General features: G+C 41.9%; 2 protein-coding genes across 4 annotated transcripts in view; both read left to right on the forward strand.

Moving 5' to 3' along the window:
* The first annotated feature begins 31,720 nt into the window (after window positions 1–31,720).
* On the forward strand, window positions 31,721–83,337 carry LOC147619418 (uncharacterized). The gene is made up of 12 exons (XM_086773063.1): window positions 31,721–32,436; window positions 33,126–33,284; window positions 34,674–34,832; window positions 78,314–78,397; window positions 78,486–78,565; window positions 79,762–79,812; window positions 79,948–80,050; window positions 80,128–80,210; window positions 80,371–80,416; window positions 80,642–80,729; window positions 80,882–81,750; window positions 81,918–83,337. The coding sequence occupies exons 1-12, from the start codon at window positions 31,792–31,794 to the stop codon at window positions 82,782–82,784; spliced, it is 3,234 nt and encodes a 1,077-aa protein (XP_086629189.1). The 5' UTR covers window positions 31,721–31,791; the 3' UTR covers window positions 82,785–83,337.
* A 49,079-nt stretch (window positions 83,338–132,416) lies between these two features.
* LOC147619419 (protein STRUBBELIG-RECEPTOR FAMILY 8-like) overlaps window positions 132,417–144,179 on the forward strand; it is a 12,553-nt gene continuing 790 nt past the window's right edge. The window contains exons 1-15 of one of the 3 annotated variants that reach the window (XM_086773065.1): window positions 132,417–133,439; window positions 134,261–134,393; window positions 134,479–134,550; window positions 134,700–134,765; window positions 134,886–134,966; window positions 135,055–135,126; window positions 139,486–139,557; window positions 139,675–139,740; window positions 139,891–139,956; window positions 140,053–140,399; window positions 142,081–142,337; window positions 143,059–143,330; window positions 143,411–143,546; window positions 143,630–143,769; window positions 144,097–144,179. The exon at window positions 144,097–144,179 is cut by the window's right edge and continues 74 nt beyond it. In XM_086773065.1, coding sequence (XP_086629191.1) covers window positions 133,340–133,439; window positions 134,261–134,393; window positions 134,479–134,550; window positions 134,700–134,765; window positions 134,886–134,966; window positions 135,055–135,126; window positions 139,486–139,557; window positions 139,675–139,740; window positions 139,891–139,956; window positions 140,053–140,399; window positions 142,081–142,337; window positions 143,059–143,330; window positions 143,411–143,546; window positions 143,630–143,769; window positions 144,097–144,179 — 1,963 coding nt within the window. In that variant the 5' untranslated portion in view covers window positions 132,417–133,339. Of the gene's footprint in view, window positions 133,440–134,242; window positions 134,394–134,478; window positions 134,551–134,699; window positions 134,766–134,885; window positions 134,967–135,054; window positions 135,127–139,485; window positions 139,558–139,674; window positions 139,741–139,890; window positions 139,957–140,052; window positions 140,400–142,080; window positions 142,338–143,058; window positions 143,331–143,410; window positions 143,547–143,629; window positions 143,770–144,096 lie in introns of all 3 variants that reach the window. The other 2 variants (XM_086773064.1, XM_086773066.1) reach the window with 2 other exon arrangements.

Consider the following 144,179-nt stretch of genomic DNA (forward strand, 5'->3'; position numbering starts at 1 on the left):
CACAATCTTAAGGAGCAGATTGGGAAGCTCACCAAGACAAACACAAAGATAAAAATCGGGCCGTACCTCGATGCGCTTTTCAAAGGAAAGATTCAACTTGGAGCAGAGAAGGAAAAGGAGGAGGGCTCTAAAGAAAATGCCCCATGAAAATCTGAAAGCTCAAAGCCCTACGGAAGAACTCAGGAACATACCACCTCGGGACGACAGGGCAAGAAGAGGTTGCTTGAATTTAGGGAGAAGAAAGTCAACATCAAGAAGGGAAAAATCTCCAAGGAGGGTTCTAGTAGAGGAGCAAAGGTGCCAAGCGGGCAGCAAATCAAGGAAGATCTGAAGGTCATGATGCCAAAGGTGTAGATGGTGAGTAGGTGTAGACAAGCTGGTCATCTCCCAATGTAAGACCTCAAATGGGTCTCTCCAATGAGTAAGAAGTCACATCCTCCATGTGGTCTAGATCTGAGTAAGGAGAATCAATAGAGGCTGGTCCTTCGGAATCACGGCAGGTAGACAATCCATGTTGTGTGCTCTCAAGGTCTTTGTTCCCTTTGCTCACAATAGCTCTGATACAATGTGAGGGTAAAAGGACAAAAGGACGAGATGTGCGAGAGATCAGAGTAATTTAACATAGCATGAAATGGATGAATGAGTGTATGCATAATGGCAAATGTAATCCAGTACAAGAGGGCCTTTGATGTGAGGTGACCTTGAGGAAGTAGACCAGTGAAGAAGGAAAGATGAAGTTGAAGCAAGAGGCTTGATTGATGTGACGAAGGCTCGCATTGAAGATAGCGATGACACTCCGTGTGTGATGTAGAGAGCTATATGCTGCAAACACAAGAGTGAGAAAATGCAGATGTGCTACATAATACTGTGGGAGCACGCCGGTTTGAAATGTGGTATGGAGCACTGATGCTCGATGATGAAGCAGGGGCAGGAACGCTATATATAGTGCTGCTCCCCAACCGACCACGTTAGTGTGGCCAACTAGATAAAGAGTGTTTTTATGCCTTTATAAGGCCATTAATTAGGGGCTTTTGGGCCATTTTGGGTTGGTTGTCACACAGATATGGGCCTAGGACTATACACAGACATGAAGGGTATTGATCCAAGCTTCTATTAGCACAATATCAACCTCAAGAAAGATGTAGTTCCTAATCAAACAAAATAGGTATAGAATGAACCCAAACTATTTTAGACAAGTAAAGGAAGAAATGGACAAGTTGCTCAAGGTAGGGTTCATTTATCACACATGGACAAGTTGCTTAAGATAGGGTTCATTTATCACATTGATAAAGTAGAATGATTGTCACCCATTGTGATAGTATCAAAGAAGAATGGGAAGCTCTGAGAGTTTTTGTTGATTACAAAAAATTAAATATAACCACCATAAATGCAGATTCCTTTCCGCTACCATCATTTACTAACTCACTTCTGGATGTAATAGCAAGACATAAAATGTACTCCTTCCTGGATGTATTTAGTGGTTACAACCCGAGTAGGATAGCCTTGGAAGATCAAGAAAAGATTGCATTCATCACAGGATGGGAGGCATTCACATCAAATGTAATTAATTTTGGCATCAAGAATGCACCACAATGGATGTTACAAGAAATATTTGATGAATATCTCACCACATTCATCATTAGGGTGTTTGTTGATGACTTCAGTATGTTTAAGCATCTGCATCACCTAATGCTATGTCTAGAAAAGTGTAAAAAAGTAAGGCTACATCTGAATCCAACAAAGTGTGCATTTGCACAATGACCAATGAATCCCTATTAGGCCATGTGGTGGTGTCGATTAGCTTGCCAGTGGATCCAACCAAGGTGAAGGTGAATATGAAGCTATAATCACCGAGGAACGTCAAGAATTTGGGAAAATTTCTTGTTCAAATCAAGTGATATAGCAGGTTCATGAAATTTTTAGCAAATGCAACACGATTGTGTGCTGCTTAACCGTCAAGAACACTGAGTATACCTGGTATGGAGGATGTTAAGAGGAATTCTGTGAGGAAGATGTTGGCATCTGCACTCATCCTGCATAGCAACCCAACTTTGGCTAACCTTTCCTGTATTTGTGGATGCATCAGATGTGGCCATTGGGAGTGCATTGATGTAAGAAGCACAAAAAGGTTAGTTCTAACTAGTATATTTTACAAGAAAAGGTAGAGAGAAACTACTCCACCATGGAGAAGAAAGCATTGGGGATGTTCTACTCCATCAAGAAGTTTAGACATTATCTATTGGAAAATCCATTTGAATTTTATATGGATCACAAAGGCACTATTATACCTAGTGAACAATCCAGATTTAGTAGGTAAATTGGCAATATAAATGCTGTTGTGCAAGAATTCACCTTCATCATAAAGCACATGCCATGTAATGAACATGTGATGGTAGACTTTCTATCTAGATTGGAGTCTAGTGAAGCATCATATGATTTTCCAAATGCACGTCTATTCTTGGTAGATCGAGACAAAAACAACCGGTATGATGAAATGCTAGAATTCCTGATAAAACTTAAAATATAGATAGAGATAGATCACATGAAAAAGCTGGTCTTGAGGAGTAAGTTATTCATTAGGATAACATGGAAGCTATACAAAATGGGCATATACCAAATATTAAGAAGATTCCCAGATCATAAACACGTCTTGGCTGAAGCACATCAAGGTGACCAAAGATCACTTCTCTGGAGACATAACAAGAAAGAAGGTATTTCAAGCCAAACTATGTTCAGCCCATCATGCCTAAGGATACTCACAAATATGCAAAGAAATGTGGCATGCGCCAGAGAGCGAGGTAGCCCAATACAATAGACAAGATGCCTCACCAACCCATATTACCTCTAAAACCATTCTAGAAGTGGGGATTAGACTTTGTGGGATCATTCAAACCTATAAACCAAAAAATAGAAAACAAATACATCTTGGTGGCAATAGATTATTACATTAAGTGGGTGGAGGCAAAGGCAATGAGGCATTGCAAGATAGACTCGGTCACCAATTTCCTATATGAGGTTATCATGGACAAGGTTTGGGTGAAAGTACTACCCACTTCCTAAATGATATGATCGAGAAGAAGCTAATGAAACAACACATCATCATGCATAAAAAGTCCACAGTAATCCACGGGCAAATGGCCAAGCCAAGTCAACCAACAAGATTCTGAAAGGAATTATGATCAAGATAATGAATGAGAACATGACTGACTAGGACAGAAAAGTGCATTCTACATTATGGGCTTTTGGATAGCCTACATTTACACAACTAGCCTCACACCTTTCAACATGGTGTATGTAGTGATACCCATGGAATTATTAGTTCCTAGTCTCAAGACAAGTGTCACAAAAAGGTTGAGTCCAGAAGACTCGGAGAACTATAGAATTCAGTAGTTGCTAGAACTGGATGAAGAAAGGCTGCTTAGCACCTCAACCCCACTGAGATAGTGTAAATGAGAAGGAAGCTACAAGTGGATAGGAATAGCAGGTTCAGAATCTTTGAAGAAGGAGATGCAGTCCTATTATTCAATTCAAGAATGGGGCCACATCTTGGTGGCAAACTAAAAATGACGTGGATTGGACCATACAAATGTAGAGGAAGTTAGAGACTGGAACCTTTGAGCTATAAACATTGGATGGCATAGCCCTATACAAACCAATTAATGGATACAAGATCAAGCCATATCATCGCCTTATACCAAATAGAAGCACCGGAAACCCCAATCCAAATGTTACCAAAATCGGTACTTTTTTTAAGAAGAAATAGCCCAAAATGAGACGGGTGTGTTGATGATTGAGGTATGCTAGGAAAAAGTAGAGCCAAATATCGGACTCATAACACCTATAATAGGGGAAGAAAGGGCCACATATAAAATTTCTCAAATATGGCAAGAAAGGAAATAATGGTATTAAATGCCCATCCTTATCCACTCATTATTTTCATAACTTTTTGTGCTATTTATGTAACCATCATAAGGAAAGCAAAGATCGTGGGCTATCATAAAAATCCTAATGTTGAGTTCCAGTGCATGGTCCAAGGACCAATGGTTATTAGGAGCATCGAGGAACCTCCCTTTGTTTGGGTAAACAACCCCATCCCCCTTATTGTCACTTTGTGCTTGCTAACTGCCTCTACTCTTAGCAACCTCGCCTACTACACACCTTGCTCATTTTTTTCATTGAGTGCCCCACACATGCAATAAGAATGTTGGAAATTAAGCACCTCTGCTCAACCCTACCATAGGCAACAAAAAGGCATGAGTAGTGGCTAGAAAAGGTTAGCCTAAAGGAGTTTATAAACTGCCATGGGGAGCATCGTAAATCAATCTCCATGCGAATGAATAGCTAGAGAGGTTACATAAGAGGAAAAGCATCAAGCTGCCATCTTGCAGCTTTACAACTAGTTATGTGGAAAAAGAATTCAAGCTACCTGTAGAGGGCATGGAAAACATACCTTCAGTAGAGGAAAGGGAGTTTGGGCTCTAAAAATCCAAAAAACAACAAAGGAATACAAGATCATAGGAAATCTAGATGAAGACAGATAGAAGCACATGTGCTTCATAGTAGTGGAGAATATCAACCTAGTGCACAAGTTTTATTGTGCATCCCGGAGGAATTATGGGATCATCTAGGTAATAGACTCTGGGAACAAGGTGGCATGGGTAGAGGTTCTCTACAACAACCTTAGCCAATATAAGGAAGAGCAACAGCAAGACAAAGATAGGGGCACACCTAAAAGTACTCTTCCAAGGAATGGTTGGAGCTAGCGATGAGGATAGTAGAACAAACAAAATACTCCAGTTCCAAACCAAGAATGTTAAGAAAACATTGGAGAAGGAAGCCAAATCCAAGGGGAGGAGGAGCAAAATAGCTTGAAGAGAAGACCAAACCAAAACCCACATTGGTAATAGCTTTGGTCACCACCACTATGGTGGTGGAAATTCCCTCCTTGAATACCCCCAAGGACAATTCTAGAAAAGATGGGCTCCACTGAATTTTGAACCTCAGAAAAAAGTAAGTTTAACTTTGGAGATAAAAACACTAGGTTACCTAGCAAGAGGCAACAGCTACCAGCAGGAGGAGAAGGAAAGGCACTCGCGGCATCAAAAACTATACAAGATATCCTTGCCCTCAATAGGATGATGCAGGAAGTCAAGATAATTGGGGAAACCCCTCGTTTGGAAGCCCAATTCAAGGTACCCATCTCTCTCCCCCGGTATATAAAACTTCCAAGGTAGTGGTAACACCCACCAGAACTTTATTATTTCCAAACACACTCAAGGGCTAGACGAGCACAAGAAGTGCTAGGTTATCTATAAAAGTACATTGCAAAGGGCCCAAGCAAGTTCTAGAACCTCAAGATGATCCTACAATAGAGGAATAGGGAGCTCTAGGAGAGTAAACAAGAATTATAGTTGGTAAAGGATGAACTACAGTAAGGGAAAAAAATCAAAGAATAAGTGGCAAGACTATAGGAAACAAATAAGAACATTATCAAGAAGTTAGCCAGCATCAAGGCAACTATAGCCAAGCAGGAGTAGAAACCCAAATCATCAAAAAGTGATGCCACCATCAAAGTATAAGAGGTCAAGCAAAGGGCAAATAATATAATGAAAGAACATCTAGAGGTGGTTTGAAGAATACAGGAAAAAACCAACAAATATCAAAAAAAGCTAGCCCGAGTATGGAAGCCAAATTGGTGGTGTATGATACAGAGACCACCCCAGTTATGTATGAGATTGACACCACCAATATAAAATAATGGGAGGAATATGTGACATATGTACTCAGAGCAATGTGGGAGGAATACTTTGACAAGCTAAAAGCCATGCTAGAAGCATCCACACCCACCTACAGAGAGAGCTTGTAATTCTCAAGGAAGATGACAAGAATCCAAACAAGGGGAGCCAAGAAAAGTAGGATAGACCATAGCCCATGAATCAAAGGTAGGAGAATGATCAAGAGAAAATCGGGCTTCTAATTTCCAAGGAGGGTCTAACATGAGAAATCCAGATGGTCTCAAGGAGTAGAAGAGATAGCTGCAAAAAGAAGTGCAAGAATGGAAAGAAAAATTCTAGAACTTGAAAGCAGAAGGCAAGAAGATAGTTATGCAATAGGAAAAGACATCCAGAAGGGAGTTGGTGCTCAAGATAGACATACCAATGAATAATTTAGCAAGAACAAGTTACGAGAGCATGTGATGGCCACCACGACTTGAGGAGAAATCAAACAATGAATAAGCACTTCGAGAACATATAGAGAGGAATTGGATGGATTGACTAAAGAGTTCAAGGAGAAGCAACATGAAAAGGACAAAGATGCCATCAAAGAGCTAAGGAAAGAAGGTGAAGGACAATTCACCAAGGCCGTCTCACAAACAAATGCCAAGGAAAAAGAAGCCACCAAGGAGCGGAATGCTAAACTCATGCATGTCCAAGCTGAGCTAACCAGAAGAGAACCATAGATCCATTAGTTCAAGGATAAACACAAGGCTAAGTTAGAGCTAAAAGACAAGCTGAAGAACAAATTTCAAGAATTGTACACCAAAGAGCAAGAAATGCAAAAGGGGCTTAGAGAGGACAAAAATAGATTACTAGTAGATTTGATCAAAATAAAAGATAAAGTAGAAGAAACAATCTGGATGATGTGCAAGCATGCCAGGAATCTATCCAAACACGTAATGAGAGCTAGAATAGAGGCCTTGGACGATTGGTAAGAGATCAGAGGATTCTTGGAGGAAAATGAAAAGGCTCAAACTATAGACACAGGGACTATGATGGGGCCATCCAAAGGATCCACCGGAAGGGATTAGGTTATGAGATATTACAATCTTACATTGTATTAAGTAGATAGGCTCAGTTGGTTTTGACACAAATGAAGTTTAAAAATTCCTGGTCTTTTCTGATATACCTGTGATCTGAGAGTGAGCAGTTTGATGTGTTGTTTCTTATACTAAGCCTCTTGGGCATTCTCTATGATATTCATCTCATGGACTTTCTCTCTCTCTATTCCCAAGAGACGTGGTATGTTAATGTAGGTTTTGTGCTTCTATCTCTCATCTTAATTAGTAGTCCAAATACTATCTGGACACTAGTCTAGACATCGAGAGGCGAAGTGAGATAACTCCTACAGACTGGGCGGTGACAACCACACACACACCACCTTATTACATTGGGTACAGCTCGATTGGTCAAAACCACTGAAGTGTGTCAGGTTTAACCAAATGGTTGCATTCTTTAGTAGAGTTTGGGATATTGTCTAGGCTAGGATAACCCCTATTTCTATTAGTTTAAGAGATTATTCTATCCACAATGGTTTACTCTTTAGAAAGGGTGTACCTAATGTTGATGATGCAAGAAGTCGTCATATTATTTTAGTATTATGACATGCCTTTTGATGCTAGGTATCTAGGCCTATCCAAGTGTACTTTAGGATTGAGAATTTGGTAAGAAGGGATTAGTTCTAACCAAAACTAAAAGATAATGTTAAAAAATATACTCAAAATTGTCAGCAATGCAAAGTCAACTAAGACAAGGGGGATTGGTGTATCCATTAGAAATACTTGAAAAGAAATGGGAGAGTATTTCTATGCAATTTGTGGTTGGACTTTGAGGGGTAATAATGCCAAATGGGTGATGATGTGACGGACTCACTAAGATTGCAAGGTTTATTCATACAAAAAGAGAAAACCTCTCCTATACAACTTTCTCATTTGTTTATTGAGGGGATGGCAAAAAAGCAAGCATAATTGAGCGAGCAAATTTTCTTTTTTTTAATGGTTTGGGTCTATGAGCATGATTGAGCATTTTGTGATTGATTACTCTTTCATGAAGTTCCTAGAAGAGATAATGCCAATAGAAGTACTAAGCAACATTTCAGAGTTAATAGTGAATTCAACAAATTAATTCACAAACCATGTTCCACTTTTTGCTCATCAATGTGAAAAATGTATGCCATAACATAAAATTAAATGAAGTTATAAAATGTAATAATATTGACAATACCTTCACAAATAAGCAATGTTTAAGATCGTAAATCTACTTAAATCATAGCAAATGTCCACAATAGCAAAACTAAGATAATGTCCATAATGTTTGAAGCTATAATAGTAAAAGGAGATTCTTAGTCATAATAAACAAAGTCAAGAAACCTAGATTGATCATAACAAATGTCTACAATAGTGAAACTGAGATAATGTCCATAATGTTTGAAGCTCTAAGTGTAAGAGGAGGAGCTTTTGAATCTAAATAAACAAACATAAGAATCAAAACATGGAATGATTTTCCAAATAAGAAGGCATCAATTGTATTCTAGGTTATTTGGCTTTGTTCTAAATCTACAAAAGAAATATGTATGTTACAAGAAATTATATTTCAATGCACATTAGTGGGAATAACTTTACTTAAGCTTGGAAATACTTAGAGCTTAGAAGAGTAGGGTTCTAGTAGACGCTTGTAAATAAGCTCATCCTTCTCTAACAATATCACATTGCGATTCATATATGCTATTGCAAGACCAAGTGTCCCAGTTCCAGAGAACAAATCCATAACATTATCCCCAGGCTTGCTGAACAATGAAACGATATACTTGCAGAACCTCTAGCCTCTCTTGCAACCACCTTTCCAAGAAGAGCCCTTTCTTTTGAGACTAAATCTTCAGGAGGAACTCTGGTGATTCAATAAATTATCATTCAAAATCAAACTACATGACGAACATAAAATAATGATAACTAAGTTCATACATGTTGAAACGAATTCAAAATTAAACAAATTCTTGATAGAAACAAAGATAATTAAAACTAAATACATACATATCATGAATGAGTTCATGCTCCACATCAAGTTCCTCTCCAATGTTCAAGTCTTTAACTTGATCACTATGAATTGAGAATACATTTTTTGGTGAAGAAGAGCGTACAAATGTAGATAAGATAAGGCATGTCACCTGTGTTACACATTTATTAAGTTAATGAAAATAAAGGATTATATGAAATTAGCTTCTATGTAGACTTCTATGTAGAAAGGTTACCTTTGTTGTTGCCATTATTCCCTTTTTTCTTCCCATCGGTGGTGTACACTTCACAACCTGGCAATGCACCACTACAAAACCTTGAATTGAGGGCACAATGCTCCACCTTTGTAACCTCCTCCATTGTGTATAGGCATGCAAAGAAGCAGCATCAGAGAGACAAAAGTTAGAAAATTTAAAGGACGAGGTATAAAGATTATCATAAACCCTATTCCAAGATGAAATCTTATTTATCTACAACAATGTCAGATGGGAAGTCCCCAAATATTAGCTCAACACAATGATCCACCATCTTCCCTTTCACCTTACCTTTAGTACAAAGTATATTCAACGCTTCCATAATTCCACTCATGATGTTGGAGGGTTTCTTCCAATTCTAAACATCCAAAGCAAGATCTACAATGCTTACATTAAAGGCAAATATAATTCATGTCACAATTTTAAATGTTAGAATGGCTAGGTCAAGTAGGGATATTCATTGTGATATGTATAGAGAGTCAGCTCACCTTTTGGTTCCAAAATGTCTATTGGTGGATCTCCAACATTCTCAATTTCCTCTCCACACCAATGCTACTACTCCACACCAATGCTACTACTCCCTGCTTGTGTTACTTGCCTCTTACTTGCCTGCAAGGCTTGTTCTACAAGTTGTCTTCCTAAGTTCACAGGTGGCGTGAGTAATGTGGTGACAATGCAGTAGAGTGGGCATGGGATATAATGGAAGTATTGTAAATATATGACACACATGCAAAACACATGTTACATGATGTAATTATAACACATGTTACATGATGTAATTATATTATAACACATGAAAGACAAACGATTCTCACTTACCTCATCGATAATCTCAGGCTGTGCTCATAGAAGTAATATAGACTTATGTTATTGATATAGATCCATCTCTTCATCTAGTGCTATATTGTTTTCCATGTCCAACCACCACCATGGACAATGATCTCTCTCAAAAAAAGAAATAGCCTATGTATAAGTGTAACAAGAATAAGAAAAAGTTATAGTTGACTATGGTATTACAAGAACTCAAAGGATACTCAACATAAAACCAAAAAAACATCCAATGGTTTATGACAATAGTCTAAAGAACCATACATTATAAACTAGCCGAGCTAGGTATCTCCTTGTCAAGGAGGGAAACCAAGGCTCGGCACCCTTGGTATTCTTTCTCCTAATTCTCATGATCAAATCAACATCTTCGAGAGACAACTCCTTAAGTTAATCCTTCGGATTATCAATGCATATATTAAATGTATTCACCAACTCATCTCGAAGAGATGTAGCAACCAAAGCATGTGTGTTAAGACTACATGCAAAATCTCAAGTTAGTCCAAATTGTAAAAATCAACATAATTTTCAATAATCAACAAGCAAGCTTTGAGTAATCAGACACTTACAAATTCATCCGTTGGAAGCAAAAAAGGAGAGAAATCCCGCTCACTTTCCTTGCATCAATGATCATAGAAAGCACACGCACATGCTTCTCACGAGACGATGAAGGAACCTCTCGGCAACGGCCCCCATCCAAGCCACAGTTTGACCCTCCCAGACATAAAACATATGATTGGAGAAATGTTTTAAGCAAGGATGCAAGCTCAACTCATCTTCAAACTCCTTGTTCACATCTAGCCAAATGGGATCCCAAGTAGTCATAAAATCTCGGCAGCCCCAAACTAACCTCACCCTGATAGTGCAAATGGAAACTATGAAAACCCCCTTCTCAGGCACATATCCCTCCTTACCAAATGCAACCTTTAGCCCAGATAGATCATCCCTAAGTCCTCTCACCTTTGCATAAGGAAGCATGCAACACAGTGGAATGGGTGGACACTCAAAGCAATTGAGCACCCTAGTTTTTTTAAGCATATCCTCCCCCTCAACCATGCACATACCACTCTCATCATTCACAACACTATCACTCAAAGCTTCAACTTTAACAGGATGCAGACAACAAAGCAAAGTGAGGAGATATTGAGAGTGCTATGAGGGAACTGATGGAAGGACCCAACGCCAAAGAGATGAGAGGACGAGCAATCAAGCTCAGAGACTCAGCCAGAAATACTATGGTCAAGAGTGCCAGGTGGAACTCATGCTTGAAAGCATTTGCGCTGGGATGCCCATTTTGGGGTGGCCATGGGTGATGGACCAAGTCACCAACTACGAGCTAGTGTGTAACGAATGGAAGGTGGGGCTTCAACTTCAACGGGATTGCAAACATCCATCAATGCCATGAGGGAATTGATGGAAGGACCCAATGCCAAAGAGATGAGGGGATGGGCAATCAAGCTCAAAGACTCAACCAAAAATGTTGTGGTCAAGAGTGCCACAGTTAGAACCTCTCTCTCTCTCTCTCTCCATGTCTCTTAATCTCTCTCTCTACCTCTCTCTCTCTCTCTCTCTCTCTCTCTCTCTCTCTCTCTCTCTCTCTCTCTCTCTCTCTCTCTCTCTCTCTCTCTCTCTCTCTCTCTCTCTCTCTCTCTCTCTCTCTCTCTCTGCTAGCTCGAAAGAGCCCACACGAAACGGGCTATTTTGAGCAGGCAGAGAGAGAGAGAGAGAGAGAGAGAGAGAGAGAGAGGGATGGAACTCCACGCTTGAAAGCGCTGGGGTGCCCATTTTGGGATGGCCATGGGTGACGGACAAAGTCACCAACTGCTAGCTGGTGTGTAACGAATGGAAGGTGGGGCTTCAACTTCAACAAGATGCAGACAACAAAGCAAAACGAGGAGATATTGAGAGTTTCATGAGGGAACTGATGGAAGGACCCAGTGCCAAAGAGATGAAAGGACGGGAAATCAAGCTCAGAGACTCAGCCAAAAATGCTATGGTCAAGAGTGCCAGTTGGAACCTCTCTCTCTCTCTCTCTCTCTCTCTCTCTCTCTCTCTCTCTCTCTCTCTCTCTCTCTCTCTCTCTCTCTCTCTCTCTCTCTCTCTCTCTCTCTCTCTCTCTCTCTCTCTCTCTCTCTCTCTCTCTCTGCCAGCTCAAAAGAGCCCGCACACCGGCGCGCAGGCTATTTCAAGTAGGCAGAGAGAGAGAGGGAGAGAACACAACAGCACTTCAAAAACAAAGAGAGAGAACACTTACCCGAGACCGGCGGAGCGGAAGGGCAAAGGCGGATACCGATGGATGCAGAGGCGGACCGGCGGAGGAAGCAAGGCAGAGGATGAGTAGAGATAGACAAGCTGACGCTCTAAAGAGAGTTCTTGATTGAAATAGAGGCTCCCTACTGATAGTGCTAGGGTTAAAGTGATAGTGCTAGGGTTTGACGGCATCCAAGTGTGACATGGCATCAAAAATTCAAGTGGCTTTCACCCCAAGCGGCACCTACTACTGGTTGAGCTCATCCAACTTCACCTAAACTTGAGTGATCGTCATTGTCGTTCACGTGGTCAGAGATTCTAGGCAAGTGTGCATGATATATTGAGATGGTATGCTGACTATTATTCTTCAAGCACGCATTAAATGTTGGTGTTGATTGAATGATAGGCATACTCATCAAAAAATTATTACAAAAAATATTAAAAGCTTTCAAAAATACAACCATTATACAAGAAAGTTTTATAAGGTTTGCAAACAATAAATCCCAAGATAAACCATCATTAGCTCATTGTGTGCTTCATAGTCCTCAAGCTAAAGTTGTTGTTATTGCATTCTCATCTATTGGCAAATATGTCACAATCTATTATTATATTCGGACTTGTTGTTGGTTCAAAACTTATCATTCGTTCATCCGTAAGACTCAATGAGATTGAAAGTTCTGAGAGATTCAAGAACACTTTGATATTAGAGGCATGGCTTTTGCCCTATATCCTACATCATTGGGTGGTGAGGGGGTGAAAATTGAGCCGCAGAGGTGCTTTCACAAATGGTGATGAAGGGTTTGTTCTAGATGCAAAGAGTACACCCTTCTATAAAGCGAAGCTTCAACAAGTTGTAGAGCCTGGCAAAGTTGTGGTTATTGATGCAGATGAGCCTCTCAATGACAAGGTTCTGGAGGGTGGACCTTCTTTATCTACACAGAGTGTATTTGATCTTCTTTGAATTCAACCAAAAGGCAGCAGCCTTCATGTTGCATACCAAAGTGCAACAAAATTAGTTGTTGTTGATGAGTTGTCAGTTACATATGATGGATACATCGCATTTGAGCTACCTCCTGCCAAAATGTCTTCTCCCCAATGGCTGGAATGGAGCACAGGTATGATGATCATGTTTTGGCAGAGTATGTTACATACAGATGTGATTGTTTTCCAAGCACTGTGCGACTGAGCCATTGTTTGGTCATTTGTGATGCTACAATGTGGATTGCCCTTATATACTATCTTATTCCACTATAAACTAAACACACATTGGGTTGGTAAATTGAGGAAGGCTCCTCCTATAAACTATATACTATCTTATTCCACTATAAACTAAACACACATTGGGTTGGTAAATTGAGGAAGGCTCCTCCTACTTATGAAGTTACTATTGGTAATGGATCTCTTCTCTGCAATCATTGTAAGTTCCCTCCAACATGTGTGCAACAATGTCCAATTGTGATATATTATTGTATGCCTAGAGATCAAGAAATATATACCAGGTGTGCAATTCATATAGGATTTCACAACCATCCTTGTGTAGAAGGAGTGAGTCGTGTGAAGCAAAAGATTGCAGAGGAAGAGGTGCGCCTGAAGACTGTGGCCTCTCCTCTATCAACTCCGAAGCAGATTGAGGTAGTGGTTGCCCAAGACATGGTATTAGAGCTTTTGATGGAGAGAGGTCAGTCACACAAAGATGGTTTTGGGGATAAAGAGCTGAATGAATTGCTTAGCGTGGTTACTCCATTATCAAATAAGAAGCGAATTGAGAGTTGTGTTCAGGGAGCTAAAGGAGGTTCAATGCTTGGCTATAAGGGTCTCGAAGAAATTGTGGAGTTGAAACAAAAAATTAAGTATAAGAAGTCAGTCTGATAGATTGGGATCAACTAGTGGTCTAGGTGTTAGCTGAGGACTGTATTGGGTCAAAATGGAGTCAGCTAGGATTAGCTAAGTACCAGAAGGAATCTATAGAGGATATTCAAGGGTAGATCTAGTTTTCTTAGGTTGGAGAGAAGAGATTTTGAGTCAGGTATAACAGTCAGCTGCTGCTACTAGCAGAGTCAGGTAAAATTGAAGGGAAAGGTTTTCCAAAGTCAAAAGATTATCAGCTACTATTAGTGGTAGGGAGTTGAGTCTTGGTAGGGTTTGAAGTTTTTTGAGGAATTGTGTAACATGCCCATCTTCATTAATTAAAAAAATGTCCCTGAATAGATGAATTTATGAGGTTTTTATGATGTTAAACTTAGTGATTTTATTAAACGAGCCAATTTCACTTAGAATCTTCAAATTTCGAGTCCAAATTTAGAATCTACGCGCGATTTTACCCTAATGTAGGAGGTGGGCTTATTCATCGCACTAGCTTGGGCCCTTAGAACTAGGGAGCAGCATCACAATTACTCGCCTCAACCGGTGAACCTCATTCTCCCAATGGTATGAGGGATACCATGGGCCGAGTCCGAGCTTTGCTAACGACACCGCCCGGCCACACAAGCACAGAAACAGAGTTAGCCTCAAAGCAAGGAGAAAATACATGTACTCTTTTTCTTAAAAATAACAATTTCAATACTAACTATTGATTACAAAATACAACATCATTTCAAATAATAGCTTCATAGAATTTCTAACATTTTTCAATGGAAAAATTCACATCTTCTTTCTTGATTTATTGATATTAATATTAAAGAATAATTTAAAACTCATTTTAAATGATGACCAAGCTAACCTGGCCACCGTTCCCTTGTGGAGCTTGTAAAATGGGAGGGTTGGAGCCGCATTAGGAGCATTTTCTCTAGTCTCATCGTTGCGTGGGTCTCCCGAGGTGACATTTTGGTGTTTTTGGGATGGGGCCATCTTGATCGCCTCCTTGTAGTGCTTGACACTGTGATTACAATGCTTCAGTCGGATCTTGATTCCGAGATTGTTTGCCCACTCTATGGGTAAAAAATCGCAGTAAAAATAACTAAAATTCGTGTATAAGCTTGATCCGGTGTCCATTTTCGATGCTATAAAAACATCCCTCTAAGGGGCGGGAGGATCGAGCGACTAAGCCGGAGGGGGCAATAGGCTAGCTTGAGTCCTCGCAACGACGAGGTGTATGGTCCCGTAGGGTTTGCCCAGTCTGTAGAGGCTAGAAGGCCAAATTCTAGATCATCGGCAGTATAAAGGAACAGAATAAGAGAGAGCTTGTATGGAATTGATTCTTGTATAAAATTTATATATATATATATATATATATATATATATATATATATATATATATATATATATATATATCTTGTCTTTAGCATTATTATACTCATATGAAGGAAACCTCTACTTCAATCACAGGCTATATATCCCTAAGGATCCTGCTTTAAAGAAACTAATCCTCCATAAAGCTCATGATAGTCCCGTGGTAGGGCACCCATGCTATGCAAAAACATTAAATGCCATAAGGAGGAGCTTTCATTGGGCAAGCCTGAAAAATGATGTCCTTCGATACTTGAAGCAATGTCTCTCATGCCAAAGGATTAAAGCTAAAAAGGTCAAGATGCCTGGGAAACTTCAACCCTTGGATATTCCCCAAATGAAGTGGGAATGCATTAGTATAGATTTTGTCACAAGTCTCCCCACTATACAAGGAGGATATGACTCCATTATGGTAGTAATGGACTTGCTTACCAAAGTAGCTCATCTTATGCCCAGCAAAGAAGACCTTCAAAGCTTCTAATGTTGCTCGATTCTTCATCAAGGAAGTCTTCAAACTTCATGGTCTCCCAAAGAGGATAGTAAGTGACCAAGATTCTGACTTCACTTCAAAGTTCTGGCAGTCCTTATTTCAAGCCTTGGGCACTCAACTTTGCTTTAGCACAACTTATCATCTAGAGACTGATGGCCCAGACTGAGAGAGTCAATCAAGTAATTGAAGACATTCTCATAGCATATTGTGGATGGGAACCAAGAAGATGGATTCAATACCTTCCAAAAAACACACAAACATGGAGGATTATGCATCCAATAAAAGTATTGAATACTTCAACACACTATATTTCATTGTTGTGAGATGACCACATATTCCACTATGGTCTTGAACAAGATACTCATGTTAGGGAGGGACCACATTTCCCTAGTTTTATCCACAATCCGCGCTTGATTAAGATCGAGTCAGTGAGCTCCTGAATTCCCAAAGGAGCTAGCTTGGATGAGTTCCACAAGTCTCCCCATTTCCTGAAACCTTTAGCAGTCAGGCGGCTTACTCACATTATTTTCTCCCTGGGTCCCTCCACCTTGATAGATTGTACTCGGCTATGCCTTAGAGGTTCATCAAGCGAGGTGTCCCCCCATGATCCGATTAGTCTGAGCTTCCACTCTCCAGCTAGTCAATCCCTTCATGTCATCTTCTAATGTATGTTGCCATGAGCACCAATTTGTGTAATTCAAACTTCAAAATCAAAAACCATTTGTGCACAATGTTGAAAAAAATAAATGCTAATGAATATATATGTAAGCTTATATAAGAGTACAAAAATAAAAGTGATCATGAGTATAAATGGTACAATGTAACTAGGGCTATACAAAAAGTTGTGGGTAATATAAACATATACAAAGCCCACATAAACATATACAAAATGAGACTAAACCAAAATGGCAAGAAGAATGAGGCTCTAGAGAGCAAGGAAGAGGAGGATCTAGTCGTGATCATCCTCATTGTTCCCTATTACGGTCTTACTCCTGATCAATGCACTCTGATCCCCCTCCATTCTCCCTAGCCCGACTAGCAATCTACCTAGCTTCTTTCTCGCCTTGAAATTCCTATGTCTTACACAAATTAGTCAATGTTTGAGTAATGTAATTAGAACTAAAATGCTACTTAATCAAAACTACTTACAAAAGGAGCCGGTGGAGGTAGCTCGGTCTTCAGATGCCTATAGCCTTGGTACATGGCCATCTCTATCTCCTATGTGCTAGTCTCCCAACTGTAGTCCTTCACTTGTTATTAAAAATAATAATTGTAGATTGATAAGAACATTCACCGATGCACACTTAAATGCACACAGAGGACCAAATGTAAACATTTTATTAACTTACAAATAAATAATTATAGATTGATAAGAACATCTACCGATGCACACTTAAATGCACATAGAGGACCAAATCTAAACATTTTATTAACTTTAAAAAGTGGTAATAAAGCCTCTCTTGCCCATCCTACTGAGGTGTGACATATGCCCAACCTACAACCTAGCTCGTGCTGCCTCCTACAATTGAGAATGCAAATGCCCAAAATAAAAAACATGTATATATAAATTTAGGATTTAAGACAATGTTTAAGTAGATAGAGAGTGATTATTACATACCTTCTGCTACTGCTCTGATCCCATTTTAACTTGCATCACATCTCCTCTCAAAAGGCCCTCCACGATTCATGCATAGAAGTAGGGCAGTGATTTTTCGGCACATAAGAATAATGCCTGCACATTTTTTAGTCACATACATATAAGAAGTAAAAGCAAAGATGTTATCTAATTTTCTTGCTTTACCTATGGCAAATAGGTTCTAACTCATCCTTTGGTACACCGCCTCCTCCGGCAGGTCTATGAGCTCCTATGGGGTAGGGTGAGGAGGTGTGTCTTCTTCTTTCGACACCTTCTATGACATCCTTTAGATCCATGCACTATGCAAATAATGAGACACATGCATATTATGAGGAAAGAGTTCCATGTTAGTGTGTAAATTGTCGAGACACTCATCGATGGGCAAACACGGTAGCAAAAGCAATGCCATACACACAAGCTCAATTTTAGAAGATGTCATGATGCATCAGCACTAGATCGATAGCATCAGCCTATGTTAAGTGATGTTTCTTTTTTCTAAGCATTGCACATTGACACATTCAAATTTTATATGATGTTGATAGGCAAGTGATATATAACATGCATCTAGGTGCAATTGTCATGGGGCCACCACCACTGCCAGTTGTACATCTACCTCATGTGACGATAATGGCTTTCATGGGCTTGATCCATATATGCTTCCTCGCATGTGACATGGTCAAGCTATTTTTATGTTAACAAATGGAGGTATGTGCGCATTAGTTGCCTCCTAGTCCTTAGTCCGAGACGTTTGATGATCATCCCTTGCCTAGTCACCTACTGCCTCTTACATAGATGTATGATCACAGACATTACAAAGGCTATTTGGGAGCACTATTGGAGAGGTTTTTACCTTATGGGGTGCTCCTTATGTGATCGCACCATGTATGATTGCCGGTGGGGGGGATGAGGTCTATTCATTGCATGAGATTTTACTATGAGGTCACTCTTATGACATTTTGTGGACCTATCTATTCATGAGGTCCATGGCATCAACTTGCTTGCTACATCAGGAGTATGACCACATATACTAATGTTTCCTTTCTCACTAAAAGAGGCATTACATAATGAGGGAGAGCGAATATACTAATGTTTCCTTTCTCAATCATTATGTCTTGTGGCACTCGTGCCCTATTAATAAAATTATATTTGAAATAACATGCCCAACGATGTTAAAATTTGATGAGACTTACAAATGTATTGTAGAATTAAAATTTTGAAACCATTTATGCGTTTTCACGAATGTGCTTTACATAAGGCTATGTCATGCTTTATTGTCACTTGCCTTATTACTTTGTTGACACTTGTCTTATCGTGAATTATTTTATATTTATGATTGCATGATTCATATTGGATCACACGTTCCAAATTATGATATTGTGGAGGACGTGCCCTTATATCGTCAGGGTCACTCTCGATTATCAGTAGAGTGTATGAAGGTTCTTTGAGCATAGGATCCTACTACTTTTCAAAGGTTGAGAGAGCGATACGCCTGTTAGACATACCAACCTGATGATGCAAAACATGACGCTGATGGCATGATTGAATTTCTTTACAAGTGGTTTCAAAGTAATACACATAATAGTGATCCTCGTGAGCTATATCTTTAGAAGAAGCACTCACATCCATTTATGAGGGTTCTTCTCTAAGTTCTTCTCTGACAAGATTTTCTATGACCCTACTTATCTTGAACCTCCAAGCTCGTTACTCATGGAGCAATTAGGTTCAACATTACTAACATAAGTGTGCCATATATATGGATGCTAAGTGATAGTGTATGTTTATTTGCCTAAGCAATTGTTCTGAATGCCAGGTTGCTTTCTAGCAACATCTACCACCTAATAACACCATTCTAAAAATGAGGGATGAGGCAAGAAATATGATAAACAACCTTGGACTTGATTACAAAACAATCCATAAATGTATCAATGATTTCATTTTATATCGAGGAGAGCATGAAAACACCGTTGTTTGTCCCAAATGTGGTGCGTTGCGATTCAGTAACACTTGTTCCTCGTAAGATTGTAAGATATTTTCCATTACAAACATGAATAGAGAACCTATTTTAGAGCCCAGAGTTAGGAAAGCTTACGGATTGGGTTGCAAAGAATGCAAGCATAGATGGGATCCTACGGATTCCATTTGACTGTGAAGCCTTCAATCACATTGATAGAACATGGTCAGAGTTTAGTCAAGAGCCCCATTATTTAAGAATTGGTGTTGGTCTCAATGGGATCAACCTCTTTTCACATCAATCAAGCAAATGGTAGTAGTGCTCATCATCAATTACAACCTACCACCATTCATGTCCATAAGAAGGAGCATTTAATATTAAGTTTACTAATTCCAGGTATATGCACAAGTAATATAGTCTAAAATGGCATCCATTCAATATGTTTCTACTTCTTGAAAACTTTAATTGATCCATCACATGAATAAAGGAAAATGACAAGTGAAAGACATCAATGTGTACTTGGCACCACCGCTCTTCAAAGATCTACAAAAACTATGGAAAGGGATAAAGGTGCTTGACATGTCCAAGCCTATAGGTGAATGAAGCTCTGAGCTTCATGGCATTCTAACATGGACTATCCTACCTACGATTATCCTTCAAGTACGTGGCACTGCTCACATCAAAGATCTACAACAACTATGGAAAGGGATAAAGGTGCTTGACATGTCCAAGCCTATAGGTGAACAAAGTTTTAAGGTTCACGACATTCTAACATGAATTATGGCAAACAAAAGAAGAAGCAAGACATTTCAATTGAAGGATTAAAAGTGGAGTATGCCCTGTATATATATGACTCCCATGGATTGGTATAGAAAATGGACAATTGGGACTTTATAGATCCAAAATTAGAGCTCACAAAGCGATGAGAAATGTCGCAGAAGATGTGGAGAAAAAAATTTGATAGCATCGCCCAAGATTTCAATATGGTATAGTTTAGAATATTGGAAAGATTTAAAAATCACACATCCTCTTGACCCCATGCACATTTTCAAAGATATTGGACACTCGCTTTGGAAACGTCTTGTTGTTGGTATTAAAGATACAGAGGCTATAAGAGAAGATTTAAAGGAACAAAACGATAAACTATCTTTATGGCCTATTGTGAACCCTCAAACTTGAAAGATGACTTATCGTCCAGCACCATGGGTGCTTACAAAAGACGAGATAAACACAATTAATGATTGGATGAGATCGATACATACACCTACAAGCTATGGTGCATCACGACAGTGAAACATGTTTTAGTATGGATGATAAGTCCCTTTCTAGATTAAAGATACATGATGGGATGCATGACTGGCATAACTTCCTAAAGGTAGGTCGTGTCTATAAATCTCGTTCTTGACAATTGATAATTTATGTGGTTACTAAGGTCGAAGGTGGACTATTTGCAGCACATCTTACCACTTGTCATTAATGGATGTTTAAATGAGGGCAATTGAGATGTCATATATTGTTTGGGATCACTTGTGGCTACTAAGGTCGAAGGTGGACTATTTGCAGCACATCTTACCACTTGTCATTAATGGATGTTTAAATGAGGGCATTTGAGATATATATTGTTTGGGATCACTTGTGTAAGGTACTATTCCTTCAAAAAAGGGTCAAGAGTTCTTGTTTACAATTGAATTAAGTTACTAATCGATGCTTTGTCATTGGTCAGGTTTATCACGTCAAAAGAGATAGACACTTTGGAGATACCACAAAGAAGGTTGGACTGCATAAAGCTCCTGTGCTTGATGGAAAAAGAATTACCTACATCATTTTTTGACATCCAAGTCCATGTGCTTTGTTGGCAATCACACGAGGATCAACCATGGAGCTCTGGAGGATGAAATCTCTCCATGGTTGTGGAGTGAGAAGAAGAGAGAGAAGAAGAAGCTTGAGCACACAAGAGAGAGCAAGTTAGGTACAACACAAGGTGAATATATTATGATAGAGATGATTGAACCTGTTGGATGGGGGAGTAGATGCTCTCTACAGACACACACATTCATATCAAGTATAAAGTGCAAGAAAGATACCATAAGCGATAGCTAGAAGTACTCAATGATAATGATGAATGTGTGGACTACAAAGTACTAGTAGGGCTAACATGGCTAACAATGTTCACACGTGGAAAAAACCCTTGCGAGCATAGGGTAAAAAGTGCTCCTGTGTAGGGCTGTTTTGCACCAGGACTTCTAAGGCTAACAAACCCCCCTGAAGTGAATGGTGTGAATGTGTAGGGTGTAGCAAACTACCTTGGCAGAGGTAATAAGTTCAAAGCCTTGTGGAAAGCCTTAAACTTTTCCTTAGAGAGGGACTTGGTAAACCCATCGGCCCGTGAAAGCACATAGGTCAAGGCAATCTCTCCTTCATAGAGCCTTTCCTTAACATAACAATAATGCACCTCAATGTGCTTTGTTTCCGCATGAAATACCGGATTCCATGTGACTCCTAATGCTCTAACTGTTAGTGAAAATAATGGTAAATATGGCTGTCTAACACCAAGATCTACCAATAGATGGCAGAGCCATACACACTCCGCAGTAGTTGTGAATGTTGTCTTGTACTTAGCTTCACAACTTGAAGTGTCTATGAGATAACATGATGCCCCCCTCAGCTCAGCTAGTATAAACTGGATACCCAAATAGTAATGCAATAGCCCCCCTCAGCTGGTATAAACTGGATACCCAAACAGTAATGCAATAGCCCCATGTCGGAAACATCAAATGCATGCTGTAATATGATGCCCCCCTCAACTGGTATAAATTGGATATCCAAATAGTAATGCAATAGCCCCATGTTGGAAACATCAAATGCATGTTGCAAGTCAACTATGAAAGCCAGTCGTGCATTTGATGAGGGGCCTTGATGCCCCTCATCAAGGCCCGTCACACGAGCAGATCATCCACATAAAGGTTCAAGATTATGCGATTATCCCGCAAACATAGAGGGTACTCTCAATCGGACTACTCTGAAACAGACAAGAGAGCAAGTATGCATGAATCTTTTGATACCAAGCACATGGAGCCTGTTTCAAGCCATAGAGTGATTTACGCAATGTGCATACCTTATGCTCTGCATGTTTCTGAACAATGCCATGAGACTGAGATACATAAACCTCTTCTTGCAAATCACCATTCAAAAAAACAATTTTAACATCCAGTACACCTTTATTATGTGTAGCCAATGCAACAAGAGTGCGGATGGTCATCATACATGAAGTAAGCGCAAAAGTCTCATCATAGTCAATGCCTTCTCTCTAGGCATACACTTTGGCAACTAAACGAGCCTTATAAACGATCAATGGAGCCATCACGCTTCTACTTCAATTTATGTACGTACCCACTTTGTGTCGATAGCATGCTTGCTAGCAAGTCGAATAACTCCCATGTAGCATTTTTTTCAATGGAGCCCAACTCTGAATGCATGGCTAAAACCCAGTTGTCATCCTCCAATGGATCAAAATGAGAAAGTGGTTCCTCATTACATGCGGTGGCAACAAGGGCTATGTCAAGAAAATGGAATGTATGTTAAGAGGCAGCTCGTGTGTCTAACCTAGCATAAGTGGAGTCAGCTTGTTGTCATGCAAGGTGGCATGGAGCCAAGAGGAAACTCTTTGTAAGTCATGGTTAGTTGCATCCTCTTCAACTAATGCATTACCCAAGGCATCCAGATTAAAGTGTGGCTAATCTCGAGCAATATGGGAAATATCAGACTACTAAATTTGTTGATTGTTAGCAGCCAGCATAAGGCTGATTATGAGCCAAAGATGGCTTAGTTGATTTAGCACCTATACCAAATAATGGCCGCGATGTATTAAAAACGTATGGGGCATCAATTGATGGTTGTAGCTGACATAAAGCATAGGTTGAGATGCATATTCATCAAAGATGACATCTTTGGATACAATAAGCTTCTAAGTGGACGGAACATATAGCCTGTATACCTACTTTCACTGCTATTCCCCACAAAAATATGCCTTTGCTTCAACTTTATGTCTGTGTTGTACTAGTACATGCATGTAAGCCAGACATCCAAAAACACGCATATGAGTGATTATAGGGATTCTACCATTCCAAGCCTCATAAGCTATCATAGATTTCAAAGCTTTAATCGGACATCGGTTCACCATATAGTTGGCGCATATGACCACTTCAAGCCAAAATCTAGAAGGTAAATCCTTACTTTTAAGCATGCATCTGGCCATTTCCATAAGTGTCTAATTCCAATGTTCAGCCACACCATTCTGCTATGGTGTATAAGGAGGAGTAAACTTATGGAGAAATGCCACGGGACTGCATGTCATGTGACAAGTATCCCCCCCCCCCCTTTGATCAGTCCACAATGCCAAAAGCTTATGGCTATAAAGTATTTTCAGCCAAAGGGACAAAGTGACGGAAAGTGAAAAATGCATCCGACTTAGCTTTCTAACCATACACCTAGTAGAAATGAGTGTAATTGTCAATCAAAGTCATGAAGTACAGCTGTTTGCCAAAAGATGGTGCCCTCATAGGGCCACAGAGATCACTATGTATAAGCTACAATGGCTGAGTATAGCTCGCACAATGCCATATTTCAAAAAGGACTAATGTCGCATCTTTCCTAGTACTACATGCTTGTGCAGAATCTGCATAGATGGCAGCTCATGAACCAAAGCCTGAGATTGTAACTGCATAAGAGAAGGAAAATTTAGGTAACCAAACCAAGCATGCCATAGCTTAGCATCACACATAACAGCCGATGTGGAAGCAACCAAAGAATCAGTATGAGGATCACTACTCTTGTCATACATGTCAAGCCTGTATAGGCCATTGCGCAATGTACAAGATAGTAGAAGGGCATCTAAATTAGTTATGTCATAAACGGAGTAGCAGATCAAAAAATTGGATTTTGAGGCTAGTTTTTTGCAAGTGCTGAGACAGAAATTAGATTCTTGCAGATGCCAAGTACATACAAAGTGTCAGCAAGAGTATATGTGTCCCCACTACATGATGTTAGTTCCACATTGCCAATGCCTTTAATGGCATAGGATGCATTTTTAGAACATAAAATTGTACCACTTTACGGCGCATCTCTCAAGGTGGCAAATAGCTTCTTGCAGGAAGTAATGTGCTTTGTAGCACCTGAATCAAAGTATGAATCAACATCCAACAATGACAAACAAGAAGCATATAAATTACTACATATGACTATTAAGGCATAGCCATCATGTGTGACCCTTCTTGCCACACTAGTGACACTCTATGTCCTTGTTTTTAGAAGATTTGTCTTTGTCGTTGTTCTTGGAGTTCGTCAGAACCCCCTTTCCCTTTCTTCTCTTTATTCCGACTCTTACCTTTATCTCAAGCAACCAAAGCTCCATCAAAACCACCAAAGGTGTCGATCCGCTCCTCAAAATAATACTCAATCTACATAATGGAGGGATGCACTTCCACCCAAGTAACTGGAATAGCCCAAGGAGAGAAAACAAGAGACTGAAAATAAATATTTGTATCGGCTCTAATAGTGCTTGGGGTTTTTTCTCATTTTGCACTATCTTTCTTTTCACTATCATGAAACATTCCATGGACTTTATGATGGAACACTTTTCTTTGTCTCATTAGCGATTTTGGCCTTTTTTGGCCTTTAGTAGACGTTAATATAGATTTCAGATCAAGATTAACACTTTAGCTTTCGCTTCTACTATTACTTTCTTTTATTTTTCAATACCTTATGATGATATATCCCATGAACATAATATAACCTTTTTGTCTCATAGGTCTTTTTAGCCTTTTTACAGACGTTAATTCAACTTCTATCACAGGAGTGAGATTTTCTGATATTTTATTACCCAATTTTTGTAAAAGAAAGCTTGGATTATAGAGCATGCAAGGGCAAAAACAGTCTTGTAATTTATTTTTGAAAATAATAAATACTAGAAATACTCAAGCGGGGATGCAAGGGCAAAAACAGTCTTGTAATTTATTTTTGAAAATAATAAATACTAGAAATACTCAAGCGGGGATGCTTTTGGCACACACTTGGGGGGGGGACAATTTGTATACTTTCTATTCTACATGCTTCTCGAGGTCTGTAGTTTTTCATCACAGTGGTACGCTATGTCAATCAAAAAGGTGTGTGTTTGGGGCAGTCAGACGGCCCAGCATGGAACCAACGGCCCTATGTGTGAAGGTGATAGAGCGGCGGCACGAAGGCTAAGAGCCCAGCATAGACAAGCAACGCTAAAGTACACCACGCATCAAAGCATCGACAACAAGGGCAGCCTGAAATAGTGAACACCGGCAGGGGCCATGCATACACCACAGGGGCATCATAGCGGCCGAATATACATAGCGACGGGCTGATGAAGCCAAGGAGTAGCAATTACCCTTATACCCTCTTTGCCAGGCCATTGAAATGGAATATGGGATAAAACAAAATTGCGTGGCAACATATGGTGAACCATGGGAGAAGAAGAAGAAGAAGGAGAAGAAGAAGAGGAGGAGGATGAGAGAGAAGGAGGAGGAGAAGAAGGAGGAGGAGGAGAAGGAGAAGAAGAGGAGGATGAGAGAGAAGGAGGAGGAGGAGAAGGAGGAGGAGGAGGAGGAGGAGGAGGAGGAGGAGGAGAGAGAGAAGGAGGAGAGAGAGAGAGAGAGAAGGAGAAGGAGGAGGAGGAGACCAAGGAAAAGAAGAAGAAGAATAAGAAGAGGAAAAGAAGGAGAAGAAGAAAGCATTGGATATACTCCATCACATGCACACATGAACATCCTCTTGGTCGAGTTCAATCTAAAAGATTATTGTGAGCGTAAATGTAAGGAGGAGTAAAAGGATGAATGCCAAAGTCAAAGGGTAGATTCCCAGCTTGATGTAAGTGATGATGTAGGCAAGATAAGCCACATGGGATAATTGAGAGAATCAAGGGATGTGGAGATATTCATGGAAAAGGTGGAGATAATCAAGGACTTAATGTAGGAGGGGATTATGGAGAAGATTAGTATCTAATCATCAGCTAATCTCATGTACCTTCAGCCTATTTAAGAGGCTCTCTTATGAATGGAAAGTAAACTCATTATCTTGAATCTTTGGCTATTGTACTCTCGCCACCACAAGCGCACGTATCTTTGACTCACTCACTCAACCTCACCATGGCAATGATCTTTGAGCCTCCCTAAGCTCTTTCATTCACGAGCAAAAGCCATGGCTAGGGTTTTCCCACATGGTATCAGAGCAGAACCAGTCTTGTGCATGTGCTCATCATCATCGTGCTTGGCAAACACAACAAGGCTCCTCTCGGCTTACGCCTGTAGTTCTTCACGCAGCCATAGCAGTGATGGGGCTTTGGAGGGATGCACTATGATTAGGACTCATGCATTTTTATTTCATGTAGAGCTATGCTATTGCATTATGTTTTCATGTTCCATGTATGGATCAAGGAGGGTGTTGGATATGCTCCATCACATGCACACATGAACATCCTCTTGGTTGAGTTCAATCTGAAAGGTTATTGTGAGTGTAAATGTAAGGAGGAGTAAAAGGATGAATACCAAAGTCAAAGGGTAGATTCCCAGTTTGATGTAAGTGATGATGTAGGCAAGATAAGCCACATGGGATAATTGAGAGAATCAAGGGATGTGGAGATATTCATGGAAAAGGTGGAGATAATCAAGGAGTTAATGTAGGAGGGGGTTATGGCGAAGATTAGTACCTAATCATCAACTAATCTCATGTACCTTCAGCCTATTTAAGAGGCACTCTTATGAATGGAAAGTAATCTCATTATCTTTTTATTTAACTTTATTTTTTTAGCAACTTTAAAAAAGTTTGCTAGGGTTATGTTGGTCTCTAACTCGAGTTTGGCTTGCCAATTATGTGGTTTGAACCCTATGGTTAGGTGGCACAAACCCTATGGTTTGGACCCTATGGTTAGGTGGCACAAACCCTTTTATGTTCCCTTGTTCATGTGTTCACGTGTGGATCGAATATATGTGATTGTTGTGGCTTGGACATGCTCCTCGAGCATATGATGAGGGCCTATAGAAAACTTCATGGAAGGGGATTCCTCATACATTTATGTTGAAATATGCACCAAAAACATCCCTAGAAGGATGGGGCCAAATGGACCATGTAAATGTGAAAGGGACCAAATCTCTTAGCTTGTGGGTGAAGCTTCTCTAGCATATAGTTTTGTGCTAAACCACTTGCTTTGGTGAAACCACTAGGTTGTATTGAGTTGCATGGGATATAAGAAAGGGCACTTGCCTATGAAGTAATTAATCAACTATTTTGCGCAATATTGTTGTCTCTCCTGTGTGCACAACCCTTTCTACTATCTTTTACTCATCATGTGTTTGAACCTTGAATTAGTCTTTGAGCCACCATAGCCAACTTGCACATGCTATTCAATATTTCAACATGGTATCAAGAGCCTTGTCATCATACTTGGACTTTTTTTGTGTGGCTATCCCATCTTCAACTATTTTTAGTTGTTTTCACTATCTTCCAAAAGTTGCTAGCCTGCCTTGGTGGAGGATTCGATGCTCCCAAACAAGTGGCTCAGCCATTGCCCCACCAAACTTTGTGAGGATCTTCCCTAGCTTTGGGCACCTCAGCATGGCACATCAATTAGGCGGGTTAGGTTGTATGCACCGTACCATTATTGCTTCCCCCAAAATCGCATGTTTTCTGGTCGTACAACGAATGTTGTGTCTATAGGCTGCCATCGCCTAATTTCCCTTAGCCATGGGTGTGCCTATATGTGACCTTTCTTGCCCTAAGAGGGCTTGGCGAATAGTCATCTCAGCTAAGAGAACCAAGCTCTTTATCAGAGCTGTGTTTTTTCACAGCCATAGCCATAAGCTCTTCTTAATCAGTGGTTAATTATCACTAATTTTACCTTGTTTTGGTTAATCAAGCTTTCTTTCCGAGCTTTAGCACTCGATTCTACCTCAATGTTGGTCTTGGCCTCTCTTACAAGGCCTAACAAGTTTCTTGAAAACAAATCCAAGCCTCTTCTAAGCCTTTCACAAGCTTCTAGTTCAAATCTCTCATTCACCAAGAGCTTCAATCTTCAAGGTGACTTAAGGTTGAGTCAAAACCTCTTCAATACTTGCTCTCAAGTGTGTTTCTCAACACTCTCAACCTTAATGGCCTCACATGATACTACCTTCCGCTTCAAGGGGCAAAACTTCCACACTTGGCAAATCTGCATCAAGCTCATCCTCATGAAGAAAGGCCCATGAAGCATCACAAATGGATAGGAGAAGAAGCCAAGGGAGCAAGCTACTATTCCAGAATGGGAGACCAGAGATGACAAAGCAAGGTAAAAAATAAGGAGCATATCCTATGGTTAAAGTAGAGATTGGTTGGTGAATCTTCTTTGATAGAAGGTGGAGTCTGTAGGAAACTTTGGCGAATGTTTGAAATTTTTAAAGATATATGCTCACATTTAGTGTAAATTTGGCGATTTTTCCTCTAAAATTTGCCTTGAAAATTCTACCTTTGACTAATATATTAAAAATATCACCATTTTTTGGGTCTAAAATAGCCCAAGACTTTTGGAAGACCCTTGAAAATTAGCCTTTGGGCTGAATTTTGCCCGCAATTTTTCTTTGTGACAAAGCAAGAGTCATCTTGGCATTGGATTAGAGCTATTGTTGTCAATAGCATTTGGGAAGTTGCAAGAGTTTAATTTTTGCAAAATTACTTCGAATCCAAAGCGAGAAGACCAAGAAGACTTTTGATAACAATATGATAGCAAGGATAACTAGAGATAAAACCAGAGATATGCTAATAAGAGTTCCAAGCAAAAGCCCACGGGCGCGTAGTCTAGTGGTAGAAAGGTTGGGTCCCATCATGGGGCCCTAGGTTTGATGCTAGTGAGCTACGCGACAAGGGTTGGTTTGTGAGTCGATGGAGTAATCCAAGAGTTCCAAGCAAAAAGTGATGATACACAAGCTGATAGCCTAATGCCTACCCTTATCCTCTTGATTGCTTGCACCTGTCCATTGTCAACGTACTTTGTGTGTCCTTCTATTCATGTATAAACATCTTGAAGCGCTTGAATGAAGATGGACACTATAACCATACCGTTTTTGCAGCATGTCTTCTTCGTATGCGTGCCTTTCTCAAGTTTATATGAACAGCTTATAAAGCTCGAATGAGCATGAACATCAAGCCTATGATTATATTCGACATGAGGAATCGATGGACATCAACAAAGAGCTTAGAGTACATCACAAGGTAGATAATTCCGAATTCATTACCATATTTGAATCTGAGTTACACGTCATTCATCAAGTCATAGGATTTTCGTGCTCGTTTGTGTGAGCGAAGTTTAAAAAAAACATACATAAAGTATGGCGGGGAGTTGGCACAATCCTCCCCAAAATTAAATAAACATAGGAGAACGTGCCCTTCTCCCATTTCCCAAATAGCACTTTCGATATCGAAAGTGGACTAAAACACCTTTCGTGTTGAAGGCGGCCATTAGTCCTACGTATTAATTCATGATACAAAACTCATTTTCAAATGTGGTAATGAATTTGTAATTTTCTAATTTGCGAGGTACTTTTGAATCCCCATCGAACATAAGAACAGGCTTCAAGCTCATCGATTGTGGATGTCAGCCTAGCATTGCTTCCAAGTATGCTTTCAAATTCATGTTCATTTGAGCATTTTAAATATGCTCTACACTACACGAAGTATGCTACCCAAGCACTCACACAAAACACCGTAAAAGAAGATTTAAACACAAACACGGTAAAAGAAGGTTTAAAAAACTATCTTGTTTTGCAAGCTTCAGAGCATGGAGTGGACTTGGTTTTGATGATGTGTGTGTGTGTGTGTGTGAGAGAGAGAGAGAGAGAGAGAGAGAGAGAGAGAGAGAGAGAGAGAGAGAGAGTACCTGCCTACGTTTATGCACCAAGACATCTTGTGCATGAGGTAGTTGCATTTATTAGAGATGCTAAGATAATCAATCATCAAGGATGCTACGAGTGTATACTAAGTAGCTAACGCATGGCCAATACGTTTGGTGTATGCTGTATGCTGGCCATGCGTTAGTTGCTTAGTATACACTCGGACTGTTCCTCATCATTATGCTTTGATGTGACCACAACCTTCTCGGCAATAAGATAAGCAGAGTAAAAGCTTACACCGAATTGCCCTATCATGCTCACATCGGCCTTGGTAGCTAGGGCTTCCATGAACTTCTTCGTCCTCGAGTGTGCAATCGTTCTGAGGTTGTTAACCAGATCTAAAGAAGAGATCATATTACACCTTGCCACTAACACAAAGCCAAGAGAGGGGGGGAAACATCATGCAACTGGAAAAAAAATCATCAAGAACCGTACCCAGCCTTGGACATGCCAATGCCGTTGTCGATGATGGTCAGATTGTTGGATGCCTTATCCGGCACAATGTGGATGAAGTGCTCTTGTTGAGAATCCAACTTGGTTTGGAACTCCTCATCCTTCCCTCCTTCCTTTGGAACACGTTATGCGGTTTTACGTCCTTGTGGTGGACGAGGCCTAGTTGGTGGCATGAGGTGAGGGCAAGTGTGATTCTAGGGAACAGATTGACGGCCTTGCACTCACAAGGTTGCATTCAGTGGGAGTGAAAGCAGGAAGTTGCCTCCCTCGCAATATGTCATAAGTAGGTGGATGCAACCGTCCTCCCTCGTAATATGTCATAAGTAGGTGGATGCAACCGTCCTCCCTCCAATGTCGTCTCCAGTGGAATGATACCCAACTAGCCTCTTAACTTGCCCAGCACCTCTGCCTCCCATGTGATCTAGGCATCATGCTCAATGAATGCCCTCTTCTTCTTCCCATCCAATTTCCTCTTCTTGTCTTTCTTGTGAACCAACACAGTTTTACAGGTGACCAGCCTCCTACTAGCCCGCTCCTGACACATAGCATCACAATGCCTTGCCCTCACCACTAAGGAAAAAATTGAATTCTCCTATGCAGAATAAGGTCAGCTGTCAAGCGCACCATGGTCGTACGCACTAAGCTCCCCCAGTACTTCAACGTTGTGCAGGAGAGAGAAATCAACCTTTGAGGTAAGCTTCTGCTTCAGAAATTAGCATTAGGGTTTCAAAAACTAGTGGTGTTTTCCTCTCTCACCTTTCAAAAAAAAGCGTCCAATTTTTTTAGCGTCCACATGGCTGTCCATCCAGTTTTTTTAGAGTCCACGTGGCCTAACACGCTTGCTTGCTTTCGTGCAAGGGTGTTAGGCTACCCAAGGTAAAAATATACCCAAAAAAATCTCAATAATATTTTCCCACATGATTTATCAAAATCCTCTCTCTAAATACTTGGACGTCTTCAGCAGTAAGCTTCAGCGATGGCGGAAGACGATGTCGCACAGGCAGAACACAGGGCGAACGCGCGCCTTCTGGCGGAGACAGCTGCGCAGCTGCCCGACACTCTCTCGAGGCTGGAAAGAGCAGCGAAATCTATCCCGACTGACGAGGATTTCCACTTCTACTACAACTTTAGGGAGTTTAGGGAGCCTGTGCAGCGCCTGCAGGCTCGCGCGGAAACCCTTCTCTCGCAGATCTCCTCTCTCAGCGTGCTACCGCGTGCCCCCGCCTGGCCTTCTGACCCAGACGATCTCAACGATTGGCTAGTCGGCGTGCAGGACGAGCTTCTTGAACAAGTGGACTCTGCATTCGATCTCTTCAAGAAAGAGAGGGCGAAGCAAGGGTTTTCTGCAGAAGATGATGGCTTCATGTCACAAAACCCTAGAAAGAAGAGGCGGCAGCTGCCCCCCAGAGATGATGGCAAAGCCAGTGCAGAGAAAGACGAGAAGAAGGCCGAGCGATGCCCTATCCCTTTCCATGTATGGTCCATTCCCCGGCCGCAAGAGAGGTTCAATGTTGCTGTAGACAACTCCAATACACCATTCAAGCATCCAAAGACACTCTCAGGCCCAGTTCCATGCTCAATTGAGGCTACTGAAGCATACGAGCCTGCTCATCCTCTGCAGGTACTCTTACTTCTAGTCGCTGTTCATCCTTTGCAGCTGCTCTACTAACCTAGGGTTTGGTCCACCTTTATCCTTAGCTATTCTATTAGGGTTTTCTTTTTTACCTTCGAAGCACATAACATAGTAGCTAACATCCCCTAGTCTAAGTTTTTACTTTTTCATCTTTGAAGGAGCTAACATATCCTAACCTAGGGTTTTCTGTATTATCTTAAAGTACTTGACATTGTGGCTAATACTAAACTAGGGTATGCTGTTTTGCTTTTAGAAGCACATTACTGATAGATAGAATGTTATTTGTCTTCACAAGAGGCCAAAATATGACCCATTGAACCAATACAAATTTAGACTGTAAAGGAGAAAAGAAAACATAATAAAACCATGGATTGTCATAGTTGCCGTAGAGTTTTTTGCCTTTGAAACTCCCTAATACGAGCCTTTCTTGCCTGCCTTTTGACTTGCGTGTCCTCTCTTCTATCATGGCCCACTCACCTGCCTTTTGAGCTTCTTTAACCTTTTCTACCTCTGCCTGATCTGTATGGGTGTGAAGCATCCACTAACCTAGGGTGTGCTGTTTTATCCTAGATGCACATCACATTGTGGCTAAAATCTGCTAACCTAGAGGTTGCTGTTCTATCACGGAAGCACATCACTTTTTGGCTTGGGAGGTTTTGACAAAGTTGGTTTCACAGGAAGAGCTTCAGAATATGCGTTTTGAGGATCTCATTGGAGTTGGTGCACCTGATCCCAAGCAGCCTGCACCTCTGTCAGGAACGTCATTTGCCTTTGTCAATACCCCTTTGGCTTTAAAGGAAGTTGCTGCTAAGTTGTCCTTGGAGCAGGAAATAGCTGTAAGCTCTCAAACCTGAACAGCATTTATCCTTTCTGAAAGATAGTTTGATACCAGAATTGTATCAATTTTCCTTGATCCATGTTATGGTTTGAGAAACATTTGTTTTTTTGTATGTTTATTTGTGTGTACTGAAAAGAAGTTCTAAAGTAAGATTTTAGTTGGAAAAAACTAAAATGATGCTTTTTCACTGACTTGTTTTTCCTTCTTGACTGATTCGTGTAGTCAAGTTTTCTCTGCACCATATCTGTGTGCTTGAAAATTAAGAAGTGTCTCATCAGCACAAGAGAAGAGAAACTGTTTCAGTGTACTCTAATTTTGATCTTACATGGCTTTGGTATCAGCAATGTTAAACTTCAGAGCAAACATCTATAAAAGCTACATGGACAATCAAAAGTTACTGGCTCGGTAGCAATGGAGAATTGCTTAAAAGAGCATGCTAACTCATCTCACATGCCCATGAACCCAGGACAATGAACTATGCTTCATTATATATACTGCAGGATAGCCTAGCTTGGAGTAAAGCAAGGAATGAAACTCTGTTATGATTGGACATGTTATAGAAACATCATCTGACTTAGAGTCTTTGAAAGCTTTGAGGATTTCAACTTCTCATTGCCTGGACATGTGATTGTTCTCACTAGACGTTCTTATTACAGAACCAAAAGCAAACAATAGTCATTGTACTTACGCTCTCTTGTAGTCAAATAATTGTGCTTATGCTTTGATATTACAAGAGAGGACTCTCTCTCTCCCTCTCAAAACATTCCATAGCATCGTGGAATTGCCATGGCACACTTGGTAACTTCATCGACACTTTTTATGGTTGTGACATTGCTCTTTTCTCAAAGACCTGTGAGAGTCCAGAATGAGGATATAGTTTAACGGGAGAAGAAACCTGTGTGTTCGGAGGTGTACGAGGATTAGGTGGTGTGATATTACTTCACAGATTGCACGTGGGGATTCATATGTACTAGGAAGGCCCAATATTCTGGGCCTTAATAGTTGAGTGTACGTCACACTTCAGCTAGGAAAGCATAATCCCCTACCCTATCCTATCTTTGGGGGGGGGGAGGGGGGGGGTGTTCTAGCAGAGGGTATTTTCCGCACTCTACATATAAGCATAGTTCGTTAGCCTATCCTTCATGATGCTCTTGATAACATAGGTACATTTGCATTTGTTACCAACGGCATTCTGCAGCTCAAACCGTTTTCAAAGTATTGTTCCTCTTTTTTCTTAAATTTATCATTTGAAACTGTTATGGATTGCGAAATTGTGAGATCAAGCTATATTATATTTTTCATGTGCTGAATGACTGTTTATATAGTACATTAGCCTACACCAGTGGGTTAAAGCTTTCTAATTGTGTTGCTTATGCCGTGTGAACAGGTTGATCTCGAACATCACCAGTTCAGATCTTTTCAGGGGCTCACATGCTTGATGCAAATCTCCACACGATCTGAAGACTTTATCATTGACACCTTGGAGTTGCGAAGCCTCATTGGTCCTCAACTACGTGATGTTTTTGCAAATCCTGCCATACAAAAGGTACATGCAAATTCTCAACTGTGTCAGTATTTTCTAAGTGAGCAGAGGGTTTAATATGTCTAGGCTAGAGAAAGCACAATGCTGCTTTGCTCTCTCTCTCTCTCTCTCTCTCTCTCTCTCTCTCTCTCGTGGAAGTGGTTTACTCTTCAACATTTTTGAGGAAGTTGGTCTCCCATCTTTAGCGAGGTTGCATCCATACGTACGTACCTTATGATAAGGTACGTTTTAGTGTACGGTACGGATCCTTATGTGTCAGTTCTCTCTCTCTCTCTCTCTCTCTCTCTCCAATTGGCCTTTGGCCTAAGATCCTCCCATAGTTACCAATTTTTCACAACCTGCAAGCGATCGCCCATAGGCGCTTATTTATCCACCTGGAGGATGCCGCCGAGGAAGCACCAAGGGGGGTTCTGAACCCAAGACCTCTTGGTCCTAGGCAAACACCTTCACCACTTGAGCTATCACCTCATTGGTCGTACGTGGTAGTTTTTAAAAACATTTTGGGCCAAAAAAACCCTAGGACGGCCGCTGTCGCTGATTTTAGCCGTCTCCACGTTGGGGATAAGATACATGCACTTTCTTATTTAACTTATGTGTGTGTTTTATCGCACGATACACACATACTTTTGGTATTAACAACTTGGTAGCGAGAGATGGTGATGATGCGGTGCCAGCCTGCTGTCACCGCTATTGCAAAGCCAGAGTACGATAGCGAAGGAAACATGTTGACAAAGACCTTGAATCTTCATCTTCTTCATCATCTGATGGTGATGAAGTGGATTGATCATTGAGCACTCTGCATGTGCAGTGATAGTGACACTAGTGACTAGAACTATTATTTTTTGGCTTCTCTAGATAGTAAACTGTCTTTTAACTTTTAAATTTTGATTGATTGCTTATAGTATGTAAAGCCATGAGTACTGAACGTTTGAGTGATTCCATTTCGTGAAACCTATTTATGCTTTTGTTTACTGATAGCTCTCATTTTGGTAATTGTGTTGTTGTTCAGAAATGAATTGTTTTTCAAATTTAAAGTTTCCAGTTTTTCATTTATTTTTCTGTATACATATACACTATATAGTATATTTTTTAATGTTTTTACATACCTTACGTATCCGATTCGTACCGCACCTTACGTACGTTTCCACCTTGATCTTTAGAGTTAAGCCAGGTGGAGAGACTCCAAATTATGATGCTGTCATGTATGATCCGTAGCAAGCCGTCCATTTATTCATGGCTGGGATAAACATACGAGCAACTGATATTGATTTTGGCTCGTCTCGGTCTTCTCATGCTGTCCATTCCTAAGACACCACTATGCGTAGTGCTGCGCCCTCACTAGCCTCCCCACAACAATGAACATGTATGCAAACCTTTTGGAGGGCTTTAAGAGCCCAATACATGCTTAACACTTTAGGCCTTCCGGTGACAAAGTTCACTATGCTAGATGTTATGGAGAAAATGTGGCCAACCCACTCAAGCTTTCCCACATCCTCAATCAACAAATCCAAGATATGTACTGATATCTATTAACAAATCCAAGATATGTACTGATATGATTTCAGTGATTAAAAATTGATTACAATCTCACTTTGCCCATGTGGCTAAGGATGTTATGTCTAAATTCTCAATTATTGCTCTCCAAAAGTGACTTGTAGTGTGTGGATCTATATCACTCACAATGGTTGTGTGGAGCAAATGAGTCATGAAAGAAGCTTTAGCAGTCTTCTTAGAAGGGATGTAGTGTGCTTGCTTATTCAATTGGGCATTCAAATTTCATTTCCCTAATTCCATGATAAATTTTGTGGCTATACTCTGCTACGGTTTGAAGGGGATGAAGCAGATTTTGTTTTCGATCAAAGCTGACCCTCTGACAAGACAAGAATGCTTGAAAATTTAGCACTTACACCCTTCTCTCCATGGCTTTAGTTGTCTCTTGCATATTAGGGTGTATTAAAGGGTGCACATGCGGAAGTGATCACAATAGACAGAGAAGAGAGAGTCAGAGAGAGAGGAAGTAGGCAATAATCAAGTTCTATTATCATAGCAAAGAGGTTACAAGGGTAGTACAACAAGCAAATGGGTGATAGACAATATGCGCTAGGCCTAGGAATGAATGATTACAACAGTGGGAGAGAGGCCTTTATATGGGCAATAGTGGGAGTTGGCCAGCTGGCTCCATGAACCTTGTGGGCAAGCGTAAATCAGCCTACCATAGAGAGAAAAATACCCATGCCTCAATACAAGCACGTGTTCCCACTCAGAGATGCAGGTATTTTAACACCCCCTTTGCCACTCATAGTGGGCAAATGTCGGAAGAAGAAAATTGATGAAGACGATGCGACCATGGAAACCGTAGTACCGGCGGCCGGATATTGAATACATTGTGGAAGATGACCTACCAACCTCTCTCTTCAAAACACAATGCCACCCTGAACAACAAAGAAATCTTCTTGGCTCCGAATTTCCACACCAGTGTGCAACGAACTCCATTCACCCCAACAGTGGACTGTGAACACATCGCGTCTCAAAAAATGAACTTGGAACACATTTAGTCCATAGCTTCTGTTACACGAAACAATGAATCTGGAACACAACCGATCCATAGCTATCAAAATTGACCTTTACCGGCGAGATTATTATGCTTGGAACTCCAACACGTGTCGCATTCACTAGAAATGAGGAGTTGTTGACAGCCCCCTCTTCCGCCCACAAGCCTCCTCTGGTTGGAAGCACATGGGGGGGAATTATTTCTATAATTAGAGAAGAACACCATCTTGGTCCTCCCGAGAAAAAGGGACAGGATGGAATAGATGCATAGATCTTCATCAGAGTTAAGAGTGGATTTGGAGATCGGCAGGGTTTTCAGTGAAAAAGGTTGCCAAGAAGGGAAGGATGATAGGTTGGGATGCCGTGAATAGACAATGGGATGATGACAGTGTCACGTGCACACCCTATTGGTGTACAAGTGACATGGCATTCTTAGCATCCATAAGCATTAAGCAGTGCATTGATGAGCATTAACCATGGCATTCAAGCATTTATCACAGCATGTACAATAGTGTGTGGGGCTTCTACAGCACCTACAACAGTACGTAAAGTATTAAAGGCATTTAGTGCATTCATGTGAACTAGCCGACATCATTCAAAGGGGCTTTTTCTAGCATTTATGAGTCGTGGAGACATTTCAGTAGGCTGACTGCAGTACACTGGCCGACCAGTAGCATAACTCAATATATATAGAAGCTCATCATTCCTTTAGTCATATCTTGCATCTTCTTAGTGTTTCCTTCCTAGGGAGCAAGGGGAGTCAGCCATAGTCACAAGGGAACGTCGTTCCAAGCTCTTGGAACGGGGGAACGCGTTCCATAGAGATAGCCGTTCCCGTTCCCGTTCCAAAATGGCACCGCAGACCATGTAAGAAATATAAGTGAACTATGTATCATGTAGAACACATCTATGCATTATCATGGCCACTACTGAGATGGTTTGAGGTTCTTTCTTTACTATGCCTCTTTCCAAAGCATTTACAGATATATAAAGTAAATTTATACACACATTTATGCAATGATGTGGTGTTCCCGATTCCGTTCCCTTTTATTCAAGCTTTTCGTTCCCGTTCCAAACAGTCATCCGTTCCCCAAAACGTTCCCGTTCCCTTGTGACTATGGAGTCAGCAGTTCATCATCATCATCATTCAGTAGATCATCAACATATTCAGCATTCAGTTAGAAGACAACATATAGTTCATCTCCTGCCTCCTACATAGAGGAAAGCCAGCATCTCAAGGGTGGACCTTAGCACTGGAGAAAGTCATCTTAGCAGTCAGTTTAGCATTTTGCATATGCAAGGCATACAGGTTCTACCCATGAGTTTTCTGGGGAAGAATGACATCCATCATCAAAGGAGTAAATGGAGTTTTTGGGCTTCAACTGGCAATAGGGGGTTCTCTTCCACATAAGAAGACAGAAGTTTGGTCCAACATCGCCTCAGGAGGTTCAGAGTTCCATGAACGACGGAGATGGTGTGAAAGGATTTCACAGACAGGTCAGTGATGAGTCACGTTTTTCCAAGCAGATTTAGCAGCATTTGCCATTTAGTGTCACATGCACTCTGCACTTCAGTGCATGGTGACAATATGGCTCATCATCATCAATGCAACATTGTACATTATTAGTACCCTTTAGGATTATAATTGTTGTAAGTCATGACCCCATTGTAATCCTTAGTCCAGGATAAGTCAGGCACGATCTACGTAGGTCATTCCTCAGGCATAGCAATGTTAGACATCATCCCCTACTTGCTGGCTTCCTATTTGGTGTCCTATTTTAGCCTCTAGGGCTGACCATGTTAGTCAGAGGGACTGGTCACCCCTCACTCATATTTTACCCATATTTCACTCTTAGTTAGTTCCAAAAATTATTCTTACTGTATTTGGTTGGAAAAAAAATATTATTTTTTAGCATTGCAAATTTCCAATACGTGTGTTTACTTAACCTAATACCAACGGCAATACACCATATTTAACTATGAAGCCTCTCTCACTCCCAAATATTATTGAAATTATTGTAATAACATTTCAAATTCCCAATACATGTTATTCCCCATTTTATGGTCTTGGGATTTTCCCCAGTCGTGGAGGTATTTATCCCTAGTCGGTTGCCTTCATGTAGAGGTATATATAGCCGGCATGCCTCCCTCATATTCTACTGCTTGCATTGCTTGCCTAGCTTGTCTAGCTGCAGTCCCTCACTTACGAGGTTCTCCCCTCTTGCTCGGGACATGTATTCCTTTTGATGATGATATTGAGAGCAGGTTCTCACCTGTGTTTCCTCTCCATCTTTCTCTCTCTCTCCCCCTCCTGTGTTTCCACTTTCCCTTCTTCCGCTGCACATTCTATCATGGTATCAGAGCGCCGGTGATTTTCAGCGTTGGATGCTCCCTCCTATACCTCTTCATATCTGCGTTTTTTCTGCCCCTGGACAGACCTGCGTTTTTGTGTTTTCAGCAAGGACAACAGCACATAGGTTGCTGCGTTTTTTCTTCAGGTGGCTGTCTACAGTAGTTTTCAGCAGTTCTCAACATTCATACCCCCCCTTAGTGCTGGTTGCCTGTTTTGTACAGGCCAACAGCAGCATATTTGCTGCGTTTTTTTTCTTCTACAGGTTTCTGATGCTGATTTGCTGATTTGAGGCTTGGGTGTACCTATTTCTCCAGAGTGTTTCCATATTCAGCCCCTTATACCTCTGCGTTTTCAGATTTGCAGCCATGGTTGCTGCGTTTTTTCTGAACCGATCTTGCTGGTAGCTCTACCTTCAACTGGGCTTCATCTGTTGGACCCGAAGGTACCTTCTCTTCAGCGTTTTTCCTCATAGGAGGTGTGGACACTGGTTGGCCTGAATTTTCAGGTCTGTAGCCCTTGTTTGGCTGCGTTTTCTTCTCTAGTGGACACAGATCACTTGCAGAGGGGGTTTCTTGATTGGATTGTGGCTTTGGAGGCAGTTTGGTACTTGAGGAGGATTCTGAATTTCTGATTTCAGTCAGTGTTTTGCTGATTTTGGAGCATCTATACCTGTGTTTTGTTCCTGGCCTACACGGTTTCCCGGTTTCTACATGTTCCTTGCCTTCTGTTGGCGGTGGAGTGCAATTTTTGCTGGATAGCAGTGTTTTGGCTGCGTTTTGCTTCCCAAGGGAGTTTTCTACACTCAGCGGGGGCCTTTCTCCAGCTACTTCACTTGAGGATCAGCTTCGGGAGCTGTGTTGTATCTGTGGAGACATTCTTCTTTGACAGGAGTTTACAGTTATTTGGAGGAGAGCAGTGATCTTTTCAGAGATCCTGAGCAGAGTTTATTTTGTCCGAGCTTGTGTTCTTTGCAGTATTTGGAGAACAAGGAGGGTGTTTTTTTTCCTTTTGCGGTGTGATCCTTTCACATGGATCTTTTATCTGTTGCTGATTCTTGGGATCTGGTTCTACTTCTGGAACAGTCTTCTGCTATCTGTGATGCTTTTGAGGACTTTGTTGCCACTGCAGTTTATATTCTTGCTTCCCTTCCTCATTGTGAGGAGTCTACCTCTGCCTCTCTTTGTGATGCTTCTGAGGATGCCCCTCCCCCTGCCAGTTCTGATGGCTTGTTGTTTTGGAGGATGGTTTTTTGGACCCAGCGGGATGCTTTGGATCTGTGGTTGCTAACCGTGCCTGGGGCACAGTGGTACTTCCAGAGTTTTTTGGATTTGGATCAAAATCAGGTTGGGCTTGTACCAGTCCAACGATATCATTTTTCAGAGGGGGATGTGGAGTCCTTTCATCTTGCGATGCCCACCTCAGTGGCGTGTACTTATGTACCGCATTGGGCAACTCATGTTATGGAGTTTGAGCAGATGGACCCCATATTTTCTACAGAGTCTTTACATCTTGCGATGTCGACCTTTTCAGAGGGTGCTTTTATACAGCATTTGGCTACTCTTTGTACAGAGTTGGAGCAGATTGACTCTATTTCTTTTGAGGGTTCCAGTGAGGAGCAATTTGCTTCTCCCAAGATTGATTATATACAGGATCTGATCTTGGTTGGTTATGAGGTTTTTCATACTTTCTCCAGGCTGGATACACGACATTCGACTTCGGGGAGTGTTCTTACACTTGGGTTTGGAACCATTATTTGGAGCAGCACGTCGCAGCCTATATGGTTGTTTTCTTCCAGAGGAACGGTGTACCTGTCAGCTTGTTCTGTTCCTTTTGTAGCTGAGTTGCTGAGGAGATTGCTTGTGGAGCTTTCTTGGTAGCTGATTCTGCAGTCTTTCATCTTTGATCGAGGACGGCTTCTCTGGCTTCTTGGAGTTTGCTCAGCATCCGGTGCTGAGAGGGGGTGTTAGACATCATCCCCTACTTGCTGGCTTCCTATTTGGTGTCCTATTTTAGCCTCTAGGGCTGACCATGTTAGTCAGAGGGGCTGGTCACCCCTCACTCATATTTTACCCATATTTATTCCCCATTTTATGGTCTTGGGATTTTCCCCAGTCGTGGAGGTATTTATCCCTAGTCGGCTGCCTTCATGTAGAGGTATATATAGCCGGCATGCCTCCCTCATATTCTACTGCTTGCATTGCTTGCCTAGCTTGTCTAGCTGCAGTCCCTCACTTACGAGGTTCTCCCCTCTTGCTCGGGACATGTATTCCTTTTGATGATGATATTGAGCGCAGGTTCTCACTTGTGTTTCCTCTCCATCTTTCTCTCTCTCTCCCCCTCCTGTGTTTCCACTTTCCCTTCTTCCGCTGCACATTCTATCAAGCAAGTCGGTCAGTCAGTCAAGTCGCTTAACCCACTTGAAGAGATGCATTCATGCATGTAGAGTCAGTAGAAACCTTAGGGTTTGCATTAGAAAGCACTCTGCATATTGCATATCATTCATCCATTGCATATAAACCGTTGCAGAATCCTTCAAATAACATCTAGTATTTATCAGTATTTATCAGGCATTTTTTCCATATTTTCTAGCATTATTATAGAAGCGTGGATTGTAAGAGGGAAACACAAGGCTGGACAGCAGGTTCTCTCACAGGTTTTCTCTCTCCCGGCTGCAAGACAAGAGGCCAGGACTGAACGGGGCTTTTCCTCGCGTCTTTTCTCTCTTGTGAAAAGCGACACAAGGACTGTAAGTTTCTCTCTCTCTTTGTGGGTAGGTGGGACTGCAGGAGGTGTCATATTGAGTCTCTCTTTTCACTGGCTCGTGACTGTTCTGGAGTCGTTTCTCTGGCCCTTTGTGAGATGAAGGGTTTGACAGTTCAGGGGCAAGATTGTGAACTGATTTGGAAGAGTTTGTGGACTGTTTTCATGGCTGAGTTTGTGGCTATGTGCATGGTTCAGTCAGATGCATATTCAAGGCCTCATGGATGCACTGGCTTAGCAGATTAGAGGAGATAACAGTGTGGTGTTCATGGGACACAAAGCTATGTGTAACCTCTATGCTAAGAGGTCTAGAGGATTGGCAGATCGGACTTGCAGACACACGAGCCATGAATGGCCATGTTGTAATCATTTAAACTTTTCCATTGAAATTGAATAAAGAAATATTGAAAGGGGCGCCAAGCTTTGGGGCCAACAGGTGTTGTTCTCTTTCTTGTGTTGGAGCGCTCTAGCTCATAGTTGCGTTCCGTATACCCGTACTCATCTGATCAAGGTGGTTCCAAACGTAGTAAACGATATGTTTAGTACGTTTGGAAAACGTGCTGAAAAGATTCGAAACGTAGTGAACGTTGCCCCCCGATATATATACTTATAAACTTCTGAAATATAAAGTTTGAAGATTTATCAATGAACATTAAAGCACTTACTAATACAATACAACATTTAATTTCAATTTTGCACAACTTACAACTTAGTAACTTACAAGTCACAAGTGACAATGGCAAATGCAAATATCAATAATCAAATAAAATAATTAAACAATGAACATAAATGAAAGTGAGATGGATCATGGATAAATGATAAATCTGAAATCATAAGATTGTAGATATATATCATACAATGATACATGAATGATGATTCCTAGAGGCTAGTCACCAAAAAAAAAAAACTAGTAACTATAAACTATAGTAGCATCTAGCTACTCATCTAAACCAGATGAGGACTCTGAAGAAACATCTCCATCCGTCAACATGTTGTCATCTGAGTCATAGTCAGGCTCTCTGACCACCGGCACTGTAGGAATGGTGTCACTCGTATCTATCTACCCCTCATCTATGGGATCATCATCATCATCATCATGTGCAAGAGACTCGTGCTGCTGAGCTATCTGAGCACGGCCTCGTCCTCGACCTCGCCCACCACGATGGCACCGACCACCTGGACTGTTAGTAGAAGCTCCATGAGCATCAGTATCTAGAATACTCATAGCTCGTGATCGAGCACGTCTAACTCTCTGATCTATGCTCTCAAGCTCTCTGTGGAGCTCTCGATATATCTCCTCCTACTTGTCTCGCAATCGGTCCTCCCGAAGGTGAGCCTCCGCATTAGTAGTATGAGCGAGGAGCCTATCGAAGATAAAGGGATCCACCTGCCACATGTGACATGGCACATAACACGTATCAAGAGTCAATACTCATGAGTCATGACTCATGAGGTTACACATGAAGTTTATTATTTAATAATATACATTTCGAGTTGGCGAGTAATTTATCTCCTTCACACTAGTGGCTGTCTTGAGTGTGCACAAAAGAGGGAGGTTGGATCGACAAAACACCAACCTCTTTAACTGCTGAGTACTCAAGCGATTACGGATCTTGGTGTGCACAAGAGAGTATGCACTCCAATTCCGTTCCCATGCACCAGCAGAGCAACTCTGCACATGCCACATAGCACTGGCAAATGTCAAAAGACAAGATTTGTCAAAATCCCATAGGATCTCCTCGTAGAACGCTCCTGGTACAAGACTCGAAACCTGCAAACAAATGAAACAAACATGACGGGGGTGCAGGCTTGACTCACCTCCCAACCTTGACAGCTGTGTGCAAGCCCACAAGTCTTGGCTGTCCTCACCGAGCCACGAGCTAGCTAACTAGATGGACGTACCGACCAATTTCTACCTCGTGACGTCCCATACCGCCACGAAGCTACCCTTGCGGCCTCGAGACTGCTGTCGGTCTCGGTTGCATAAAGCAGGTGCACGTTTGCACTAGATCCAGGCTCCTGACCATAGAGCTCTCACAAAGACACGTGAGACTCTATATGACTAATTACTAACCTTGGTCACCCTTTTATAAGCTCTTGGCCAGTCATCGGGCGTCCACGCTTGGGCGCCGGCCTGTCCATACTTGGGTGCCTGCCCATTAGTCTATCCCTAACTCAGCTCGCCAATTAGCCTGCCTAGCTCCAAGCTTCATGACATAATCCCCTTTCTCTAAGAGCTCACTAAAAAGCCAGGGTAATCTCTCTGAAGAGTAGTCAATGTCTCCCATGTAGCGTCCTCCTTAACATGATCCTTCCACTTGATCTTGTATTCCGTGTGATAAGCGTATTACGCAATCTTCTTTCACGAAATCCAAGAATTTTTTCAGGTTCGTGTGGAACAAATGTCATGTCCTCGACATCTATGATTTCTTGAGGAGTAACTAATTGGTATGTTCCACCCAGTACTTCCTTAAGTCTATTGATATGAAATACAGGATGAACTTTCACATGAGAAGGCTAATCCAATTCATATGCAACTGAACCAATCCGTCGTGTTCGTGTGGAACAAATGTCATGTCCTCGACATCTATGATTTCTTGAGGAGTAACTAATTGGTCTGTTCCACCCAGTACTTCCTTAAGTCTATTGATATGAAATACAGGATGAACTTTCACATGAGAAGGCTAATCCAATTCATATGCAATTGAACCAATCCGTCGTGTAATACGAAATGGTCCATAGTATTTAGGAGATAATTTCAGAGATCGACCTGTTCGTAAAGTCTCGGAATCTTTCAGAACTCGCAAATACAACTCTATGGGTGAACGATGTCTATTAGAATAAAATCTGTCTTGGTCTTGAGCACTTCTAATAGATTCCTTCGCAACTTGTAACATTTCTTGCATATCTTGCATATCTTGCAAAAAATTACGCGTTGCATCATGCTGAAGTCATGAGAATCCCACTGTAACAGGTGATCTAGGTTGAAAACCATATATAAGCATGAAAGGACTAAAACCTGTACTCGTATGCTTAGTATTGTTATATGCAAATTCTAACATAAGAAGATAATTCTCTCATGAACTCTGCCTTTTGGATACATATGCTTGAAGCATATTCTCCAAAATTTGATTCACTCTTTCAGTCTCGCCATTAGATTGAGGATGATATGAGGAACTCAAATTCAAAGTTGTTTCCAACTTCTCAAAAACAAGTTTCCAAAAATCACTTGTAAACTTAGAGTCCCTATCACTGACTATGTCCTGCGATAACCCGTACAGTCTAAACAATCACTTGATAAATTGCCTTGCTAATTGCGTAGCTGTAATGGTCTTAAGAGTTGGTAAAAATCTAGCCATTTTTGTCAAGCGATCTACCACAACCCAAATAGAATCGTGGCCTTGATGTGTTCTTGGTAATTCGGTAATAAAATCCATGGAAATACTTTCTCATTTATTTTTGGGATTTGCAAAGGATGCAACAATCCAGCCTGTTTAAAGCGTTTAGCTTTATTTGCTTGACAAACTTGACACTTGAGAACATAATCTTCTACATACCATTTGATCTTTGGCCAACAAAAAGTGTGTTTCACTAACGATAATGTCCTGTAGACCCCAAGGTGTTCAGCAGAAGGGGCATCGTGACACTCCTTAAGAATCTTGGACCTAATGTCCGGGATATGTGGTACACAAATTTTGTCATTACGGAATAGTAAACCATTCTGAATCATCCACTGGCCTCCTGAAGCCTGAATGTTAGGCAGATACGCTTAGTCGAATTAGAGAGGTGAATACTTTGTCGTTCACTGAGATTTCTACTGACTTATTTCAGTCATTGAGAGAGCTTTACAAGACTGATAGTTATTTTGGTCCATTTTGGCAGAAGATCCAGAACGGGAGCTCATTGATTGACCAAGACTCAATGACTGAGCAGCAACACTATTCATGGATCCTTTTCTATAACGAATCTCAAAATCAAAATCTTGTATTAATTCAGCTCATCGAGCTTTCCTTCCTCTCAAATCATCCGCATCACACACATACTTGATTGATTGATGATCAGTCAATACTACAAACTTGGAGCCATATAAATAATGTCTCCAAACCTTGAGAGCGTGAATCACAGCATAAAGCTCCTTCTCAAGGGTTGGCCAACGAGATTGAGTGTCGTCTATAGCTTTTTACTTTCAAAAGCAACAGGTCTACCATCTTGAAATAGAGCAACCTCGATGGCATAGTCACTGGCATCAGTTTCAAGAACATAAGGCCGACTAGGATCGGGTAATGCTAAGATAGGTGCTTTCTTGACTTTATTTTTCAAAGTCTGAAGGCCATATCCAGATCGTTATTTCAAGTGATAGGCTGATTTGACTTACGTCCACGACCTTTCAACAAGTCGGTCATCGATAGTGTGAGTTGAGAGTACTCCCGCAGAGATTTCTGAAGAAAAACAACAAAACCGAGAAAAGAACGAATTTTTTTCACTGTTCGCGGTATAGGCCAATCCAGAACCTTTTGAACTTGGTCATAGTTAATGCTCAATCGTACAAGTCGACTGTACCTGCAAAGTACAGACAACCGTACTTGCTCTTTTGGTGGACTGTACGTGCATAAGTACCACAATCTGCTCAGTCAATCTGTGGTAAGCATTAAAAATTCTGTTTTTGGGCAATACTATTTTCTCTGTGAAAATCTACAGGCACAACAGGCAGACTTTCTAGCAAAGAACTCTACAGGTTTTTGCAGAGTTTTGGGTGCAGTAAATTTGGGTATTTTTGGGGCATTTTGGCATTGTGTACGCCATTTGCTGCTCTACTCAGTCATTGGTGCATTGAGCTGCACATTCAGAAGATTGAGAGTGCAGGCATACTTGGGTGAACTGTATTCAGTGGAGTACAGTTGTTTTCAGGGTTCTTGCTATTGGGTTTTTTGATACACAGGTACAACATTGTGCGTAGGCATAATGGCAAATCAACAGCAGAGTGATGTATTCACGTATTTGTCTAAGGAAGACAAATTGGACGGCACAAACTACTTCTTGTGGAGTTTTATGCTGAAAAATGTGCTTGTGGCAAAAGGTCTTTGGGATTTTGTTAGTGGTGATGAACCACGTCCAGGTCCATTGGCTCCAGAGACTCCTCCCCAAGGGGGTGCTCGTGGACGAGGACAACAGGTACAGGCTCCAGGGCAGCCATTGCCTGTTCAAAGAACAAATGCTCAAAAGACATGGGATGCCAGGGATGCACAAGCTTTGTCACTCATTGCATTGTCAGTGCAGAGGTCTATTATACCTCATATTCGTTCAGCTGGCTCTTCACAGAATGCATGGGTGACTTTGGAGCAGATGTATGCTGCTCGTAATGAGGCTAGGATCTCATTTTTGAAAAGAGAGCTGGAAAATCAAAAAATGAATGAAGGAGATGATATGTCTAGCCACTTAAACAAGCTGCAGGATTTGAGAGAGCAACTCATCAATGTGGATAAGATTATTCCTGAGACACAGCTTGTGTCCACCATCTTGCACTCTTTGCCAAGATCTTACTTGGCTTTTCATACCTCTTTGAATCTGAGCATGAGGAATGCTGTTGAACCCCTCAAGTATCAGGAACTTGTTGCTCTCTTGCTACAAGAAGAGCAAATGAGGAAGAATATGAATATACACACAAATGCTGAACAAGCATTTACTATAGGTCAAAAGGGGAAAGGAAAAACTCAGCCAAAGAGTTCAAATCAGAATTCAGGTGATGGTGGTTCTTCACAGGATACCAAGAAAGGTGATGGACAGCCCAAGAAGAAGGGCAAATGTCATTACTGTAAGAAGCCAGGTCACTACATCACTGAATGTAGGAAGAGGATTGCCAAAGAGAAGGCAAAGGAAGCTGGGATGTCTGTTAATGATGCTTCTAAAGCTCCTCCAGAGACTGCTTCTTTTGTTGAGGACAGGGATTACTGTTTTTATACATGCAGCTATGATGCCTCTTGGTCTTCACAGGCACTCAGTATGACAGAGCATGCATGTACTTGGTATTTTGATAGTGGTGCCTCAAAGCATATCACATCTCGCAGGGATTTGTTTAGTCATGTTGGCTCTGCCCCTGTTGGCAAAACTGTTCAGTGTGCCAACAATGCTTCATATCCAGTTCGTGGCATTGGGGAGATTCAGCTCACAGCCATTGATGGCTCCATTCTCCGCCTTACAGATGCCTTATATGTACCAAGGATAAAGAAGAATTTGTTGTCCATTTCTTCTTTAGCACATTGTGGTATGCAAGTCCACTTTGATGATGATAAATGCATGGTCAGAGACAAATCTAATGCCTTGACCTTGATGCTTACTGGTACATTATGTCATGGACTTTATCAGTTGGATGCATTTCAGCCAGTGGATCAGTCTGCTTATAATGCATTCACTCTTACTCCAGCTATGGTTGATGCGGAGTTATGGCATGCTCGCATGGGGCATGTAAATTTTGGTAGTCTTATGCTTATGTAGCGACATAACATGTTTACAGATCTACCTCTCATGGAGAAGCCTCCAGATCACATTTGTGAAGGATGTATTTTGGGAAAAATGCATAGGTTTTCCTTCCCACGTGATCAAGCTCTAAGAGCAACTGCAAAGTTGCAGCTTATACACAGTGATCTTTGTGGTCCCATGCAGACGAAGTCATTAGGTGGTTGCTTCTATTTTGCAACATTTATTGATGACTTCTCTCGTATATGCTGGGTCTATCCTTTGACACAGAAATCATAGGTATATGATGCATTTTTGGCCTTTGTAGCACTTGCTGAGATAGAGTCAAGATGCAAGGTCAAAACTCTCCGTTCTGACCGAGGGGGGGAATATATGTCACATATGTTGAATTCCTTTCTTGGGAGTAGAGGTATAAAACATCAGTATACTACTCCTTACACTCCACAGCAGAATGGGGTTGCAGAAAGGAAGAATCGGTCACTCATGGAGATGGCCAGATGTATGCTAAAGGCAAAAAGGCTACCACATATCTTTTGGGTGGAAGCTGTCATGTGTGCTTGTCATATTTTAAATCGATGTCCCACTAAGGCATTGGTTTCCATTACTCCTTTTGAGGCTTGGCATGGCCGCAAGCCTTCGGTATCGCATTTTCGTATCTTTGGGTGTCTTGCATATGCACACATACCCAAAGCGTTGAGGAGGAAGCTGGATGATAAAGCCACAAAATGCATTTTTGTTGGGTATAGCCGTGAGAGCAAGGGCTACCGGTTATATGACCCACTATCCAGGAAGATATTCACTAGTCGGGATGTGATTTTTGATGAAAAATCAGAAATATCCATGGCTGGTTATGAGGCAAATCAGGCTGAAAATGATGTGTTTGAAGGTCTACTACCTATGGAGTTTCATTCCACAGTTGGTGATCCAACTCATGAGGGTACAGGACAGCCAGCAAATGATGAAGGTGGTGCAGAAATTCAGCAGCACATCGAGCCAGAAGCTGAACCAAATATGGGGCAGCAGGCACCACAGGTCAGACACATACCTAGATGGTATTTGAGGACATTACAGGACAGCCATTTAGAGGGTCCTCTTGCTGGTCGTACTCGTAGGGAGACACGGAGCAATGAGCATGCACACATCATGGATTTGAATCTGGTTATGGCAGCTAGTTTACAGGATGATGATGAGCCTGATTCATTTGTGGATGCACGAGATAATGTGCATTGGAACAAAGCCATGCAGGATGAGCTTGATTCTATTAAAAGGAATCAAACATGGGATTTGGTTGATCTGCCTAAAGGCAAGAAAGCAATTGGTACTAAATGGGTCTATAAGTTGAAAAGACATGCAGATGGATCCATTGACAGGTACAAAGCCCGTCTAGTTGCAAAGGGCTATGCACAGAAGAAGGGCATTGATTATGAGGAGACATTTGCTCCTACATCCCGTATGTCGACACTTAGGTGTGTCATTGCATTGGCTGCACATCGTGGTTGGGTTGTTCACCAGCTGGACATAAAGACTGCATTCCTACATGGGGACCTCGAGGAGGAAGTTTATGTATTTCAACCCATGGGTTTTGCAGAACATGGTCATGAGGGGAAAGTATGCAGGCTGAAAAAGGCCTTGTATGGTTTGAAACAAGCTCCACGAGCTTGGTATGCAAAAATAGATGCTTTCCTACTCACTCAGGGATTTGTGAACAGTCCATCAGAAGCCACTCTGTATGTAAAGAAAGAAGAGACAGATCTGCTGGTCATCAGTCTTTATGTGGATGATCTCTTGCTCATGGGATCAAATGATGACAAAATTGCAGCTTTTAAAGAGATACTGCAACAGACATTTGACATGTCTGACTTGGGGCTTGTACATTACTATTTGGGCATACAGTTTGTGCAGGATAACAGAGGCATTGGGTTGTTGTAATCACGATATGTTGTTAAACTTCTGGAGAAGTTTAAATTTCAGGATTGCAAGCCTATTAGTACTCCTATGGAGCCTGGGATGAAACTGTCACTACAAGATGACAGTATTTCCTTTGATGCCACTACATATGCTCAGGCTGTTGGGTGCCTTATTTACTTGTGTAATACAAGGCCAGATATTCAGTATGCAGTCTCTCAATTAGCAGATACATGCACAGCCCGCGGTTGTCACATTGGCAAGTTGTGAAGCGTGTATTCCGTTATTTGCAGGGTACCTTGTTTCTTGGATTGCTTTATCCTGAGGGGGGTGACATGCAGTTATACGCTTACAGTGATTCAGATTGGGCTGGTGACTTTGATACTAGACATTCCACTAGTGTAAATTGTTTCTTTCTTGGCTCTTCATGCATTTCTTGGCTAAGCAAGAAACAGACCACAGTGGCCACTTCGTCTTGTGAGGCAGAGTACAGAGCAGCCTACACTACTACTGTTGAGTGTGTTTGGCTGCGTCGTCTCATGACTGATATGGAGATTTCAGTGGAGGAGCCTACACCTATCTATACTGATAGTCAGAGTGCCATTGCTGTGGCCAGGAATCTTGTGTTTCATGCTCGCACGAAACACATTGAAATTCACTATCATTTTGTTCGGGAGAGACTCCAGGCAGGAGATATCAGTCTGATCTACTGTCCTACAGATCAGAATGTGGCAGACATCTTCACCAAGGCATTACCACGTCCGAAATTTGAAGCATTCCGCAGTGCTTTGAATTTGTTTCCTTTTGGTGGATGATGTACAGTGATCACATATCACTCCAGGGGGGTTTGTTGGGTTTTATGCTGTGTATGCACCCAGAGGAGTGCTAGTGATCATTAGTAGATTACTGGGGTACTTTTTACTTCAGTTAGTGGAGGTTTTTTTCCCAGTTTAGCTTAGTTTCACTTATATTCAGTTTATAGGTGTTTTGGTCCACTCGGCACATTTTATGGCCGGACATGTGAACACATCTCTTTAGGTCACTATTATGTGGCTATTGTACTTCACTTTTCAGCTAGTTGATACACTAAAGTCGTGTTCTCTCTCTGTTGCTCTCCACGTTTGTTTGCAGCATCTCCAAACCCTAACCCTAACACCCCTTGTGCCTTCAAAATCAACTGTATTTACAAGAGGTCTCTGAGAGGGATGTATACAATCACCTAAGATACTATACTGGGTGTTCCTATGTTCAAAAGAAGAAATATGACTAGACCAATCTATCTTGACTTGAAGAGTTCTAAACCACTCAATCCCTAATAACAAGTCTACATGTTCTAGGTGCGTAATATAGCATTCCAGAGTATCTTTGTAGTCCTAAATCCGGATCGGTAGTGTCTCCACCTTTCGATCCCATACTTGCCGACCCACAGGTAGGCATACCTCATAGGTATGATCGCCGGGCGTTGTATCAAGACCCAATTTCTGCACAAGTTTGTAATTAACAAAGTTGTGTGAGCTACCAGGGTCTAGAAGAATGTGGATTCTATGGCCATTCACTTCTCCATAAACTCGGAGAAGATCATGCGAGCCAAAAACTTTAGAGTTGAATAGACAATCAGAACATGTACTTGGGCGAGAAAGTAGAGTAACTGACATACCTATCAAAGACAACTGGTTAGTTGCCTTTGGCTTGGGTCCTGCGTTGGTCTTTGCACCCTTTTGCTTCGGGCACTCGTTACGCATATGTCCTTTTTCTTCGCAAATGAAGCAACGTCCCTCCTTCTTGAGCTTCAAAGCCTTAAGGAGATGTTTCTTCTTCGCTGGTGTCGAAGTTGAATTCTTCGAAGGCTGGTCCGAAGACTTTCCTTCAGTCGTGCTAGCCATTGGTGCGGAGAACTTCCTTTTGTGCTTGTTTCCCTGCTCGGTAACGGGTTTAGACTTGGAAGAGACCATTGTATTATCATAGATACGAGCGGAATGAATGGCCTCGTCCAAAGTTTTGCATTTGTTGTTTTTAACCCGTAAACGGTATGAGTCAGGTAAACCGGCTACGAAGAAACCCAAAAGAGTTGTGGAATCCATCTTCGTAGCTTTCATCTGCAAGTCCCTAAATTTTTGGAGATAAGACCTCAAAAGTGAGGTTATGGGAGGTCATGGTCAAAGTTGTAAACCGGGCAACAACATCATAGTTATCCTCCTCCTTGAGGAATTCTTTCTTGAAGACGTCTTCGAACTGTGCCCAAGTCGTTGGTTTAGGGTTGAGTTCCTTCCACCAAAGCAAAGCTTTGCCTGAGAAGAAACCTGTTGCTAATTGGATCTTTTTTCCATCGTCATATGGATGAAACTGAAAATGGACTTGCCACTTATGTAGCCAAGTGTCCACTATCTCCTTGGTACGTTGCTTTTGCTCGTCCCCAAACTGTTCCGGAGTAATATTGGGGCCTAAGGCAGATGCCAAGGTATCCATACCCGAAAGAGTAGATAGGGTAGTGGTCAACAAAGAGATGGAGTTCTGTAAAGCCTGCATCTGCGCGGCGATTTGTGCTTGACGTTCTGAGGAAGAAGCTTCAAGAGCAACTTTAAACTCTTGGAAATCTGATTTTGAAACATAATCGTCGAAAAGATTGGCATCGGTGGCTTCCGTAGCCGGCGGGTCTTCACGTTCGAGAATGGGCTCCAACTCGGATTCTTGGGTCGACATCTTGAAGAGGGCAAGGTGAGAGAAAAAATTGATCTTGCAAAACACTTATAAAGCAATACTTGGGTTTTTAAACCCTTTTACTAAGGTTTAGCAAAAAAAAACGAAAGCAAGGACAAACAAGGCGTGGATTTTTTAAAAAAAAAACGAAAGCTAAAAAAACTCCACGTGTTTGCTTTTCGCTAAATTTTGCAAGAACCTCAGCGCCGCCTTCTGCCACCCGACGGCTGCGTGTTCGCGCGTGTGTACCCCCGCCTGTGTGAATAGCGACTGCCTAAGATGATGGACAAGATTTTCTGGCCTCAGAGAGCGTTTGTGGGCACATTCTTTGATGACATGATTGTGCTTTCACGCTTAGAGGAGGAGCATAGGAAGCATTTGGCGATTGTGTTTGAAGAACTTCGGAGGCATAGGTTGGTCATAAATGGCAAGAAGAGTGAGTTCTTCTTGGAAGAAATACACTTCTTGGGGCATATCGTGTCTAAAGATGGAGTCCGTATGGATCCTTCGAAAGTGGAAGCAATTCTCAATTGGCCAGATTTGAGGACCGTGCATGATGTACGCAGCTTTTTGGGATTGTATTCCTTCGTGCTTTAACAAAGAAGGGAACTCCGTTTTGATGGGCTGATCTAGAAATTGCAGCCTTTAAAAAGCTTACTTTGGATCTCGTATTGGTACTACTGGATCTCCGAAGAGGTTTTGTTGTCAGTGTGATGCATGTGGGAACAACATTAGGGCAGTTCTCATGTAGGAAGGACATGTGATAGCCTATGAGAGTCGTATATTATAGAATGCCGAGAAGCATTTATAGGTTTATGAGAAAGAGATGTTGGCTGTAATTCATGCTCTTTCTACATGAAAACACTATTTGCTTGGGGCTGATTTCACTGTGCAGACAGATCATCAGACCTTGCGTTATTTCCTCACGCAAACTAAACTTTCTGAGAAGCATATGAGATGGGTCAACTTTTTGTCTATGTTCCACTTTCAGATTGTACATGTGGAAGGCAAAAAGAATGTTGTGGGAGATGCTTTGTCACGCAAGCCACAGGTCTCAACAGTTTCACTTGCTTATCATCATGAGCTTGATGAGATGAAAGCTTAGGGATGGCTTTTTGTTGATGCATGGTAGACTGTGTTACCTGGCAGTTGCGACTCAAGGTTATGATTGAAAGTCATGCTACACCATATGCAGGTCATAGAGGTATTGACGCCATGGTAAAGGTAGTTAAGGCTTTCTTTTATTGGCCGACCTTGAGAAGAGATGTTGATGCTTTTGTTAGGCAATGCATCGTATGTCAGAAGGTGAAGTATGACCGTCAGAAGACACCAGGGTTACTTCAGCCTTTACCTATTCCAGATAGACCATGGGAGAGCATTGCCATGGATTTTATATTTGATCTTCCGAGGACACAAACGGGGAATGATGGCATTTGGAGTATCACATGCAGGTTCAGTAAGCAGGCTCATTTCATTCCCGTGCGTAAGAAGATCAAAGTTGATCACATGGTGTTGTTCATGGTGAACATCTTCAAGTATCATGGCATGCCTTCGTCTATCATTAGTGATCGTGATCCATGGATGACGAGTTTATTTTGGAGAGGGTTGTTTGACAACATGGGTACAATTCTCAAGTTTTCATCATCGTTTCATCCACATACAGATGGGTAGTCGGAAGAGGCTAATTCCACAGTGTTAGATCTTCTCAAGTGTTATGTGTCAGAGCACAAGCAACAATGGGAAAAGTATCTTCCTTTGGTGGAGTTCGCTTATAACAACACCATCCATACCTCGACGGGCAAGGCGCCTTTTGAGATTGTGGAAGGAGGGAAGAAGGTACCACCCATTTTGCACACAAAGGATAAGATCTTTGAGGCCGACCGGTATGTGTGGAGAACATGGATGAAGCTTATAGGAGAGTTAAGTTGGCACTCCAAAAAACTTAGCAAAAGCAAAAGAAGGCAGCGGACTGTCACAGGCGTGCATTAGAGTTTGCATTGGGTAATTGGGTTCTTTTGCGATTTGAGAAAGCTAGGCTCAAAACGATGAAGGGTAAAGAGCACTTATTCCCAAAGTTGAGCATGCGCTATTATGGACCTTTTCAGGTATTGGAAAAGATTGGTGAGGTGGCCTATCATTTGAAGCTACCAGATCACTGGAGGATTCACAATGCATTTCATGTGAGTCTATTAAGACCTTTCCATGGGTATGTGCCTAAGGATGTATCAGATGAGGCTCAACCGGAAGTGGAGGAACTTGATGAGGCTCTTATTCCCGAGCAGATACTCCCACACACGGAAAGAAAAGGCACGAGGTAAAGTTTCCCGTCGCTATCTTGTGAAGTTCAAGAACTATTCACCGATGGATGCGAAGTGGATGGATGAGGGTGACTTAGCAGATTCACCTCAGGTATTGCAGCTTTATCTCGATGCCTTTGAGTTGGAGCCGACTCTTGCTACGGCTCATTCAGGTTCAGCAGAGCATAGGTCTGGAGCATTGCCAGATGCTCAAGAGGGGGGTAGCACCTCCGTTCCTTTGATACAGACAGGCTCAGATGTCATCTAGAGGTCGCTTGGTGCAGTTTTTGTCTCACCCGAAGGTACTGACACTGACAGTACATCTGCTTATGGGACTTCCATGATATATGTGTACTAGTCACATTGGATGTTGTGGTTGTGTATGATTCACAATGCTATACAACTTGGACTATTACTACACCATTGGTTTGCAGTGAATGCTATTACATATGCATGGCTTAGAGAGATTGGGACGTTGATCTTGCCATATTGTACTTTTCACTTTTAGTTAGATCACATGGCTGATATCTTACTGTATTGGGCATCCTTTGTTATTAGTGTGGTTCCGCTTTGGATGTCTTGCTATATCACCAGAATGCAATCGAGGACGCTTGCCATTTTTCAAGAGGGGGGTATGTCATGACCTTGTGAAATTGGTGCAGCATAAGTGTGAGCATGGTGGTCAGTGAGCAAGTTATATATTTAAATGTTCATACTTGGGTGGCCGGACAAAAAAGGAAACATGTGTGGACAACCCCAAGTGTGAAGGGGACAAAGGAATTAAAATTTAAAAGGTTTTATAACCTTTGGTGAGGTTTTATAACCTTTGGTGGCCCCTAAGCTATTTATGGAGGCTACACTACTTTTGGGGGACACGCCACTTTTTCTCTCTCATGCTTTTTGGGAAAGGGGTGCTGGCGGGCAGCGCTAGATTCTGGCTTTTGGAAAACAGCTACAGAAGGGGGTCTGTGTTGCTGGTCATAAGTTGCTTTAAGGAAGGGGATACAGGCGGGCTGTGTTGCAGAGTGCAGAGGCGCAGCCTAATACTTCTTTACGCATGTTTCTTGGGATATAAAAGTTGGTTGCTGTGCAGCGCTACAGGGCAGAGACACATGCCTTCTTTTCTCTCTCTCTCTCTCTCTCTCTCTCTTTGGTTCTTGGAGGACTGGTTGGCTGCTGTGTGGCTGAATATTCAGGCGCCTATAGGATCTTCTTCTTCTCTCTCCTTTGCTTTTGGCAAGAAGCTGACTGTCAGCTGAGAAGCGTGGATTGTAAAAGGGGAACACAAGGCTGGACAGCAGGTTCTCTCACAGGTTTTCTCTCTCCTGGCTGCAAGACAAGAGGCCAGGACTGAACGAGGCCTTTCCTCGCGTCTTTTCTCTCTTGTGAAAAGCGACACAAGGACTGTAAGTTTCTCTCTCTCTTTGTGAGCGGGTGGGACTGCAGGAGGTGTCATATTGAGTCTCTCTTTTCACTGGCTCGTGACTGTTCCCGGAGTCGTTTCTCTGGTCCTTTGTGAGAGGAAGGGTTTGACAGTTCAGAGGGTGAAACAGGGCAAGATTGTGGACTGATTTGGAAGAGTTTGTGGACTGTTTTCATGGCTGAGTTTGTGGCTATGTGCATGGTTTAGTCAGATGCATATTCAAGGCCTCATGGATGCATTGACTTAGCAGATTAGAGGAGATAACAGTGTGGTGTTCTTGGGACACAAAGCTGTGTGTAACCTCTATGCTAAGAGGTCCAGATCGGACTTGCAGACATACGAGCCATGAATGGCCATGTTGTAATCATTTAAACTTTTCCATTGAAATTGAATAAAGAAATACCGAAAGGGGTGCCAAGCTTTGGGGCCAACAGGTGTTGTTCTCTTTCTTGTGTCGGAGCACTCTAGCTCCCATATAAGTGTTTTATTGGCTGGACTACAATTGGATTGGGTGACTGCTAGTCTACCGCACTTTGGTTTCTACCAGAGGCTAGTTTCAATCGATATCATTTATTGGCCATAAGATCCAGTCGTGTAGCTCTAGGGAGCCAACCGACCAGCCCATGAGCATATAAATAACCTTGCTATTGCATTACTCCATTCATCTATCTTCAAGCGTGTGAGCCTTCAGCACAAGGAGCATCTTCAGCCATAGATATCATAATTCAGCCATCAAAGCTCAAGCGTTGCAGACCTCAACCTTGGAGCATTATTGCTTGACAGTTTCAGCCTTCATTCAGCAAAACGTAGCATCTCTTGCAGCCGGCCAGCCCCAGAGCTCCATCAGCCTTACATTTTCAGCATACACAGCAGCCCGCCAGCATCTGGGCATCATCTTCATTGCGTTTTCTGCATCTAACAGCATTCAGCCCGCTTACAACTCATTGTTTTGCTTCAGCCACTTTGGTAAAGGTAAAACTTAGCATTCATAGTCATTTTCAGCATTCATACATAGCCTAGAACAGTCCCAAACAGTCCCTACCTTAGCCTCAAATTTGCAGCCTTCCCTCATTCCATTGGGAAGAGTGCATAGGCTCAAGATTGGTCATCATTTGTGCTTTTACAGCCGTGTACAGTTCAATCTGACTCTTGGTCCTTAGAGATCTTGCGTTTGTCTTATCGTCAATCCACAGTCATTCTCTTCAAAGTAATAAAGCAAATACTATTCCGGTAACGGGATAGGGGACCCTTCAATGGGTAATTCGGAACCCAATACGGTGTACAGTCTCTCTCTCTCAAATCTCTTAAAGTTTGAAGTCATAAAAGTGGATTGCTAAACTCGCGAAACTCAGGATACAGAAGGTGGTGTGAGAATTTGTGTGAGAGGATCCTTAATTACGAATACTTCCACTGCATGTTACATTGGTATAAGATTCGGCTTGTCCACACACACCGCATCCTAGCGTGAGGGTATCCTTGGATGGTCAGATTGCATTCCAGCACGACCACCGACTTCGGCATTATGTCTACAGAGGAGAGTACCCATCAGCCGGAAGAAGTCTCCCCCGAAGGAGACCTTGCTCTTCCGACTACCACAGACACCATAGCTCTACTCAGAGCTCAAAACTAGCTTCTCATGGAGCGTCTCCAACTCTTGGAGGCAATAGCAGCACGTCCTCCTCCACCTCCAACAACCCCCGACTACATCTCCCTCTTCTTTCAGATGGAACAACAAAGAAGAGAAGACGAGGTTCGACGGAGAGAAGAAAAAGTAGAAGCTGAAGCAAGAAAGCAACAAGACAAAGCAGATCGACGGGACTATGAGGAAGCCCAACGCAGGATCGAACAAGACCGGCATCAGGTTGAACTCGCCGCTCGGGAGCACCAACGAGAGCTCGATCGAGAACGTATGTTACTCGAGTACCAAAAGAAAAAGGAGGCCATGCATCTTAGATATCAGCACCTCTCTTCAGTTTCCCCAGCCTTAGGTGCCTGCAGCCCGCGACATTGACTACCGTCATTCGAACTCAAGCAAATTTCAATAAGTGTCAAATCCACACGGATCTTCCCTCGTGATCGATCTTGGTTCGAAACTCGAATCCTGCAAACAAACGAACAACAAACAAGCAAGGGGGTGCAGGCCTGACTCACCTCCCAACCATGACAGCCGTGGGCAAGCCCACAGTCTTGGCTGTCCCCACCGAGCCACGAGCTGAGCTAACTAGGTTGACGTACCGACCAATCTCCTCCTCGCGACGTCCCATACCGCCACGAAGCTGCCCTCGCGGGCCTCGAGACTGCTGCCGGCCTTGGCTGCATAAAGCAGGTGCACGTCTGCACTAGATCCAGGCTCCAAGACCATAGAGCTCTCACAAACTCGCGAGACTCTCTATATTGCAATAACTAACCTTGGCCACCCTTTTATAGGCTCTTGGCCGGTCATCGGGCGTCCACACTTGGCCGCCCGCCCGTCCATACTTGGGTGCCCGCCCGTTAGTATATCCCTAACTCAGCTCGTCAATCAGCCTGCCTAGTTCCAAGCTTCCCCAAGCCTCGAAACTAGTCTTGCATGCGTATAGCACACGGTAGATACCCACTGTGCACATGACATACTCCCCTTCCTCTAAGAGCTCACTCCTGAGCTCACTAAAAAGCTAGGGTAATCTCTCTGAAGAGAAGTCAATGTCTCCCATGTAGCGTCCTCCTCAACACGATCCTTCCACTTGATCTTGTATTCCGTGATAAGCGTATGACGCAATCTTCGTTCACGAAATCCAAGAATCTTTTCAGGTTCGTGCGGAACAAATGTCATGTCCTGGACATCTATAATTTCTTGAGGAGTAACTAACTGATCTGCTCCACCCAGTACTTCCTTAAGTCTACTGACATGAAATACAGGATGAACTTTCACATGAGAAGGCAAATCCAATTCATATGCAACTGAACCAATCCGTCGTGTAACACGAAATGGTCCACAGTATCTAGGGGAAAATTTCGGAGATCTACCTGTCCGTAAAGTCTCGGAATCTTTCGGAACTCGCAAATACACCATCGTTCCTTCAGAGAACTCTCTAGGTGAACGATGTCTATTAGAATAAAACCTGTCTCGGTCTTGAGCACTTCTAATAGATTCCTTTGCAACTTGTAACATTTCCTGCATATCTTGCAAAAAATTACGTGCTGCATCATGCTGAAGTCCTGAGAATCCTACTGTAACAGGTGATCTTGGTTGAAAACCGTACATAAGCATGAAAGGACTAAACCCTGTACTCGTATGCTTAGTACTGTTATAAGCAAATTCTAACATAGGAAGATAATCCTCCCATGAACTTTGTCTTTTGGATACATATGCTCGAAGCATATCCTCCAAAATCTGATTCACTCTTTCAGTCTGGCCATCAGATTGAGGATGATCAGAGGAACTCAAATTCAAAGTTGTTTCCAACTTCTCGAAAACAAGTTTCCAAAAGTCACTCGTAAACTTAGAGTCCCTATCACTGACTATGTCCTGCGGTAACCCGTACAGTCTAAACAATTGCTCGATAAACTGCCGAGCTAATTGCGTAGCTGTAATAGTCTTCCGGGTCGGTAAAAATCTAGCCATCTTTGTCAAGCGATCTACCACAACCCAAATAGAATCGTGGCCTTGATGTGTTCTTGGCAATCCGGTAATAAAATCCATGGAAATACTTTCCCACTTATTACCTGGGATTTGCAAAGGATGCAACAACCCAGCCTGTCTAAAGCGTTCAGCTTTATTTGCCTGACAAATCTGACACTTGAGAACATAATCTTCTACATACCCTTTCATCTTCGGCCAATAAAAAGTGTGTTTCACTAATGATAGTGTCCTGTGTACCCCAGGGTGTCCAGCAGAAGGGGCGTCGTGACACTCCCTCAGAATCTTGGACCTAATGTCCGGGATTTGTGGTACACAAATTTTGTCATTACGGAATAGTAAACCATTCCGAATCATCCACTGACCTCCTGCAGCCTGAATGGTAGACTGCTCAGTCACCGAGTCTTGGTCAATCAATGAGCTCCCGTCCTGGATCTTCTGCCAAAATGGACCAAAATAACTATCAGTCCTGCAAAGCCCTCTCAATGACTGAAATAAGTCAGTAGAAATCTCGGTGAACGACAAAGTATTCACCTCTCTAATCCGACTAAGCGCATCTGCAATATTATTCATGGACCCTTTCCGATAACGGATCTCAAAATCAAAATCTTGCATTAACTCTGCCCAACGAGCTTTCCTGCCTCTCAAATCATCCGCATCACACACATACTTGATTGACTGATGATCAGTCAATACCACAAACTTGGAGCCATATAAATAATGTCTCCAAACCTTGAGAGCATGAATCACAGCATAAAGCTCCTTCTCAAGGGTTGGCCAACGAGATTGAGTGTCGTCTAGCTTTTTACTTTCAAAAGCAACCGGTCTACCATCTTGAAATAAAGCAGCCCCGATAGCATAGTCACTGGCATCAGTTTCAAGAACATAAGGCCGACTAGGATCAGGTAGTGCTAAGATAGGTGCTTCCTTGACTTTATCTTTCAAAAGTCTGAAGGCCATATCCAAATCGTTATTCCAAGTGATAGGCTGATTGGACTTACGTCCACGACCTTTCAATAAGTCGGTCATCGGTAGTGTGAGCTGAGAGTACTCCCGTACAGATTTCCTAAGAAAAACAACAAAACCGAGAAAAGAACGAAGTTGTTTCACTGTTCGTGGTATGGGCCAGTCCAAAACCTTCTGAACTCGGTCATAGTCAATGCTCAATCCATCTCTAGTGATCTTGTGTCCCAAGTAAATGATGTCGGTCATAAAGAACTCACATTTACTGAATTTAGCATATAGTCGATTCTGTCTTAAAATAGATAAGACAATCGTGAGGTGTCTGACATGATCCTCAAGAGTACGACTATAAATCAAAATATCATCCAGGAACACCACCACAAATTTTCCCAAATGTTCACGAAAAAGATCGTTCATCATTTGCTGGAAAGTGGCTGGAGCATTGGTTAACCCAAAAGGTAATACGAGAAACTCGTAATGGCCATACCTAGTCCGAAAGGCGGTTCTTTCGACATGCCTTTCATGAATACGTATCTGGTGGTAGCCAGTACGCAAATCTATCTTCGTGAAATATTTCGCTCCTGCTAACCGGTCAATTAGGTCATCTGATCTAGGGAGAGGATAACGGTTCTTAATAGTCAACTTGTTCAATCTTTTGTAATCTATACACATTCTCCAAGTATTGTCCTTCTTTCTCCTAAGCAACACAGGTGCACCCCAAGGTGATTTACTTGGACGGATCTGGCCCATCCTCAAGTAATCTTTGAGTTGTTTAGCCAACTCATCTTCCTCAGCTTGGCTCATCCTATAAGGTGGAATACTCACAGGATGAGCACCAGGGATCAAGTCAATACGATGATCTACTGCCCGTTCAGGTGGTAAACCCGATGGCAATTCCTTAGGAAATACATCTTGAAATGAATCAAGTATCTTCTGTAATTCTTTGCTTTCAAACACACTTAATTCATTCACATCCATGGAAGGGATGAGAAAAGAAGAAAGTGGAATCAATACACAATGGAAAGCGGTGTACAAAGAAGAATTCATTATATTTCCAAAATCAATTGTATTTACAAGAGGTCCCTGAGAGGGATGGATACAATCACCTAAAATACTATACTTGGTGTCCCTATGCTGAAAAGAAAAAATATGACTAGACCAATCTATCTGGACATCAAGAGTCTTAAACCACTCAATCCCTAATAACAAGTCTACATTTTCCAGATGCATGACATAGCATTCCAGAGTATCTTTGTAGTCCTGAATCTGGATTGGAAGCATCTCGACCTTGCGATCCCAAACTTGTCTGCCCGCAGGTAGACGTACCTCATAGGTATGGTCGCTGAGTGTCGTGTCAAGACTCAATTTCTGCACAAGTTTGTAGTTAACAAAATTATGCGAACTGCCAGGGTCTAAAAGAATGTGAATTTTATGGCCATTCACTTCTCCATAAACTCGGAGAAGATCATGCATGCCAAATACCTTAGAATTAAACAGACAATCAGAACAAGTACTAGGGCGAGAAAGTACAGTAATTGACGTACCTGTCAAAGACAACTGGTTAGCTGCCTTTGACTTGGGTCCTGCGTTTGACTTGGTACCCTTTTGCTTTGGGCACTCATTACGCATGTGTCCTTTTTCTTCGCAGATAAAACAACGTCCTTCCTTCTTGAGCTTCAAAGCCCGAAGTAGTCGTTTCTTCTTCGCTGGTGTCGAACTTGTATTCTTCGAAGGTTGGTCCGAAGACTTGCCTTCAGTCGTGTTAGCCATAGGTGCGGAGAACTTTCTTTTATGCTTGTTCCCCTGCTCGGTAACGGGTTTTGACTTGGAAGAGACCATCGTATCATCATAGATACGAGCTGAATGAATGGCCTCGTCCAATGTTTTACATTTGTTATTTTTAACCTGTAATCGGTACGAGTCTGGTAAACCAGCTACGAAAAACCCCAACAGAGTAGTGGGATCCATCTTTGTAGCTTTCATCTGCAAGTCACGAAACTTCTGGAGGTAGACCTCATAAGTGAGGTGCTGCGAGGTCATGGTCAAAGCTGAAAACCGGGCAACAACATCATAATCATCCTCTTTCTTGAGGAATTCTTTCTTGAAAATGTCTTCGAATTGTGCCCAAGTCGTTGGCTTTGGATTTAGTTCCTTCCACCAAAGCAAAGCTTTGCCGGACAGGAAACCTGCTGCTAACTGTATCTTCTTTCCATCATCATATGGATGAAACTGAAAGTGAACTTGCCACTTGTGTAGCCAAGTGTCCACGATCTCCTTGGTTCGCTGCTTTTGCTCGCCCCCGAACGGTTCCGGAGTAATATTGGGGCCTAAAGCAGAAGCCAAGGTATCCATTCCCGAGAAAGTAGAGAGGGTAGTGGTTAATAGAGCGATGGAGTTCTGCAAAGCCTGCATCTGGGCTGCGATTTGTGCCTGACGTTCCGCTGAAGAAGCTTCGAGAGCTACTTTGAACTCTTGGAAATCTGATTTTGACACAAACTCGTCAAAAAGATCGGCGTCAGTGCCTTCCGTAGCCGGCAAGCCTTCGCGTTCCACGAGGGGCTCCAACTCTGATTCTTGGGTCGACATCGTGAAGAGGGTACGTGGAGAGAAAATTTGATCTTTGCACAATGAAAGTGCGAGCGAACTCGAGAGCTTGAGAGCTTGAAAACTTGAGAACTCGAGAACTTGAGAACTCGAGAAGTCGAGAGATGTGTGGCAAGAAGCCCACGTGAGGGGGATTATAAAGGTTTCCCAAAAGCCAAAAAAACTCGAAAAGCTAGGCTTAGCTTTTGCTTTAGCTTTTGTGTGTTTTTTTTTCTTTTCTTTTTTCTTGAATAAATATATATATATATATATATTTATTAATATATATATATATGGATATATATATTCGGTTTTCTTAAAAAAAATAGACACCTTTGGAAACCTTAGAGAGGGGGGGTTCTTTTAAAATTTAAAATTTTAACCTCCCCTTAAAAAAAAAAACAAAAACGAAAGCATAAAAAAAACTTTGCTTTCTTACGTGTGTTTTGTGTTTTTTTTTTTTTTTCTTCGCATCCCTCCTGGCGCCTGGATTAGCCGGCGCTTGCTGCTGACGTGGGGAGCTGGCCGATGCTGCTGACGTGGGGAGCTGCCGGCGCCAGAACTATCGCACCAGCCTGCACGCGCCTGCGCCAGCCGGATGTGGTATCTGCGCTGGCCGCCCTACAAGGCGTGGCTGGCGTGGCGCTGGCCTGGGCCGCCTGCCTTAGGCTACGTAGGCCTGGGCGCTGCCCACTTGGCCTAAGCGCCGCCTAGGCTGGCTGCCTTAGCCTGGCCACAAGGCCACGTGGCCTGGCCTAGCCGCCGGCCTGGCCTGGTTGCTTGGCCGCCTAGCCTGAGGCGCCTCCAGCCCGCTGCCTGCAAACATGCCAACGATCCACCTGCCCGCGTAGCCACCTTCTCACACGTGCTCACTCGTTCAAGCGTTCAACGAAAGCAACATTCTTGCGCTCTCTCTCACGTTCGAAAACATGCTTTTTCTCTTCTTTTTCCTGTTTTCTCTCATGCGACTGCACAACACGACAGGCTCTTCTTTGCAAAAGCAATCAACCCTATTCAACCTACCATCTCCCATCAACATGGGATTCTTTGATGAAGGAAAAACACATACAAAACTGAAAACTGCAGTATGCACAGAAAAAACAGCAAGCTTTTTTAACACATACCATACTTCGACCTCTTCTTCTCTACCTACCGACTTGCTCGTTCACGAGGTATGCTCTGATACCACTGTCAAATCCACACGGATCTTCCCTCGTGATCGATCTTGGTTCGAAACTCGAATCCTGCAAACAAACGAACAACAAACAAGCAAGGGGGTGCAGGCCTGACTCACCTCCCAACCATGACAGCCGTGGGCAAGCCCACAGTCTTGGCTGTCCCCACCGAGCCACGAGCTGAGCTAACTAGGTTGACGTACCGACCAATCTCCTCCTCGCGACGTCCCATACCGCCACGAAGCTGCCCTCGCGGGCCTCGAGACTGCTGCCGGCCTTGGCTGCATAAAGCAGGTGCACGTCTGCACTAGATCCAGGCTCCAAGACCATAGAGCTCTCACAAACTCGCGAGACTCTCTATATTGCAATAACTAACCTTGGCCACCCTTTTATAGGCTCTTGGCCGGTCATTGGGCGTCCACACTTGGGTGCCCGCCCGTCCATACTTGGGTGCCCGCCCGTTAGTATATCCCTAACTCAGCTCGTCAATCAGCCTGCCTAGTTCCAAGCTTCCCCAAGCCTCGAAACTAGTCTTGCATGCGTATAGCACACGGTAGATACCCACTGTGCACATGACAATAAGTATGATGGTAAGTGTTATCATTTAGCAGTTAATCAGTTCATTCATCAATTTACTGCTCATTTTCCTTTAGCTAGGATTACAGATCCTCAGAATAGTGTCCACGTAGCGGCTCCCCACCTTACAGGTGAGGCAGTCACTTGGTGGCAGCATTGGTCTAGTCTTCGTATAGTCCAGACCACATGTGTCACAACTTTTAGCTGGGATACATTTGTTCATGACCTAAAGATCAGATTTCTCCCTCCCCAGTATATGACCAGCCTAGTAGATGAGTTCTATGGACTCAGACAGAACGTGTCACCTGTGCTTTAGTTTTCAGGAAAGGTTATAACTTTAGCACAATAGTTAGGGTTATCTGAGCAGGCCAAGATGGATCAATTTATTCGTGGATTAGATCCTAATATCCGGTTCACAGTTTGTAACTTTGAACCCAACACATATGATCGGGCGTTGACTCTCGCTCAAAATGAAGAAATGAGAATGAACAGAGGCAAGTCTAAACAACTGCAGTCTTGTACCAAATCCCAACCGGGGAAGGGTAATTCGTCTTGTAAAGACACTAAGACAGACAACAGTCCTAGCTCTAGTTCAGGGGGTAAGGAACCCAAGCCTAAGAAAACCCTCGAGGAAAAGGCTAAAGCAGGCATCACTGGAGGCTATCTTTCTCCAGAGGAGCAAAGGCAGTATCAGTCAGAAAACCGATATTTTTTCTATCATACCATTGGACATGGTAGGAAGAATTGTCAAAAATGGCGAATAGCAAGCCTCCAAAGAGCCTTCTTCCATAGTTGCCGCAATATTCCTTGCTCCTCGAGACCCGCCTGCTACCACCGATGCAATGTTGTATAGAAACGTGTTTTGTACATGTTTGAAACATACGAAACGTTTCGTCTTGTACGAAACACGTTTTTTATTCATCTTGAATATTTTAATACCCTATAGCCCGTCACATCACATCGTTTCGTACCTTTTTCGTACATGTTTCCCAATGGCGGTTGCCTGTACTCACAAAGCAGCACGTTTTGTTCTCCTAAAGAGGCATTTGAGGACTTGGCTACCGGCAGTGACCTTGAGAGTGAGGCTGCAGAGGCAGAAGATGTAGATGAGCTTAAGCATGAGAATGCAGATGAAGATGAAGATGAAGATGAGGATGAGGATGTAGCTAGCAGCTAGCATCATTTTATTTGGACATGTCATTGAGTTTGAACTTTGGACATGTTATTTATTTTGATCTTGGATTTTGAGTCATGACTACGTGGTGATCCTTTTGATTTTTGTTTAGTGATTTTTGTTTAATCATCACCCACGTGATTTGTAATATCATCAGATCTTATATGTATTTTGTTTTTATTGAAATGAATTCAATGTAGTCTCTTATAAGTTATGTCAACAGTTTTTTCTTTTGTATATTTCAAGTTAAAAATATATGTGCTTTTTCTATTTTGTATGAAATCTTTTTGTGCCCGTTTCTTACCTTTTATGAAACGTTTCAAAACGTATGAAACCCGTTTCATACTTGCCGTTTCAGAAACGCCTGGCAACAATGTAGTTTTGATCTTGCCTTCTATGCATCCCATGCCATCCGTGGTGCTTGATGCTAAGCAAGAGGGTGAGGCTACAACCGCACACAGAAAAGCCTGATCCGAGCTTATGGCTCTGCCAAGGGCCGCCAGTTCATAATCCTTTTTGACATGGGCAGTTCTAAGTACGCAATCACTCCCCAGTTGGCTACCAACGTGAGCTGTACCTTAGTGCCCTATCATTTGGAGGTAGACGGGTTTACGCTTGGTCTCCGCATCCATATATCTCAACGGGCACAACAATTTTCTTTTCAGGTTCAAAAAGTCTCATTCTAGCGAGATTTCATTCTCTCTCCTTTTTTGGGGTGTGACATGATCTTAGGAATCCACGGGTTTCGTCAATATGAGCCTATTCCCGATTGGGGATAGGACACCTTTATTATCTCTGAAGGTTTTCCTGAGCCTGTCATGATTCGTGGGGATAGGAGCATTCTTGGCATTCCTACGATTTCTCATCTCCAGGCTTGACGAGCTATCCACAAGGAAGCGGAAGGAGCATTGGTTTATGCTCAGACAGCTTCTATCTCATCGATAACCGCTGTCTCATCTTCTTCTTTAGTCCCTCAGTTGGCAGATCTCCTTTCTCATTCAGACATTTTTTTTAAGGATGATCTCCCAACCAGTATCCCATCCTCTTGTCCTGTAGATCATCATATCGATTTAGTCCCTAGGGTAGAACCTCCTAGCAAGTTTCCCTCTTGTCTTTCCAAGACTTTCAAGGGCAAGCTAGAACAGCAGTCAATACTCAAACATTTGAAATTGGTTCCTTATGGACGCATTTTCATAGTCACCACAGACCACCAAGCACTTAAGTGGCTCTCTGTGTGAAAATATATCCAAAAGGGTATTTTACCTAGTCCAAAAAGGGCTATTTAGTCTTCTAACTTCACTTTTATCTGCTGGCCGACTAGTATCCTCCCTTTCCATATAAATATGAGGCGCATCCTTATTCAACGGAATCCATCACGAGTACCTTCTCTGCTGGTTGCCTACTTCAGGGCTGAACCTCAGCATTTTTCCTCCTCCGGCTGCTGCTGTTGGTATAGGCCGCCTACGACAGGTGGAACCTACTCCCTGCTGCTGTTGGATTGGCCGCCTACATCAGGGCAGATCATTTGCGTTTTTCTTCTCCAGTTGCTATTGTTGGTACAGGCCACCTACGAAAGGTGGAACATACTCTGCTGCTGCTGAACTGGTCACCTACATCAGGGCTGATCATCAGTGTTTTTCCTCTCCGGTTGCTACTGCTGGTACAGGCTGCATACATCTGCGTTTCACCTCAGCATACTTCTGCGTTTAACTTCAGCAGTCATAAGGACATCAACGCTTACATCAGCGCTTACATCTCAGCTCACATCAGCCTTACATTAGGCATATATCGGCGCTTACATCAGGCTTACTTTGAGATTGTTATCAGTGTTTTTGGGACAACACATAGAGCTCTTGTACTTGACTTTATCATTTATCACCATTGCATGCTGTGTGATTTGCTCTGATCTCTCATATATTTGGTCCTTTGGTTCCTTTTGCCCTCACATGGTATGAGAGCTATCGTGAATAAAAGGATTGAAGTGTCATGTGCAAGAACTTGCCATGGACATTCTTTGGAGCTAGTCTAGAAGGGGCAGCCAAGAAAAAGATGACTAGAACCAGGATTTTGAGCACAAAGTACAGATGTGGCAGAATGGGACTTGGAGAAGGACATGAAGAGGATGCTGTCGGCTGCATGAAGGGGTTTGTCGGCTGAACCAGAGGAGAGTCGGCTGTACCAAAGGAAGGAGTCCTTTTGTCCAAGGCCTATTGTCACGACCCTGTGTTTTTCTCTGGACAATATGCAGGTGTGCACGGGGACATGGTGGACTGTGAATGGCATCAGGTTGGAGTCAAAAAGTAAGCCCATTTGTGGACAACCCCATGTGTGAAAGGGGGCAAAGAGACATTAAATAAAAAGGTTTTATAACCTTTGGTGGCCAAAAATTAATGTTATAAAGGTTTTTAAACCTTTGGAGGCCCCTAGGTAATATTTAGAGGCTATTCTACTTTTGGGGAAAAGTGCGCCTCTTTCTCTCTCTGGCTTTTGGGGAGAGGTCGTAGAAGTTGGCTGCGTGGAGGAGAAGAGAAAACAGGCTGGTTGGCTGCGTGGAGGATAGCGGTACCGTACAGTAGCTGTGAAAAGGCTTGTACAGATTGGTACGGGTGCTGCAGGTTCAGGCGCGTACTGTGCAGATGCAGATCTGTACGAACAGGTACATGCAGGCGGATAGGGACAGTTCTGTCCAGCAGGTACAGGCGGGTCTGAGCAGCTGAATCGCTTTGGCTTGTTGGAAAGGGCAGCAGGCAGGCTGTGCTTCAGAAGTTGTAGGCGCAGCTGAATATCTCCACCGGCATGCTTTTGGGAGAGTAACGGGTTGGCTGCTGTGCTGTGCTACAGAACAGAGACACAAGCCTTCCTTCTCTCTCTCTCTCTAGCTCTTGGAAGATGCGTTTCTTTCCCTCCCTTGCTTGCTATGAAACGCCCAATAGCACTGGTGCTTTTTGGAGGGGGTGTGTTTTTGCAGAAGACAGGGGGCTGGTTTCTCTGGACATAAAGGTGGACAAGGGCTGGTTATTCATGAACATAGACATCATGTTGATGGCGTTCAACTGATGGAACTTTCAGCTTCTCTTTGCTTTTGGTTCGGGACTGTTTATGGGCTGTTTTTGTTTGGCTGCAAATTCAGCTATGTGCTTGGGTTTTTGGCTGCAAGTACAAGGTCACTTGGTTATGTTTCTTGGCATGGGAGTGATGCAAGCTCGCATGGCTGCGTGCTCATGGAGCAGATTGTTTTCTTCCTGCTAGAAAGGAACAGAGGGACCTACAGTTATGGGCATCTCTATGTTGCCAGATGTTTCATGAGGGAACAGGTAACTAGATGTATGGAAACAGGACAGAAGTTTCAAAGGGGAACAGGCCTAAGGGTTTCATGTGGAAACAGGTCGCAGGTTTCTCGAGGAAACATGTTTTTGGGTTTCTCCAGCAGAAGGTACAGGAGTGGACACATGTTTGGTACAGCCTTGCTACTGATTGGACAGGGGACAGGGAATCCATGACAGAGATGGATAGTACCCTTGGAAGGTAGAGAGGGTTTGTACAGGTGTGTCGACTGAATGGTATGCTGTGCTGTGATACGAGTTCTCTTTTGAGAGACAGTTTTGGGAGACTGTGTTGTGATGCAGAAGCACTGGATGTGTCAGGGTGTGATGCTGTTCATAGTGTGAGAGGCTATGGATGGTTGTGGCAGCCTTGATCATGGGAGAAAGCTTCTGTATGCAGACTCAATGTGAGAGAGTCTTTCGATGTGAACAATGGCTGGATTTGTTTGAGAGAGTCTTTCGATGTGAACAATGGCTGGATTTGTTTGTGGATGCCGAGTGGACAAGAAGCCAGATGCAGGTTCTTTGCAGGCTTCAAGGGTTCTACTGCGACAGTTCCCAGCCTTATTGTAATCAAAGCTCTTATATTCAATTAAAGAAATACCGCAAGGGGCGCCACTGTGATTTGGGGCCAATCGGTGTCTGTGTACTGTTTGTAGGAGCACTCTAGCTCCCCCTGTTTGTTTTCCTTTTCTAGGTCCTCAATGGCGTTGAAGTGTTTTATGTGCGAGTGTTTGTTTCACCGCCCGTCAGGCCGGTTTCACCTATAAATAGGCATAGTGCTCATTGAGTTGTCATTCACTCCACTAGGGAGTGGGTCCTTAGTGTAGGACTGTTTTGGTGTATTCCACCTTTTCAAGAAGGCAGCCTATGGCTGTAGATTTAGGGTACCTTTTTGTACCATATGAATATACTGAATTTCCAGCTATCACTCTCTCTCTACTCTCCCTTCTGTCTGCGTTTTTTGCATCAACATGTTTTGAGTGGTGTTTAGGGCTGAAAGAAGACCCCCAGAGCTTCCGCGTGTTACATTGGTATCAGAGCATCAAGCTCAACAAGGCTAAACACTGTTTCAGTCCCATATGATGGTGTACAAGTCCAAGGTACAGGAAAGTGCATAGGTACCAAGCCCAAGGCAAGGAACACAAGATCGGGAAGAGCTCCCAGGAGGTTTGTTGGTGGTGTTCCACAAAGCCAGAGGGGATGGGAGTCCTGTGAGCCAGATAGGTTCTCGGGCAACGGTCCCAAGGGAGGATTATCCTCCAAGGGGTGAAGTGAGAGTGCCAGACTCATTTCTCAGGAATGAAGACCAAGACAGTGTTCAGAGTCAGGGCAGGAACGGATTGGGGACTAGATGGAACAGATGCATAGATCTTATTTAGAGTCAGAGTGGTTTTGGAGACCGGGCTGGGTTTTCAGTGAAAAGGGTTGCCAGAGATGGATGGATCCAAGGGGTGGAGTGAGAGTGCCAGACTCATTTCTCAGGAATGAAGATCAAGATAGTGTTTAGAGTCAGGGCAGGAACGGATTGAAGAGTGGATGGAACAGATGCATAGATCTTATTCAGAGTCAGAGTGGTTTTGGAGACCGGGCTGGGTTTTCAGTGAAAAGAGTTGCCAGAGATGGATGGATGACGGAGGGGTTCAGGGATCAGAATGGGATGATGACAGTCATCCAAGAACAGTGTTGGACGTGGAGCAAGACAATGGAAGACATTGAAGGACTGTCGGCTGCACACAGGGACAGTCGGCTGCAGGTGCATCAAGCTTTATGAGATCTTGTCCAGTCGGTTGGCTGACTGCTGGTCGGCCAGTTCTCCTTTGTCCAAGGGCCTATAAATAGGCATAGTGCTCATTAAGTTTGTCATTCACTCCACTAGGGAGTGGGTCCTTAGTGTAGGACTGTTTTGGTGTATTCCACCTTTTCAAGAAGGCAGCCTATGGCTGTAGATTTAGGGTACCTTTTTGTACCATATGAATATACTGAATTTCCAGCTCTCTCTCTCTCTCTCTCTACTCTCCCTTCTGTTTGTGTTTTTGCATCAGCATGTTCCAAGTGGTGTTTAGGGCTGAAAGAAGACCCCCAGAGCTTCTGCGTGTTACAGGAAGACCTTGAGAGCACACAGCATGGATCGTCTACCCACGATTCTGGAGGATCAGCCTTTCATACAAGATATTGATTCTCCTTATTCGGATATAGATCACATGGAGGATGGGACTCCTCATTCATTGGAGAGCCCTGTTCGAGGTCTTTCATTGGAAGACGACCAGCCCATTTTTACCTACTCACCCCCTACACCTTTGGCATATGGTTTTTCTTCTCCGAGCTCATCAGCCGCTACTTCCAGAGGAGGATACATGCCCACAGCCAGTGTGCCAGTATTGGACCCAGGTATTTAGCCTCATCTGGAGAGCCATGCTTCTCATTCTAGCCGACAAACTGGACTTCGGTATGGGACTTTTTCTCAGGAAGGACACATACCACCTCGGTCGTTCGGAGATCCATCATCATCAACCTTGCCGGTGATTGCGTCAGGTTCGTATGTGCCTTCTAGTACGTATGTTCCTAGCTCTACTTGGGAATCTTCTTCTGGTTCAACAAACGGTACCATTAACTACCGTCAATCCTTGGCATTTTGTGAACCCAAACAGAAGAGGGTCCAGGAGTACAATTCACTCTCAGACTTCTGTTGTTAAGGAGGTAACACTGTTTTCTCCTCTGGTTCACTTTTTGTTCCTACTCCTAATAATGTGTTATGGAATAATGCTCAACTTCAAGCACAAAATCCTTCCACCCAACCCATATCCTTTCCTACTAGTGTTGGTGTGCAGTCATCACCACCTGTGCCTCCTTTGGGTCCTGCGTATGGGTTCTCCCCATCCCATGTATCCTTCAGCACTATGCCCTCTGGCACTGCGGTGCCACCTAGCATTCTGGGGTACCAGATGGTTTACCAACCCATCTCTGGCACTTGTGTTTTTCCTAATTAAGTGCCCTCTCAAGGATTTGTGCCTCGACCAGGTATTCCACCTATGCTGAGTGTCCAAACCTATATTCCATCTTATGGAGCACACTCGATAGGTCCTACACCTATGCTTGGTCCTGGTGGATTTTTTGGTTTTCCTCCTCAAACCTTACACTCTAGATATGGGCACCAGCCATCCTGGACTCCCCCACCATCTTCCTTTCATGTTTCTATGTCTAGAAATGCTTTCACAGAAAAGACTCGTTTTAACGGATCTAATTATACCACCTGGGCTAATCTTATGGAACAAGTTTTTACTTCCCAAGGTTCTTGGAACCTAATAAAGGGATTTGAACCAAAACCCCACCCTTCCCTAGCACCTCTTGAAGTCATCAACCATTGGGAAGCTAGAAATGCCACTGCTACAGTGGAGCTCATGCAAGGCCTTCTGTTGGAGTTTCATTCTCAACTCCAACAGTTCCCTTATGTCTCTGACATGGGCACACCTTGCAGAGAGATGCCGCATGTGATCGCACGAGTTGCATTGATCTCGAGCATCAAATTCAAATTTTCTCTATCAAAGAAGGGGATGACCTGACCATCAAAGTTGCTGAATATCGGCGCCTTAACGCCAAGTATGCTACCACTGGTTCTGCCAAGTCACAGGAAGACCAGATTATCACTTTACTAAACAAATTGCCACCTAGTTTCTTTACTTTCGTCACACAGACCATTAGTTTAGAACCTATGCCTAATCTATATGAGTGTGAGTGCCAACTTTTGCGCTTCGCTCAGTTGCATGACCAATTTCATCCCAAGAAGTCATCCTCTTCCTCGGGCCCTTGTGTCCAATACCGCCTCTACTCAAAAAGGACAACAAGGGAAGGGGAACGGTAGCTCAAGAAATCAAGGCAAACCTCCTGGCAATAATATTGATTCCAAAAACCCTGCCTCAACATCCATTCCTTACTGGCAAAATATTCTCAAAAAGAATAGATTTTGCACTTATTGTCAAATACCTAGACATTTTGATGATGAGTGTGTTTTTAAAGTCAAGGAAAATAAAGGCAACACCTCCAACCCCACTACCTCCACCCGCCAAAACAACCAAGGTGGTAGCAATGCCCCAAATTGGAGATCAAAAGGGAGTAGTAATCCTGCACCTACTCTGCCGGGCTCCCTGCCAAGGAACCAGAACAAGGCAATGGTTCGACTTGGCCGCGTTCCTCTCAGTGGCAATCCACTGGTCAGGTCCCTCCCAGTCAGTTTCTTTCACCACCCGTGAAGAGATGTTTGACTGGTCTTTTCTTACACCTCATCCCAGCCCCTCGGCCAATATCGCTCAGGTCACATTTAAGGTTGACTCTGGCCCCTTCTCCAGAAAGAAGAAACAAAGGCCTAGACGAGGCTATCCTCGGGGGAAAGCCTCTACCTTCATTCAAATCTATCAGTTACTTGACAATCCTTCTGTGCCCATCATTGAGGCCCATCCAACTCTTCGTTGTGGTCATCTAGTCACTTTGGAGTTGACAGTGGAGCCACTCACCATATGGCACGCAATGCTGACATTTTCATCTCTCAGCGTCCCGCTAAGGGAGAAGTTCGATGTGGCAACAACACAATGATGCCCATCAAATCCATTGGCACCGTCTTATTTGACACCAACACTGGCCCCAACCAGGCTACCTTGGATAATGTTTATCTTGTCCCTAATTTAGGTCTCAACTTACTTTCTGTATCCCAGCTGACTCAACTTACTTTCTGTATCCCAGCTGACCCAACTCGATCGTGGAGTTTACTTCAACAAACGAGTTGTCGAGGTAATTGATGAGACTACCGGTCTTGTTGTTGCCAGAGGTCAAGCTCAGAAGGATGGTTTGTACCGGATGTCTACTTTTTTAACTGAGCCATCTTCTGCTGATTCAGAGTTTCATTGGGTTTGTGCCTATGTGATCCAAGCTTCATTCGACATTGAACGACTATGGCACTTTCGCTATGGTCATCTACCCTATGCCACACTCTACGAGCTATCTCGAGACCAGTTAGTTGAAGGCATACCCAGCCTCAAACTGACAAAGGATGTCTGTCAGCCCTGTCAAATGGGTAAGCAGCATCGCTTCCCATTCCATAGTTGTTTCTCGTACCTGTACGAATGGGTTCGTACCGTATGGTTTGTACGGTACGAGCCCCCCTGCCCCCCCCCCCCCCCCCCCAAAAAAAAATCCCTTGAAAAAAAATTCCAAATGCTTTAAAAAAAATATAGAAACCTTGCTTAACGAAGATCCCAAATGCTCGCAATACTTAGCAACTTTCATGTCCACTCAGTATTCCATATGGGGTTGTTGAGAGACCTAAAAAATCTGGCGAGGTAGACTGGTAGTGTACACTTGATTGGTAGGATGAGAGAATCTTGCTACATCACTTAGAGATCCCTGGTATAGGTAGGCTAGACAGTTAGATTCTCAAGTTATGTACAAGGGAGAAGATTTGGACATGGCCATTTTGATCTAGAGAGGAGTCCCTAAACCTATCACCCTAGATGCACTGCTCGTATTTGTGCAAGGATGGTCCCTTAGTCATAAACGCTACACTGGGAGACCTTTGGTATTGCATTACCCATCCAGGTTCTTTTTTGGAGACAATCGGGAGATCCAAATGGGAGAGACACATATCCATGTTCTGGTTCCTCAAGCACTGTAGACTCCTCCCCTCCCAACCTTCCCTCACATTCAAGCTTGAAGCTCCATAGGTTGTAAGTGTAAAAAATAAAAAACGTATTTTATCGTACGGTATCCGAAAATTTCATATCGTACCAAAAATTCTCATACGGTATCGTATCGTACGGTATCGTATTTTTGTACCGTGACAACTATGTCCCATTCCTACAACATGCTACTTATCGTGCTTCGGGAATCCTCAAGTTGATTCATTTCATTTTGAGTGGCCAATCTTTAACCCCTTCCTTGAATGGATCTCTCTACTACATGCTGATTGTTGACGATTATTCAAGGTACATGTGGGTATATTTCCTAAAGCATAAATCCGATGTGCTTTCCAATACTTTTCCACATGGGTTCGGTTAGCACTTTTTGACAAATCAAACAGTGTTGCACATGAGTAAACACATCTCGCCCCATTTTGGGCCAATAAAACTGTCGCTCTAACTTCTCTAAACTTGAATTCATGCCTCTATGACTGCCAGTAACGGCATCATGGGCATCGTAGAAAAGAGTTGCGTGGAATTGTTTTAACACACAAAGTTGACCTTTGTAGAAAAGCCAACCATCGTGTATCAAGAAATAGCATGGTCCTATGGCATCCAATGCATGTTCCCACTGAGTGTACTAGATTCCAAGGAATCCGCGTACTTTTGCTTCATTTAACTAGTCTTGTACCGCCAAATTCCATCCATGTGGATTGGATGTGGGATACAGATTCTTTCTTGCTCTAGGTGTCGGCCACCGGGTTGGCCTTGCATGCAAATGCATGCCATGATCTGATGCAAACCCTAAGGCATCTGCTGACTCTACATGCATGAATGATTCTCTTCAAGTGGGTTAAGGGACTTGACTGATTGACCGACACTCTTAAGGTTGAGGAATGACCTATGTAGCTCGTGCCTGACATATCCTGGGACCTGGACTGAGGATTACAATGGGGCCACGGCATACGACATTTTCATATCCTAGAGGGTCCTACTACTGTACAATGATGCACTGATGATGAGCCATCTTGTCACCATGCACTACAGTGCAGAGTGCATGTGACACTTGGATACTTTCAACACTTAGCTTTGCTGAGCTTGTGCTCTGATACCAATGTCGCAAGCACGGAAACTGTGTGTGTCTTCATTCAGTCCTAAGTAATTGAATAGGAACCTTGATGCAAATTACCGAGAGAGAGAGAGAGAGAGAGAGAGAGAGAGAGAGAGAGAGAGAATTTTCAGTATATTATATAGTATAAAAGACTACACAAATCTCTGGCCTTTGGCCTTCCAAAAGGTAAATCTAAGACCTATAAAGCGCTGACTCTTGCATGATGTGTCATCATGCACGTGCACGGGTTCAAACAATAAAAGTGTGCCTAACACAATTGTTAAGTAATTTGTCACCCTAAAATGTTTCATGAGATTCAGCAATTAAATATCATGCGGTGCAAGAAGGGATAGCCTTATATAGGCTCTTCACATGCCCATGACCTAGCCGACTTGTTGTCGCCGAGCAGCAAGGACAACCACCCAGATAAATAATCATCTTGACTTCATCTGCATGCCCTTGTCTTCCTTGCCGACTGCTGTCCTGACCTTATAGAGCTTCTTCTGTGTAATCCTGAGCCTTGCTAGTACCCTAACCTAATGTTTATCTGCTGCTCAAATCAGGGATTAGCCTGGAGATCATCCATGTCCATGTGTGACATGACAATTGGCTACTTCGTCGCCTTATTTGATTTTGTTCACAAATTGCTCGTGAATATGTTTATTTTCGTTTTGATTTTTTTTCTCTTTTGAACCTGCTTTTCCTAGGCTTTTATACATGAGGTTATTTTCATTTTTATTCATTGGCTTTTTTGAATCTGCCTTTCAACTTCGCTTTTTTTTGAACCTGCCTTTCAACTAGGCTTATGGCACATATGTGAGGTTTATTACAGGTGATGCATGGTGCTAACTGGGACATTTTGTGGTTGCAACGTGACTTCGGTATATATGTTTGCAACCTCTTTGACACTGGCCAGGTTGGTTAGAAGTGTCTCAAGTGAAAGTTAAGTTTGAAGGTTTTATGGAAGGGCTTGGCATGCTAACTTGTCATCATCAATATTGTAGGCAGCACGAGTCTTGGGAATGAAGAGTTTTGGCCTCGCACATCTCTTGGAAAATTTTTGTGGAGTTGCACCAGACAAGCGGTTTTTTCCTCTCTCCAAACTCCATTATAGCTTTTGTGTAGAAGACTTAAGCTGTATCTTGTTGCCCTCCCCTGCTTCCTGCGAAAAATGACTTTTCTGTATCATTGTAGATACTAGAGTCATAATTAAGTTTATTCCCCTGATGTGGTACAGGAGGTAGGTTACCTACATAATGTACCAATGCAGACTTGAAGGGTTGGGACATTCAACTGCAAGTCTTTTTACGGCTTTGTCCGACTGCCATCATATGCTGTCCTCCTCTTCCCTCCCCTGGTTGCTCTCCTCATGTTTCCCCTCTCTTTATCTTTCCCTTTCTTTCTTTCACTTGTTTTCTAGCTTCAATATCATTACACTTTCTTACGTTTCTGAAGTTTATACCAGATTTGATCATATCAACAGGAAACTGCTGTCCTAGCCAAAATCACGGAAACTCCATTTCTCTGGAGCCACTGTTTCCGTTTCAGTTCCCATTTCGTAAGGGCTTCCTCCACACGTTTCCCCCCGCTTAGTATTGATTTTCCTTGTTCTCTCTTTTAAATTACGATTCATCCCAAGTTTCTCCTCTATTTCTCTTAACCTTTTTCATAATTTCTATGTATATCTACTATATAATGTTAAAGACTTGCCACTAGCCGTTTACATTGCCTGGTTTCATACCGTTTCCGTGTGGAGACATCCTCTGTTTCGTCTCCTTCTCCGTTGCATGAACAAATGGAATACCATTTCTGTTTCTATTTGAGGTGGAGTCATACAAGTCTTTCTACTCTGCATCTACCTAGTACATGACCTCAACTAGCCTTGGCATATGCATTGGGGCCTGATGCATGTGACTGCTGACATCATTTCAAGTTAGAACCTTTTAAAACTCTAACAAAGGCAGCAGAGAAAACATAGGATCATACATGGTGCTCTGCACAATGCTCAACACAGTAAATAGTATGATTATGCAGGTCTTCTACATTTCAGATCATGCTATATTTTTTGGCATCCCGCATCAACTCATGTGCCTTGAATTATAGCTTGCGTTGACTTTTAGCCTGTGATGTAGGGTTCGGCTTCAGGCCAAAAAGGGCTTCACCTGGGTTGAGAATTCTGGGTTGGCCTTGGAATTAGCATGAATTGGACCAGGGCTGATTATGAGATGAGGAATGTTTGAGCCGTTGTTGTTTTACTTAACAGCTGTGATTTGATTGCAGGTATCAGATGGCAGATTGGCGCCTCCGGCCACTGCCAGCAGAGATGCTGAAGTAAGCCAAACTCAGTGGTTTTTAATTCTGAAGTACTAAGCTGCAGTCTTTCTGTTCCTTTTTGGTGACAGATTCCTTTTAAAAGCAGATGTAGTTGGCTTATGTTGTTAATCTGTGAAAAAATTGTGCAAGCAGATATGCAAGAGAAGACACACATTATCTTTTGTATGTTGGAGACCTAATAAAACAGATGTTGATTTCTACTCTGCGTGGTGATCAGCAAGAACCGCTTCTAGAGGTATATTACAATCCAAATGTAACTGTGCAAGATAGCAACTATGTCCCCTAAGAGAGCTTTTTTCTTGGTATCATTAGGTTTATAAGCGGAGCAGGGACATCTGTCTGAAACTTTATGAAAAGGAAATCACCACAGAGACATCTTACCTGCAGGTTTACGGGTGAGGATTACTTCAGTTGTCTCAAGCTCTGTGGATTTAGTGAGCATTGCAAGAATTAGGAAGTCAATGCTGGATTGCTGATAGCTGATTTAGGCCTTATTAGGAACTTCCATGTATGCACACATAATGCTATTATTACATATTGTTTCCCCCTGAACAGGCTGCAGGAGAAAAATTTTAAGCCAGAGCAACTTGCTGTCCTTGCTGTAAGTGATTCCTCTCTTCTTCCCCCCTGCCCATCCCCTTTTCAGCCTAAGGTAATATTAAATCCTGAGACCAGGGCATTTTGACACAAAACAGAACAGAAGTCCCATTTGGGCAAGTTCTCTTCCAAGTTTGATAAACTAAAAGTACATTATTTCCTGGCATGCATGGAGGGAATACCCTATAAGGGAGTAAGATGTGACTGGATTCTTTCTATTATTGTACAGGGCTTGTATTCTTGGAGAGATCAAGTTGCCAGGATTGAGGATGAAAGTACTGGTTATGTGCTTCCGAACCATCTTCTACTGAAACTGGGTACGCTTCATCTTTTGGAGATAGTATCATTTGGAAAGACATCTTCTTAGCTCTTTCGGGGCATTTTCATCACCTATCATAATAAAAGTAGAGATGCTTTAGAAAACTTAAATTTACAACTAAAGTGATGATGTTTTATCATGACATTACAGCCGAGGATATGCCAGAAAACGTAAAGAAGCTTCGCTCGATGCTGAATGGCAGACACACTCTTGTGGCACGCAACTTAGCCACGATTGTAGCTATTATCAACAAGTCGAGGTTAATGGTGCCGAGATTAAAAAATGAAGCAGAGTCCAAACTACGAGCTGGAAATAGTAAAACATCGATTTTTTTTGAGGAGACACCCTTCTCTGAAAACACCCCTGACAGGACAGAGGGAGAAGTTCAAGATGATACAGTATTTCAAAAGGATGGTAGAATTAGGAATGTGAATGGTGTTTCAGATATTGCGCAGGCCTCCAATACCCTTGAAGGTCCAATTGTGCTAAATGATCCTTCTTTACAGTATTCAGATGATATGGAAGGGGTGGGTGTGGCAAATCTGTCCTGCAAATCAGAACAGGATGCCATCAATGGAGCTACTGTGGTTTTAAAAAGAGCAACCATATCTTCACCTTTTGGAAAGCAGAAGGTAAAGGAGGAACCTTTGAGGAAGGTAGAAAGCTTTACAAAAGCTGACCATGGGTTTTCATCTTGGGATACGCCTATGAAAAGGAATGAATTATTGGAAGGGGCAACAGTGAAAGTTGGTGGCGTAGCTGTTCCATCAGCAGTGGTTATAAAAAGAGCAAGTGCATCATCTCTTTTTGGAAAACAAAGGAAGATGAGTGAAGTTGTGGATAGGGTGCAAAACTGTTCATTAGCAGCAGTTGCTGAGCCTTTGGAGGTAGGACGAACAGGAGAGCAGGAAGCAACACGTCAAGGTAGTCAAATAAAAAATTTGGCAAATATGCCAGGCAGGACCTCACTGCAAATGGACGCCAAAGGCAGTGCACATTCTGTTGAAGATCTTGAGCAGGCAAGTTGCTTACTTACCAGATTTTTTTATAATGAGTGCATCTGCTATGCTTTTTTAATCAACCATTTTCCCTTCACTTATATCAAGTTGACTGCAAGGCATCATGTCTAGCAAAAAGTTAAAATAGTCGTCATTTTTTCTGATCTTTTCTTGGTTTTGCAAAGCAGGTTGAAGCAAAATCCATAGCAGAAAAAATCCGGGCATCTTTCTCTCTACCCTTCCATACCTTTGATGGACTGGATTATTCTTGTAAGCCCGTGATCCAGCACGAGAAAGATGAACTTGAGCAAGCAAATAAACAAACCAGAAATCAGGCTTCCTCACAGGAATGTGGAGGCTTGCAAACTGAGGATCTTACTTTTATAGAGATTGATGCCAGTGAAAGTTTTCAAGACTCAGAGAGTCAGCAGGCCTCAGATTCGGCTCGGAAGGGCATCAGTACTAGTGCAAGTGGTACTCAGCACAGGCTTTGGTGGCCTGATTCTGTGGGCTCTGCTCTAGAATCAGCATCTAATACTATGTTCGAGGAACCGCTGAACACATCTGATGCTAGAAACTTAGAATTGGAACCGCCCCTTTCCATTTCTCAGAAATACTGGCCATCCCGTCATCACAGAGAAGGGATGCAATGTGAGCCTCAAGGCTTTCTATGGGACACAAGAAACTTGATTTCAGCAGAGGCTAAGCAGGATAAAGATGCCAAAGATCTAGAGCATGAGTCTCAGTCATCAAGTCACAAGCAGCACACGAGTGAGAGTCATGATGAGGGAAACATTTCTGTTGCACCCTTCGATTATGCAGCTGCCAAGAGGAAGATGGGCTACGCCAGGGGATATATAGACGTTAGAGAAGGAATAAAAGGGCCTAATACTCCAGGATCCAAGTTATCTAAGCAAGGAAGCAGTGTGAATGGCAAGGAGACAATTTTTGATCCTCTAAGGAGGGTAAAGGAGTTTAAACCAGAGGGAATCAGTCCTGGGAAACGGAGGCAAGTATTTCCACAGACGGGCAACAGGACAGGTGTTTTCAAGTAGGCATCATTTTGTGCTACTTCATGACGTCATACTATTGTGGTACGACTATCCAAGAACAAGATTACATTAGCTGAAAACACTGGAAGGGTGTTTTAATGTGAAAGTTTCTCAGCTGTGAAGTTAAACTTATGAAAAGTTCATAAACAAGTCTGGAGGTGAGCTCACTTGTCCCTTGCATACATGGCGCTTGGGCATGTAGGGTGGCTGTTAGGTAGAGATTGGGTCCCTCGGCAAGCTACTCTCTCTGTTACATGGGTTTGCCATGCAGAATCATGGGCAAGTCACCTATTATAATCCAGTGAATCAGTTTTGAGTTGAGAACACTTTACCATAATCATGTTGTGAAGCAGTTTCTTGTCTTAGTTTCCTTAACACGTGTTATTTGAATGAAATGTAGTATATTTTTCAGACACTGAGCAGTAATGTGCAAGCATTGTACCTTACAGAAGCTGAAACATTCCATCATAAGGATAACCTTCAGTAGAAATGGCTTGGTTGGCAATCGCCTGTTGTATTGTCTATGCTTTCAAGCCCAATCACTCAATCTTTGGAAGCCTCGTCCCACTTATCAAGCATTGTCTTTGTAGTGAAATAAGTTGACATGGTATGTGCATGTGTGTGGTCTTGAAACTTTAACACCAACAGAGCAGAGAAGGTGAGGTAAGATGAGGGCAGTTTTTTGGGTGGAGATAGATTTGTTACTCACACCCCCTTTTTAATCCACCTGTTGGTGGAGTGGAGGTCGATTTGAACTTAATGTCGTGGCACGAGAGCTGAGCTATTGCCCCCACCCTTTTAAAGGGTGCTCTTAAGCAAGCATGTTAAGTCGGATGTCTTAGTTTGAGATGAGATATTTAAAATATGCTTTTTGGATCGTTTTTAAAAATAATCAACACTCAAAGGACCAATCAACAGACTACAAAATGAAGGGAAAATGCTTTGTAGTATGTGGATTTCATTAATATGCAAATTTCACAGTGTGAAGTTTTTGTCAAAGTTGATTTCTTTAGCGGACGATGATAGGCCGATCAAAAACGACGATCATACACATGCAATGAGACTTGCCAAGGCAATCAAGTAAGGAGTCAATAGGCTTATTAAGTCAGGTTTTATTTATTAGATTAAGAACACACATGGGGTGTCTCTAGCCATGATTATGCCCAAGAAGATCCGCATGTGTGCTAACTTAAAATAAATAAATACAGCCACAATATGAGTTCATTGCCCACTACCATACATTGAATATGCCCTTGAAAGAGTGGCAAAGAAAGAAGCCTACAGCTTCTCAAATGGATATTCTAGGTACAACTAAGTATCCATAGAGTCAAGAGAGAACCCAAGGATATTTTGGGTACAACCAAGTATCCATAGATCCAAAGGACTAGCACAAGATGACATTTGCAAATAGAATGGGAATTATTTGCATATAAAGTAATGCTATTTGGTTTAAATAATGTGAAATGGAATATCACTAATGTAAGATTAAGGCAAGATTGATTAAGAAGCTAATATATTGGACAAATCATCATGTAGACTAGCATGCGATTAGCAAGAATCACACATACAACACATAATGCCTAAGTGGTTTAATCTCTCACCATGAGGATGGAAATAGCGTTTCATAAGCCAAAGTGTGGTACCTCAAGGATCTATGGTTCATTCAAATGTCAAATGATTATAAGATACAGATGAGGATCCATGTGTCCCTTTTGTACTTGAGTCCAATGGCCATAATCCTAAGCCCAGTTATTAAAGTTGCTACTTTATTACAAAACATCCCTTCCCAAATATTTTATCCTCAAAATCCATGATATGTACAATCATCGTATCACACATATATATCAATGAGAAGTGAAGGTTCTAATCATAACCACAAGCTATGGAAGGATCTCCAAAATTAGACATGAATCCATAGCATAGTTGATGTGGAACTATATCCTCCAAACATGAAATAAGTGCTCTTGATGCATAGTGGACTGCTGTGACAACCCATGTAGTCATCAAAACCCTTGCAAATCTTTCCATCATAGGAGTTATAAAGCCCATAAAATGCATGCCATATGGTCAAACCACATCCTCCAATGATAGCCCTTGTTGTTGCACATAAGAAAGTGGTTTCCAAAAAACAGTTACACACAGCTCATGGTGCACTCATTTTGCCACCTCTCCCACGTCTCTGTGTGTGTGTGTGTGTCTCTCTCTCTCTCTCTCTCTCTCGCAAGCTCTCTCTCTTTTGCTTATCCACTCTGTCTCTTTCCATCTCCTATGTACCCTAAACTTGCATCACTACTGTCCTAAACCTACATGATCACTATTGCCCTAAACCTGCATTAATGCTGTCCTATTGTTTACCCCTCTCTCTCTCTCTCTCTCTCTCTCTCTCTCTCTCTCTCTCTCTCTGGCTATTGCAAGCCCCTTACTGTTGTTTCACTAACACACACACATACGCATGGACCTTTCACCCATCAAGATTTCCAAGCATTTCCAAGCAAATGTAGAATTTTAGGCTATGTAGATGGTTGCGAGTCATTTGTAAAGTTTTCTGCCAATGTAATCAAGGATTATTATCATTAGGACCTCAATGGAAGGCTTCTTGGGCCCTTTTATTTGGCAGTTTAAGGGAGTCAAACCTTTTCTTTTAAGAAGAAATGTTTTCTAATTAGAAGCTTCAAAACGGCTACTTTATTCGAATTTGAATTTTGGGGGGAAAATGGAATTTAAAATCTAGCGGGTAAAACAATATCATAAAACATATCTATGGAAAGCTCTTGATGCGTAGATCACGGATCTGTAATCTTCGCTCAAATCGGAGCTTGTATGTAGAAGTTATGGAGGTCCGAAAATTGTAAAATTCCCCCCCCCCCCCCCCCCCCCCTTTTGGGGAAAAAGTGCACCCTTTGACCACTCTTACACCTCTCTTAAAAACCCAACATTTCAGTCCACATGGCAACCCCCCATTTGGCTATTCCTTAATCACCTTGATTAGGCTTGGGCAAATTAAAGGGCCCAAGAGGACCCCATTCACTTCCTAATGGTGCAGAGGAAGCAAGAACAATGTGCAAGGATAAAGTCTAAGCTATAAGAAGAAAAGGAGCATAATGCAAGTCATGGTGCAAACGAGTAGAAGCGTTAAAAAATATGCAATGACATTGTTCAGTACTTTACTCAGTGGACCAAAGGTCTAGACGAGAAGATGAGGTTTGATAAAATGACATGGAATTTCTTTGGCTCTAGTCATGGAAAGGGAGAGTACAACGGTGCAGGGGATGTAGTGAAGAGAGCACTAACTCATGAACAACTCAAGCCTAATGGTGCTAAGCTCCAATGTGCAACTGATATCGTAAAGTTTTTGAAAGAAACGCTCACCATTGGAGCCGAGTCCACATATTCATCTCACAAGCTAAATACGTTAGTAGAGTCTTTTGGGAGATAAAGTTTGGTGATATAGATAGAGATGAGGCATGGGATATCAAGGCTATAACAAACACAAGATCCCTACGTTCAGTCTCTGCATACTCTCAGCACAATCCAACAGCATTGAGAGTGCATCGGCTATCATGTTATTGTAGTAATTGTATGGAACACTTATGGCTTAGATGTAGCAATTAGTCTCATATTCATAGCTAGGACTACATTGTAGATGGCGCTAAAGAAGAAAATGTTGACATTGATGTTAACATCGCAAACATTAAGGAGGCCACCTACTACAAAGGGCACCATGATACCCTTAGTGATGTCCTTCTTGTAGGAGACAATTTTGTGGGTGACAGGACTGAAAAAGGAAATCTAGAGAATGTGGACTTCTACATCTTGAAATGCACAAAGGAAAAAGAGCTCTGCAAGAGACCTACAAAGGATGGATGGGGGAATGCCATTGCACGAGGTTGTTTTACTGTGAAAGGGTTCTTCTGTGCACCTAAGACGAGCAAACCTATGAGTTGTGGGATGACAAGTCAGAGGCCTTCATAGCGATGCAAAATGTATGAGAAATCAAATTTCTAATGAACCGACACCTAGTTCACAAAAATCTGTTTGTCCTATACCTTGAGGTACATGAAGTGGTGTACAATAGTATGCCATTCAAGTTTTAGCATACTTGTTAGATACAAAGCTGTGTAAAACATTATGCCATCCAATTATTAGCATACTTGACATGTTTCTAATGAAAAAAAGAGACAACAATATTCAATATCTTGTGAATTTCAGCTGATGTATTCATATATTTTAGAAAATATACATGTGTGTCGCTCTGTGTATACACAGAAGAATTTCAGGGGCTGAATGTAAACAGTGATATCCTAAGTCCTTTAGCTAACACAGTGGACACCTCAAAACCCCTCAAAAACAGATTCAGCTGACTCCTCCATGACGTGAAGAAGATTGTGGGGGATAGTGGCGAGGTGTCTATGATTGAAAATGTGAATGTGGTTGTGACTGGGGTGGCCTTGGATTAAGGCTCTCTTCCGCTCTTTCCATGTCTTCCCACAATCTTTCGTGTGCTTGTCTCTCAACCTCCTATGCTTGCCTCTGGGTCTCCATCTCAACTTGCCTCCTAGATTCCATCCATTCCTCCACCTTAGTTGTGCACCTCTCATATTCTTTGATAGCAGCTTGGTGTGCTTCAACATCCCTTTGGTATTGTTCCTCTTGTTGATGCAGTCGCTCTTTGGCTTTCCTTTGCGAATTCACTTGCCCGTCTAATCTCTTCTTCTTCACAATCATGGACAGCAACAATAAGTTTTGTACAGCTTTGGTCTTGAATTGTTTTACGTGCAACGGATTATATTTGTGCAAATTAAGTTGTACAGCTTTGGTCCTGAATTGTTTTACGTGCAATGGTATACACAAAGGGAAATATTTTATCAAAAATGTCATAGCTACATTAGATGATGGAGATGTATGTTATAAACATCACTTATATCAGGAATATTAAAAATATTTTTAAACAAAAGAAATGCATTTAATCACGTCCTCCATCTGCAAACTGACATCTGCAGGCTGGATTGGCACCCTTATCCTTTGATATCTCATGTTCTAAACAAGATTTGGCTCCAATAAAAGATGTTCCACAACGCATGCAAACTTTCGAGCACATCTGAGAGATCGACAAAACAAGCATTAGTTTATCCTACTTAAATAAATCTATATGCTTGTGGAAGAGGGAAATGTCAATAGGGACTTACTCTTTAACGCGACCATGATATCCTTGAACAGAGTTTGTAAAGTAACATATATTTTGGGTAATGTCATACAGAAGCAAACTCCAATGTTGGTTGAAAAAACAAACATGACATAGGTGTTATAAAAAAAACACATACAAATCACCTAATATATGTTGTCAATCTATAACTTAACACAAGACTCACTCTTCGTTTATAAGTCGTCACAATAATTCTTTCTAGATCAAGGTTGACCGTGTTTAAAACCAGACCATGAGGTCCAAAAATGATGTTTGGTCATTTTGCAATTGGCCTAATATGAGGGGATCAATAACATATGTACAATTCTGTACCTCTTCTGGTAGAAGTGATAAACAATACCTAAAGGAAACAATGAATAGAAAATAGAATTAGGATTTGTGAAAAAAGGAATTAGAATTAGAAAATAGAATATAGCACAATCATGCATCATACCATAGTGCCACATTGGCAACTTTGTTTGTAACTTCCATTATCCTGCAACATTGCAAAACACAGAAATCAACTGCATCAAAGCTGGTAACAAGCCTTGTGCCTCGAATTGTAAATTCCACCTTGATGGGCGCAATACTCTCCAAATCCCTTAATTCTCTGATATTCTCTGCTTCAATGACATTAATTTCTCTCCGAATTGTGTTGGCTTCTTGGCCTGCATCATCTGCTAGATCTTTGACAAAATTATCACCTTCACTGGCATCTTTGGAGCATTGTGGCTGTGCGGCAGTAGCCTTCGATTGTGGTTGTGCCTCCGGTTCTGGTTGTGCATGAGGTTTTGATCCTTGTTTGAGAGCGGGTGTCCCTATTGTTGTGAGGAGCATGGGTGTTCTCAACTGGCCTTGCACAAGGATCGAGGGGCAGGACCGTCTCAAGATCTCTCGCATGCGACGATAATTAACAGAAATAGGTTTTGATTAATGATCATATCTATACCTCAATCTACGGAGTGTATCAAAATCCCTAGGCATTATTGTAAGCTATGCATCTTCAAAAAACTCAATCAGCTAGTCTTTCAAAAAACTCCATCAGCCAGCCTTCACTAATTTCCTTGAGACACAAAACTGTAGATGCTTGTCATCGTATACTCCAGTGTTCACAAATATCATGCACAAGCCTCTGAAATGGTAGCGTGGCTATCCCAGGTCACATATGTTGCTCAATCTGTTGAAGCTCTTATAGAATTGCTGTGTGGGCTTGATATCTTCTCCTCCTACCTTCTTGCACGTGTAGCAACTCCGTAGGCCTTTCACTTGTTCCTAGCCGTCCTTTAGTAGGCAAGGAGGGGCAAAAGTAAGACATGAACATGTTGATCTGAGTGAGGTTGTGGAGGATAGGATTCATTTTTCGGATGTAGAGGAAACCCCAGAGGAAATGTCTCATGTGTGGGAAGAACGCCTAGTGAGTGTTTTTTGATCTCTGTCATCATACTTTCACATGATGAGACCACACTATTAATTCAATAAGTGTTATCATTGTTGGCTTGGAAACATCAACAAGGAACCAAAGAGCACCACTCCAAGAACTAAGTTGAGAGTAGAAGAGCTATCACCCATGAGGCTGGAAGCTCTCCAAGTGGACACAATCACACTGCAAAAATGCAGAACCGGGGTAAGCATGTACTAATCGCGTGACTCGTTCTAGGATGCTAAGGAGGAAGGATTGTGATGATTAGGGTGAGCTAAATGTTCAACTATCACCTGTGAGGCAAGAAGGAAGCTCTTCAAAAATGAGCAAGCTTATACTAACCATGTGACACGTTCTAGGATGCCAAAAAGGAAGAGTTCTAATAATCAAGGTGGGCATCATTTATGAGTCATCTGAAAAGACCCTGACCATTGTCCCTAGTGCTGGCCACTTATATTTTCTCGTTATTGTAGTTGAATAAACTTCACCAGATGTGACATTGTACCAAATAGTGAAGAGTAAGAAGAAGAAGAGAAAGACATCATGATGTTCTATTGCCCTCAAGGGATGTGCAAGAGAAAGAAGATGTTCTGCTACCCGAGAAATCAGCACAACAACTGCAGCATCTGGGTTTGTAGAGGGTAAGAACAGAGAATCCAGAGTCACGAGATGAGCAAGAATCATGTGAGAATGAGAACGAAGATACTAGAGGGCTAAAAGAAGCCAATGATTTAGTTGACCTCAAACCTCAAAACCTAGCTATGCTTGTACCCATCTGTAATAACAGAACACTCTTTTTTTTTTGCTCCTTGATCTCCCGTGATGATTGATATATTTCAAGTTTCATTTCGCTAGTATCCCTCCACAGTTCTCTTTTGTTGTCATCTCTACTCTTCTATGATTCTATCTATGCGTTATTTCCTTCTTTTGTCCATGTTTATGTGTATTATGTTGCTCATGAAATTTAGTGCTCAAGGACTATGTATTATGTAGCTTCGATGATTCAATTCTCTTGAATATTTGATTAGATGCACGTAAACCTTGTTAGAATAAAGATTTCATAGATTTGAGGTAGTTGTGTATGGAAGATTCAATGATTCATTTGTCAAAAAAGAATTTCGCGCCCGTGGGGGTTTGTTCAAAAAATATCCTTTTTACTGATCGAGTTAATTCCCTTTTCAACTCTCTAATCTTAAAAATGGCAACATAGAACACTAGCTTTGCAAAAATGAGAACATTAATCCTAAATTGGGGATTCCAATTAATCCAGCATCGACACATAGAGACACTCAAGTACTCATCAGTAACAGTATTAGAAAGGCACACAAAGAAGAAGAAGAAGACTTAAAAGAGTCTCAATACTTTGAGTCTAATTTATACATACATCTGATTTTGTTTTGTGAGTGATTACAGCATATATTGTACAATCATACACTGTACTTTGCAAAGACATACAATTCATTGTCAATATGGTCAACTTAAGGCATGGAGAAGTCACATTACATGGCAAGAACAGGTTACCTTAAGCACACTAGACATGGTGGAGGTAAGAATCGGGCCAATAGTCTTCTAGAGTTACATCAATGGACTTACAGGAAATTGATTCATAGAGCACAACAAAAAGACACATTGAAGTACTCATCGTTGACACATGTAACACAATTGATTAATAAAGAAAAGAAACAACGCGCTTGGAATCATTATTTTGCAAAAGAGCGCCATGAGTTGTGGCGTCAATCAAGACTCGGGGTTGGGAGGAGGTGGGCTTCATCTTCTTTAGTGGTCTTCCTTCTTCTTCATCTTCTTCTTCAACCTCATTTGTCGGGAGATCTATTCTTAGCAATTGCACCTCTGGAGGCAACAGTTCTGGAGGACACACACCGGCTCTTTCTTGTCCTCACTAGATATCATTTCCCATAAGGAGGCAATGTGTCTGGTTCATTAATTCCTGCTGCAAGAGCCTCAGCTGTGTATGACAGGTAGTAAGGGCATCTTAGCACTTAACATCCATGCCCTTGACCAAACACCCACAATGCAAACTGTTTCTCCACCAGCACCACTTTCTCAACATCATTCAAAGGCACATTATATCCACCACAAAACCTAGAGAGTACTTTCAATGCGAATAAAGGAAATTTTGCATTGTCTTTTGAGAACTATTTATGAAATATAATGATCTGCATATCAAAATTGTAATCATCATGATTCAAACTTTTAATTATCATAAGCAAGTGTCATAAATTGTATGTACCTTTCGATGATGCAAATGTCATATATTCAGCGAGACCAGCATCCTTTTGATGACCTGTTGATTTTAAACTGCTAGCACCGGATGATCTCTTGAGCCTCCTTCTCTCTTAAGGAAATCATCATCATATACAAAAACCTGGTAGCAATGTAATACGTTTAATCAACAAAATACACAAAAATTGAATACTAATAGCTTTAAAAAATTTTGGTATTCTTACCTATTGATTTTCATCACCCTCAAGCATGGATCTCATCCACAAAGGGATAGTAGACTTATTATCTTCATGTACGGTATAGGTGCTATATATTTACCCATATCTGCCAAACCAAGACGGTATGTAATTATTGTAGCCTCCTCCTCGGAAGGCAATTGGGTTTCATATGTCCTAGCTTCATTGAACATGCCCTTTAATATCACCTTGCCAGGCAGATACTCGAAGTCCTAGACTACAGAATCAACTAGGAGGTGTTTATCAACTGCTTGCTCTACCCACCCTATGTCTGCTTCACTATAATTTGCTAAAGCAGCCAAGTAATAGTCTTCACGAATATTAAAATGATGCATAATGTCTATTAATAATACATAATCAAATTCGTCTACCATCGTAAAGCTGGGAAAAGAAGGAAGTGACAAGTCCCCCTGTTCATTCTCATTAGGTGGACTGGCTTCTAATGGGATTATCCTCATAGGTGCTGCATATCGACTCTGACAAGGGATGTACTAGAGCCGAAAACATTTCCTTTTCGGCCTCTGCCCTCTCCTCTGCTGGATCGATAGCCACCTCTTCCTCAACTCCATCATCCTCAATTGGGGCACTTGACTCCTTGGTAAATCCATTGTCTGGGGCTTAGCGTCTTTAGTAAGGAGATGCAAAAAACAAAGAAATCCATAACTGTATTGGAGAAGGCAAAACTTCTTTGAGTGTATTGGGAATTTCTCCTCTACTCTGTTTCCACAGTTGGGGATCTTTTCAAGACAACGATTAAGAATTCTTTTCATGACTTTGTCTGTTTGCAAAATCATATGGATGAACATATCGTTCACACCATCAGATGTCACAATATTGCCAAAAACAATCTCTTCATAAACTTGCTCCTGGTCACCGAGAACAATCCTAGAAGTCTTGATGATATTCTCAAAAGGAAATTCTGCATTGAACATTAAAGACAATTCACGAGCACGGTGGTGGGGGCATGTGCATAGGAACATATATAGCTTTTCTGCGCAGCAAGACTCTTCTGCCTTGTCATCCGATTCCCAGAGAATGTCCAACTCATTCCGTCGACATGCCTAACGAAACATTTCAGTCAATTAGGACAAGCACACTTAATATACAAGGGGTCAGTACTTAGCAATAAGGGGCTTAGGCGATGCATGTGAGACCCTTGTTGCTTGGTACTGACCCCAAAAACAAAAGAAAACAAAAAGGGGGTTAGTATTATCAAGCGATAAGGGGCTTATAGCTTTTCTGCGCAAGACTCTTCTGCCTCATCATCTAATTCCAAGAGAATGTCCAACTCATTCTGTCGACATGCCTAACAAAACATTTCAGTCAATTAGGACAAGCATGCTTAATATACAAGGGGTCAGTACCTAGCAAGAAGGGGCTTAGGCGATGCATGTGAGCCCCTTGTTGCTTGGTACTGACTCCAAAAACAAAAGAAAACAAAAAGGGGGTCAGTATCAAAGCGATTAGGGGCTTACGTGATGCCTGCAAGTTCCCTACCGCTTAGTACTAGCCCCTTGTATATAAAAGCAGAGAAACTCAGTACCAAAGTGATAAGGGGCTTACACGATGCCTGCGAGCCCCTTGTCACTTGGTACTAACCCCGAAAACAAAAGAAAACAAAAGGGTATCAGTATTAAGCGATTAGGGGCTTACGCGATTCCTGCTTGGTACTGACCCCTTATGTATAAAAGGAGAGAAAAGGGGGTTAATACGAGGCCATATGGATCATGGGGTCAGTACCAAGCAATAGGGGGCTTACATGATGTCCGCGAGCCCCTTACCACTTGGTACTGACCCTCATAACAAAATTAAAGAAAAGGGGGTCAGTAACAACAACAAGCTTTAAGGCACTACAAGAATGCATGCTTTGGCAATGGCGACAACGATGGCAGTAGGGGAGCTCGACACCAAGGAAATGGCAAGGAAGAGGTTAAATGATGGCCATGCAAATTGACGATGGCGATGGCAATGCAGAGGGACAACGCGAAGGGCAGAGAGATCAACACGAAGGGTTTAGGAAGGGCAGAGATCTCGACGACGTGAATGAATGTCCCCAAGGAGATTCGGGCCATTATAGACCCACGTTGTGGTCTTAGCACCACAAGTGTGGTGTGTCCTGATCATAAGTGGCATTATAAGGTCTCACGCATTTATAAGCCATTTTACCCTTCATATAAGGCCACAAAAAAAAGGTGAATTTTTTAAAATCCCTTTGTTTACATATAGGGAAAAAAGGGCATAATAGAATTAATCCTTCAAATAAAAGTTTAGGGCCACCCCTCAAAAAAGAGCCTTGTATCTTGTGTATGCATCACAATTTACAAGGCTATGGTTCATTAAAACATCATATAATTTTTTTCTTTCTGTAAGGTTGTTAGAGATAGAGCAAATTTTTTTTCTTTCTGTAAGGTTGTTGGAGACATAGCAAAATTTTTTTCTTTCTAGGTTTTTTCTTTCTATAAGGTTGTAAGGTTGTGTGTGTGTGTGTGTGTGTGTGTGTGTCCAGAATGAATTTTGTGAGTGTTTTTGTGTGTGCATTAAAGAGAGAGAGAGATAGAGAGAAAAGCATGCCTATAGATTTGATTAAAAGCTTGAGTTTGCTTGTGGAGATAGAAAGAGAAGAAGGGGCGATGGTGATGCAAAGGGACGATGTGAGTTTTTGTGTGTGCATTAGAGAGAGAGGTAGAGAGAAAAGCATACCTGCAGATTTGATTAAAAGTTTCAGTTTACTTGTAGAGATAGAAAAAGAAGAAGGGGCGATGGGGATGCAAAGGGATGACGTGAAGAGGAGATAAAGAGATGGTGGCAAGGAACTCAACGTAGGGGACGTTATAGACCAACATGGTCCCATACCATGTGGTCTTAGCACCCCTCGTGTGGTGTGTACTGATTATAAGTGGCATTTATAAGGTCTGACGCCCGCATGAATGACACGTCAATATGGTAGGTACTCACTCCTCTTCTCTCCTGCATGTGTTTGATTTATTTTGCCTCTCACAAACTAGTATGAAATGTCATCGCGGTGCCCTATTGCTTTTGCCTTACAACTACATCTGCCTCCTCATCGACCCCCCCCAAACTCAGCCAATGCCATTGCCACTACATCCCCATCGCATCTGTAGGTATTTTGAGAGTTTTCGACCTAGGAATCAGGGTTTGTTTAGGGGTCAAGTACCGTTGTGCGATAAGGGGCTCATAGGCACTCCGCGAGCTCTTTATCACCTGGTAACAACCTTATCTTAACGTATTGTGGTTTGTTAGGATAATGTTGCTAATAGGGTCTGCACTAAGCGATAAGGGGCTCATTGGCATCCTGCTGGCCCCATATTGCTTGGTACTGACCCCCCTTAGGGTCATGTTGCTCACGGGGTTAGTACTAAGAGATAAGAGGGTCATTGGAATCCGACATGCCCAATATCGCTTGGTGCTGACCCCCCTTAGGGGCATGTTTCTCTCACAGGGTCAGTACCAAGCGCCACGAGGCTCGTTGGCATCCTGCTGGCCTCATGTTGCTTGGTGCTCATGAGCATTCTGCAACCCCTAATTGCTTGTTGGTACTGACTCCCCTTAGGGTCATGTTGCTCATGGGGTCAGTACCAACGAGACACGAGTCTTGTTGGCATCCTGCAAGCCCCATATTGCTTGGTACTGACCCCCGTTTGCGGTCATTTTGCTCACGGGGTCAGTACCAAGTGATAGAATGCTCGTTGGCATCCTTTAAGTCCCATTTCACTTAGTATTGACCCCTTGAGGTCATTTTGGTCACGGGATTAGTGCCAAGCGATAGGAGGCCCGTGGGCATCTTGCAGACCCCTAATCGCACTGACTCCCCTTAGGGTCATGTTGCTCTCACGGGGTCAGTACCAAGTGATACGAGTCTTGTTGGCATCTTACAGGCCCCATATCACTTGGTACTAACCCCCTTTTGTGGTCATTTTGCTAACGGGGTCAATACCAAGCAATAGAAGGCTCGTTGGCATCCTGCAGGCCCCATTCGCTTGGTACTGACCCCTTGCAGTCATTTTGCTCACGAGGTCAGTACCAAGTGATTGGAGGCTCATTGGCATCCAGATGGCCCTATATTGCTTGGTACTAACTCCCCTTAGGGTCATGTTGCTCATGGACTATACAATAAGATCTTGTTATGCGGGGGTTAGTACCAAGCAATTAGTTGCTCGCAGGCATCCTGCTAGTCCATTATCGCTTGGTACTGACTTCGAGAATTTTTTCTGTTGTCATCTTACTGAGTTTATTTATTAGATGGCGTGTACCAAGCAAACTGCTCGAAGAAGAACATATTTCAAATGATTAGAAGAAGGCATACACAAATCACTTCAACACATGGCAATTCATCAATCAATTTTTAACCACTAGTTTGAACCTGGTAATTAGCCTATTTCGAGGTTGGGAGCAAAGCAAGTGATTTTCAACAAAGAGCTTTGCAACCGGTTGATGGTTTGTCCGACGGGTTGAAAACCAGTTTATAAGTTGGGGCACCTCTAAGGGTTTTTTACCAGTTTATAAGTTGGGGCACCTCTAGGGTTTTTTACCACAGTTTTTCAACCGGTTGATAACCATATAATAGGTCATAAGGGTTTACAACCCATTGGTTAAAACTAGCTTATAAGTTGACAACCAGTTATATAAACATTGGTTGTCAACTTATAAACTGGTTTAAACCCAGTTTATAATTGGGCCACTATAATGGGTTTTAACTCTTGTTTTCCAACCCCTTTGAAGCCTTGTTTTCCAACCCCTTTGAAGCCTTGTTTTAACCCTTGTTTTCCAACCCCTCTGAAGCCAGTTTATGGGTTGGAAGGGTTTATAACCAATTGTTGACAACCAGTTTCTAAATTGAGAACATGACAAATAGCAATTGGCTTCCAACTTGTTGACAACCGGCTTATAAATTGAGAGTATGACAAATGGCAACTGGTTGACAACAACTTTATAAGAGAAGGGGCACTTGAAAGGGTTTTGGACTATTGGTTTCAATCTGCTTTGACAACCAGTTTATATGTTTTTGGAACATAACAAATGGTTTTCAATCACTAGATTGACACCCAATGTAATAGCTTGGGAGCACTGCAAATGGGTTTCAACTGGTTTCCAAATGGGCTGGCATATAGCAAGTGCTTAAAGGTGATCTTAACAAATGCAAAGAAGTGCTAATCAAATAAAATCAGTTAAAGAGTATAGGTTGCTACCTTTCTTTTCAAGCATGGCATGACCAAGTGGTTTCCTTATCACCTTTTTTTTGCTTCTTCGGGTATGGCTTGGCTGCAACCAACTATAATGCACTTGCCTTTGACACATACATAAGAGTAGAAATATGCATGGTACATATTCTTGCAAGGTAATATAAATAGACCAACAATAGATTGGTCCGCAGCTTCAAATCCAAGGCCGCACCTTGGGCAACTTTCCGTCATAATAATCTGCATACTATCTTCATGAAAAAGAATCTTTGACGGTTGTGGAATGATCATCGTTGCTAGAGTTCTCTAACTTCACACCCATCAAGAAAGCTCTACTATCCCCTGCTTTCTCCATAGCCTCATTCTTGTGGTATAAATCAGCCTACAAACACAGACAAAGAGGCAATGAACATGGTATGGAGTTTCTTTATATGTAGAAAACACATGTACATACCTTTTCTTTTTCAAGTGCTTCTCTAGTGAGGCAAAGTTTATCTTGAAGTTGCCACTCTGCTTGTTCATCAAGGGCCATGTTATTTGATGGATGCATCATGGTGTGGTATTTAATTGCACCTTCAATGTGATGTAAGATGCACTTTTCCTCCTTTACCTTCGATGTACGAAGAGCTAGCAATGCAGCTTCTTTGATGCACTTGGTCTTTAGTAGAATGTCATCTAGCAATGTCTGCACCTGACCTTAGATCTACCTTTGCCTCATACAGGCTACCTTATGCTAATGGAGTGCATGTGTCCTGAGATATTGTTACACAACATCTCATAGATGACATTGACTGTACACCTACCTTGCATATCCACTGAGTTCTTTTTTTTGTGCAATCACCATCAACACTTGTCTTCTTAACAACCTGCTCAGCAAATACAACCCACTTCACAAGACCGGTGCAGACCTGTTGGTAGACTTAGCCTTAGGCAAATTGAAGGCCCATAGAATAGTTTGAGGGTGTAGTTTGGTAAACCTATTTATATAATGTATACAAGGGTAGGTAGTGCTCATGCTTGCCGTTCACAACATCACCTTCTTGTCTTTCTTAGGGAGCTCTGAAAACACTCTTAGCCAATGATTTGGTGACACCTCATTGGGAGTCAGATGCCTTGCATCCTCCCCCTCAAGATTGAGACCATACACTCTACAAAAATCCTCTGAAGTCATACAAAATTCTTTCAATGGCTCTGTCTCCAACTTCGGGTGGCTAATTTTGGTTGGGCTGCTTGCTCTGGCATGCATAAAACATTGGTTAGACAAGCAAACACACTCTCCTTGTCTCTCATATATTGAGCTCAAGACCACCAACATCTGTGGAGCTCGATTAGCAGGTTGATGAGAGATTTGAGCAGCAGGATCAAAATGAAATCAGCTCTAGTTGCCCGGTAGAGAGATTTGTGAGGGGTCCCGTGTTGTGGGAAGTGCATTGCCTTGACCACACGTGCACAGAGACATGGACACATAGAGACAGATGCGTGCACACCTTTGTGAGGGGTCCAGTGCTCTGTGTGTGTGTTTGAGAGAGAGAGAGAGAGAGAGAGAGAGAGAGAGAGAGAGAGAGAGAGAGAGAGAGAGAGAGAGAGAGAGAGAGAAGAGTCACCTTTGTATCTTCGCCCTGCCACCCTTTAAGTTAGCCATCGCAAGATGTAGACATTTTTTCAAGCAGCTATTAATGGGGGAGTGGAAGAGAGAGATCTGTTGACTCTGAGTTTTTTGAATGAGATAGTGCACGTAGAGAATGTTACCATATTATAGTAGTGATGTGTGTGAACACACTTAAGACCGCCGGGGCACTTTTTCCCTCACTAGGAGGTTTTTTCCCCCGTGCATTGTATATACGCCCATTATCTTCTAGGGCTTGTTATCTTTCATTTTTGGCACTCATAATACACTACTGTGTTGTGCTCAAGCTTCCTCATCTTCTTGAAGTTGTGTGTGCATTCCTGCAACCCTAATTCCAATAATTGGTATCAGAGCAGGCTTCCTCCTCCCGGGCAGCATCACCGACACCTGCCGCTTCATCTCCTCCGATTGCGACGAGGTTTCACGAGCGTCTGCAGGTTAGTATATGCCGTGGGCAAAATTTTGATCTGAAGTCATTTCGCCCTCCGTTTTTGCATTCCAAGTACTGCGCAGGCAAAATCGTCCTACTGTGCAGATTTTCTGTCAACATTAAAATCTGCAGGACAGGTGCCCATTCGTCTGTTTTGGGCTGTGCTACATAGCACAGGTCGATTTTATACAGGTTTACCTCTTACAGACAGCATTTACATCTAGTAGTACAGTCATTGGCCATGGCTGACAACAATGATGTATTCCGCATGTTGGCTGCTGAGGATAAGTTGGATGGCACCAACTATCCATTGTGGGCATATATGATGCGACATGTATTGGTAGCAAAGGGGTTATGGAACATTGTGCAGGGTATTGATGCACGTCCTATTGTGGCTGGGAATGCTGCAAACACATCAGAAACAGGTACTGTTGATGATGGTGCAGGCACAAGTGCTGTAGCAGCTGTTCGAGAACCACCACTTTCAGCAGAGCAGATTCGTTGGGATGGTAGAGATGCGCAGGCTCATGCCTTGATTGCGCTGTCTGTCAAACGTACCATTATCCCACATATTCGCTCCTGCAGGACTTCTAAGGATGCTTGGGATGTACTTGCCACATTGTATCAGGCAAGAAATGAGGCTCGTGTTGCTTACCTCCGAAAACAGTTGGAGAGTGAGCATATGAACGAAGGTGATTCTATGGATAGCTTTTTGACAAAGATCAAGGATTTCAAAGAGCAGCTCATTTCTGCAGATGAAATCCTGTCAGACAGTTCACTTGTGCAGACTGTTTTGAATGGTCTACCAGATTCTTATCAGGGTTTTGCTTCCACTCTTCGCTTGATGATGAAAGGCAATCCCAATGCCTTATCATTTGAGGAGTTAGTTTCTGTTTTGCTGCAAGAAGACCAGTCAAGGCAAAACAGGAATATTATGCGTGTCGCAGATCAAGCTTTCGTTGCTAGTCAGAGAAGCGGGAAAGGTAAAGCTGGCTTTTCTTCTAGTAAGCAGAAATCTGCAAATGCTGCGCAACCAAAGAAGGAAGACAAAGATGAGAAGAAGGGTGACAAACAGAAGACATTTTGCAAGTACTGTAAGGGAAATGATCATGTCATCAAAGCGTGTCCTAAGCTGGCTGCGAAAGAGGCTAAGAAGAAAGAGGCTGGTATGGCTGTTGCAGATGCCTCTCCTTCTAACAATGAATCTGCTAATGTTGTGCTAGATACAGAATGGGCATTCAATGCGCAGTGCAGTTATGACCCATCTTTGCATGACACATGTATGTCTGCAGTAGATTCAGATGTATGGTACTTTGACAGTGGTGCCACTAAGCATATCACCTCGCAGCGCAGTTTATTCACTTTCCTTGAGTCTGCTCCCACAGGGAATACTGTCACTTGTGCCAATAACTCCTCTTATCCCGTTGAAGGAGTTGGACAGATTGTGCTGAATGTTGCAAATGGCAACACCTTTACACTTTTTGATGCATTGTATGTGCCAGGGATCAAAAAGAATCTGCTGTCAGTCTCCGCATTTGCCAAAACAGGTTTGGTTGTAAAATTTGTGGATGACAGATGTACTGTTCATGATCTCTCTTGTGGTGACATCATTGTAGCATCTGGTTCACTATGTCGAGGGCTGTATAAGCTCAATATGGATGGCAAATGTGTAGAGGATTCAGCATGTGCTATTATGGATACGCAGGCTATTTCAAATGCAAAACTGTGGCATGCACGTTTTGGTCATCTGAATTTTACAAGTTTGCTGCGCCTGCAGAAATCTGAAATGGTGTCTTCTTTGCCTAAGCTTGAGGCACCTGTCAAGCATGTTTGTGAGGGCTGCATATTGGGTAAAATGCAGCGTGCTTCCTTTCCCAAAGATGGATCAGTGAGAGCTGAACGCAGATTGCAGCTTGTTCACAGTGATGTTTGTGGTCCCATGCAAACTCCATCATTTGGAAACTACCTTTACTTCGTGACTTTCATCGATGATTTTACCAGGCATGCATGGGTATATCCTTTGAAGGCAAAGTCCGAAGTGTTTTTGTGCTTCAAACAGTTTTTGGTTATGGCTGAAAATGTGTCAGAAAGTAAGATGGGCACCCTCCGTTCAGATCGAGGGGGGGGAGTATATGTCTTCAGAATTTAATGCATTTCTGGCTGAGCGTGGGATAAAACACCAATGTACAGTGCCGTATACACCACAGCAAAATGGTGTGGCTGAGAGAAAAAACAGGTCTCTCATGGAAATGGCAAGATGTATGGTTAAGAGTCAAAGTCTACCACATGGTTTTTGGCTTGAGGCTGTCATGTGTGCCACTTATGTACTAAACAGGTGTCCCACCAAAGCATTACAGGTTGTCACTCCATATGAGGCTTGGCATAGCCGCAAGCCATCTGTTGGCCATTTACGTGTTTTTGGTTGCCTGGCATATGCATTGGTGCCTGTGCAACATCGCAGAAAATTGGATGACAAAGCTGTCAAATGTATTTTTGTTGGATATAGTGCTGAGAGCAAAGGCTATCGTTTGTATCATCCACAGACAAAGCGCATTTTGGTTAGCCGTGATGTTGTATTTGTGGAAGATGCAGTTCAGCCCTTGGTTTCATGTACTAAGGAGACAGATATCAGCTCACGTGATGTCTATGATACATTGTTGCCTCTTTTCAGTGGTGCACAGTCAAGTGCAATACCTCATGAGGCAGTTTTTCAGCCTATGCAGGTTTTAAATGATGGCACAGATCAGCCTATATCTGATGCAGATGTGCATGATGCACTTGAGGATGAGAGACAAGAGATTGAGGGCTCTAGGAATATGCCTAGATGGCTGGTGCAGACTTTGCGTGACAGCAAGTTGGATGCCCCTTTGTCTAGTCGCACTCGTTCTGGCTCTCATGGTGCCTCTTATGCGTCAGATTGTTATGCATTGGCTGTTTCTAGTATGTGCGATGAAAGTGAGCCTGTTTCATTTGATGAGGCACAAAGTTCAGAAAATTGGATGGCTGCTATGCAAGCAGAATACGATGCTATTATGAAGAATAGTACATGGTCTTTATGTGACTTGCCCCCTGGCAAGAAGGCCATTGGCACTAAGTGGGTATACAAATTGAAGCGTAAGCCTGATGGCACAGTGGATCGCCATAAGGCTAGGCTTGTTGCAAAAGGTTATGCTCAAGAGAAGGGCATTGATTTTGATGAGACTTTTGCTCCCACATGTCGTATGACCACTGTTCGTAGCATCTGTGCATTAGCAGCTCATAATGGTTGGAATGTACATCAGCTGGACATAAAGACTGCGTTCTTAAATGGAGATTTGCATGAGGAGGTGTATGTATCGCAGCCTCGTGGTTTTGTTCAAAGAGGGCAGGAAAACAAAGTGTGCAGGTTAAAAAAGGCTTTATATGGTTTAAAGCAAGCTCCACGAGCTTGGTATGAAAAAATACATGCATATTTGACTGCACATGGGTTTCAGAATAGTCCAACAGAAAGCACTTTGTATGTTAAACGTGTGGATGGTGTACATCTAATCATTGCTCTCTATGTCGATGACATGCTGCTCACAGGACCAAATGAGAGTCATATTGCTGATTTTAAGGCTGATTTGAATGCCTCCTTTGAGATGTCAGATTTGGGGCATTTGCATCATTATTTGGGGATACAATTTAAGCAGTGTGATGGAGGTATTGCTTTGTGTCAGACAAAGTATATTGAAACATTGTTGCGGAGATTTGGCCTTGAAGACTGCAAGCCTATTGCTACTCCAATGGAGACAGGTTTGAAGTTGAGTCTTCATGATGCTGGAGATCACTTTGATGTCACACTCTATCAGACAGCTGTTGGTTGCCTCATTTATGTATGCATTACGAGGCCAGACATTCAGTTTGCAGTCTCACAGGTGAGCAGATTTATGCATAGCCCAGGCATTAAGCATTGGCAGGCAGTGAAGCGTATCTTTCGCTATTTGAGTGGTACTCGGCATCTTGGGTTGTTTTATCCCAAGGGGGGATCATTGCCGCCAGATTTACATGTTTTTTCAGATTCTGACTGGGCTGGTTGTTATGACACACGCGTGTCCACGAGTGGTTTTTGCTTCATGCTTGGAAGCTCATGCATATCATGGTTGAGCAAGAAGCAGCCTACTGTGGCCACTTCTAGTTGTGAAGCTGAGTACAGGGCAGCTTTCACAGCTACGGTTGAGTGTGTGTGGCTCAGACGCCTTATGGCTGATTTGGGTGTTGGGCAGCCATCTGCCACCACCATCTTCACTGACAGTCAGAGCGCATTGGCAGTTGCGCGAAACCCAGTGTTCCATGCTCGTACGAAGCACATTGAGGTGCACTACCATTATGGCAGGGAGAGACTCTCTGCAGGAGAGATCAGTTTGGCTTATGTGCCAACACAGGATAACCTTGCAGACCTTTTCACAAAGGCTCTGCCTCGTGAGAAGTTCGAAGCTTTTCGCAAAGCTTTGGGCTTACTTCCTTTTGTGGATTCGTCCACATAGCTAGACACTTCCCTATACATGAGTGCTAGCTCTTGTTCACCGCATCACTCTAGGGGGGATTTGTTACCATATTATAGTAGTGATGTGTGTGAACACACTTAGGACCGCCGGGGCACTTTTTCCCTCACTAGGAGGTTTTTTCCCCCGTGCATTGTATATACGCCCATTATCTTCTAGGGCTTGTTATCTTTCATTTTTGGCACTCATAATACACTACTGTGTTGTGCTCAAGCTTCCTCATCTTCTTGAAGTTGTGTGTGCATTCCTGCAACCCTAATTCCAACAGAGAATGCATGTGAAAAATAATAATTACCTCACCACTTTCACTTATCCCTCAATATCTTTTCAGTTATGTACATTTTCTTTTCTTAGTTTTCAAATTATTTTCATTTCGTTTTCCAATTCAAAGTTCATTTGCAAGTTGCAAACCACACCCCAAAAACCACTATTTCTAGTGGTCCAAAGTGTACCACCTTACCATGCATCCACCCTCATACCATTGCTCATGGTATCTATCAATCACCAAAGGTGAGATGAAGGTCAAGTTCATCTCTTTCAAGTGGATTTTTTACAATTGACTCAACTAAGTTATGGCAAGATGCAAGAGATAATATATATATTTTCTTATACATGTTTTGTGTGCTTTTTCTTTCTAGGTTATGTTTCATTCCAACTAAAGAGATCCTAATTAGTGGTATGTAATAATCCAAATTTCTTCTCAATCCAAGTTTATATTTCAAGATTTAGATATTGAAGAAGAAATACATGACAGATCAATGGAATACACAACAAATAATGAGAACAAAGTGGTAGAACAAAATCATTGAGAGTTTGAAGAATGCACCACAAGTGAAGATCTTCTACCTTTGATTTCATCAAATGAAATCAATGAGCTAATATGCAATAATGATGATGATAATGCATCTATATGTCCTTCAAGTAGTCGAATAGGACTTTATGTTGATATAGGGGCCACATAGAGATGTACTTAGATATAGACCAATTAACATGTATGGATTTGTTGCAAGATGGCATTGATGATTGTAATTTCAAAGTGTTAAGGCATAAAAAGGGACATGGGCATGGTCCAATATGGGGGCCAAGGTAACAAGTGTGTGTGAACATGGGCAAGAGTATATAAGATAGCTATGAGTCCTAATAACTCATAACTCATAATGACTTTTGATATTATTAATCAATTCTTGCTTGGCAAGCTTCCATGGAGAACTCTCCCATGTCATAGACATCCATGTAAACGAGGTCTACGTGTCTCTAGACTCCACATTAATGAGTCTCCTTCTCCCTTCCTTCCTTTCAATGATGGTATTATGTAAAGATATAAATCACTATAAACCTTTTAATATATTGATGGGTTTGTAATATTTTGTTGAATTTTTGTTCTTTATTATAAAAAAATTATGTTTGACAAAGTTATATGATAAATTTTTACTATATGTTTTTATGAACTTCATTTGGAGTATTCTGTTTTTTTTTTTTTGTGATGCTTATAGTGGCACCTGCAAATGCCACTCAGCAATGCTTATAGCGATGCAACATAAAACACTGCTCTGAAACATCGATAATAAGCATCGCTAACCCCTCATCTTGTTATAGAATGGTTAATAGGAATCACCACTGGCATAATTTTATATCAAATAACAAAGATAGAGACACCAAAAGCATGTATGATCAAAGTGTCCAAATCTATAACTCACCTGCAAATGGTCCAACATAATACTTATTGGGAATCTTGCTCCAAGAGCATGTCACAACAAGGTAGAATGGATTCCTTATAAATGTGCTTCAGGGTGGTTGCAAGATGAGGTTATCTAGTTTCATGTCGTGGGCGCCCTTGGCTTTAGCTGGAAAATAGGCATTTTTTCAAGAAGAATAGCCAATCTCTCATAGTTAGCCAAGGAGTTTCACTTCAAGGTCTTCTAATGAAACATCATATGCAAAGTTGGGCACCTAAAACTATAATCTGATCGAATATCCAATAATTACAAATCCCCTTTTCTTTGGGAACCAAGTTTGTATACAGGCCCTGTCCTAGGTTTAGACAGGTATAGTGAATGTGAGTAAATTGCCTATAACTTTTACATTATTACTCATATGATGTTCCCACTTTGCATATCACAAATACAAATAACATAGAGCTTAACTTGATTTATCGAGTAATTTTTGATGTGTTCTACTATTTTCTATATTATTTAAAAGATATTAGAATTGTTAAAAACATACTATTTTATCCTCCCACCACATCTACCATTTAAAATGCTCAAATTGTATGGATCTAGTGATGATTAGATTGGGAAAGATTAGTATAATGGAACCCAAAAGGTGGCTAAGCTATCTGCACCTAGTCGAATTTGCCTACAATGCTTCTTATCACCGAAGTATCGGGATGAGTCCTTTCAAAGCTCTGTATGGACAAGATTGCCTAACACCATTAACTTGGTCCGACCCATTGATTAGGGTCGAGATGTCCAGACAGATGCTTGACGTCATGGAGCAATCAATCCGCAAGGATATAAAAGCTGCCCAGGATAGACAGAAGCAATATGCAGATAAGAAGAGGTCAGGCAGAAAATTCGAAGAAGCAGATATGGTCTTCATTCGAGTACGCCCCAAAAGAAGTTCTCTATCTCTTGGGAAGTACAAGAAATTATCCCTCAGATATTGTGGGCCATATCTGATTACAAAGAAAGTAGGTGACTTAGCCTATGAACTTCTTCTGCCTCCTCATCTCAAAGTACATAATGTATTTCATGTCAGCCTACTTAAGAAGTATGTACCGAGCCCGAATCATGTGCTTAATGATGAACCCTTAACTTCTTCAACCCAAGGGCAGATGGAACTCCAACCTGAAGAAATCCTTGATGTTCGAGAGAAGGTTCTTAGGAACAGAATTCTGATAGAATTATTAGTTGGGAGAGGATGTAAGATTCCTCCCCAATCCCTCAAGATGTCTAGTTTCTTCCCCTATAATCAATCCTCTTTTTAGAATAATAAAAGATCTTGTTTCTACCTGTTTTGGCCTACAGAGAGAAAATATTCTAGAGAGAGATAATTCAGTTTTTAGATATCTTTGGATGGACAAATATCCCTTCTTATTAAAATAAATTCCGCCTAAAACAGAAGTTTAAAAAGAAATTCCTAAGGTGCATTAGAAATAAATTATAATGTGCACAAAAGACCTTAGCCTAAGGGCCCTGTTTTTTTAGAAAATTTTGGATTAAGGTCCAAACAAAGGTTTGACAGGCTAATGAGATTAATCCAAATGTAGGGAGGAGATAAATTGAAGAATAAAAGAAAAACCCCCCAAAAATGAGTAAATGCTCACATAAGATGAAGAGTGGAGTAAGGACCAAAGAAAAGAATTAAAAAATTTGAATTTTGCCACCTCAGTCTGGGGATCTCCCCTCATGAAGTAGGCACCTTTTTCTCATCATTACCCCCAATTTTTAATCAATAAAATGAGATATTTTCATCTCTCCTCTCTCCTGTTTCAAATCTAGATCCAAAAAGTAAGCTGAACTGACCCAAAAATGGTCAAAAATTAACTAAATTGATCTAGAAAATTCTAGAATCAGTTTGCTTGGTTAGAGGCTCACTTTTTCGTATAAATAGAAGCCTCCCCCTTTTGTAAAAGCTTAATGGTGTTTATGCACTGTTACTCTACTCTTGTCCTGAGCCATCTACATTGAATTTTTTAATAATTCAATTGTTTTTGGCCCAATCCTCTCCAAAGTGAATTGGTGGCCACTATTGCTTCAAACAAGAGTAGAACCCTCAATCCCTCAAGCTAAAGAAGAGCTTACAAGCTCCATGTAAGTTAATTTTCTTACTTTGTTTACAAATTTTAATGAAAAATCTATGGTTTTCTTGATTTTTATGTTTTGCAAATGATTGAATTAAATTCAAATGCTATGCCTTTGATGAAAAGGCGACCCCCTTCTCTTCTTTACATTCCAACCTTTCTTATTCCTAGAAAGATTAAGTAAGTGATTAATTAAACTCTTCTTATTGTTTACTCTCTTGAATTTAGAAAATTGTGTAGATTAGAGTTCTATAATTCTAAATTGGGTTAATTAAGTTAAGTGAAAAAAGAAAAAAATGAGAAATGATCAGCCATACAAAGGAGGTTATGGAAAAATTTCTAGAATTTTGTGAAAAAGAAAGTTTGTTTTATGTTATTCCAAAAGAGTAATTCCCACCATTTTTGCATCTAAAAGAAATATTCTAATTACTCCATGTACATATTCACCTATGAATATGCATGGATATAACTGATATTAATTATTAAATTTGATTTCTATGCATAGAAAGATGCATAATGGAATTTTTTTATTATAAAAGTGTTATTCTTATTAACTTTGATTTCTATGCATATAGAAAGATGCATAATGGATTTTTTTTAAAATTTTAAAAGTATTATTCTTATTAAATTTGATTTCTATGCATAGAAAGATGCATAAAGGAATTTGTTTAAATTACAAATCTAACGGTTGGATTTTTGTAGATTTACTTTGGAAAATTTATTATGACTGTCAGAGGCCCATTAAATCAATAGTAATTTAATTCTAGAAAATTAAATATTGAATCTTTCAATCTAAAAACTCAAGGGATCAATACTCTTGTTGCCATGAATTTATTAAAAAAAATTTGGCTTGATTTGAGTATGGGAAGGTCTATTTTCAATCCTCCCAAGTGAAAATTCCCATATTGTGTCCACTCTCCCCTTTTCAAGTCTAAAACCAATCCTAGTTAGGTTTGGAAATCTAGGCTTGGTAAACTTCACAGCTTAGGTTTCATTCCATGTGTGAGGCTTGGGTAGGCACAAACCTTATATATGCATGCCACTTTATGTCCACGTGAGCATCGAGAGGATCCACATAAGTAGCTTGCCACCTCAGCTTGCCACCTCCACCCTCCATGTCAACATGGTCAACCTAGTTGACTCCCCACCTCATCATCCTAGTCATCATTAATGCCACATCATCTTGCCACCTTTGCATGCCACCTCGCACATGGTGACATGGCATGCCACATCATCATGGAATTGCCACATCAACCATAATAGTGCCACATGTCAAGAGAACACCACGTGTCATGCACGCTTGTGACACGTGGCATCTCCTTCCCACCTCCCCTCTTTTTTCAAAAACATATTTTTGGAAAAGTTAATTTAGTAATTTAGAGAAATAGAATATAGAAATTTAAATAATAAAATATATATAACTTATTAAATAAAAGAATTTAAAATCACTAATTTTAAAGGATTATATTTTGGGATTAGATCAATAAAAATATTATTAAAGATCATATTATTAATTTAAAAAAATAAAATTTTTAATTTTATATTTCTTGAAATTTTTTTTATGTAGAATAAACCTTTGAATAAAATTTGAAAAAAATACTTTATTTAAAAAAATTAGTTATATAATTATAAAATAAAAGATATCTTTAAAGATATATTTATATATCTAGTAATGATAAATATTTAGACTTATTAATAAATATTATAAATAATATTAATTTTTAAGTGGATAATAGTTTATCTTTAATTATCTTTATGTTTATCTTAGTTATCCAATCAATCTTAGATAGGAAATCCAATGAGAATTGAAGTGGATAACCTATTTTTCCTATATAATCACACATCTCTAGTACTATCCCACACTTATCTCTAGTACTATCCCATCATTGAGCCTTTATAATATTTTCTCTCTTAGCTTCCTTGAGAATGGGTTCTCAAAGTCGTAGGAGTCGGAAACGTGATAGGACTAGACTCCCCCCCATCCACCAAGTTCAAGAGGAGGAGAGGAGAAGGGTAGCTCGTGAGAGAAAGAGAGAGTGGAGAGTACGTCAACGAGCAACACCTTCCGTTGGTGATGATCCAAGCCTTGCTCCTCCTCTTCCACTTCCTCTCCCTTCGCCCTCTTCCCCCCCACTACCCCTTAGTTTAGATAATCCACATGAACCCGCCCTTCTTGAGTCCTCTCTTCTACAAGAACCCACCCCCCTCCTTTGGGCGCCCTTCGTGTGGATAGGAAAGAACTATCAAAGTCAGGGGCACATCGTCGTGCCCATGCAATCTTCCATTCCTATTTCAAAGACCTCACGTCTTCATCACAGGCATGTGTGCTTGATGCTTTGATTGATCTGCCCAACATGGCCAACTGCAGGGCGCTTTCCGACATCGGAGGTCGAAGAGAGAGGAGAGCTGGCATGGCGGTGCTACAAAGTGTTCGTCATTCCTATATAGTTAACAAGAAGAGGAACTCTGCGGACGCTTTGGCTGCTCGACGGGCTATTGTGGCAGCCATAAGTAGCTCCCAAATGAAGGGTAAGGTTAGTGCCACATCTCGCATTCTTTCCATAGCACCACACGCACTTAGAGTTGGGTCTATTAGGCGACAAAGTTTAGATGCCAATGAGGTTGGTGCTATGTGGGCGAGTAGTGGTCGTGTAGCTAGGCATGATCGCCTACTAGATGAAACCACTAGAACCTTGATAGAAAGTTTTTGGGAGGAGAATTGTCGTGCATCGCCAGTTTTCAAGAAAGCTTTGCGTAAGAGAGTGACAAGAGGAGTGTTCATTGAGCACGGTGCTTGCTTTCTTGAAATGACCCAAACTGAGTTGTGTTCTCAGTTTGTGGCTTCGTATCCAGAGCTTAAAATTGGGCAAAGGTCATTTGAGGGGTGTAAGCCTTGGTTTGTGAGGTACTCACGTCAGCGTGACACATGTTGTTGTCACTACCATGTTGAGTTCAAACTTTTTTATGATGTGTTCCGTTCTCTTAGTGGGCATAGAGAGTTGCCTCGTAGTCCACGTGATTTCATCCACTCTCTTTTGTGTGCACGCACGGAGGATGCCCAGTTCCATAGGATGCCTTGTGTGGAGAGCAATTGCACATCATGTGGTTCACTTGCACATCTACAGATGGTAGATCTTGATGCAAGTGACCAAGAGATAGTGGCATGGCAACGTTATGAGTATGTGACACACCAGCTCCAGAGTGGTGGAAAGTCCAGGAAGTTGCAGCTCGTGGACAAACATACACCACATTGTCACTTCACAGCCACATTTAGGGAGCAAATCTACCCCTACATACGGCACAGTCATTGTGCCAAGTGGCAGGATCGTCAGTTCCGAGCATGCCTAGCAGAGTTTCCTATTGGTGTGGTCGTCTCTGTGATTGATTTTGCAGAGAACTACACTTTCACACCTTTTCAGGAGATACAATATGAGTATTACTTCTCAGAGCAGGTAATGGTTATATTTTGTAATATTTGTTTTATGTTTGAGCTACATTACTTAATTGATTTTTTGTGTCCTAAACGTATGTATTGCTTACCTCACCAGGTTGCTATTTTGGTCCACATTAGCTATCGACATGCAGAGGCTCATGTAGATGGGATAGTGAGTACCCCCGAGACCCGTGTCATTATTCGAGAGTATCATTTCTATATCAGTGATGATCGTTCACATGATGCACATTTTGTGCAACACTGTTTTCGTCTCCATGACGATTTTTTAGGAGATTGTGGGATCCGACATGTCCAGCGATGGGTTTGGTCGGATGGTTGTGGCGCACAGTTCAAGTCATCACGTCAATTCTATTGGCTCTACAGGTAGTACTTATGGCTTTCTTACATTTACAATTAAACTAAATTCACTAGAACATCTTAAAGAAAACAATAACTAAGACTATCTAGTTTATGGATTTATAGGTGGCATGTGCAATCTAGTATCCCAGTGATTTGGTCATTCTTTGAGACTGGTCACGTGAAGGGATGATGGTGCGGGCGCGTGTGTGAAACGTGCCTTGAGGCGTCATCAGCTGCGACAGGATGCTCAGCTGTTCAGAGATGCGGGCCACGTAGTCGAGTGGTGCTCCCAACATTTGTGTGGGAGTGCAGCATCATCGTACCCCAAACGTGATGCTCGGATTGTCAGGAGATTTTTTTGGCATGTGGATGGTGGCATGATTGACCGTAGAGCCTCCCATGATTGTGACACAGTACCTGGCACCTTGGGCTTACATTCCATCAGGAGCACGTGCATGGCGGCCCCCACGATTTACACACGACGGTTTGCATGCTTCTGTGGAGCATGTATGGATGGCGATTGGTCACATTGTGCCTCGAGAGGATGGGCAGATGCATGGATACAGACATTCCTCTCCCCCGAGCATCCTTCACATCCAGTGGTGTCTGATGAGCACACAGGTCCTGCGTTCATGGTCAGTTATGATGACCTGACAGATTTGCTACAGGAGGGTGATGTATTTGCTGTTATTGCCAGTGAGGGAAATAGCGAGGGAGTAGACTACTATCTGATGAGTTGCACTAGGCCAAAGTGCATGCTTGACCAGGATACAGTGGATGATCATGGGTTTTCTTATGACGCCCATAGCATGATTGTGGCAGGCCGGTTCTACCAGCAGATTCGACTTCATCGGGGGAGTCTTGAGTTCCAGCAGTGGAAGTGGGAGTTAGAGGCATTTCAGTTCTCTCATCTAGTGGTTGCTACCAAGCTCACTCTTGTTCGAGTACAGAGCCGAAAACACAGTTCTCACCCTCGTTTTCGGCTTCGAGTGGATGACCATGAGAGCATTCTAGAGTAGTTGAGAGCTAGAGAGGGTGCTGCTGACTAGATCTCTATCTTGATAGTGAGACTAAACTCAGACTAGCTGGGTTAGCTCACTTACATTGTACTTAGATTTTTGGGCAGTGAGGACTAACCTCAGACTAGCTGGGGTAGCTCATTTTCATTCTGATGTACTTATTTGATGTTTATATCATTATGAGTTTTCTCATTATTGAGTATCATTACATTTTAGTTGATGTTCTTGATTTTATTATATTTTTTAACACTTTGGCTATCATATTGTTTGTTGAAAATCTCCATGCCATCGTACCCAAACATGCTCTGATGGGGACCAAACTTTGCAAGTATGGAGAGGGGACCCACCCCCACATTCTTGCAAAGTTTGGTCACAATCACAGCATGTTTGGATTGGTAATTAGCGCCCAGTCCGGATTTTTCAAGTCTCTTGGTGCTCAAGAGGCCATGGAAAATCCAGGCCTTCCCCATACCATCGCACCCAAACATGCTCCAATGGGGACCAAACTTTGCAAGCATGGGGGGGCCCACCCCCACATGCTTGCAAAGTTTGGTCACAATCAGAGCATGTTTGGATTGGTAATTAGCGCCCAATCCGGATTTTTCAAGTCTCTTGGTGCTCAAGAGGCCATGGAAAATCCAGGCCTTCCCCATACCATCGCACCCAAACATGCTCCGATGGGGACCAAACTTTGCAAGCATGGGGGGGGACCCACCCCCACATGCTTGCAAATTTTGGTCACAATCAGAGCATGTTTGGATTGGTAATTAGCGCCCAGTCCGGATTTTTCAAGTCTCTTGGTGCTTAAGAGGCCATGGAAAATCCGGGCCTTCCCCATACCATCGTAACCCAAACATGCTCTGATTGTGACCAAACTTTGCAAGCATGTGGGAGGGACCCCCCCCCCACATGCTTGCAAAGTTTGGTCCCCATCGGAGCATGTTTGGGTACGATGGTATGGGGAAGGCCCGGATTTTCCATGGCCTCTTAAGCACCAAGAGACTTCAAAAACCCGCAGTGGGTGCTAATTACCAATCCAAACATGCTCTGATTGTGACCAAACTTTGCAAGCATGTGGGGGGGACCCACCCCCACATGCTTGCAAAGTTTGGTCCCCATCGGAGCATGTTTGGGTACGATGGTATGGGGAAGGCCCGGATTTTCCATGGCCTCTTAAGCACCAAGAGACTTGAAAAATCCGGACTGGGCGCTAATCACCAATCCAAACATGCTCTGATTGTGACCAAACTTTGCAAGCATGTGGGGGGGACCCACTCCCACATGCTTGCAAAGTTTGGTCCCCATCGGAGCATGTTTGGGTACAATGGTATGGGGAAGGCCCGGATTTTCCATGGCCTCTTAAGCACCAAGAGACTTCAAAAACCCGCACTGGGCGCTAATTACCAATCCAAACATGCTCTGATTGTGACCAAACTTTGCAAGCATGTGGGGGTGCGTGCCCCCCCCCATGCTTGCAAAGTTTGGTCCCTATCAGAGCATGTTTGGGTACGAAGGTATGGGGAAGGCCCGGATTTTCCATGGCCTCTTAAGCACCAAGAGACTTCAAAAACCCGCACTAGGCGCCAATTACCAATCCAAACATGCTCTGATTGTGACCAAACTTTGGAAGCATGTGGGGGGGACCCACCCCCACATGCTTGCAAAGTTTGGTCCCTATCGGAGCATGTTTGGGTACGATGGTATGGGGAAGGCCCGGATTTTCCATGGCCTCTTAAGCACCAAGAGACTTCAAAAATCCGGACTGGGCGCTAATTACCAATCCAAACATTCTCTGATTGTGACCAAACTTTGCAAGCATGTGGGGGGGACCCACCCCCACATGCTTGCAAAGTTTGGCCCCCATCGGAGCATGTTTGGGTACGATGGTATGGGGAAGGCCCAGATTTTCCATGGCCTCTTAAGCACCAAGAGACTTGAAAAATCCGGACTGGGCGCTAATTACCAATCCAAACATGCTCTGATTGTGACCAAACTTTGCAAGCATGTGGCCCCCCCCCACATGCTTGCAAAGTTTGGTCCCCATCGGAGCATGTTTGGGTACGATGGTATGGGGAAGGCCTGGATTTTCCATGGCCTCTTAAGCACCAAGAGACTTCAAAAACCCGCACTGGGTACTAATTACCAATCCAAACATGCTCTGATTGTGACCAAACTTTGCAAGCATGTGGGGGGGACCCACCCCCACATGCTTGCAAAGTTTGGTCCCCATCGGAGCATGTTTGGGTACGATGGTATGGGGAAGGCCCGGATTTTCCATGGCCTCTTAAGCACCAAGAGACTTGAAAAATCCGGACTGGGCGCTAATCACCAATCCAAACATGCTCTGATTGTGACCAAACTTTGCAAGCATGTGGGGGTGCCCCCCCCCCCCACATGCTTGCAAAGTTTGGTCCCCATCGGAGTATGTTTGTTGGGTGCGATGGTATGGGGAAGGCCCGGATTTTCCATGGCCTCTTGAGCACCAAGAGACTTTAAAAACCCGCACTGGGCGCTAATTACCAATCCAAACATGCTCTGATTGTGACCAAACTTTGCAAGCATGTGGGGGGGACCCACCCCCACATGCTTGCAAAGTTTGGTCCCCATCGGAGCATGTTTGGGTACGATGGTATGGGAAAGGCCCGGATTTTCCATGGCCTCTTAAGCACCAAGAGACTTGAAAAATCCGGACTGGGCGCTAATTATCAATCCAAACATGCTCTGATGGGGACCAAACTTTGCAAGCATGTGGGGGGGACCCACCCCCACATGCTTGCAAAGTTTGGTCCCCATCGGAGCATGTTTGGGTACGATGGTATGGGGAAGGCCCGGATTTTCCATGGCCTCTTAAGCACCAAGAGACTTCAAAAACCCGCACTGGGCGCTAATTACCAATCCAAACATGCTCTGATTGTGACCAAACTTTGCAAGCATGTGGGGGTGGGCGCCCCCCCCATACTTGCATGTTTGGGTACGATGGCATGGAGATTTTCAACAAACGATATGATAGCCAAAGTGTTAAAAAATATAATAAAATCAAGAACATCAACTAAAATGTAATGATACTCAATAATGAAAAAACTCATAATGATATAAACATCAAATAAGTACATCAGAATGAAAATGAGCTACCCCAGCTAGTCTGAGGTTAGTCACTACCCAAAAATCTAAGTACAATGTAAGTGAGCTAACCCAGCTAGTCTGAGTTTAGTCCCTCTAGGGATCGACCAATTAGTCTTTCATCAAAGAACTTCTCCCTATCAGTGCGAGTGAAGATATCTTACCCAGGTTGATATAGTCCGTATGAATTTCCATCCTTTTGCTTCACATTATGCAAATGTTCAATTGGATTCCATCGAGTTTTCTGTCTTGAATATCCTACTTTGAAAGCCTCTTTCAAGGCATCAAAGGTAGCCTTGTCTCTTATTTCTAGTGATTCGAACCACTATCCCACTTTTCCATCGAGGGTGAGGCCAAAGGCACTCACCTTAACCTAATCTTCCACATGGCTAAATGCTTCATAGATTTGGTTAAACATCTCTAGGTGAGGTATGGGTTCCCCGTATCAAACTTAGTGATAAGTTTAAAGATATGGGCTGCTTTGTTCCTTTTTTATCTTGGCCAGTGCATCGGTTGTGCGGGCGCTAGTGGTATAATTCCTGAAGCTACCCCTCCCTATTTCCATGGCTAACCTTAACATTTCGAGCATCAACCTTCTGTAGCTGAAGGTTGGTGCCGGTAGAGGTATGATAGGTGGGGAAGCGAATCCTAGAGGGTAGTATCCCATCTGTGGACCATGCCCCAGTGGTGGGCTAGTGTGCGCTCTGTAGGGATCCGTATGGTATCTAGGATACACCCCACGAGGTGGATAGTTACTATACATGGGTGTCGTGTGTGTTAGATGGGGTGCGCTCCGTAGGGATCCATATGGTTGGGATACACCCCGTGAGGTGGATAGTTACTATACATGGGTGCCATGTGTTGGGTGGGGTGCTTTGGGTGGACTCTTTCGCCTTGTTAGGAGGTTTTAGGGCTTTGGTGAGCTAGTTCTCGACCTAGGCTTAGCATGGGTCTAAGTTCTTGAAATGGATCTGCCAACACAGTAGTCGGTATAGCTCCCCAAACTGTTGGATTGGTTTGAATTAGATTATCTAAGCCATGTTCCACCTTCGATCTCGGATCTATCGGGCGTGTGATAGTTCTCTCTCTCAGGTTGGTGGTCCATGCTCGTTTCCCTGGGAGGAGGCTCTTCTGATTGCGTGTTTCCTAGTATAAAGTTTCTTAGTCTCGAGGCAAGACTCCTCTGTGAATGTGTAGGGGATCCTGGGGCTTGCTCTAGAGATAATGGGCTGTCCATACACTGGTTAACCAATTCACCTGCCTCCAAGTCAAGGATGGTTTGTCCCGTGGTTGGGTGCTCTTCACTTTCACTGGTATTGAAGACCAATACTGTTTGATTCCACGGTGTTGACCGAAGGGTTAAATCTAGCAAGCGATTGTGCGTAGGGGGGTTCCGTAGTATCATTAAATAAGGGATTATTTCTCACCAATTTTCCTAAGTGTAGGTGCATGAATGTATTGAGTGAAGGTTTGGAATCACACTCTGGAATAGAGAGATTTCTTCCCTTTGGAGGTTAGGAATGACCGTTCGTTCTCAGAGGAAAGGACGTTTGCCTGTGTGAGTATGGGCATGGCTTAATTGGAGCAGTGATCGTTTGTTGTCTTCCCAGGTACAGCCAGGGACTCGAATAGGAACGTGTGTTCACTCATAGAGGAATGGTTGTTTGAAGGTGCGCGACCCTAGCTAGATAGAAGAACGGGTGTTCTTCTGCAACAAAAGAGTAACGGATGTTTTATTTTGAGAAGGTGCAGCTGTGGGTAGTGTGGGGGAAAGGACATTCACTGGTGGGGGGACGGACATTCACTCACAGATTGGAAGGCAGGTGTCTTAAATGCATCAAAACGACGTATCTTTGATAGCTGCCTCTAAATATTCTCCTGATGACAGAGTTAGCTACACAACATTTATGCTCTTTTAATATCCATTACTCTCATTTATGAAATAGATTTGGAGAGATTCTCCAACTGGAAGTGAACATGTGTGGCTAAAGAAGGTATGACCATACTATAAGAATATAGCACAACAGAAAGATAGATAGCAAAACAAAGTGCAATGGACAATGCAATAAATAGAGAACTTAAAAAATTCTGAGACAAGTAAAATGTGATGGTGTTGTCCACCCATGTGCTCCTCAAGTAGAGCTTAGATGGCGATCTAGACAGACTCTGGATAGAGAAGGGACTAAGTGTGGAGGGTGTGGAAACTCATGAGCATTGGATACCTTACCTTGTGATGATTGTGTCTATATATAATGTTGCAGGTGGTATGGTAGACGGGTATACAACGCGGACGGTTACATGGTGTAGACGCGGTCACTGCCGGCATATCAAGGCGGTGGCCAACTGTCCACCGCCCACTAATAATGAACTTAGGTATCCTAGGAAATATTTTAGGAATATTCTTAGGCTCCAACTAACACTTGCACCCTTGACCATCAATGGTCACAATAATGACACAGTCGGCATCTAAGCCGAGGTTCACACCAAAGACATGTGCACCAATGGTGTCTCCTCATAATGGCGGCCTTTATAAATGTGCCTCAAACATAGATGTGAGATACATGCTGATAGGCAGGCATTGAGTGTATACTAACACGCACTTCGGGTGTTCACTTCTCAGAAATGCAGCCCAAGAATGAGTTACGCCTAGTTTTCTCTCGGGTTTTCCCTGATTTTCTCTCCTTAGTGATGTTTTTTTTAGATTTTCTTTTTATGCATAGCTTAGGCTAGTCCTAAGCTACCTAATGATGCAAGGAATGCCTAGGTTAATCTAATATCATAGGATTAATGGTGTGATTAAGTTAACGTGCAACAATTTTTCTATGTACTTAAAGAAAAAAAACCAAAAATCAATGGAATCAAGGACAAAATTACGACACTTACTTGTAGCTTCCGCCTTTGATGTAGTCTTTGAAGAAGCTCCTATTGCTTCCAATGCTCCATTACAACTCCATTGTTCCAAGAAAAACAAAAGAACACAAGTCAAACAAGCAACTCATACCAAACTTCTACAACTGGTAGTAGGTTTGCATTCCATCTGGGGGCAAGATAAGTCTCTAGCTTAGGAGGCCCTAAAAAATAAAATGCAAAGCATGCAAATGTGGAGAGCCTAAAAATATGGAGCCGTCTCTAGCAGAGCATGTAAATGTAGGCTCTAAAAATGTACAATGGAAAATACTGTCATACAATGGGAAAGAGAGGAGCCTACGAATGAAGAGGTCGAAGGAGCTTATAGAGGATAATGAGGACGGTAGTCTAGATGAGCTAGTTTGTCGATTTTCTAGTGAGAAAACCTATTGGTTTTAGCAGCATTCCCAGACTAGCTAGCTGGTTTTTCTACTACGTAGTTTTCTACTAGAGAAAAAATACCTTAGTTGTGGGAGTTGGCTAGGTACCCTAGGTTTGAAAAAATAAATAACCAAGAGAACCCAAGCCTGCTACCTAGGTGCAACTATGGAAATTGGCCACAGCTGTGGGAGTTGGCCAGCTACCTGGGTGCAAAACGTAACTAACCACCAAGAGAACCCAAGCCTACTACCTTGGTGTAATTGTGGAAATTGTCCCACAGTTGTGGGAATTGGCCAACTACCTGCATGCAAAGAAGTAGCTAGCCAAGAGAACACAAGCCTGCTAGTTACTTGGCAAGTTGTAGAAAAATCAACTAATTGAACATTTTTCCACCAGAGCTAGCTAGCTAATATGGCAACATGGAAATTTATAGGAAAAATCATCCAATTTTCAAGATAAGGAAGCTAGCTGAATGGTCATTTTCTGAGTAGTTAGCTGGCTAGACATTTTCCATAACCTTCTAGCTTGTATGCAACATGGAGGGGGAAAACCAGCGGGGCTAGGAGGAAAAACTAGCTTGCTGCCTATTGTTTTCCTATTTTTTAAGGCTTGAAGTCAAAGAAAACATGATGTACTAAAATAAAGAATTATGATAATAAATTTTAATATTTATAATGTTTTTACAGTGAATCCATGTGGTAAAGATATGGATGATCTCATGAAGCATGCATATCCTTTGTATGGTCTCAGAACGAGTTCGCTCGTCTCTGACCCTGGCTCGAAAAACAAAAACCAAAACCAAAAAGGGAAAAAATATCCTTTTTTATGGGACTGCAAAAAAAGGGAAAAAATATATGGTAGTGACTCACTATCTGAGCATGTGTATCGAGGTCATATGATTGCAGACTCCATACACTATGGCCTTTGATTGTTGCAGAATCCAAGCAAAGGCCAAGCAAGGATATGGCAAATGGCGAGATTGATTTTTGCAGGGCCTTCTCTCTCTCTCTCTCTCTCTCTCTCTCTCTCTCTCTCTCTCTCTCTCTCTCTCAATGCTAGATAACTTGCAGCAAACAGAGTTTCCATGCTAGCTTGGCTATTCTATGGCCCTGCATTCATCACACACAAAGAGATGGGACCAGAGTAATCTGTTATTGCAAAAACATGACCATGGCCAATGAGTTGCAGTAATCTGTTATTCTTATGACTTCAACTTATATTCTCGTGTATTCTGAAAGTAGAGAAAAGAAAGAGTGGTTGATAAAATTTCAATGGTGTAGAAACTATACCTTTCTTAGTTTAGTTTAATTTAACTGTTGAAGGTGAAGACTAATACATGAAGTGCAAATGGTGTGAAAAATACAAAGTTTGGAGGTCATGGGAAAGGGAAAGGGATGAAAAACCATGGAAATTAGTGCAGTGAGAAAGCACATGAAGTCCAAGGAGCATGTATGGGCCCAAATGAGTTATCATAGTGAGAGAGGGATGAAAATGCCAAAATATGTGAAGGTAATTAAAGATAAAAACAAGGAAAGAGTGGTCACGGTTATGAAACTGATGTACTTCATTTTGTAACTTGGCTAGACAGATTATTGGAGAAGTTTGGTGACAACTCAGATTATTGGAGAAGTTTGGTGACAACTCAGATTATTGGAGAAGTTTGGTGACAACTCAGATGGGCAAGGTCACAAAAATGAATCGTTTGCATTTGTGGACACATTATATTGGGGATGTGAACGGACGAGTATGAAGGATGCTTGGCATGTGTTTTCTTCCACTTTGGATTGGCATGTAACATATGCAAACCTTATAAAATTGTGGCAAGTTATTTTGGTTCTTCCTACATCATCAATTTTCATGTGAACAAAATATCATTAAAAATGATCGTCATCACCAATGCTTAAAGGTGAGTACCCTTGAAGCTTTGAAGGTCAACATCATCAATAACATTGATTGGGTGGCAATTTATGAGACTTGAGAGTTTGTAAAAGCAAGAAGATTGTGTGATTTGTAAAATCTTTTATTCTTTCATGATTGAATAATTTTTGTTGTACTACCTTTATTTGTAAAAGACTAGATTACATATGGGTTTTGATGCTTCATCACCATATACTAACATATGTAGTGAAGGTAAAAATGAAAATGAGGTTTTTACATTCAATTTGCATGGCTGGTTGCATCCACAGCAACAATGATAACAAATAAAAAATAGAGTAAGTTCTTGATCTCAAGAATGTAAGCTGTAGAGTGCATATTGTGTACCAGTTTTGCAGATCAGTAGATATTTAAACAAGTTATCTCAGCCCATAAAGGTGACTCAGAGTGTTGTAGCTTTTGTGTGGAAAAAATGCATGCTTTTATACAACTTGAATGGGTTTTTGTGTGGAAAAAATGCATGCTTTCATACAACTTGCATGGGTGGTTGCATTTACCGTAAACAATGAAAGTAGGCCAAAATAGAGTAAGTTTTTGGATGAATATAATACAACTTGCATGGCTAGTTACATTTATGGTAACAACAATAACAAGTTCTTGATCTCATAGTTTAAAGAATCCAAGATCTAGAGTGCATTTTATGTACTGGTTTTGCGGATCAACAAATACCACTTCAAAGAATGTAAGCTTTAGAGTGCATTTTGTCTACTGGTTTTGCATATCAACAAATACCACATTTTGTCTACTGGTTTTGCATATCAACAAATACCATGGTTTTTGTTAGCTTAAAAACGATAAAGTTTGAAACATGTACCCATGCAATATTCATGCATGGAAACACATGCACATGTAGCTCATACTCACTTACATGGTGTGTGTGTGTATATATATATATATATATATATATATATATATATATATATATATATATATGTATGTATATGAATGAATGTATGTATATGTAGGAGTAGATGTGCATGAGGACACATATTTATGTCATGCAGGTGTGCATGTGGAGAAAGGTTGCAAGGAGTGCAACTTAACTTTCTAGTATTTGTCCAACTAGATCATTGTTGTCAATATTTGTGTCATGTAGGTACAACACCCATGGGCATGATAAAATATCCTATTTTAGCCAAGTTTGCTAGATCTCTTTGAACATTGGAGTCAAGGTGTTTGTTAAGCTCTTCATTTGGTGCCATACTCACAAGGAACTCTAAATAATTTGGCCATCTTTGGCCCAAGCAATTGGCATTTCATGCAAATTTTCTCTAAATACATATGAAGTTTTCATAATAGAAACTTGGATTGTTCTAGTAACTAACTAGTTCATTTTTAAAATAATTACATTAAAGTTGGTATGTTGTTTGGTTGATGTACTATAGGTATGAGCAGCTTGCCTCTGCCATGCTAATGCCATTCTGCATCTACTCGCATTATACATAACTATACATTCTTATTTCCTTGCTATGTGAGTTAAAAGGATAGGCATTCAACATTGCAGTGCAAAAAAGATCTATTGTTTCTATAGCTATAATTAACACATTATATCATGTCGAATAGTATGTTGTTTGGTTGATGTACTATAGGTATAAGCATTCATCTAAAGAAGGTGATTACGAGTTTGATGTATGGGCAGATTTCCTTTGCCCGCCAATGGCATTCTGCATCTACTCGCATTATATGTAACTATACATTCTTCTTTCCCTTGTTATGTGAGTTAAAAGGATAGGCATTGAACAACTCAATTGAAAAAAGATCTATTGTTTCTATAGCTATAATTAACACATTATATCATGTTGAATAGTATGTTGTTTGGTTGATGTACGATAGGTATAAGCATTCATCTAAAGAAGGTGATTATGAGTTTGATGTATGGGCATCTTGCCTTCGCCCGCTAATGGCATTCTGCATCTACTCGCATTATATGTAACTATACATTCTTCTTTCCCTTGTTATGTGAGTTAAAAGGATAGGCATTGAATAACTCAGTGAAAAAAAGATCTATTGTTTCTATAGCTATAATTAACACATTATATCATGTTGAATAGTAAAAACCATCCTTAAAAAGATAGGCATTAAACAACTCAATGCAAAATAGATATGTTGTTTCTGTAGCTCTAATCAACACATTATATCATGTTGAATAGTAAAAACCATCCTTAATTGTAGCAATTAGTTATTAATACTAGTTTTGGTAGCCACAATTTTACATTTTAGATATTGCTTCACATTTATAATTGTGCAGGACTTAGCATTCTTATAGGTAGGTGTGAAGCCTTGTTTACATGGAAGCTAAAAAACAAAATCAAAAGCGGCATTTTGATGCCCACAAGAGATCCTTAATGTTCAAAAATCAAAGCCTAAAACTAATGTCAAGGTGGCATTTTGATGTCCACAAGAGATGGCAAAAGCATCCCCAAAATATTTATGAAGCTTAGCCTTTGGCTTCAAATTTAAGGCTTGGTACACTCTTACAAGCTATTATTTCCTTGCACGTACATGTTGCACCCTTACACTTGGAATTTTTTCTCATTGTATAGGCCAGAGTGCTCAAACATTGGCGTTTAAGGAGACCCTCATGTGTAAGTCTTAAGAATGTGTTTAAAGGTGTGTGTATTGCCCATGATTAAAACTCAAGATTTCATACTACACACCCACTAAAACTATTACACTACGTGGCCATTGATACTTCCAATGGCTATGCAAAGTAATATATGTTCAAATAATGTGTAACTTTTTTGGGAAGAAAAAGTATCCGCCTCGCCGACAAATGGGCCCCCACTAAAGGACAAGACCCCCCTCCACTCTAACAACAAATAAAGGGGCTTGCTTTCCATCCTCAACCAATTACAATTTGGGATGGCCAACCAGGTAGAGATAGGACGTGGCCTTGCTTCTACATTTAGGTAATGGGGTAAGCATGTAAATTGTGTAGCTTGTTACACACACACACCTTGTTGGAGGTTTTATAATGTGGAGGTGCTTATGTTTATAGAAATTTTTTGTCAATCCTTAGGAGACTCAATTAAAGCCTCTTTATCATTTAGGTTAGTTGTATGTATATACTAAGGCTTTAATGATGAAGTTTAGAGAGAGAGAGAGAGAGAGAGAGAGAGAGAGAGAGAGAGAGAGAGAGAGATTAGAATCTAGGGGTTAAGATTAAAATCTAAGGATTTAAGATTTAATTTAAGAGAAATTTAGTGAGGGCCTCAAGGTTAGAAAGAAAGAAAAAATAAGAATAACATAGATATTAATGGGGTGAAAAAATAGAGAGAAAAATTACGTATGGGTAACAATAAGAGGACCAAGCAGAGGAGCTTTAAGAGGGTTTTAAAAACCTTGAGAGAGGGATAGTGGTCATATGGGAAGTGGGAGCAAAAGTTTCATCATAATCAGTCCCTTTTTGCTAGGCATAACATTGCATAGCTTGTAAACCCCGTCTTGAAATTTGACAAAAGAAAAGTCCAACAAACTAGCAGGGTTGTGCACATGGTAAATTGGAAAATGAGAAGATCATACATTACCAATAAAATGTGGTTGGCAAGTCCTACCAAAACCATCAACAAGGTATGCATGTTGTTGAATAACAATTGGTAAGAAACATACTCGTCATACCAAAAGCCTGATATTGTTGTTGAAATATCAACCATCTCGATCCATTGTCTTATATTCATGCCATATTTAGCCTAGCTAATGAGCAATACATGCTCACACTCTCTCCAACTATACCAGTTGTCCACCATCACACAATTAGCTAACACCCGACAGCAATCATGAGTACTAACCCATACTCAATTTTGATTTTCTCTAAGCCATGGGAATCCCCAATGATCCCAGGTGATCAAACACACCAAATGAGTGTCTCCTTCTTGAGAAAACAACTCTCGTCTAGTGTGTGGTTAAAAGAGTAGATAAAAGGAGGGGAATTTAAAAATCGTAACCGCTTCAATATGTCTCTACAAAATAGCAGACACACTATAGTCCAAATATTAATAGGTTAGTCCATAACCCACACCTTTGATTTTCTTTCCCCAAGCATGTGAAAAGATCTTGTACTTGGCCTATAGCTTTGATACCACTGTTAGAGGACCTTTCCTCCAAGTACAAGCTTTCAACAAATTTTACAATTGCTTTAAATAAATTAAGTACAAGTTAATACATTAACCTTAGAAGAAGAAGTGAACAAAAAACTTAAGCAAAAAATTATTTATTAACACAAGACAAAAGCATTGGGTCCAATCTGTAACCCCATATGTGAGACCCGCGGTCTCACGTATAAGTATTTTGATGATTTATCAAGTTATGAAGTAATTTGATACAATCAATACATATTCTCATCAGAGGAGAAAAGAGATGGAAAGAAAAGAGAGTTTCATCCAATGAACCTGCAATCCTTTACAAACCATGTTTAATATCTCTCCCTCTCACACACACACACACACTCATGAAATAATTAAACCATATATGGAAAACAATAAGAGAAACTGATACTCCCTATAGACGTTTGCCTATCTTAGCATGTCCTCGTTCCCTGTATGCAGGTGTACAGGCCTACAACTTGCAGCTATAACTCTTTGGTTTGTCGCCAGAATGTAGTTGTAAAATTATGGGAATAGGCTTGGTCTACAACGCATTGCGGGCCGTTTCACTAAATTCGGTCATACGCAAAAGCTGACCTACTTTTGGAGATCTCTATCATAAAGATGCTATTTTTATCACAAATTTATTTTCTTTATATTTTTCTAATTGTTTAGAGATATTCATATACTCTCATCTCTAACTCCAATTTTTTCAAGAAAGTTCACTTACATAATATCATTATACCACAAAGCGTAAGTCATTATACCACAAAGAGGACTGCATAAATAGCTATATGGAATTCCACATATGCTTAGTGCCCCACACCTAGGGTTAAGGGAAGAAAGAATGGGACAAAAGATAGCTTTTTTACAAGCTCTTAAACCTTGATGCTTTTCCTTTCTTTTGAAAATGAGCTTGATCAAAACCTTGTCTAACATTGAAAATGAGCTTGATCAAAATTAGCTTGATCAAAACCTTGTCTAACATTGACATGTTTGTACTTCCACCCACCCGCCCCTAAGGAATGAAATTAGCATTTCTTAGCCTTCTAACTTTAGCACTAGCCTAGATCTTCTTAGTCTGACCTTGCCCCACTGGTCCGCACTCCTTCCTTATTCTATTACCCAATCCATGATAAAGGGTTCCCATCTTGAAGCTTACTTGCTCATGTAATTCTTGGGTTCCCATTTTAACTTCCTTAGCATGCATCTTAAACATGTTTTGGCACCTTATTGATGTGGGGGTGAACCCCTTACACAAGTAGTACTATTGGGTTCATTTTTAGCTCCTCTAGGAAAGCCTCAAGGTTCTCATTATTTGTGAACATTCTACAGTCACCATGACGCTCGATTGAATCTCTACGCAATTGGCATTTTTTTATTCCTACTTTCTTGTGTTACAGCTTGGTTCAATTACAAATTTTGGGGTTCGAATTGATTTTATTGATAGGAAACATTTAGAGCATCAATTCTTGTGGAACCCCCACAACTTAGACCTTATAGTAGTAAGGATAACTTTTACGCATGTATACATAAGTGTTGAGGGTCTCCTAAGTTATTGACCTTATGGGGTACATCTTTCTTGGAACTATCAAGCCATTGTGATGAGGTGGTTTCTTGTTGGTCAACCCAACACTAAAAGATTTTTTTTCCATCTTGAGGCCTTTGTCCATCTAACTATTGCTTAGATATCAATCATTGCTTGACCTTTTGACCTTGAGGGTTTGCTTTTGACTTCCACTATTTACCATTGTATAAGTACTTCTGTATGAGTTAGGCTTAAGTTCCCTTATTGTCCATTGAGCATTTAAACATTGTTGAGCATCATTGCACTTTTATCTAAGGGGTCATATGTTTTCATATCAAGTGTTAACACTTGCAATTGAGTGTTTAGATATTCAAATGTTGTCCTCGAGCTTGACCCAACTTCACACAAACATATCGTTAGATGTTAATGAATTGGGTCAATCCTCCTTTGCAACCAGGAGATTGGATTCACATAGTCTCCAATTTCCAACTTCGATCTTTATCCCCATGGGAACCCTGCATATTTCTTTACAAAAGTCCAACCATAGAATAGATGGAAGGCACACTTAAATCAACAAGCTCTGTCTGAATTCCTTTTCACTAAATCTATTTGTCTTTGATATTTTGCCAAATGTTTTAAAAAATTCTAGTGAGAAATCAAAACCATTCCTTAACATCACATTTTTGTACCACTAGATAAATTGAGCATCACTTCAACCATTGAATGCCATCTCATAATCATAAGACTTCATGTTCACAAAACATCAAGATAGCCACTTGAAAATTGAATATCAAGTTGAATCAAACCACTACCTGGGAAAAGTCTCAAAAAATGTGAGCAAGTTAATGGTTTCATAAACTTGCATATATGAGTGTGTGGAGTGGTGTTGTAGGTAGCAAGTTAATGATTCGATAAAAAGATACCCACTCGCATATATGAGAGTGTGAAGTGGTGTTGTGTGCACCAATACCAGTATATGTCTTATGCAATCTTGCTTTTGAAACACAATTTCTTGTTTTCCTTTCCCAAAAAAACCTAACCTCTTATAAAAAAAGATTCAAAAATGTTGTTCAACTTCTTTCATACATAGGTCCCTTATTTTATATTCAAACACCATGTTTAACAAAAAATCATTTTTTTTTCAAAATGTAACTCCTAAACACCAAGCTTATTTTATAGCTTTTAATTCATGAAAGCAAATTAGACAAGTGCTGATGAAATTCAAGGACAACACTTCACTTAGCCTAAGAGCTGGCTAGTTTTCAATTCACGACTTAGCACACCACCAAACTAAGACCAAGCTCGTCTTAACCAGTAGGAGTGTCTTTTTGTGATGCAAACCTTGCAAGAAGGTATGACTCTCATACATGCACCACGTAGACTTTTCAAGCCCGTGACCCACTTGTGACTACCCTTGTGTGCCTCTAGCACCACCATGGCTGCCTATCATTGTTGCTATGTCAAACCATCACATTGGTAGTCCTTTTAGCTCACAATCCTCTATCTAAAGAAGGATTATCTTACGTAAAATATCTCTTCTATTATTTTCCCCCCAAAACACTTACATAGCCATCCTTTATATATGGTCAAGGCCTCTTATGCTTTTTCTGAACAAAAACAACCTTGCTCTCCAAACTTATTATTAATAACTATAAATTTATTGTGTAAAGGCCTATTTTAAATCAATCAAGGCCCTAAATACCCAAATAATACGAACCCATCCAAGCCTATGATTTCTTAATTGGAACCTGTCTATTGACCCCACACCTAGCATCATACACCACCACTAGCATATTTTGATAATCTAAAAGATCATAAATCATTTTAAAAAAATATAAATCATAATGAGTGTCGAACTTACAGCTATATATTACATCAAAAACATCAATAATACATTTCTCAATCTTATGCAAGTTTTACTTTTTGTGAATATTATATATTACAAATTGTGTCCACTTGTGTGTGTGTGTGTGTGCGCGCGCGCATGCACGTGCGTGTGCACATCCATGTACATGCGTGTGTACATGTGCATGTGCATGTGTGTGTGTGTGTGTGTGTGTGTGTGTGTGTGAGAGAGAGAGAGAGAGAGAGAGAGAGAGAGAGAGAGAGAGTTCGGAATACCAAAAGAAAAAAACTTTTGTATTCCAAAAGCTTATTCCTTATTTAATTGTTAAATTAATATTTTTTTTAAAATCGATCATTTATTTTTAGTTGATTCATTAAATGTTTAGGCAATTATACATCCAAAAGTGTTTAATTTTAATTAAACACTATTTTAATTAAAGTAATCTCATTAATTAAATTAATAAGCTTACTTTAACTAGATTAAATTTTGTTTTATTTATGTTGGTTAAAAGGTGGCTAAGCTTTTAATTGCTTATTTTTTCTAGTATTGATTCTTAATTGGAGGCCTCTCTCTGTTTATGCACTCTCATCTCTCCTATTATTACTTATACTATTGATATACTCTCTCTATTTGTGCACTTTCACTCTACTAGTATTACTTATACTATTGATACGTACATATGAATCCATGATATAAATATAATAGAAGGTTTCCATTTGTTTGACATTCAAATAGTGCATGCAAAACTATTTTAGCCATGTAGTTTTTTATTATATGACTTGGCCATGGGTTCAAGATTGATAAGCGAAAGGTTGAGTACAATTGAGGCAAGAATGGAGCCCAAGAAGACAAGGAGAAATAATGGACCTTCCTTTATGTGTAATGAGAGAAAGAGATCACAAATAGGTTGAAAAATAATTAAATGCATAGAAATATTACTCTCATTGACAAAAGAAGTGAGGTGCTTTGGGAGAAACTCGATGATGCTAAAAACCTCACACAACTTTTAGATTTGTTTCTCCTTTATTCATATTCATAGTTTCTAGTGGATGTTTGATCACTTTTTTTTTGAAAGGGACACTTGTCATGCAACACTTGGGACAAATTTATTGATCAATCCTTATAATGGGAAAGTTTCTCTAAGCTTTCTACTTATTCTTGATTTTGGCACCTATTTGGCATACTTTTATGCAAAAAAAGGACGACTAAACTTTAGACATCACAGAAGTGTAAAGTAATGCAAGGAAATAATCCCTCTAGCTTAAGAAGAATTAGCATGTTTAAAAGAAAGAAAGTTATTGATCTTTTTGGCCCATTCTTCCAACTTTATTTGCAAGATCTCATATGAGCTCAATATGGTGTAGCTTACCTTAACTTGTTTTTGAAGCATCAATATGGATAATACCTTTCTCATGCTAATTATGGATCGTGGACTTGAAAGTATCAAAAAGCAACAATTCAAGTGTTAAATGATCACAAGATAGTGGGATTGCTAGAGTAGAGAAATTTCATTATTGTCTCTTTGGTTTGCTTAAAACTTGGGCAAGAATCTTGGGTGTAGAAAATAAAATCATCTACCTTGATGTTATCATATAAGAAAATGGTTGATCATGTAGTTGCCTTTGTAACAAGTAGGCCTATAGGGCATGCCATGATTTCTTGGGGTGGGACACCATGTTATGGATCCCATTATATAAGAAAATGGTTTCATGGGATGGGACACCTTGTTATGGCTCCCATTATCATAAGAAAATGGTTGATCATATAGATGCCTTTATAACTAGTAGGCCTATAGGGCATGTCATGATTTCCTAGAGTGGGACACCATGTTGCCTTTGTAACAAGTAGGCCTATAGGGCATGCCAATGATTTCTTGGGGTGGGACACCATGTGATGGCTCTCATTACATAAGAAAATGGTTTCATGGGATGGGACACCTTGTTATGGCTCCCATTATCATAAGAAAATGGTTGATCATATAGATGCCTTTATAACTAGTAGGCCTATAGGGCATGTCATGATTTCCTAGGGTGGGACACCATGTTATGGCCCCCATTACAAGTGATTCTGATGATAACATGAACTTAGAACAAAAATGGTGGATTAAGAGTAGGTTAAGAGGAGCCTATTCATGGATTGCATGGAGACTTGGAGTGTTAGCATTTGATTCTTGCCATTCTTACACCAAATTGTATTTGAAATCATACAAATTCAACATTTTTTCCCCCTTGATAGGCCTTGATAGGGTCCTAAGTCTAGCCCATGGGTGCAAGGAATTTCGCCCTACTTCTACACACATGCACACACCCAAGTAGAACCATAAGGGAGTACCACCCTTCCAAAAATTGGCCACTTTTGAATTCAATAAGCAAGCTATAAGACAGCCCCGTAAGCAAGTCACTCAACCGATTGGAACATCGTGCAGAGTTGTTAGTGACTCAGTGTCGCAATCCCTAGAAGCCATTGTCCTTGATTCAAAGCATCGAGCTTGAGGGGCAAGCATAGCACACTGTTATCACTATGGGATCATCGATGATGAGGTGGAAACGCTCGGACAATGTAGCGATGACTTGACTAATGTGTGGGATGGCAACCACCATCGTCACGACCATCTGCACCCCCAATAGGGTGCTTCCCAGAGGATTTGAACCTAAAAACTATTTGGTACTCGAGGGTGAAAATCCAAGGGTAGTAACACCCTTGCATGTACTCATGCAAATACAGGATTTGAACCATGGCACCTAAACAAATATAATCTCTCTCTCTCTCTCTCTCTCTCCCCCATAGTGTGTGTGTATGTAATAAAAGAGGACCCTTGCACTACCTTTCTGCCACCCACAAGTGGGGTAGATTAGCTAGTGTGAGGGCCCTTATAAAGGCCATGATCCACCCGAGTTCAAGTCCCACCGTTGGTTGTATATGCCCTCGTGTTGCATTCTACCGACGTTAATACCTCTCTCTCCCATAGTGTGTGTGTGTGTGTGTGTAATAAAAGAGGACCCTTGCACTACCTTTCTGCCACCCACAAGTGGGGCAGATTGGCTAGTGTGAGGGCCCTTATAAAGGCCATGATCCACCCGAGTTCAAGTCCCATCGTTGGTCGTATATGCCCTCGTGTTGCATTCTACCGACGTTAATACCTTTCTCTCCCATAGTGTGTGTGTGTGTGTGTGTGTGTGTGTGTGTGTGTGTGTGTGTGTAATAAAAGAGGACCCTTGCACTACCTTTCTGCCACCCACAAGTGGGGCATATTGGCTAGTGCGAGGGCCCTTATAAAGGCCATGATCCACCGGAGTTCAAGTCCCACCGTTGGTTGTATATGCCCTCATGTTGCATTCTACCGACATTAATACCTCTCTCTCCCATAGTGTGTGTGTGTAATAAAAGAGGACCCTCGCACTACCTTTCTGCCACCCACAAGTGGGGCAGATTGGCTAGTGCGAGGGCCCTTATAAAGGCCATAATCCACCCGAGTTCAAGTCCCACCGTTGGTCGTATATGCCCTCATGTTGCATTCTACCGACGTTAATACCTCTCTCTCCCACAGTGTGTGTGTGTGTGTGTAATAAAAGAGGACCCTCGCACTACATTTCTACCACCCACAAGTGGGGCAGATCAGCTAGTGCGAGGGCCCTAATAAAGGCCATGATCCACCCGACCCGAGTTCAAGTCCCACCGTTGGTCGTATATGCCCTCGTGTTGCATTCTACCGACGTTAATACCTCTCTCTCTCTCTCTCTCTCTCTCTCTCTCTCTCTCTTTGAAAAAAAGGTTGCAAATAAGGGACATTGCAACCCAAGTGCACTATTTTAGCCAACGAGAGAACATCCCCTTGTATTTTTTACACATAACATGGATTGTTTCTTTAAATGGGAATGATAATTTGGGTTAGCCCCTCCACCCCACTAGTATTCGATGTAAAGCATACCTTATGGATTCGGGTTTGGGGGGGGGGGTGGGGGGGGGAGGTGATTTGGGTGTGAGAGTGCAAAGAGAGGAGGGAGGGAGGGAGCTCGCATCCGCAAGACATAAGAGTAATGCTTCACCACTCGGCTATTGGCCCCACGCCATAAACGAGCGCACTACTGGATGTGTGTTACATGCTTTCCCCATAAACCTATGCTTGCTACTTTATTGCAACAAACAACCCTCTTTTATTACAACAAACAACTCCGGCCACATACAATCTCAGCCAATGCTCTCCAAAAAAAAAAAAAAAAAAATGTGCTCATTTGCTAGAGCTAGACTAGTGCACTTTGAAGTACACAAAGTGTGGTGTGGGGTTGGGATTTAGGACTTGGAGTATCTAGCAAGCTTGAAGGATTACCTAGGCCCAGTCTAAATATTGAAATTGGAAAGCAATGGCAAAGGGGTATCTAGGTGCAAAATGGGAAAGAAATGGCCTAGAATAGTAGGTTAGTAGGAGTCCAAAACCAGTCTCCCACCACCACCACCACCACCACCCTCACCCTCACCGCCCATTACCATGATCATAATGGTGAAAAGACACCATGCCCGGTCCACAATTCAAAAGAATTCCGCAGAAAGCCCCTGCCTAGAAAAACCCACTTCCTCATTCCAGCAGCTCTGCTCCGCACCGCCATAACAGTAGCTTAGAAGCACGCTTAAAAGATGGCCATGGTTATAAGCCACTCGATTGACTGCAAGGAATTACCTGTGGCCAGCTTTTAACAGACAAAAGAAGATTGCATGTATGGCTACAGCGAGCTTGCAGGCATGTCTGCCTGTATGAAGCTTTTGGAAGAGATTTACCATGCATTTTTGAAGCAAGATCGTTGGTTTTGGACCAGCTATGGCGAGCGTGAAGCTTGCCAAATCCTCTGAGCAAGAAGAGCTGTGCAGATGTATGCGTCTGCACGTAACGTAGAAAATTTGGTTATGAATGCTCTGTTAGGGTGGGGTTTTTTTGTGTGTCGAAAAATGCTCTGTTAGAGTCTCTTGCAGTTCTCTCTTGCGCTCTAAGAAGAGAAGAAGAGCATCTAGCCGATTGCTTTTCGACGAGTTTTTCCTCGGCTTCCTTGCTTCTCAGCAGGTTTTTGCGTGTCTCCAGCGGTTCCTGTCGCTTAATCAACATCCAAAAACGCCATAAATGATGGTTCCACAAAGCTTCTCTGTCCATTAAACCCTCCCCTTTACTCACCCTCTCTGTCAATCCTCTGTTTGTCGTTATCCAGCTTCTTCTCTGCTAGTCCTCCTCTTGCCAAACCAGAAGATCAAATCAAGTAAAAATTACACAGAAACGCTTGACCTTCCTCTCTGCAAGCATGGCCATTATTGTATGCACAGCAAAGGAGTTTCTGTTGTTGATGCTTCTTTTCAATATACTTGTGGCTTCCCTTCACGCCATCACCAACCAACCAGACGGTAATCTCTCTCTCTCTCTCTCTCTCTCTCTCTGTGTGTAGCACAATGCTAAACAATGCGCTTCTGAAATTGAGCTCTCCTTGTGTGCCCTTAATGACTGACAATGTGTTTGCCAGATTTCTCGGGAAATGCATTTTATTGAGCCGGATTGAAAACCTTCTCAATGTAATTTGAAGAGGAAATTGACCATGTTGAGAGGGCATTTCTCTATAAATTTGGAAAATATAACTAAAACTTGAAAATTTTGAAGAGGAGTCAAATTTGAGCGCACAAATTTGAACTAGTTTTGGGCTAAGTAGAACCTATCTTTTCCCGAACCTTGAGTGTGTAGGTGTGGGTGTGTGTGTGGGGGGTGGTGTTTCAATGCTACACAATGTGCTTGCTAGAGTTTTGTGCCGCACATTTCACTCTGCATGCGCGCGTGTGTATGTGGGGGTGATGAACAAATGACCCCAGAAAGTGAGAGCAAAGAGCAAGGGTCGGAGAGTCCAAAGGATCAAGCTCTCCTTGTGTTTGCCAGCACATCAATGATAATTAAACAATGTGTTTGCCAGAGTTCTATCTTTGTGCACGCACGTGCACACACACACACAAGGGTGCCTGTGTTCAATGTTAAACAATGTGCTTGCAAAAGTTCCTGAATCATGTGTGTGTGTGTGTGTGTTCAATAATAAATAACATGTTTGCCAGAAGCGGTGTGTGCGCGCATGCATGGTGCATGGGCGTCTTCAATGCTAACAACCTTTATATGATGATAAATTTCCCTGATAAATGTGAATTGCTGCTTTCCTTCTCAACGCCAGAAGTACCACTGCCTGCAGTTTTTGCACTTCGGAATCTCTATATGAGCCTGAATTCGCCCAGACAGCTGGTTGGTTGGAGTTCAAATGGAACAGACCCTTGCGGTGACTCCTGGGAAGGCATTCGGTGCTTGGGGCAAGCCATAACTGAAATGTATGTTCTGTTGTACAGGTTAAATATTTCATGCATTTTCTGTAAGTTCCAACGTAATGCTGTCACTGCTGAATATGTTTTGCAGTCACCTATCAGGTCTACTCCTCACAGGCGGCCTTGGCTACAGGCTTGACCAGCTTACATCCTTAATCATCCTGTATGTCCTAGACTTCAGTTTTTGACATCCTCTAGATCGTGCTAAGTTTCAAAATTGTTAAAAATCCTTGACAGATACCTCAATTACCTCGAGTATAGAGCAAGACTAGTTGGATTCATAAAAGGGCCTAATGAAATCATCAACTGCAGGGATTTGAGTAATAATCAGCTATCCGGGGGTTTGCCCTACCAGCTTCCTGTGAATTTGCAACAGCTGTAAGTTGTCCGGAAGATGGGCTTGCTGGTCTTCTGTCTCAATGCATTTCGAATGCTGCTTTGTTTTAGTGAAATCTTGCCATTCTAACTCCTTACCTCGAGGCTAGTTGTTGTGAATAGGAACCTTGGAAGCAACAATTTCTCTGGAAGCTCTGGGAATTTTCCGTACTCATTCACAGGAATGACCCGTCTGACTTATCTGTAAGAGTAGCTGCACTCATTCCAAGGCAACAGCTTGATTAATGACTCAGTTGCATGAGAGAGAGGTTTAAGCTGATTTTGTATGCAGGAACATGAGCAATAACGAGCTCTCGGGCAGTATCAGTGATGTGTTTTGGCATCTTGTAAACCTAAATACACTGTGAGTTATTGATGTGCATGGTGACTCTCACATTGTTCACTTTGTTTACGTATTCCAATTTTTATAACATGACTTGGAGACGGGGCCCTTGTGCGGAAAGAATAATATCACAGAAAGTATAGAATCACAACAAGACAGATATGTAGGGTGGGGAAATTTTCCAAGACATGGCAACACTCTGGCACACCTATCAATAGCTAAGCTTCAGATAATATTGTGCACCAAGGTGAGTTGGAACCATAGAAATCTTAACACTATCTTTTGCAGATTCATGCTGACTGTCCTCTAAATGTCTTGCGCGTGTTCCTACAAAAATGTAGGGTTTGGACTCTCACACCCTCCTACAGCTTAGTCTCTAAACTTGAGAAGGTTCAATGTCTCTTGAGTAGCCAACTGTTGGCTTCCTCTCTGCCCCTTCATGCTGATCAATTCAACAGGGCCCAATGGCTGCCTTTTATTGGAGGTATTGGCCTTATGCTATGGGCTGTGTAAGCTGTCTGTGGCAAGGGTGTTGGCGGACACATATCTGCCTGAGGCAGGTTTGCACATAGATGAGGGTAAGCTTGCACATGCAAGATTTAACCTTAACAAGGATGGCTTTCATGAAGCTTTGTGTAGTAGCAGTAAAGTTAATGTCTTCTATACCAGAGGTCATATGTGTTAAACCCGTCCATCATGCAGACGTTAAGGTGCCACTCATGTATCATACTCTCAAAATTTTGGCTCCCACACATGCAGACTGGAATCGTCTATTTTGATGCCTTGCAAAAGATCACTGGAAAACGCAATCCAGTTGAAGTAACTGGTTGTCCACTCAGATATGTGGAGCTGGACTTCCAACTCAAGCTACAAAAGGATTTCTGCTTAGTCAGCTACTGAAATTGCTTTAGGCAGATCCTCCTGCCCTCCACACTTGTTGGCTACTGAAATTGCCATCCGTAGGTCCTCCTTCCCTCCACACTTGTATCACCATTCCAGAAAGACTCTATTGGTCTAGACTTGCCAAGCCATTTGAGGTAATTACTCAATCAAAAAGGGCCATGAACTTGAAATTTTATATGACATTGTTGATATATTATATAAGAGCAATGGTTTAAAATTTTGCTACACCATCATGTGCTGGAAATCAGGTTTTCTAAAGTTTGATGTTGTGAGGGAGTATGTTGTTGGAGGAGCTGCTTCAAGGTCGTACAAAACTTTATAGCAGGTGCAATTGATACCACTAAAATAGCCCTTCGTAAGGGTTGTGGCATTGGTAATTGGCTTATCTTCAAGAAAACAACTTCTTCACACATAAAACCTTGAGAAAATATGAAAATAAACAAAAGAGAGAGAGTAGAGAGAGAAGACACCACACTAGGGGTCGGAATAGCTTTGGGCCGACCCCTTGCCCCCCACCCCACCCTTCGAGTTTATTAGATAAAATCCCTTGGAGGAGTCTTGAGTACAAGTTCTTAGAGCTAGAGAGCTCTCTTGTCTTTTTACACGTCTCAACAATGAGATAATAGTCGAATTTATAGTTATTGCCCAAAAGCACTAGAGAAAAGCACTCTAAAACTCACTTATAGCCCAAAAAGCATCTTTTTAATAATAAAAGCTCTTCTCTTTTTAGTATTTAACAGCTTCTAATCTTTTGCTTTCCAAAAGCTATTTGCATCATTTCAAGCTTGTAAGGTGGCCTTGCGTTGCTATCTTGCCATGTCACCATCGTCACGTCATCAGCACCACGTCACTTTTTTTAAACTTTCTTCTTTTTGCATTGCTTTTTTGCATATCAACAACCTGTATTTTGATGCTTTAGTGACATGCAAGGTAGGTGCAGGGTGTGTTTTCTTGACTCTTCGATCTCCTTCTAATAACCAACACAACCAGAAAAATGAGAAATAAACTTTTTTTGGTCCTTCAATTGTAGAACACAGGTGTCTATGTGGTAGGGTTTTTTGAGATAGAAAGAAGAGTGCGGCGCAATCAGTCCTAAACTACTATCTGTATTATGTACAAGAAAGAAGTAATACAACTGAATCTCTAGTACAAAGGATATGGCTAAGTGAAAACGTCAATTGCAAGCTTGTGACCTATTGTACACTTCGCCTACAGAGGAATGCTCTGTGAAGTCCAACGTTGAGGAAAGCATATGCTTATGATGATTTGGCTATCCACGTATATATATATATATATATAGTCCAACGTCGAGGAAAGCAGATGCTTATGATGATTTGGCTATCGACGTATATATATATATATATATATATATTGCACCAATGCTACTGGTGGGTTTGTTTTTCTACTTTCGGCCAGCCGCCAGGTCCATGACCTGCCACAGCACTATTGCGACGTCTTGCTCTGCCATGTGGCAATGGCAGTGACATGTCACACTTGTGCCTACCTACGGACCTGTACATGCTATCTTATAGGTGAGGTGTGTCACATTCTCCCCCATTTGCATTGCAGCTGTGCTGAGCTGCACAGTGCCCATATACAATGCCCTTCCATAATAGGAAAAGATCCAAGCAAAGCTCATCCAAGGTATCCTCTCAAACATTGTGAGACCACTTTGCATCGAGCACGAAGGCTCACGTTCCATCCTTGGGGGTTAGCACAAAGACTTGCAAAGACACCTGTGAATATGACCAACTTCTACCTCATCCAACACTTTCCGTTTGTCCAACCTTCCATGAAAAAACATTGTAGACCACTGAGTGTCCTCTGGTAGCCTATATGAAGAACACTTCAAAGAATGACTTGGCAAATCTCTGCTATCCCAACTCTAGCCAAGAATGCAACGGCTCAGATGAAGCACGCACCAATTCATGACTAAGTTAAAGGACCAGTGCAGCACATCACTTGACAAAGAATTCTTTCAGAGCTATCCGGCATTGTTGATGGATCATTTGGAAGATAGCCATCTACCGTCAACAAGCTAAGCAAGAGGAGATATCATGTGCCCTTGTTGCACTATGGTGCCACATGGCCATACTTGTACAGAAGTGCACATGAATTTTCAGGTTTAGTGATCAGCACTGGAAATTTTGAGAGTCCTAATCGAAGAACCAGTCGCACCAATTGCCATTAGGTTATCCCATAAACAAATGTAACCCACTTGGATTATTATTTGTACAAGTGTCCAGGCAGCTTATTAGGCCAGAGCCGGGTGGTGTGAACAAATCATATGACCAACAGGATAGTTGACAACCCAAAGGTTGCTTTCCCATTTGTGTTGGCACACCCAGGATGATGCATTTGCATCAAAGACAGGCTGGACAGCATGGGCAAGATTCAGGATGGGCTGAACACTGGACAGCCACGAGGGGCTGGTCATGCAGGTGTCATGACCCTGCCTAGGAAAGGCCCCAATTGTGCCCTATAAATAGGCATGCTCCTCCCTCATTCGTGATCACTTAGATACTCAAGTACAAGCATCAAGAGTCATCCTTAGCCGCATAGATCACCCTATAAATAGGCATGCTCTCCTTCCTCATTCATGATCTCTTAGATACAAGAGTCATCCTCAGGTGCATAGATCACCAGCAGCAAGTGCCTAGTCCTACCAGGAGCAAACATCCAAGATCTTCTATGGCTCAACAGGCAGTCTGCCCAAGAACAAAGAAATAGCCCGGTCAAGCATAGTCACACCTCCAGTCAGCCTGGAACTCAACCAACACTCTATCCACAGAGTTTGATTCACACTTCACAGGATCATCATAGATCAAAAAAATTGTCCTCTTCATAATCCAATAATATAAAGAAATACACAAGGTGGGAGGGCATAAGTGGGTTAGACCCAATTGGGCATAACTCTCTCATCTTCTCTTCTCTTACCTCTTCAAACAATGCCAGTCTTTGCACTTAAGAGGGTGTGAAACAGCACGTACAGGTTGCAAGCAGCCTGGGCAAGGAGCTTGGCAAATGCAGGTGGTCCATTGTGGGCATTGGGTGGGGTGTAACAAAATGTCTGGTCAACCAGCAGGCTAGACAGATCAACCAAGCCTGCCAACCACACTGCTAGCACCTTCCTCCTTTCTTGACATAGAAGGCCTTCCTTAGCAGTCACCGTCACTCGAGTTTCGAGCCCCCTGTTGGAGTTGCATCATGGTTAAAGTAGAGTGCTCAGTGCAGTAGCTCTTTGCACATCAGAAAAGTAAGCACCATTGCTGTTTGTTTGCTCCAATGTCATAAACAGTGGAACTTTAGGGCAGCTATGTTGTCATCCGCCTTTAGATTGTGCCCACTTTTTGCTTCCAAGTCTTCACAGTTTTGTATGTAATAAATGCAAAGATCAAAGCTCTTCCACACCCCTTTTACACGTTGCTAGTTAGCCTGTGAAGTTTCAAATTGTTGCTTATATGCTGCTGTATGCAGAGATCTATCCTTCAATAAACTAGCTGGTGAACTTCCTCAGTCTTTCTCCAACTTATCAAAACTTTCTGCCATGTATGGTACCTCGTACCTTTCCTTATCAGAGAAAAGCATGTTCAGCTCATAGACCAACTCAAACACTTTTATATAAAATGCCTCTGGATGAAACATACTTTCGTGGCACTCTTGCAGGCACTTGCAGAATAATCTCCTCTCAGGAAACCTGAGCCTCTTGGCCAACCTGTCTCTACAAGACCTGTAAGTCTCTGATGATGACAAGCTTAAGAAACATAACTTTGCTCATTAATGCCTGCTTATACTCTTAAAACCTCCATTTTTTGAAGTCAGTCTTGTAATACTGGAAAAAGGTATGCTCTAACTAGAGTTTGCCAAATCTGACTCACTTAGAGACGTGGAGAACAATCATTTCACTGGTTGGATTCCATCCACCCTCAGCTCCATCGCAAACCTGAAGTAAGTATAAAAGATTCTTTAATTTCATCAGTGGCTTTGATCTTCCCCGCAATGTTTACCTAAGCTGCGTATTGTTTCCTTCTCTCTGCCTTGCAGAGTGAATGGAAACAACTTCAGCACATTTCCAGCTCCTCCACCTCCACCCTATGTTCCTCCTCCACCCCAACAAAGCCAGAATCAGGCACCTAGCAGACCTGCGGCTGGAAATTTTGATCAGCTATCTACCCCAGCAAACAGCTCTCTCAGTTCCAGTGATACAGGTTCAGGATTGAGTAGTGGAGCTGTTGCTGGAATCACAATTGCAGGTGTCCTAGCAATCAGTATTGTTGCATTTATCATCACATTTTTCTGCTTGAAACCTCGAGGGCACATTGAAGATGAGGAACAACAACAGTCCATAGCAGCAGCTGCAGTGCGGACCTTCACCACACCACTTGCAAGAGGTAGAAAAAAAAGAAAGGGATAAAATACATGCATCATTGACAGTACATTTATCCTGAAGAAGATTTTGAAGCTTCCAGTTTACACGTATCTATCATTCATGTATGCCTACAGAGTTTGAAAAGCCATCCACCAGTCCCCCCGCCTTAATGTATCCATACACACGCATGCACAGAGAGAGAGAGAGAGAGAGAGAGAGAGAGAGAGAGAGAGAGAGAGAGAGAGAATATTATAATTAATATATATTACCCATTACAGGAAAAAAAGAGAGAGAATATTATATTACCGTCTGCAGAAGACCAAAATGACTTGTAAGATGACTAAAATGACTTATGCGATGCAATATGTATCATAAAGACTATATCAGTCATGAGATAAGTCTGTGGCCTAGCAAAAGAAAAAAAAACATCCTACTAAATTCCCAAGCATAAAAAACAATCATCTGGGTGTGGTTTTTGTGTTCCTTTTGGTTTGGATTTGAACTTACAAATATCCTCAATGAGAGCTCTTCCCTCGCAGGAGACTACCCACTTCCATTCTTTCCAAGATGCAACATCGAGTTGGATACGCGGATAGCGACCCTACAACTAGCCTCTGGCCAAGTCATTGTTCTCATGATGGATGAAGAGCCTAATTCTCCATTCTTTTTCATTGGGGTTGTTCCTCTGCAGTCTGTATCTTTGTCCCATTAAGTTTGTTTGATTGTTTTCGAACCCCAACGTGATAGAGTTCGGAGTAATAAGTGATTACTACATGATCATGAAACTCTCGCCAATACTAGGTTCCAGATGATCATCCGCACGGCTTCACATAGTCTAAATATCCCTCCTCGTCTTCATCCATGTACCATCGGTTCACCCACTCATATAAGGAGGGCCTTCAACTGTCTCAATTCACTTTCCTTGCTTTCAACTCTGAATTCTGATTCGATGTGTTCTCTCAAATTTTCCTTCACCACTGTCTTGATGTAGTTGACCATCCTGTGTAAGTCTTGCTTCATCCCTTCTTTTACCTCGCGACAAATTCTTCTTGCTGCAGGGTCCCGATTTCTGGGCTTGGTTTGTTTTCCAGGGTTGCAAACAAGATCTTCTAGGTCATGAAGCCTCCCCTTGAGTGCAGCATTCTCCTCTCCCAATTTCTTGACTTGTTCTTGAATATGTGTGAACCCACACTTAAAACTGTTGCATGTGAACCCAATTTATAAGATAAGGTACCTTTAGTGTCCAGCTGTCGAGTAGTCAAGCTATTGTCTTGCTGGGCCAGTTGCTGTTGTGACCTGCTGCAGTTGCTTCGAGCTGCTACGGTTGCTTCAATATCGGAGCTGGGCGTATGTTGTTCGAATTGGCCGCTGCTTGTTAACAAGCACTGCATGTTGGGGTGCTCGATGAACATAGTTGAGGCTGAGCAGTGACAAATACTGAGGCTTTGGGGTTCCAATTGGAGCTGCACAGAGCAACTGGACTTTGCTGCTTCTGAGCGAGGCTGCTGGATTTTGCTGCTGCTGGGTTGATGTGCTACTAACACTGCTAGCTGATGCAATACGAAACACAGGTGGGCAAAGCTGCTGGATTTTGCTGCTTCTGGGTGAGGCTGCTGGATTTTGCAGCTGCTGGCTTGGTGCTGAGAGAGAGAGAGAGAGAGAGAGAGTCTCTTGTTTCTTATAAATGATTGTTTTCTGCACAGTTTCAAAAGACAGGGATGACAAGAAGCTCAAAATGAATCCTCAAGAGGTGCCCCTCAAACCTCCACCAGCAGAAATATACAAGATGGTAAACAGCAAGGATTTAGGAAAGAAATACTTGAGGAGAACAAAAAGCCCAATAGCTGCCACAAAATACTCAGTTTCTGATCTGCAAATAGCTACAAACAGTTTCAATGAAGAGAATCTTATTGGTGAGGGTTCTTTTGGCACAGTGTACAAGGCCGAGCTGCCTGAAAAGGTGTGATATAAACTCTCACCCCCCCCCCCCCCCATGCCCATGCACACATATGTAGAAGAAGAGGTGGAACAATAAGAAACTCAACAGAATCTGTGGTACATTTATGGCATCCTTGGAACAGCAGCAAGGTGAAATTTTGTTAACAAAACTGTGTAATCCGACTGACCCATTGATTGCAAAACTAATTGTGGTTACATCAAATGTCTTAACATTGTACGGAAGGGTCTTCTAGAAGTACCGCTCAAGTGTCTACTACTCCACCCTCGACATCTCTTGATGATGTGTAAGGGCACCGAAGGTAACTCCAGATCTGTAGGATAAGGTTATGAAAGTTGGGCTGCTGGAATTTTGTGGACTTCAGACTGACCACAAAATAAGGTGGTTGTAAATGAGGTGCTGGGTAATGCTGAAAAAGGGTTGGGGAGACCTTTTTATAGAACTCCCTAGGGCTGACCAACTGGATAGCTAGTGGTTGGCAATAGCCAACCCTATGCCCTACCAGCCCATCCTGTCCCTGCTCTTTTGCAAGCTCTTGGGTGCTCTTCTTGCTGCAAGGCAGGTTCTTCAGCTTCAATCTGCATCTAAAATTCTACCCTGTAGCTGACGTTCTCAAAATTAAAATTCTCAAAACTGATGAACTTGAAATGCCACATTTAGAAGATTTTGCATGCTATAATTGTGGTTGCAACTAGACTGATGAATCAGACTGGAAATTATGCAGGTGGTCGCTGTGAAGAAGATGGATGCCTCAGTATCCAGTTTTTCAGAAGAGGAAGATATAAAAGAGTTAGTCTCAAACACATCACGTCTCCATCATCCCAACATCACTCGGCTTGTTGGTTACTGTGTGGAGCATGGACAGTGCTTGCTCGTATATGATTACTTTGCCAAGGGAACCCTACATGATGTTTTGCATTCTGTTGATGAGACAAAAACGGAGCTAACATGGAACACTCGAGTGAAGATCGCTCTTGGTACTGCAAGAGCTCTAGAGTAAGCTAACAGTTATTTTGTTTGGAAGAGTCACATTTCAGGCTTGCTTTCATGTTGTGATTCTTACTCTCATGCCACAGGTATCTACATGAAGTGTGCTTGCCCTCCATGATACACAAAAACTTAAAATCAGCCAACATCTTGTTGGATGAAGAGCTAAATCCAAACCTGTCTGACAGCGGCATTGCAGCATTCCTCCAGTGTCCTGAAAGACAGGTCTTATTTCATTTAGCAAGGCACAAGTATAATCTTCCTGTTTATACAGACATTAGATAAGATAATTCCTGTTGCTATCCTAGGTGTCTACACAGGAGACAGAATCATTTAGCTACAGTGTTCCTGAGTATGCCTTGTCAGGAGCTTACACCACAAAGAGTGATGTATACAGTTTTGGTGTAGTCATGCTTGAGCTGTTGACGGGTCGTAAACCTTTCGACAGGTAAGTGACGTATGTCAATTCATTATTGCATAGAGTAGAATCCATACACAGACCAAGGTTCATAAGGAAGCCCCATTTTTAAAATGCTTCATAATTTTAAAGAGTGGGCATCCCTGCTCAGAAGGGAGCATGAATTTGAGTCCTGACGCCTAAATATCCAACATATAGCCTAAGCAATAGAAATTCTCACCAAGATTTGTGAAAACAATTCATCTTAAAGCAGAAAAAACATTATTTAAAAAAAAAATCCAATTTATGAGTCTCTATTTGTTAGATGTATATGTCTACAAATACTGATACTGACAGAATGTTTGATCCAATGGAAAGCACAAAGCCACGGAATGAGAAGTCTCTGGTGAGGTGGGCCACTCCTCAGCTGCATGACATTGATGCTCTTACAAGCATGGTGG

Source organism: Cibotium barometz, chromosome 33 (genome assembly GCF_041138505.1).
Source record: "Cibotium barometz isolate CiBa-2024 chromosome 33, ASM4113850v1, whole genome shotgun sequence".
Lineage (NCBI taxonomy): Eukaryota > Viridiplantae > Streptophyta > Polypodiopsida > Cyatheales > Cibotiaceae > Cibotium > Cibotium barometz.

Excerpts from the sequence above, each read along its gene's own strand:
- LOC147619418 (XM_086773063.1), top strand. The coding sequence starts at position 31,792 with ATGGCGGAAGACGATGTCGCACAGGCAGAACACAGGGCGAACGCGCGC. Across the intron at positions 80,051-80,127 it reads AGCAAGAACCGCTTCTAGAG|GTTTATAAGCGGAGCAGGGA; the intron begins GTATATTACAAT and ends TGGTATCATTAG. Across the intron at positions 80,211-80,370 it reads TCTTACCTGCAGGTTTACGG|GCTGCAGGAGAAAAATTTTA; the intron begins GTGAGGATTACT and ends CCCCCTGAACAG.